Source organism: Calliphora vicina, chromosome 4 (genome assembly GCF_958450345.1).
Source record: "Calliphora vicina chromosome 4, idCalVici1.1, whole genome shotgun sequence".
Lineage (NCBI taxonomy): Eukaryota > Metazoa > Arthropoda > Insecta > Diptera > Calliphoridae > Calliphora > Calliphora vicina.
In genome coordinates, this window is record NC_088783.1 from 19,044,935 (window position 1) to 19,189,113 (window position 144,179).

General features: G+C 29.9%; 1 protein-coding gene and 1 non-coding gene across 3 annotated transcripts; both read right to left on the bottom strand.

Annotated features, from left to right (window-relative positions):
* Positions 1-28,149: 28,149 nt before the first annotated feature.
* Positions 28,150-82,563, bottom strand: RunxA (Runt related A). 2 transcript variants are annotated; one of them, XM_065508310.1, is made up of 5 exons: positions 81,812-82,563; positions 64,362-64,475; positions 57,597-57,698; positions 29,406-29,600; positions 28,150-29,320 (listed from the first exon to the last, which is right to left on the bottom strand). In XM_065508310.1, the coding sequence occupies exons 1-5, from the start codon at positions 82,332-82,334 to the stop codon at positions 28,464-28,466; spliced, it is 1,791 nt and encodes a 596-aa protein (XP_065364382.1). In that variant the 5' UTR covers positions 82,335-82,563; the 3' UTR covers positions 28,150-28,463. The 2 variants fall into 2 exon arrangements, with proteins under 2 accessions (XP_065364382.1, XP_065364381.1); XM_065508309.1 differs by having other exon boundaries at positions 57,597-57,713.
* A 58,273-nt stretch (positions 82,564-140,836) lies between these two features.
* TRNAI-UAU (transfer RNA isoleucine (anticodon UAU)) lies at positions 140,837-140,928 on the bottom strand. The gene is given in 2 exon segments: positions 140,837-140,872; positions 140,891-140,928. It is a non-coding gene; the product is annotated as a tRNA-Ile (tRNA).
* Between the last annotated feature and the right edge of the window lie 3,251 nt (positions 140,929-144,179).

The following is a 144,179-nucleotide window of genomic DNA, read 5'->3' on the forward strand; positions in this document are numbered from 1 at the left end:
TAAAAATTTATATTGTACATACCAATACGATTTAGTTTTGTAAACTGTTTAGCTAAAATCCTAAAAACAACAACAAAAAAATACCGAAAGGATTTTTATTTTTTTTTTATTTCAAACTCTCTCTCTTCTGTTTGACCATTATCAGCATCAATAATATTAAAAATCATTTTATTTTATTAAAATGTTGGTATTAAAAATGGTTATGTACCCGGTAGTTCGTGGGTGCACACATACACACTCCTATCGCTGAACACTAAATAAAACTGAACTTATAAATAACAAAATAATATTTACAAAATCGAAAATTTAAACTTTTCTTAAAACAAATATGGAGAGCTTAAGCTATAAAGAATTGACTGAAGATCATTTTAGAAATTACAAGTAAGAGTGCTATATTCGGCTGTGCCGAATCTTATATACCCTTCACCAAATTATACTTCAAAATTTTAAATATTTTAAGGTAAACAAAATTTAATTTTTTTTCCAGTTGTTTTATTTCATTTTTTGGAAAAAAATTTTTTTTTTGTTTTTTAAATTTTTTTTTTGTAAAAAAAAAAATTCGGGTTAAATTTTTTTTTCCAATTTTGACCCATTGTGGGTCCAACTTACTATGGTCTTATATACGTCGTTGCAAATGTCTTTGAAATATCTATCATTAGATATCCATATTGTCTATATTAATTAGTAATCCAGATATAGGTCAAAAATAGGTCAAAATTCGAGGTTGTCTTGGTTTTTTCCTCATATCTCAGCCATTTGTGGACCGATTTTGCTGATTTTAAATAGCAAAATTCTCGAAAGCATGTCTGACAAAATTATTGAAGATTTGGATCCAGAAGATATCTGGGGTCTTCAGAAAATTGATTTCAACAGACAGACAGACGGTCAGACAGACAGACAGACGGACATGGCTTAATCGACTCCGCTATCTATAAGGATCCATAATATATATACTTTATAGGGTCGGAAATGAAAAATGTAGAAATTACAAACGGAATGACAAACTTATATATACCCTTCTCACGAAGGTGAAGGGTATAAAAACCACTAAAATGTTCAAAGTTACATTCAAAGAAAAGTAAACTTAAATTAAAGTTGAACTTTGACCATAAATTGCTCAATAACTGTTGAACTGATTTTAAAGAAATTGAAATATATAAGAGTTCAAGAAGTTATCTGTACATTTAACCCGTCAATGGTGACCTATATGTCTCTGAGACTGGGTGTGTTAAAAAAGTCGAATAAATTTATTCTCCGTTAAAGATCTTAAATTTTATTGTCAAAAAACATAAAATTTGCGTCACCACTGCACAGTGGTCGGTGCTGTATGGAGTCGGCGGCCAAAAATACTTCCAGTGTAGGTATCAACTTGTAATTTCGGTCACGGCTTTATAAATATGTCAGAACTGGTTAATGATAAAATGGGAGTGGTTGATGACTCATACCCACCCCCTACCATACCTTAGCATCCAAATTCACCACAACGCTCAGTGCGAGGTTATGATATTCTAGTTAATCAAAATTCCATATCTCGGTAATAAATAATAGTACATTTATAATTTTTGGTACAATATATAATAAGGATATTACACAATTTTTTTTTTAAAAATGGTCGTAATTGTACAACTGCCACACCCACTCCCCATATAAGTGAAACTATAAACTTTTTAAAATTGATAAAAAATTAAAAATCAATAAGAATTCTTACTAAAAAAATTGCAAACTAAATCTGGGTGTGGTCCGCCCGCTCATGTGAGTTTAATAAAATCGACTCCTTTTAGGCAAGCCAATCAGAATATGTATTTTGAACTTTTGTTTTTATAAGATTGCATTTTTGCCAAAATTTTTAAATTTTTTTGCAATTATAATTTCAGCGTGTTTCTAAATTACTTTCTTCAAATGTGTAGCCCTCATTTTTAATACAGTTTTTCACGACATCCTTCACTTTTCGAGCTTTTTCAGCATTTTAAGCACCAAATATCAAAAATATGTGAGCGCGAAAGTTTGCAATTATAAGATGTGACTATTGCAAAAACAATTTATAATAAGGACCAAATTCATAAAGTAAAAATATTAAAAGTCCGTGGAAAAGAAAAAAACAAACACAATTCTTTACATGCATAACAATAACAAAGCAACGCGAACATAAACTAACAAAACACCTCACAAAAATTCAAAGTTGGACATCGTAAATAACGAGGCCGCTTTGGTGTATGGGACATAAATCAAAGAGATGCAAAAGGATGCAGCTGAAATTTCCAATTTTAGAATCTTGGAATATTAACTAATAAACCAGAAAAAATCCCATTGGAGACATCAGGGGGAAACACAACTAAAACTCTAGTTGAATTTGAAATATATGGTCGAACGAACACTAAAAATGACACTGGGCAAATATTAATTTTATAAAAAATACACAAGAAGCTAAACACATTGTAATTATCTTAAAATTAAGTTAATACCTTCCAATTCAATATTCATTTTGATTTATTTCAAAAAAACATTTTTTTATATTATTTTAATTAATTTAAAGTTGCGCTTAATTTTCCACTTTTTCACTCTGCAAAAACCAACTGTCAACATGCTCCCACTTTTGAAGCTATTCCTGAAGAGTATAGTTGGAATAAAACAAAGACAACTATAAATTTTAAAACCTTGTTTTTATAAGAAATAGTGATGACACATTTGGTGACAAACTTTTCACTTTGTTTTTTTATTTTTGGCCTATGGGATCGACCAGTGTGCACTGGCGGGTTAAACAAAATTCTCAAATATCTCTAGCATTTCAAAAATTACGATTCTGAGCCACTGTGCGTCGGGCTTTTGTAAAAATTAAGTAGAGGAAAAAGTACACTGCCGCTTTAAGTACTAACGGGTATACATGGTTGTGATTATTTATCTGTAGTTGGAATGATATATATAGATATATCAATGTGTGTGCAAATTATTACAAAACAAAAAAGTTTTATTTTTTGACCAGGCCATAAAATAAACATTTCTGGAATTTTAAATTTTACTGGAAACAGTTGAATAAATCATATTGTAGTACAATTCATTTATAAGTAACCAAGTAAATACTAAATAACTATTAAAATTAATTAAACTTAAGTAAAATTGCATATTCACGTGTTTTCTCATATTAGTTGACCTGCAGCCATGTCTTGTATATTTTGTGAAACAAACATTTAATTTATCCAATTTATAGGAAACTTATCCTCTTTTCGAAAACATATGCAGAGTTGCTGAAATTTATGCTCGAATTTTATTCATTCACGAGATTTTTTTAAATTCGCAAACAACAATGAATTGAATTCGTTCGTGAACGAGCCTTTATACAAAATTTAATTAATACAAATCTATTCTGCAAGGATATTCTTTTTTATTTTAGTAACTGTCTTCAAAGGAGGCTGAATTTTATTTTATTTCAGAAACTTTGAAAACTGATTGAGTTTTCTTTGATTATTATAATTCATTAATCAGCTATCTCTGTGTTTTCTAAAAATTCTGCAGCAAATTTAAATTTTGCAGAAATGTCTATCTAATGATTCCTAATTTAATATAAGTTATGTTTTCAATATTTAAACGATTCTTTACATATTGCATTTTAAAGTTTGACTGATATCTGTTTGATCATTATCCATATAGATTAATTTAAATAAAAATTCTTGTGAAAATTGTTAAATTTCTAATTATTTAATAAAAAAAACAAAATGGTTTTATTTGAAAAAAGAAAAAAACACAAATGCTCATAATCGCTCTGAATGGAATTTATTACACAAACAAATACACACTCACTCGCATAGAAAACAATAGACAAATGAATAAATTTTCAATATTTACATTAAATAAATAAAATAAATGGAAAGAATAAAATCTAACAAATCTAACCAATAAAAAAAAAACGTTGAGTATTAGTTTTAAATATCATGCCACACACCAACATATACGCACACATTTCAACAAATAGACAAAAACAAAAAAACAAATAACAAATAAATATAACAAACATATAATACAAATATTCGTATATATGCATTAGAGTGATCCAAGATTGTAGGTCCGAAAAAGGTTCTGTAAAATATTAGGATGATAGGATAACGATAACTGGTAGCGCTGTGGATCTGAAGTTTTAACGATCACAAAAGAACAAATACATTGTCATTTATCCAATTTTCATTTATGTAGCTTCTAAATATTCTAAACCTATAATTTTTGCTTCCATTTTAACACTTGTAATTAAAAATTACCAAAGCTATTTCATTAACACAAACGAACTTCAAAAAATAATGAAAACAGCTGTTTAAAAAGTATTGCCTTTCTAACATTTTGATTCGGTTTTTTAGGGCAACATTATTTGTAGAACAAACCACGATTTATGTATCCCTTTTTGGGATCAATATATATAGCATTATTTAAGAGTTCAGAGTTTATTATTCGGCTACATTAATTATGATGTATTATAATACGGTCAATTACTAGAGGCTACGGAGATACGTCGGGATTCAATCGGATAATTTCGTTGGGCAGTTGAGAAGGGTAATACTCTCTTTTCTAAAGTAATCAAGTATACAGGATCGGTTTAATATTAATCGAAACAAACTAAGTAATACGATTTACCTAAAACTATAGTGCTTAATTTACGCAAACAGGCGGACAGAAGCTCAGTTCCTCAACTAACAACCGAATTTGTAGTGCCGAAACTAGCAACCGAACTTGTAGTTTCGAAACTGTTAACTGAAGTCGCAGTGCACCGACTAACAACCGAAGTTGTAGTTTCGAAACTGCCAACCGAAGTTGCAGTACAGAAAATGTCGACCACTGTCGCAGTGCAAAACTTCATCGGTTTCAACGTGCGAGAGAAGACACAGATCGTATAGGCCAGCCGAAAAAGTTTGAAGACCAAGAATATGAGGCATTGTTCCATGAAGATTGTTGTCAAACAAAACAAGAGCTAGCAAAATCATTGGGAGCTACTCAAGAAGCAATTTCAAAACGTTTGCGAGCAGCAGGATTCATATAAAAGCAGGAAAATTGGATACTATTTTGCATTTCCGAGATGCTGCTATAACGTTATAAATGAAAATCATTTTTAAAAAATTTACTAGCGATGAAAAAAATATCCATTACTGTAATCTGAAGCGTAAGAGGTCGTATGTGAAGCTCGGCCAAATAGCCGAATCGACACCAAAGCCAAATATGCATAGCGCTAAGGGAATGCTCTGCAGTTGGTTGAACCAAAAAGGTCCTATCTATTATGAGCTGCTGAAGTCTGGCCAGACCATGACAGGGAACTAGCTCCGAACGCAACTGATTTGTAGCGAGCATTGGCCGAAAAATGCCCCGAATATGCTGCCAGACATGAAACCGTAATACTTAATTCATAATGACAACGCAGTATCACATGTTTCAATTCCTGTTAAAAACTATTTATTGTAACAAAAACAAAACACATTTAAAATTTACACTCAAAGTACACGCTGCACAGTGTGGTAGATCGCAAATCTAACTGGACAAAAGTAATAAATCACGTTGGGTTCACTTCTCACTTATGAATCATATAAAAAATGAGTTCTAATATATAAACGATTATAAAAAAACAACTTTTTTTTCGCAATGTATTTTGGTAGTTTTTACCCATTCGTCAAAAATTTTCTTTCGTGAAAAAGTAGAAGTCATACTGGAAAAGTGAACAAATTTATGGCGGTCGCAAGAATGCGCAAGATGTTTTTGATTTACCTTGAAGTGAACACTTGAAAGATTAACTCAAATATAGTTTTACACCGGAACAATCCGGAGTAAACAGCTTTAACTCTACTTGAAAAAAGGAAATATTTTATTTTTTCTTTGTGTAGGTCATGCTGGAAAAGTGAAAAAAAATGTATGGCGGTCGCAAAAATGCGCGAGTTGTTTTTGATACACCTTAAAGTGAACACTTGACAGATTAATCCAAATATAGTTTTACAGCGGAACTATGCGGAATAAACAGCTTTAACTGTACTTGAAAAAAGGAAATATTTTATTTTTTCCAATTTCTGATCTTCTCACAAAAAATAGTTTTTTTAATAGTTACAATGGAAATAATTAAATGAAAATTGTTACATATTTCCTTGAAATAGAGCTTAATAATAATATAAAAATATTATGACAATAAAATCACCGTAATCTTTTTAATCATAAACCAAAGTCACACAAAAAATGCACTTCTTTTTGAAATCTTAATGTACCTGTTGACAACAACTGACTTTAAAGCTTAGTTTTTCCTAATCGGAGCTAAAAACCAAAAAAAAAAACATGAATTACAGTTCCCTATTGTATTGAGAAGCTCATTAAATGATCAGAAGGAATGTTGCCAGACATTTATTTTTTAATTTTGTCCCGCTAGATTTGTGATTTACCACAGTGTGCGCTGGTAAGCACATACAATATTCTGAAAATAAGCGAATTCACTTAATTGTGAATAAATTCGAAAATAATTCATCGATTTTTATGCTCGATATCTCATTTTGTTCCTATTACATGTGGCTTTGCGATAATGTAATAAATATAAACAAGTTCTATCGTTTTCGATTTTTCATGATTTTTTAAAAATAAAAAAATTTTAAATTTTCGCTTAAAAAATATATTTTTTACTTCAATTTGTTATTATAACTCTGAAACTACTGAGCCGATTAAAATGCAAAATATATGTGAAAATTTGTATATAGCATGGGGAAAATGTTTTCAAAATTCAAGCAATCGAAAGAAGAACATTAACTACTCAATTTTATGTATATCAAACAAACAAGTTAAATTTTGTGAAAATGAGCGAATTCACTTAACCTTCGCTTTACCAAAGGTTTTTTATGTACATGGTTTACCAATACCCACCCGGGTGACACTACACTTCTATAAATATATGCGACGAACGAAATTTTAAAAAATTGAAAAAACCTTATAAAAAGTTTAAAATGGTTCTATTAAACTCTATAGAACTCTAGAATTGGTTCAGTGAGTACAAATTTCATTTAAATCGAAACAAAATTAAAAAAAATATTAAACCAATAAAATCGATGTGGTCACCCGGGTGGGTATTGGTAAAGCGAAGGTTAATTGTGAATAAATTCGAAAAGAATCAATCGATTTTTATGATCGATATCTCATTTTGTTACTTTTATATGTAGCTTTGCAACAAAGTAATAAACCTGAACAAGTTCGGTTGTTTTCGATTTTTCATGAGTTTTTTAAAACACAAAAATTAGCAATTTTCAAGTAAAAAATATATTTTTTGTTTCAATTTGTTATTATAACTCCGAAACGCAATATACAAACGGACTTAAGGTTATGTAAATTTGTACTTTTATAAGCTTATTTCAATAATAGTGGACAAACCCTTTTTGAATCATCATAAATTATGTGGAGAAACATCTAAAAAAATTCACAATTTTAGAAAAAAAATTTTAAAAATCTATCCATAGAATTCAAAAATTTTACCATTTTTGTAACCATGATGCAGCAAATCTATAAAGTGAAGCCATTTACATTTCCGATTCAAGTTGCCTGTGAAACGTTAATGGCCATGGACATTTTGTAATAATGGTTACAATTTGTAACCAATTTTATCACATTAGAACGTCAGTTACATGAAGATATAGATTCATTTGCGTTAAAATGTAAAAATAATTATTTAATGGCAAAAGCTTAAAAAAAACTTGTTTCCCCTTATCACCAAACTTCAGAGCAGGTGAAGTAAATTCGCAATTTAATTTTTTTGCAGCACTCTAATATGTATGTATATATAGGTGAGTATGTCTATGTATTTGCAGTAGAAGTTCGTGTGTGTGTGTCTGTGCATTTTAAAGGGGTGTAGATGAATTTAAATTTTATGTTGAATATTGATTTGAATCAATTAATTCTTGCGGTTTGAGTTGCAAAATAACTCCCTTGAATCTAATTAATTTTAATGCACGAATACACATAAACACATAGTTTTATAAAATACACAAACACACACACACGCTCATCTATGTACGCTTAGACGCACATATTATTCCTCTAATACAATATGAAAGGGCTAAACATATACATACATATGCATACGCATGCAACCATACATCCTTACATCAAGTGTGTTTGCGTGTGTGTCTAAGTATTGAATATGCATGATTTTAGTTGTCTCTGACCACCATACATTTAATTTCATTCAAATGTTTCCTCTATATATTCCGTCTAACAGAAATGTGAGCGAAAACTAAAATAGATTTTATATATTTTCCATTTTTTTTTTTGCTAAAAATAAAATGTTGAAAAAACAACGCATACAAATCTAAAATGTTGCTGATGTTGTTTCCTGTTCCTGTCTTTCACAAAAAAAAAACACAACATCACATGGCTGATTTTATTCTATTTAGTTTGATTTTTTTTTTGTGTAGCCTGCTTTTAGGAACATTGTATGCCTGTGTGCATCATCAACGCATAGAAGTATGTAGTCATACATTCAATCATTCATTCTATCATTTAGTTCGTTCATTCATTATGCAATTTGGCTACCAATTGATTTCATGGTTCATGTCGGCATATTCATTTAAATAATATTTTATAAATGTCTATATGAAAATGGTGTAAGTACATATGGGCAATACCACGATTGAAAAAACAAAAACCCTTGAAACTTTTTTTTTTCAAGATGATTTGAATAGAAAAAAATAATAAAATGTTACTATGTGAAAGTATTTAGATCGTTTTACAACATTTTAAAGACAAAAATTGATTATATTTATTTTTTTAATGTTTTAGGTATGTTTTAGGCTAAAATAGTGGCGAAAACTAGGCTCCCAATTAGCTTATAGTATGAAATGAATTTGACTCTGATTGTTTTTTTGCTATTGTCAAATTGTTTATTGAAACAGAATGTATATTTTCTATTAATTTTGTTATTTTTTGTATACATATATTTACCGAATATACATTGTTTTATTATAAGAGAAAAATCTGTCACGTACGGTATGTCACGTACGATATTACATTTTATTTATTATAAAATCATCGAAAGATTGTTTTTATTTAAATATGACGGATTGTAAAGGAAAAAATATTTCGTTTAGTGTAAGAAATTACATGTACCTCAAACTAAGTTCCGTTTTATGTCACGTACGATATACCCATATTTCGCTTAATATTTTGGACAACAATATTTCGAAAGAACTTTTTATTATTTTAAAATATAGTTCCCTCTGAATGGAACATAAAGACCAATTTATTTTTCAGATACTCTTATTTTTGCAAAATCTATTCCACTATATAGGCGTACAAATGTTACGTACGATGATATGGAATTGCCCATATGTGTGTTTGTAGGAGTTTTCTAAATTTATATTATTTAGAAATATATACTTAGTTGTACATAGCAGCCATGCAGAATGAGATTTTTTTTAAATAATATTTATTTAAGTTTTTAAATTTATACCGTGATACGAGTATTTAAGTCTTATGTGCTGTTTTTCTATAGCGAGTGAGCGCTTTGAGTGGACGTTTTACATGTATTTTGTTTTTGTTGCAATAACAAAACACATGTTAAATTTCCACTCAAAGTACTCGTTCGCTATAGAAAAATAGCACATTAATTTAAATACGTTGGTTATACTAATTGCAAAGATATGCCTAAAAATATATTTGAAGTTTTTTTTGAAGATTATTCTATTATACAAAATATTTTTTTTTATTTTGGGATCCCCTCATTTGATTATTTTTACATTGGCTTGTAATCTTCAGAAAATGGAAGATATCTTTTGTTAAGATATCCTTCAATAAAGGACCATTTTTGCGTTCATAACACAAATGAAACTGCACAATTTCACACTTTTCATATATAAGATTTGAATTGAGAACCTCGATGGAATCTAAATAAAACTTTAAACATTTTAAGGAGCTTCAAACTTTGTATTATTGGGAACTTGTCTTCCATAATATGTTATATTTTAAAAGTTCTTTACTTTAATCCTTAGGTGTTTATTCTTCATTTGTTTCATTAGCATTCATTATGTGATGAGTTTTTCAAACTTCTCAAGTGAAGTTGAGATAAGTTTCATTTTGTTATAAAACATATATGTATTATTTTTGTTAAGCTCTCAAAAAAGTATATATATTTATATTCGCGTAAAATAATGCTACAAATTATTAATCTCTTGTTTATGCCACTTTGCCAGTATGTACTCGACTTGTATGCTTAATTTAATTAAGCGGATATGAAAAGTTTTATACTTAAAAAATCATCACATACACATTCACCCGCACACACAAGTAAACACTCATACCTTTAAATCTATACATTTATTCATATTTGTATGCATTCAACACATAAGTAGATATAAACAAAAAAGTTTTTTTTTTAGCATTATTCGCATATAATTTTTAAGTAGATATTACTATAGAGCAGATATTCCTGTGCAGGATGATGCTGCTGCTGATATATTTTATCCTTTAATATGTGAAAAAATGCTCAGGAATGGTAAAAGTATTTTTTTTGTGTTTCCTGATGTTTATATTTATATTTAGTATATGAAAAGTGGTTTTATGTTGGCAGTAAAAAAGTGGAGAAGAAAAAAAAAACAACACGCAACACCGTAGTATGATGATGTTGACAGTTGTATGTTTTAATTAAAATTTTATAAATAAAAATAAGTTAAAAAGTAGATTTGGCTGTTTGGACCTATTGAAGCCCTAAACAGGGCAGCGATTTTCATTAAAATTCAGTAAATGTAAATCGAATTAGCAATCTGGAGACTATCAACTCTCTGGAAAACCCACAATGACTCAATATAAATAAATAAAAGTTTACCTTACGAAAATTTACACACAATGGTTTTACAGAGATCATGTCTTATTATAAACTAGCTGGCCCGACAGACGTTGTTCTGTCCAAGTTAAAAAATCTAAAATCAAATCCCATCATACGCATTTCGTCTTTTATCCAATAAAAAAATTAATACTGAAATATCATTGGATAAAAGAAGAAATGCGCAAGATAGGATTTGAGTTTAGACTTATGGTTTCTTTCTAAGAAATTTTCCGTAGAATGCGTTTCTGCTATACCATTTTTCGTGAAAAAAATATACCCACCCTAATGTACATATTTTGAGTTTTTATATAAGTAATCGAATTTTGGTATGAAAAATAAGTGATAACACTTGATTAAAAGCTTATTGGCTAAGTTATTAGCGATTTTATATGTGAGTTTTTATATAAAAAAATCTTTTTTTGTCAGAAATATAAGTGATCACAGGTCGAGCTCCTTTTCTTGGCCAAGTTATTAGCCTAATTTCGCTAATTTTGAGTTTTTTTATAATAAATCAATGTTTGTTAAGAAATATAATCACAGATCTAGCTCCTTTTCTTGATTAAACGCTTATTGGACAAGTTATTATCGAATTTAGATATTATGAGTGTTTATATATATACACAGAGAATACAGATTCATGATAGCAACCGAATTTGTTGCCAATCGAATGATTCAACCTTAGTGACCGAATTTTACAGTTGTGGCTATAGAATTTTAAAAGGGGTAACAAAAGTTTGGTTGCTTTAATCGAAATTCTTCTTTGTCAACTGTCTTTCTGTTGATAGAACCGAAAAATTCTATGTGTACAACCGAATCATTCGATTGGCAACAAATTCGGTTGCTATCATGAATCTGTATTCTCTGTGTATGAGTGATCACCGATCGAGCTCCTTTTATTGACTAAACCATTTACGCGGTTTGTTGGGCCTAAAAAAATAGCGTGTAAATCAAATTCGCGTAAAACAAGGTTCTAATTTAGAACGAAATGCTTTTGTGGGGCCAATAATTTTTTATATCTCGTAAAACAATACATCCGTCATATAACAAAAAAGAAATAAAAAACAAAAAATTCATAAAAATTAACGAAGTTTTCAAAAAAGAAATCTGTTATTCGCTTGTTTTTTTTTTCGTTTCTTGTTATTTTTTATAGCGTTTGTTATATCGTGTTATATTGAATTCGCGTAAATAAAGTACCGCGTAAATGGAGGCTCACCTGTATTATGAGTGTTTATATTAAAAATCGATTTTTGGTCAGAAATATGAGTGATCACAGATCGAGCTCCTTTTATTGATTAAACGCTTATTGCCCAAGTTATTAGCGAATTTAGATATTTTGAGTTTTTATATAAAAAATCGAATTTTGGTCTGAAATTTGATTGATCACAGACCGATGTATTTTGCAGATGTATTTAATACGTGGGCGTATGGACTTGGACGTGTACTTGGACAATTTTTATTTATGTAAAAACTTTTGCGGACTATGTATTGCGAACATTAAAAAAAAATTAGTTAAATCGGTCCAGGCGTCCTGCGATTTTAGATATATCTAAAAAAAATTGGCGTTTTTGTAGCCGTTTTCCGATTTTAGATAAATAAAAAAAAAGTGGGCGTAAAAGTGAGCGTTGTCAATTTTACATTTCGTAAAAACCTAAGTTGGGCTATGACAAACATTTTAAAAAAAAATTGTCTAAATCGGCCGTTCTCTACTGATGCAATTACCAACGAACGGCAGTTGATTTTTATTTATACAGATAAACCTAATAGTATATTTTAAAACAGATGAAAATTATCAATTATGTCATGTAAAGAATTTATAATTGACACGAAATGCTGACTATAACAATTTCAAAATATTTACAAGCTTATGGTCACTGTAGTTATGTATATGATTGCAGTAACCATAATATGTTTAAGTTACCATTCACATGATTGTAGCAACAAGTTTTATGATGTAATACTTTACCACATTGTGTTGTTCTCAGATTTGTATCATACTCTGAGAATAACATATTACAATATAATGAATGAAATTTTTTTCCCTAAACTTATATTCATTTACTACAATCATATATATGATTGCTACAATCATGTGAATGGTAGCTTAAACACCGCAATCATATAATTAATTACAGTGGTCATAAAATGGTTAATTACAGTGGTCATAAAATGGTTAAAAAAAAACTTATAAAAATGTGGAAATGGTTATGGTAAACATGTACAACTATATTTTTTCGGTTGGTGTAGTTTCGGAAAATTACTTGTCCTGTGGCTATGTTATAAATTGATTTTTAAGCCCAATAAAACTTTCGAAAGTCATACAGATCTCATTTTTTGACACTTATGATCAGTATACTCTGTCAAAAAATCATGAATAGATTGAAACTTGAACAACGCTACCATACTTTGAAAATCTTTCATCGATTCGAGCAACTTATAGACGACTGTTTCATTGTGTTCAGTGATTGTGTTCAGTGATGAGGCTTATTTCTGGCTTAATAAATAAAACTGCCGCACATGGAGTAAGATCGGTCTCCATTACATCAAGAAAAATACATCGTTTGGTGTGGTTTACACGCTTCTGGCATCATCGGACCTTATTTCTTCAAAAATGAAGCCAGATCTCGCGTTACAGTCAATGGAGATCGTTACCGCGTTGAAAATATGGATGACATTGATCTGGGCGAGGTGTGGTTTCAACAGGATGGCGTTACATGCCATACGGCGACAACTTGATTTCGAAGAATGGGCCTGTTAGTAGGCATCCAAGGTCGTGCTGTGGGTACTGTGGGCCACTTGAAGTCACTGCTTCAATGCTGAATTAATAATACTTCATTTATAAACTGTAGTGCATCATAAAAAACATTATACTTGTTTGTTTTCAATGACGTTCATTAAAAAAGATGGATGATTTTATGCAGTGAAAAACAACAAACTTTTAAAATTATTTATATTATAAATAAAACAAATATATGACAGGCTTCTTATTGATTTTTGCAATAAGAAATCTGCACAGATTTTAGTTTCTATCATATAATTGCATTAGAAAAATGTCTTGAGTCTTTAAAGGAATTAAGTTATACCCATTTTGCATGTTGAACAAGAAATATTTAAAACCTGGCGTTGAATAAATCACACGATTTTGGCATAAGTAATATCGCTGAAAAGAGAATCTAGATTTCGAATATATTAAAACATGACAATAGCGGAAACAAATTTATTAAAAAATATTGGGAGATTTAAAAATTCCTTTTTTTTTAATAAACAAACCAATACATTCGGATAAAATTATATTGTTTAGAATTTTCCGAAAGCTGAATTCACAATTTTTTATTATTACACAGAAAAAATTATATTTCAATTCAAACATTTATCCCATATTGAACTGGTTTCAAATATTTCATAATTAAATCAAGTATTCATTTGCTCAAAAACAAAATTTCTTGATATTTTCTATTGAATTTTGTGTTTTGAATTTGAATATTTTGACAACTGAATATACAATTTTAGTTATTGGTTGAATTTCAAATACAAAAATTATTGAATAGATAATTTTCGTAATAGAAACACAAAAAATAACAAAAATGTGTTTTCAATTACGAAAATTATCTATTCAATAATTTTTGTATTTGAAATTCAACCAATAACGAAAATTGTATATTCAATTGTCTCAATAATCAAATTCAAAACTCAAAAGTCAATAGAATATATCAAGAAATTTTGTTTTTGAGCAAATGAATACTTGATTTAATTATGAAATAATTGAACCCAGTTCAATATGTAACAAATATTAGAATTGAAACGGTTTAGGAAATAGTTTTTTCTGTGTAAATTATATATGTATGTTACTAGATGAGTCGGTTACGCTTTCTGAGTCGACTACATGATGTAGACCTTGTGCGCAGAGTGCAGGTCGCAATTTTAAAGATATTTCGATAAAATTTGGTGTAATTTGGCCTATTGAAATTGGCTGAAATCGATTCAATAAAGAGTGAGCCAAAAAAACTCATACTTGTATTAAGTTAAATAAAACTTAAACCGTTCAATATAAAAATTCTCAAAAATTCGTAAAATTATACAAATGTTAGAATTCATTAAACATAAAAATGTTGGCATATTAATCGGTATTTATAAATTTATTTACTTTTTCCGTAAATTTATTATAAAGTTGCTTCCGTTACCTTTTTGGACAAGGTGGTCCACTTACGTATAAAATCGGACATGTCCTGAGATACCTTTCCTGTGTTCTTTAATTCTTTTATTACAACAGCCTAATACTTTTCCACTAGCCAAAGTTCTGGACAATTAGGTGGATTTGCCTGTCAATGTACAAAATTAATACCACTAAAGGGCCTTTTTCCATAGTGGCATGATGCCTAATCAGGCCGGAAATCTGTGTATATTTTGCCTGATGTCACAAATAATTGGCTTCTTTTGCAATAAAAGCAAATGGCTTGCCACATAAGAAACTTCTTAAGGAATTTTGTTTGTTTTTTTGTCCGGTATTGTTCTTAAACATTACCTCGTCCATCAGCTACATACAAATCTAGAACAGGAATTTGTGAAAAGTCTGCCAGAACTTAAATCTCATCATCTATCAAACAACAGGGGTAATTTTTTTATAAAATTGTATGTCAATTTTTTAGCTTGTTATTTTGCTTCTAAGTTCTTTATCGCATTGCGATCTGGAACATTTTCACTTTATACGACTTGAATCCATCATTAGCTTTGGCTCTGCGCTGAAGAGAATCAGAGCATTTAACTTTACGAGCTGCTGTTCTGATAGAAGTGTTCAGTGCTTTTCGGAGATGTTCGACTTCTTTTTCCTTGCCAATATCTGTTAGACCTTGTTTTTCTTCCTGATCCAGGTTTTATTTCAAAATTCGAGTCTTCCATATAATGGTTAATGGCTTTTGAGACGATGAATCTTCAGATCTTTTGCTATTTTTTTGAAAGGCCCACAGAGCATACTTTCTTACTTGTTTAGATTTGAAAAATCTAATGATGCGGTCACAGAGAAAAGTATTATTTTTCCGATGATACATACAAACAGATATTTACACAAGTAAGAAAGTATGGTCGGTCAAGCCCGACCATATAATACCCTACACTAAGTAAAAGAGCAGAAATATTTTTCTTTTAAAATTTCAATAATTTATATTTTTGAGTGATTTATGGAAGTGGGGGTTATATGGGGGCTATGACCAATTATGGACCGATCACCATGAAATTAGGTCGTGCTATATATATCTGAAAGTTTAGTATGTTGAATTTTGTGAGTATACCAACATTTTTAAGCGATTTATGCACGTTAAGTGTTTTTCGGAAGCGGGTCTATATGGGAGCTATGACTAATTATGGATCGATTTCAGCCAGTTTCAATAGCCTTGGTCCCTGGGCCGAAAAAATAATATGTCAATCGACTCAGAAAGTGATTCTAAGTCGATCGGTATACTTTAAGGTGGGTGTTAGATTAATATTTTTGGGCGTTACAAACATCTGCACAAACGCATAATACCCTCCCCATTATGGCGGTGTAGGGCATAAATAGTTGACGGCAGTTCAGATGATTTAATTTATAAAATATCTATTGAACTCCTTAGAATGTTGTATAAAACCCTGATAATAATCACTTATCTTTAATAATACGAGTACTTTCAAAATAGTCTATTGTCTCCACTTTAAGGTTGCAAATAAAATATTTGTGCAATATTTTTAATGGCCACCACAATAACAAATCTAGTAAAATTCCTTTGTTAACAACACATAAGTACTCGTACAACACGTTAAAAAATTTTAAAATTTTCGCACAAATAATGCAGTAATTTTTAGATATATTTTTATTTTGGTCAAAATTATTTCAACCTCATGCATACAAATTTACATCCATAGATTCATACATTCATACCTGTTGTATTCAAATAGACAAATTGTTGATCCACATGGAAATTACAAAAAGTTAAGTCTGTCTGTATAAATACAAAATATTTGACGCTAGTTTTATGTTAAATATTCCTGATTTCTGTGTTTTTTTTTTGCTCACTCTGCGAATAAATATTTCGTTTAACACAACAGAAATAAAAGGGGTTCGTTCTAAAAATTTTTACATAATGCCCACCACAAACAACATAGAAAATCTCAATGTGGCTTTGGGAAATATTTTTGTTTAAATATGAAAAAAACACACCAAACAAAATCACACGAATTTACAAACAACAAAAATGTTCTAGCAAATAATGAAATGATTATTTATGATGATGATGATGAGAATGACTGACTCTTGAACCATTTCCTAGGATATTAAAGTGCATTTGATTAAATGTTATTTTTTGTTGCTGTCAGTGTGTGTTTGTATGATTTAATAATTATAATTATTATAATTCATGCCAGTTTTCCACCTTTTATTTAATTTTATTTATATAGTTTTTTTCTTTTCATTCTCGTTATTATTTTTTTTTTGCAAACTTTCATAATCAAATTTTATTTTTAATTTATTGAAAATCTAATGACTATTCAACTGTTAAATTGGTAATTAGTTTTTGATATTTTAATATATTTATTTCACGTTTTTTTTTGTTGCTGTTGTTGCTGCAAATAATTTAAAATTTATAAATTCTGGCAAAAAACTAGTTGGTAATAATAAATAAAATAAATGAAATGAAATGACAAATATGAATTTTTATCTAATATTATCCAACTAATTAGTAATGCAATTATTATAGTTTTATTAGTACTTTTAATAATTATGGCATAGAAAATGAGAGCACAACAACAACAACAAAAAAACACCAACTCGATATAAATTTAATTAAAATTTTAAATATCATCATCAATTGATAAATATTTGTAAAAGGTATTTGTTTGTATTCATTGTAGCATGGTTTTAAATCTAATATATATTTGTTTTAATTAATTCAATTTAAGAACAAATTAGAATTCTACATATGTTTAATCGGCTGGAACGGTTCTTAAATATCCTCCAAGTATGTTTTTATATCCTTCATTATGAGTGGTAAAATGTTGGATTATTATTTGTTTCAATGGAATGAAGTTTTCTACATTTAGACCAAAATCCATAATTCTAAAATTGTATTCCATAGGGATTCACCGCCTTATGATCTTAGAATCATCATCATAGAATACATCAGACATTTCATCATAAAATGCGTTAAATTTGGAACGACCTGGGAAAAAAACTATTTTATGTTAGGTTTGAGAAATTTCCAAATTTCCAAATTTCTGGCTTTATTATTTTATCATGATTATATTTCTTTATATGGATAACAAAAACATTCGTTCTTGCAAAATATTGAAAGTGTATTTTTTTCATAAATGTGTTCTCTATTTTTGAAGGCGGCATGAAATAACCCCCCACGAAATAATCCCCCAAAAATTAGTACAGAGAGCAACAACAACGATTTTTTGGGGGGTAATTTCATTTTTTGGGGTATTATTTCATTTTTTGAATTGGGGGGTTATTTCATATGAAATAATACCCCAAAAATCATTATGAAATAAGACCCCAATATAAATTTTGGGGGATAATTTAATTTTTTAATATATAAAGAAAACTCTGTTGAAAACTACTTAGCATGTAACTAAATATTTGTCTTGTTTACGCTGCCAGCAGTTTTATCATTTAGGGCCATTATTACAACTTGCCGTTATAGTTAAAGTTACCTTTAAGGGTACCTTTTTCTATTGCTTAAAGTTACCTTTAAATATAACGGAAAGTTGTAATAATGGCCCTTAGGGTGACAACTAGTTGAATAACTACCAACGTGACTAGTTATTTTTATCACGTGTATGCCCTCGAGCCTTTTGGATTACAACGAGACTGTTAATGTCTTCTCGCTAAATTACCAGGGATGTATAAAGTAACCAATTGTCTTTCTTCTGCACTACCAAGCGCACATACGTGTCATATGACCCAAAACATGTAAATTGGAATCAGCCAAATGATCAGCGTTTGTGCTCTTATTAACTCTGAGTTGATTTCATAATGTCCGTCCGTCAGTATTACAGATGCCAATTTTGAAGATATTTCAATTAAATTTAAGACATCCATTTTGTTCGGTCCAATGTCTTGTTGAAATTGCTTGAAATCATTATTTTGCCTAGGCCACATACAAATGTCCACCCGAAATAGGACTTTATCGATCATAAATGTATAATTTATATGGGTGCGAGGATGGGTCAAAAAGTCCTTGTCATTTTGAATGAAATACAGGTTTTTGGATAAAAAAATATTTTATTTTTCAACATAGTCTGTGCCCTTTGTCCAATTTGCTTATCCCTTCCAAAAATAAGATTTGTGGAGGTCATCAAACTAGGTATTCGTTTGTGAGATGATACCATCTTTGGAGTCAAATCTGCTTCTGCCGAGAAATTTTTTCAGGTTTGGAAGCAAAAAATAGTCACTTCCTGCTAAATCACGAGAATACGGTGGAAGACGTAGCATTTCGTAGCCTAATTCATCGCTATTACATAGTACACTTGTTAGTAAGCAAACGCGGCAGCCATCTTACGGAAAGCTTTCTCATATCCAAGTGATCATTCAAAATTGAAACCACAGAGCCATGAGAGATACTTATGATCTACATAATCTCTTGCACTTGCCATGTGTCCACTATCAAGTCACTGGCTGAAGAACTTCTGTTGAAACTGCTACATGCGGATGTCTGCTTCCAGAAGTAGTTTGTAGAAGTTATTACGACGAACTTGCTGCAAGAAATTGCAGACGTGTTTCCACACAATGTGAGTACAGCTTGCAGTGAAGTTATACATTAGGTGTGTTTTGATATTCATACCAAATTATCCTCAGTTTCTTTGGGTATATGAGATGACGTCGTGTATTTCATGTCATTGTAAAACTCCCACTTGCTAACCTATACATCTTCTGCACTTTGGTCACTTTGTTTTCCTTTCTTTGCTTATTTCTTGACAAAACTGTGTTCGGCAATTTCCTTTTGACCTCTTCTTCAGGCGCTTCTATGTTATTGGCTATTGCCTTTAAAGCGTTTTGCTTTTAAAATTTATTCTTATAGTCTTTTGAGGACGTTTCCCACAATTCAGGATAACTTTCTTGTTTTTCAAATACCAAATGTGTTTTTTTGAATTTAATGAATTTATTTTTGTCCATTTTTATAAATTTGGAAAAGAACTCAAAAAAATCGTTTACCTGACGTATGGCAGATTTCTACTGCAAGTCTTCAAAACGCTAGCAGTTTCATCAAGAAACAAACACGTGTTTTCACTTAACTGCTGCAAGTAACTTCTGCAAGCCGTCTCTTTTGGAAGTCGACTTCTAATACGTGTTTAAACAAGAAAAACTTCAGGAAGCAACTTCCGCAAGAAAACTTTGTAGTGGACATATGGCTTATCAATTTCCTATCGGTCAACGCCATATCGTTCAATTGTTTCGGGTGTAGAGACCCCAACTGGGAGTCTAGAACGTTAGGTATCTTCCGTACTTATATAGCCACAACGAAATTCAGTAAACCTTTTTTTTACCATTGAAATTTATGGTGGAGAGTTCCCTTAGTATTTATCAAAATAAGTCTTTGTTTGTTTTTTCCGCAAAATATAATTCTTAATGAGCAGAAGAAATTCACCTTTTTCCAGTTTCTAATCAAGTCTATCTCGTCTGCTATCAATGGTTGTCAAATACAAACTAAATGACGCTGCTTGTTCAAATTTTGACAGGAGTCAACTGACAGATGCCTGTTAACAGGAGCAGTATTGCAATTTCAGTTAAATATCGGGAAATTCGAAAAGTCGCACTCACCCACCCACGAGCAGTCCATAATTAGTCTTATATACAAATTAGTTTCATATGCATTTCTGATGATCAGTAAATCCATCACTATAAGGCCTATTTCCGAAAATCACTTTAACGAGCATAAAGCCATTAAAAATGTCGGTATACAAAAATGCGTGTTCTCGTTGGTTTTCCAGCTTGTTTTTATACGAATAATTATACGGTAACTGATAACGAAATTAAAAACCCATTGAGCATTTTAGCTCTAGAATATATCTGTTTTCGTTCAGAACAGAGAGAAATTTTCGGTCGCTTCTTGTTCCTCTACAAATTGGTAGTTCAAAAGTCAAAAAAACTATTGAACTAGAAGAGCTACCTATGTCATTATTAAACTATGAACTCAAATAAGCGGTCATTGAATTGGCACAAGTCTAAAGGAAACCAGCCATTCATATCATAATTGATCGTAGCTCCTACATAATATTTTGTTCAGAGATTTGGATATTTTAATTCAAGTTTTAAAAACTCTTTTGGAAACTTTAAAATACAGTATAAAAATAATAAATTCCTTAAAGGTTAAAAGGCTTTCAAATTAATAATCATAATAATTTATTTAACAACCTGTAAGAAAATATAATGTAGCTATTTTACGTTTATATAAAACACTTCCTGTAAACATAAACATTCATGATAATAATGCCAGAAAATAAAGGTAGAATTTATTATAAGCCTGTGTTATATTCACAGAGATGTGTTAATGTTTTTAATGATGTTTCATAAAATTTATTAAAGTGGTTTTAAGCAGCCTAATGACAAGTGTAGATTTCATTAACACATGTGGTCGCCAAGGGATTTAACATATGACACGTAGCCATAAAACACCTTAAATACTCGTACTCGTTATCTTTTCTATATCTTAAATGGCTGTTTTGTAGATTTTGTTTCACAACTTAAGAAAAGCTAAGGATGAAGTAGTTTTTACAAGAATTTTCAATGTATTCATGTGTGTGTTTTTTGTACATGTCACCTACACACACACAGACATAATTTTCAAACTTTTTTTTGGAAAGTTTTAAAAACAGAAAAACAGTCTCAAGTGGTTACTAAGTAAAGGATATAATAACTCATACTCATGTTTTATTTAAGTGTGTAACATTAAGAATAAGACATTTGAAAATAAAGGATTCAACTGAGCAACACAAATTCAGGATGGTAGCTAACAACTTTAGCAAAAAGGGGGAAAAACAACTACTTAGATTGCAGCCACCTCCCTGTATCATATGTGTATCCTGATACACAATATAACACTTCGATATCAAAAAGGGTTAAACAAGAAGAGACCTCAAAGACATACACAAATATTAAATGATTTTTTACGTTGTTTTCTACACACACACATACCTACTCATATTAAGAATGTGCTAAAAAACGTTAGTCATTTTCATTTAATGGCATGAGTTACAAATAGAAAAAGTGAAAAATTTCCAAAAAGGCGAAAGTAATGTGTAGAATTTTTAATTAGGCATTTTATGTGTAGGTTTGTGTTTGAGAAAAACAACTCCAAAGTTTAAAGGAAAGAAACCCTTTCCAACCTGCTGCTCAAACTACAATAACACAAGAAAAACAACTTAAGTTGCAGATGTATCATGTAAATATGATTGTATGTGTGTATTAGGGAGGCCCTTATTTAGACTTTTTAGATGTTCGATGCTCTCAAGTTCGAAAACTAAATGCTGGAAATTTTAACAAAAAGTTAATGTACAACTCCATTCGGAGACCCATAGGATCCATTGTGATACCCTAGGTGTGACTAGATGTGAAGAGAAATTAGAGAGAAAAAGAAAGAAGTCTGGTGATAGAAAGAGAAATAAAGTAAAAACCCAGTCCAAAGAAAAGGACAGGAAATAAGTATAGATTGGGATTCTCAGATTACCGTTACCCAATATAGCCTCCTATACCCCTGACAAAAAGCCTAATAGATTTCCTAGACCGCATCTAGATATATCACCCAGTTTGCCTGAGACCCTGTAGACTAGGGCAGTTACACAGAATTTTGCCACTGTTTCTAGATCAACCTAAAGAAGTTCTGTGTGCCCATATCCCATTTACCAATGAAGGCTCCAATTGAGCGGAGCCCGGTTGTGACTTTCCTATTCAACTCAATTAGTGTTTTGATTGGCTTTGTTTCCAACTTTGTCCAAATAGCCCTGGACACCCTGAAATTCGGCCTACTACAAATGGATTGGTTCGTAGAGTTCCGGAATCTTTCAAAGATCAACCTATATAGTGGCTATAGGAGGTTTAACATCCGAATCTCTATGAAATTTTAAAGCCCTCCCTGCTGCCTGAATATCTACATAAATTTGCACTACAGACCCCTATGTGACTTGTGCCCCTATCAAATCCGTGGCTTTTCAGATCGCTAGTTTATCTGCCTGGAAAATGCTGCATTCGTTTGGGAGTCTGTATGACACTTTGATGTCGTTGTATACTACATAAACTCCGGCTCCAATGCAAGATTCTGTTTTTGATCCATCAGAGACACCTTCACCCCCTTTAAAAAGATGTTAAGATCCAACCCACTTGTCGCTATTTGGAAACACAATTGGCCAGTAACTTACTTGAATATGGTCTTCGAATATGGAATACCGAAATTTGACCATATTGTTGAAGATATATGTGTCAAATTGACTGTCATTTATTCAGTTTATTTTTCCAAATCAGCATGGACGGATATAGCATTCAACAACACGTGAAAATGATAAAATTATTTTATCAAAATGGGTTTTCTGTTAGGGCAACTTTACCCATTTTAAAATTGTCTAATTTTAGATGATACTAGTCCATGACATCCAAGAGCGTCCAATGCTTTCCGTGAAATACACTGTTTGGTGTGGATTTTTTGGGCTGGCAACGGCATCGGTTCATATTTCGTTGACAAATACATTTGCCAGACCCCCACAGTCAACGGTTAGGGCAATAGTTCAATGATTACCAACTTCTTGTGGTATGAATTTGGTTTCAACAGGATTGCGCACAGTGTTGCTTATTTTCAAATAGCGGCCAAAAGTTTTTTTTGCCGCCAATTTTTAATTTTAAATACTCATATTAAAGTTAACACCTGAGAACCTCAGAAGCCAAAAATTCAAGTCTCACAGCTCATGCCAAATTGGACATTCTGCACATTCGATTTGAGGGCATGGCCAGCTCACGTGGATGTGATGTGAACTGGCCATCGAGAGTTTAGGCCTCGTTAGACTTCTTCTAATGAAGTTTTCTTAAGCCGCATGTCTATGCGAATAAGCCACAAAACACAAGCAGGCCTCAAATCCAACATAAGCCATGATAGGATAAGATTTTCAAATGAATTAAAAATTATATTGGGATATGAAATATGCATAAAATTTTATATTTAAGCATCTATGAGCAATTTCATTTTAATTTACGATTTTTTTCAACATTTAATTTTTAAAATATTGTTTAAAATAATGCTTCTTTGAACCAAAATTATAAACTTTATAAAACGTTATCCGCTTCTGCTAAAATTTTCAGCATTTGGTTTTTAGATGACTGAGAACAGTAATCGAAAATCCAAAAAGTGCTAAATAAGGGCCATCCTAATGTGTATGTTTGTCGTTGTTGTCGATGAGTTGAAGAGATAAAGTTTTATTTAATTTTCCCGGCTAATAATTATTAAGCATGAGAGCTGTTTGTTTTACAAGTTATAATCATAATTTGTTATGCGAAATATGTTTAAAGAATTTTTTATTTAAAATAAATTTTAATTAATCCTTTTATTAAAATTAAAGAGAAAAACTATTTAGTTTTTTCTTTTTTCTCTTTTTTGAAATTCCTTTAACAAACAAAACATTAATTTGTCTTTATCTTCTTTCTCAATAAGTTTAATTTTTGTGGTTTTTCTTTGTAGCTTTTATATCTCTTTTTTATTTGTTCCATTTCGTTTCATTTGACATTTTTTTATTTTCAGATTCTGTTCAATCTATTGTATTTATTGGTATATTTTCGTTGCCTTTCTTTGGTGATATATTTTTTTTTGTTTTGTTGTAGAGTGTTCCAATTATTGTAACTTTATCTATCGATATTTTTAACGTAATTGGTTGCCACAATGTGTTCTAGTTAATTGAGCAGAAAATTACTTTCCGTAGGTGTTAGTTCGTACGTTTCACTGGATGACTATCAATTAGTTAGTTATTTGTGTAGTTTATATTTGTAGGTATTTAGTTGTGAAATGGATTAATAGAGAGCTGTAGGTTGGAAATATATTTTGGTAGCACTTTATATAAATTGTCTGCAAACTAGATTTAATTTTAAAATTTAGTTACAATTATTATATTTATGTAACATTTTTTGGAAGAAAACTCACAAAATGTCAGTTTAAAAAAATTAAATCACAATTCGTTGTAAAGTCTAAAACAAGTTGGCGTTTTACCTGTTAAGAGTTTTTATAGGCACAGTGACCTGTTTTAATGCAGATATTGACTTCTTAAATCGATCCATTATTTCACTTAGCCTCCATACAATATAGATGATAAATCTACACTATGACTTCGTCGTTCCATAGGCTTCAGAACCCGAAGGTATCAACCATATAAGTATATCATTGCATATAGTAAAAGAAGTCAATAGAACTGGGAACCAAAAAAAAAACATTGGAATACAATGATTTATTGGCTGAAACATTTGAGTTCCCATTGGTTCCTTTAGTCGCTAATATTACTATTTATGCCTCCCAAATTGGTTGTATCATGCACAGGATATAAAGAATTATTTAAACTGCGAGGTTAATTTTGTTGTTGGTATTAAAAAAGTGAGAGAGCTATATTTAAAATGTTCAGTTCAGGCCAAAAACTGTTTGTGATTACATTTTAAGAGAATTTGAAAATCCGAATACATTATATTAAGCAAATTCCATTTGAAAATATATTTACATTGTTTTTCTTTAAAATTTTTACAATTATTGCAAAATAAATCTATTTTTTGAGTTAATACCATTTTTCTGAAACTTCTCGATATTTTTTTGTATTATTTTATCAACAAAACAGTATCAACTCAAAATACAACCAAATTTAAATAAAACAATTTGAATATTTTTAACTTGAATAAAGGCTCAATTCAAAATAATATATTTTTTTTATGTAAATATACGATGTATTTCTATTTAAATTTTTGTATTAACTCAAAATAATACCTTTTTGTTGATACAAGGTAGTCACTAAATATCAAGAAAATGATCTCAAATGTGGTTTTCGAGATGAAAGAGTAATCGGAATACGTTGAAATTTTTACAGTAGATAGATATTGATGTTGTTAGTTGATTTCTTGCAAAAAGTGAATTTCTTAAAAATTTTGAGTTAATACAGTATTGTTGAACGAGTGCGATATGTATATCGAGTTAGTATGTGTCCCAGGATAACAAAATGTTCAGTGTAATGAAATTACTCAAGAATGCACTTAGCACGACATATATTCCGGTGGTTACGCTATCGAAAATGATCAATTCGGAGATGTGTAAATTTTCCTTTATTGGAGTAACAACACATGTTTGTGTCAAATAGAAAAAGAATTGTTTAAAAATAATGACTAAGACCAAAGTTATATGCATTCGAATATTAAAAATTTTAAAAAGGCGATTTTTCGCTAATGTTTTGGGAAAAAATATGAAATTGTTTTCTTTTTAAGTTATCGAAAAAATTTCTAAGAAGATGTATAAGGAATTTATATTTTATAAAAAGCTAACTAAATATTCTAAATGAAAAAAAAAATTTTAAATTGTTGATACCGAGGGGACCAGATCCATTCGAAAAACGTCTATTTTTTATGTAAAATTTAAATTTTTTGCAAAAATTTTCAAATCGCATATTCGATATCAAAATATAGTAATCGATTTTAGATGGCCCAATATGTTTTCAATTATTTTGTAAAGCATTCCGATAACCCCGACCCTCGTATATATATTATAGCCAAAAAACTAAAAATTACCATTTTTGGGATTTTTCAACTTATCCTTATGTTTTTTACGTGGCAAATTAATTAGGGAAAACTTAACAACTCGCAGAGAATTTACCTAACATAGAACCGGTTAATTTTTGTTTCATCGGAAAAAATAACCCATTTTCAATATTCTATGGACCAATGTAAATGAAATTGGGATGAAAAAGACATTAAGATGAACAAATTTGGGTGAAAATATTGAGGTAGTCGCTTTTTTTTCTGATATCTCCAATATTTATGGGCCGATTTGGTTGATTTTAAATAGCAATTTAAGTTTTACTATAGCGGATATATATGTAGATGTATCAGTCATGTGTGTAGCATATTTGATGGTTTCGGAAAGTTGATTTCAACAGACGGACAAAGGAATATGGCTATATCTATACCGATATCTATATGGGGTCTCAAATGAAAAAATGTATTAATTAAAAACTTACATATTTACTAATATTCAGTTCTAGTTTATTCTAATAAGAGTTACCCACTTTTTATCTTACCTTTTCTTTTTTGGAGCACAAAATAAAACTCATTTCAATAATATTTTTTTTTTGAGAATACTGATACATAGATTTTTGTTTGTATGTATATCATTAAATCATTTATTTTCTCACATCATATTCAAGTTGATATTAAAGATTTGTTTTCTGTTCTATAATTGAATTATATATATATTTTATTTTAATTTAAAATCATTACTTTTTTGTTTTTGTTTCTGTTTCTGTTTTGGTTTTTTTTTTTTTTTGTTAGACACTACAAATAATAAACTTTATAGAGTTTCAGTATTGTGTGATCGTAATTAAAATTTGCATTACATTTTTTTGTTTATAAATCAACTGTATACTAATCGTTACTGCAAAGTTCATTTGTTTTTATTAGATTTTAAGATTATTTTTTAAAAATGTTGAAAAGTTGAGTTATTTTTTTATTTTTTGTGTTTTTTTTAAGGTAAAGTAATGTCTAAAGTAAATTACTCCGTACTATTTCAATATTGACTAGATTTGTTTGGGGAGTTTCTTGGTATTTTCAATTTTCTTATTTAATTTTTTTATTTTTTTTTTAATTTACCCATTTTTATTATTTACAAAAAAGGTTTTCATTTATTTAGTTCAGCTTTTAAATATATTTTTTTGACTACATTTAAACGACATTTATTTTAAATATTTAATTGTTAATTCATAGTAATAATACACAATTAATTTAATTTATATTTATGAAATTAATTAACAAATAGAAATTAGAAAAAGTAATTGCACATTTATTTCATTAAAATAAGGAAGATCGTAATGGAAAGAAATTATTTACAATAAATTACAAGATTTATCTGCATTTTCGCAATGTCTGGTTACTTTGCTTATCAAGCGGAAGTATAATTTCCGAAAAGGATAACCAGACATTGAGATAACGAGTTTTGTTTTTTTTTTTGTTAGTAAAAGCTAGAGTTCATTAAAAAAATCAAGGATTTAAAGGATTCAACATAAAACACGTTTTACTTCTTTTTAGGAACTTAGATGCGCTCTATTTAAAGTGGTTTTGCAAAAATTTATTTATTTTGTTTTTGGGGTTTCTTTATATGAAAAAAATTTAACATTTAATTTAACAATTACAATACGTTTTTAAATGAGATTTCATTTGTTAAAAACTTTTGTTAGTCTTACATTGTTGTAATTGAATTTGAAATAAATTAACTAAAATTTGGGTTTTCTGTTTCATTTTCATTTAAATATTGAGCTAGTTTTATTTTTATACACAACTATTTACAAAATCACACGTTAATTTCTTTTCGTCTTACCAGTGCTTGCTCTCTGTACCTACAGCCGTACTCTCTTCCGCTGGGTTCTCGTAACACTAAAGGACAGCCGAGCCGCACCAAAGCACCTGACCTCAATATGGCCGCCAAACACTACCCCCATTATCAGCTGGATTATGATGACCGCGATGGGCAGCCAATGCTGTCAACTGACGATTAGTATTGCCGTCTTCTATATTTCTCACCGAGGCGCCACAATTTCCTATCAAGGTCAGGTCACCGGGATGTGTGACTCCACCACCAGACATAATGTTGTGTTGCTGTCTTACACCCACATTGCTAATGTGATCCATAACACTTTGCAGTTCCCCATGGACTGTGGAATTGGGGGATGTATGGGAGGGTAAGGCATGAGAATGGAAACCATGCGATTGATTGGCGGCGGTATAAAGTTGCGAATACAATAGACTAGCCGGTAGGACTGGGTACAAAGAGCCATTACAGCCCGCGCCGGCTGCACCAGTATGACCACCTCCCACACCAGCACCCGTTGCCCCACCATAGGCAGCTGGGTTTTGTGTTTGATTTACAATACCGCTAAAGTTCTGATTCGTGCCCACCAAAGAATTATTGGCCGAACCATTCGAATTACTATTTGTGCCATTAGCCGCAGCATTGCCATTGGTGCCGCCCAAATTTGGTGTATTTGTCGATAGTAAATCCTCCTGTACCGGAGACTCTGCCTGTGAGGAATCACTCAAACTGCGTGGACCATTTTGACTAGAGTGAACATTGTAATCGTTGTTGGCATTATGATAGCGCGGCACCAATATCGAATTTGTACCCGCCACTGCTCCACCATTTACCGTTGACGAAATGGCCGTTTGTCCTGTAGAGCCCAGCAAACTGTGATGAGTCATCTGGCCGGTAGTAGAACCCACTAGATTACTTAAATGCTGATCCAAGTCGGAGGCTGTAGAATCTGGTAACACTATATAACAAACACAAATTGTAAAATTTTTATTTTATTAAACACTGTTTTCTTTTTTCTCTTCCTTTCTTTTTCTAACACTTACTTGGCACACAATCTCTATTGGAAGCTCCTGTAAAATCTTGATTATTCGGCTGCTCATTGGATGAGCAAGAGAAACCCAAAGCTGGATTATTGAATTGTGCTGATGTCGGTGTTGTACATGATGATAAACCACTGCTGGCCAAATAGGGTGAATAGGCGGTAGCTGAACCGTAACCCCAGTGTGTATTGCTGGCACCTAAGGAAACCAAATTGTGACACATGGGGGTTGGTGTTAATTGCTTTTTTTTTAATTTGCTTTTATTTTTTTATATTTTGAACTTAAGAAAACGCAACACAAACTTTTAAAACCGAAAAATAACACATGCTCATGCCAAACGTAAAAATTTAGAAGAATAATAAATAATTTTAAAGAATAACAAAAATAATAATGAAGAGAAAGTACAGAACCAGGAGACCGATATTCTACGTACTTGCTGAATTGTCAAGATAAACATTTTGGAATGGTCAATAAATTTAAAAAAAAATGTTAAAAGTCATAAATCATAAAATTCCATGGATATCGCAAATAAAAGATTTTACATTTTCAAACTTTTTTTGAACAAAATTTAAAAAAAAATATTTTTTTTTTCAATTCGAAGTAACACTAAATGAGGAAGCAAGCAAGAGATCTGAATTCGGCTGTGCCGATTCTTATGTACCCTTCACCAAATATTAAATATTTTTAGGTAACGAAAATTTTAAATTTTTTCAAATTAGTTTTTTTTTCAAAATTGTTTTTTTTTCCAAGAAAATTTTGTTTTGTGAAAAAAATTCGGGTTAAAAATAATTTTTCCGATTTTATATGTCGTTGCAAAGGACTTTGAAATATCTATCATTAGATATCCAAATTGTCTATATTAGTGACTTAGTAATCCAGATATATATCAAAATCAAGATACATATATATCAACCGATGTTGTCCTGATTTTTTCCTTATAGATCAGATATTTGTGGGACGATTTTCTCGATTTTAAATAGCAACCGAACCGATACATTGATGTATGAATCATGTATGTATGTATGTTTTTTGGGGGCTACGGAAAGTTGATTTCAACATACAGACGGCAAGACGGACATGGCTAAGTCGATCCCGCTATCTATAACGATCCAGAATATATATACTTTTTGGGGTTTATATTCTTATTTAGTTATTGAACATATAGTGTAAACAACAATGTTTTTTTCGCTCTTTATTTGGTGGGGCCAAAAGGGTATTACCTATTACGAGCTGCTGTCCGAATCATCACAGGGAGCCTGTACTGATTCGTTTGAAGCGAGCATTTGCCGAAAAATACACAGAATATGCGGCCATACATGAAACCGTAATATTCCATCATGACAACGCAATACCTGTTAAAAAGTATTTAGAATGAAGTGGTTGGTAAGTTTTGCCTCACCCGCCTTATAATCCAGACTGTTAAGCTACCAATTAACTTTGCCAATTTTTTTGTGGGACCTGTAAAATTTTTTATCAAGTCTCAAAACAACTTGACAAAACAATAAATGAGGGTTGATTTCAATATAAATTGTTTTGTTTTATTAAATAAAAACCACTTTCCTTTTGCTTTCTTCTATTTTGATGTTGTACAAAATTTTTAGGTTTTTTATTAACAAATTCAAATTAAAAACTCGATATAATTCAAAATTTAAGAAAAAATAAACTTTACTCTACAAAGTTCAAACAACGAATATCAAAAAAATATGTATATCTATAAAAATTAACAAAAAAAGGAATATAAAAACTTAACGAGAAGTTAAACATAAATAGTATGATTAAAACTAGCGCCCTCTCAAGGTCAGTTCACAAGGATGAATGTGGCATTACTTAAGACGGACACCCAAGGATGGAAGTACCAGCAGTATAGTAATTCAAACATGAACATCCCGCCGGCCTTGCTGTACAGCAACCAATTCACCTAAAAAACTTAAAAAAGAAAAAAGAACTAAAAATAAAAACATTGAGTTCAAAAACTAAAATCCATGATTTTTATTCCATTAGTAAATGTAAATGTATTAAAAGTTACTGTTAATATGAACATGGTCCAGAGATTAAGTAGCCAAATATCGAAAATTGGGCCAATGGTTTGCCTAGGGTTCCTCCATATATGCCGTTTCTAATTATTTGGCTGTACACGTCACCTCCTATCATCATCATAACTGGAGCAGCCACATTAAATTGTGGATCAGCTAACTGCAAACCCGGAAATTCATCCACTATCTTGCTTTCAATTGACTTAGCTGGGGTAACGATCTTGTAATTCTTCCTTATCTCAGCATAAGTCTCTATTGTGGCACTAATGCCATATTGTCCACCAAGTTTAAGGAAGCATCTTTCCTTCTTCGCAACTCGAACTCTTCGACCAGAGATACGACGCACCAACTCATCCGAAACGACTGAACACGCAGCACTTGGATCAATCAACACACGTTCATTCACAAATCTTCCAGCTGCTTCCAACCTTATTATCGCCGTGGGCTTAAGAAGTATTGTTTCCCTAATTTGAAGCACTGGCAAGGTCATAATGTCCTCGTTGACGATTCGTTGGGCTTGACTCGAACGCTTAGATTTTTCTCGAGGGCGGGTGTGTCGGTTCTTTGATGAACTCAGAACCAGGGCTTGAGACGTACTAGGTCTCTCATCATTATGACCAACGGGCGAACGAGGCCCACTGGCGGAGTTATCGGACGAACTGGGTCCTTTTTTTTCGTGTCGGTTGGACGAACTAGGTCCACGACGTAAACGTTTGGTATTCTTTCGGGCCGACGTACGAGGTCTACTACCCTTGTGCAATAATGTGTGATGCATATCACCACAACGTTTACACTTGCCAGTACTCTCGCAAGTACGCCAGGTATGGTCGTGACTTAAACAGCCCGCACAATATCGATAGATCGATACCAGCCGCATTCTCTCCTCATATTCAACTTGCAAGAACTTCCGGCAGAAACGTAAAGGATGATCTTTCAAGCAGACTCGGCAAACCATTTTCTTTGTCGTACGACGACCTTCAGCATATTTACTAGGCTTGACCATGTTCCTATAATAAATATAAATTTAAAGAGCTAATAAGTTGGAAGAACTACGAGCTTCACAACTGGTCTTATTATTGAGCCTCGTGCTGTTTTTACCCCTACAACTCTAACGTGGCCATCCTTACCCCTATGTAATTTTTCTACCCGACCTAAACGCCATTCATTAGTCGGCATGTTATCTTCCTTAATAACTACCATATCGCCGACTTCCAGATCTTTCAGTGCGAATTTCCACTTATTTCGTTTTTGGAGATCTTTCAGATACTCATCCTTCCATCTAGAACATAATCGTTGATTTAACGCTTTAACTCTCTGCCAACGATTTATAACCGAAATTGGACGTTCCAAAACTTCAACTTCTGGGGGAGCAAGTAGTGGTCCGCCAGTAAGAAAATGGCCTGGGGTCAAACAATCTAAACATTCAAAACTGTCGGATAATGGACACAAGGGTCTCGAATTAAGACAAGATTCAATTCGAGCTAGTAATGTAGAGAATTCCTCAAAGGTATATTTTAAACCTCCTGCAATCCTTCGAAAATGGTGTTTAAAACTTTTAACACCTGATTCCCATAATCCACCCATATGGGGAGCGCTAGCAGGGTTGAAATGCCATTTAATACCTTGGTGTGCATAACTCGCATTTACTTCGGCACCTACATCACGAAGAAAACAACGAAATTCAGTTTGTAGTACTCTAGATGCTCCAACAAAATTAGTCCCATTATCTGAATACATATTCCTAGGACAACCACGACGGGAAATAAATCTAGAAAATGCTCCCAAGAACGCTGGAGTTGATAAGCTGCTAACGGCTTCTAAATGGATTGCTTTTGTAGCGAAGCAAATAAAAACACAAACATATCCTTTTGTTATTAAACAGGCTCGGCCAGTATAATTCTTAATTTCGAAAGGTCCAGTAAAGTCCACGCCAGTCGTGGTAAAAGGACGAGAGATAACGGTACGAGCTGTAGGAAGTGCTGCCATAATCTGACTCTGTGTCTGCTTTTTCCTAATTGTACATGTCTTACACCGACCAATCACAGTCTTTATCAAATTTTTAGCCCGAGGTATGAAAAATTGTGTCCTTAATACTCTTAACATTAGCTGATTACCACCATGTAAAGTAATTTCGTGAATAAATTTCACAAGAATTTTAGCAAAATGACAGCTGCTTGGTAATAAAATGGGAAATTTTTCATTGTATTGCAAATTTGGAGCATTTGCCAAACGACCTCCTACCCTCATTAAACCCCTTTCGTCCAAAAAAGGATTTAGATTTAGTACTTTACTTTTAGTTAAAGATTTTCTACATGAAAGTTCATAATATTCATGGGCAAACTCAACTTTTTGTGCGATTATAATTAGTTTCTCTTTTACTAAATTCAGTTCCTCAGATGATACCTCTAAAGTAGTAATCCAATCTTTATTAACTTTTAAAATTCTATCAATAGCTCTATATACGTAAGCCATTACTCTAAGAGCTCTTGCGTATGACGAAAAATGTTCTAAAAGATCCGTATACGATTCAAAATATGAGAAAAAAACTTTATGTACTCTTTGCTCCTCACTTGTACCAAAATCTCTCGATGATGGAGATAGCCAAAAATTCTGGGGAGAACAAAGCCATGATGGACCATTCCACCAAAGGGAGTTGTTAACTAAGTCTTGTGGACGAATACCACGACTTATTAGATCAGCAGGATTATCTTTAGAGTTTATATGTCTCCAACATTCATTTCCAGTTCTGGTAATAATTTTAGAAACTCTATTAGCCACAAATGTTGTCCACGAATTAGGAGGTTTTTGCAGCCATGCTAAAACAATCATCGAGTCACTCCAAGTGTAAAACTTTGTTTGATTCTTTTCTAACTTAAATTCTTTTCGAACAGTTTGCAACAGGTCTGATAACAAAAGAGCTCCACAAAGCTCAAGACGGGGTAACGAAATAGTTTTAAGTGGGGCAACCCTAGATTTAGCTATTAGTAAATTTGAATTTATTATACTTTCATCATCATAAACCCGAATATAAATACAAGCCCCATATGCTTTCTCCGAAGCATCACAAAATCCATGTACCTCAAGAGTTGTCGAAGGCTTAAAACCAATCCAGCGATAAATCTGAATATCATTTATTGCTGGGTAATCACAAAGAAATTGTTTCCATTTTATTAAGGCAGCCTCTGAAATATCATCATCCCATTTAGTTTTTTCGCTCCATATTTGCTGCATCAGTATTTTTGCTATTACTACTATTGGTCCTAACCATCCAGCTGGATCAAAAAGCTTAGCAATAGTGGATAAGACCTCCCTTTTTGTAAACCTTTCTTTTGAAGAGAATGCGGAAGTGGAAAAATAAAATCTGTCAGTTCTCGCATTCCACCGTATACCCAATGTTTTAGCTACGCTTTCGTCATTAATTTCCAAAAAATTTTCATTCAAAAGATCTTCTTTCGAAATACCTTGAAGAATTCGCTCATTATTTGATGTCCATTTCCTCATAGAAAACCCAGCAGATGACAGAGCTAAGATAAGTTGATCGCGAGCTTTTACAGCTAAAGAAATTTCGTGCGCTCCTGCTAAAGCATCGTCCACATACATCATGTGTCGTAAAATTTTGGATGCTAAGGGCCATTTATCTTCTACGTCTTCAGCTAATTGAAGCAAAGTCCTAATTGCCAAAAAAGGTGCACAATTAACACCGAAAGTAACGGTTTTCAACTCATACTCTTTTAAATCTTCATTGGATTTTCTGCGGAACACAATTCTTTGCAATTTTGTTTCCTTAGGATCAACTAAAATTTGGCGATACATTTTCTCAATATCACCATTAAAAACATACCGATAAAAGCGCCATCTTGTTATCAACAACATCAAATCATTTTGTAAAATTGGTCCAGGGTACAAAATGTCATTAAGGCTTAAGCCAGAAGAACTGCGGGCAGAAGCATTAAAAACCACTCTTACTTTTGTTGAAGAACTTTCAGGTTTAAAAACCGCATGGTGTGGCAAATAAAAGCTTCTAGAAGATTCTGATTCAACAAATTTAGTTTCGACCATATGATTCAATACTTCATATTCACCTAAAACATTATCATATTCCTTCTTTAAGTCTAAATTTTTACTTAACGAAACTTCGTTCCGCAAAAATTGTTTTCTTGCCTTTTCCCGCGAATGCCCTAAACATCTATTTTCTACATATTGTGTTTTGAACGGTAACGAAACCATATATCGTCCCTGAGGAGTTCTTCTCACATTTCTTTTGAAATGATCTTCACAATATTTATCTTCAGGAGTAATTGAAGAAAATTGTGGTGGCTCTTCCAAAATCCAAAATTTCTCAAGCTGTTTGTCCAAACTGACATCCGTGAAATATGAAACGGTTGTGGTGTAAACTTCTTGTCCAGTACTAGAAAGGGGACCCGTCAAAATCCAACCAAAATGGGTTTCTTGAGCCATCAAATTCCCTATTACATTTTTCCTAACACCATCGAGCATGATTCTAGGATAGTTATCACCACCAATCAAAATATCAATTTGACAACTTTTTGCAAAATTTGGATCTGCTAGTTCTAAATCCGATAGGGAGAACTTGGACACGTCCACTGAATCCACGGGTAGTTTCCCAGTTAATTTTGGCAAAACGAGACCATTTATCTCCAATCTAAAACATGGATCTTTATCAGAGCCCAGAACAAACGAACATTGCTTCTGAACAGAACCTGCTAATGCACCATTCAATCCAGATACTTTAGCGCTGATGTTACTAATAGGCAAATTAAGCTTTTTCTGCAGTCTTTCCGAAATGAAAGTAGCCTGAGAACCAGAATCAATCAAAGCTCTTGCAGAAAAAACTTCACCACGGGATAAAATAGTTACCATGGCCGTTCCCAATAATACTTGTTGTTTGGCAGTTGCAAAACAATTTTGGATTGTTCGACTCTGTGTCGCTGCTTGACTGGTACTTGGTCTTTCTTGGCTACTATCACTATTCGACGAGCTCGTAACTTCCCTGTGTAACATAGTATTATGTTTCAATTTGCATATTAAGCAACCATATTTACTACCACAACTATCCAATTTATGGCCATTACCTAAACAATTGATACAAAGATTATTTTTCTTCACCACCAAAAACCTTTCCCCTGGATTCATTTCAATAAACTTTGAACACAATCTTAATAAATGATTCTCCGAACACAAAGCACAGGATTGTTTCGAGACCTTTGCCTGAAAGGTTCTAACTCTTTCAGCAGAAAATTTGCAATTATTATTGTTATTAACCCTATTGTCTCTTGTCGATTTATTTCTAGAAGAATGCCCAGAATTCTCGAAATCTGTCTTTATTTGACCACCATTCCTTATGTCAAAGACAGTTTCCAAAGACTGAAAACGATCGGTTAAAAATGTGTCCATTTGAGACCATTTAGGAATCTCCTTTTTATTTTTAACATTTTGTTCCCATAATGACAAGGTAAGGACAGGCAAATTTATGGAACAAAGATATACAAAGATTGGATCCCAAGTCGAAATATCTATGCCGTGTAAATTTAGGACAGACATGCAATTATTGATGTCCCTTTGTAGCCTTTTTATCTCTTTTGCAGATTCAGTCTTAACGGGTACAAGATTAAAATAGAATCTTTAGTTGACTATTCACTAAAATTCTCTTGTTCTCATAAGCCTCAGTTAAATTTTTCCATGCGTTTGCAAAACCTTCATTTGTCAATGGGGAATTTTTTACAATTTCTAGTGATTCACCAGAAGTAAACTGTCTCAAATAAAAAAGTTTTTCAACGCCAGTTAGATCATCACAATTAATGTAAACTGCGGTGAACATATCCCGAAAAGATGGCCATGATTTATAATCGCCTGTAAAAACCTCCATCGTGCATGGTGGCAATTTCATATGATGGCTGGATCTATTATTCACCACAGTGGCTGAAGATTCGCTAGGTCCTTGACCATATTGCGTAGAGGTAAGAATCGATTTATTAACAAAAGATTGCGACAGCTCACCCATTAGAGCAGCCACTGTAATGTAGGCCAATCTACATTCTTTAAAAAGCCGTGTTGCTTGATCACAATGCTCATCAGAATCTAACATGGGCTTACTTGTAATAAAAAACTCATAGGCATCTTTTACCTTCTCCCATAAAGATTTAAATTCTTCTTTCTGAATGTCTACAGTAAATGAGTTCCTACTTTCCTGTGGCATTTCGTGGTAATCTTTCTCAAATTCGAGAAATAATTTTGCCATCATTTCAAATTTGTCTAAATTATCGGATTTACCCATTATTTCGACAAATTAATATTAAAAATACAATCAAAGAGACTCCTTTCTTTCTTCAAAAAATACCAAAAACTTAAAAGAAACACTATTATTTAAAAAAGGTCCAAAAATGTTAGAAGTTTCAAAAAGCAAAATAAAAAATTTCAACACAAAAAAAAAGTAAAAACTCTTAAAGTTTCACAATAAGTTTTTTTTTTTTTAAAAAAATCGATAAACCGTAGTGAAAACACAAGAATTCTCACTTGAACACCAAAAAAAATTTTAAAATAAAAATTTCGTATCACAACAAGAAAAAATACTTGCAATTTTACGATGTTGTTCAGAAAAAAATTTATTGTAGATTAAAAAAAAACTTTAGCCTTAATGCCGGAGGAATATGAAACAAAATCAAATATTATTTTAGTGGAACTTATTCCCCTACGTAGTTAAAATAATGTTTAGTAATTGCAATAAATTTTTATATTATTCCGAATTTATAAAAATGTATCTTTAACGTCCCTTTTTTTAAAGAAAAAAGGCAAAAAGAATGCTTCAAATTCGAATTAAAATTAGTTAATTTCAACTTTTTTAAATTTGTACACTTAATACTGGTATATAAAAATTTTAAGCTATTAAACGTTTATAAATATGATTTATAAAGTTTTGCCTAAAATTTATAAACCTGTTTTAAGCGTTTCTCAATTTTTTCAAAAAACCAATGCAATTAAAAACTATTAACTTTTCCGCTTACCACTTGTTCCCATGAGCAGAATTGTCGGATGGATAAGTCCAATATGTTGACACTGATCTTGTTGTTTCACGTGAGTTTCTGGCTGGTTGATTCTGTGTTGCTCTATGTTGTATTGGATCACAACAACAGCAATATTTATCTCAATGTGTATTAATAAAAACAAACCAATTTAACAGGCAGACAGATTTGATGTTGAAACCGACAGATGATCTTATTGATTTTAATGTGTCTTATTGTGTAGACTTTCCTCTATAATTTTCTAATTAGAACACATTAAATTTTACATATTTATTTACGAACTGACAAAACTGTCTTATCGATTTTATAATCATTCGTGTTTATTATTCTAAAAAATGATTCAGTTGAGCTTCATACATAAAGATTAATAATAATTGTGGCAAATCAATCAATTGTTTCCTTTACAAACAAACTATAAGCATCAATTAGTGCCTTAAAAAATCTTTAATAGATTTGATTACAAACTTTAGTAACACCTTAAACTTGTACCTCCAAAACAACAATAATCTCATATATAAAAAAACACCTTTTTTATATGGTACACTTTAAGTATGCTATTGTCCACCAATATTGATGAAACCTATATGGTTAAAAAAGTTCCTTTCTCTAGATATGCACAATATAAACAATTTTTTGATGATTCTTTTCATAAAAGTGGTAAAAAGCGTTTTAAAAGTGTCCGAACACCGTGAGATCCTAGTAAAATTATTCTCTAATTATGAAACAACAATCCAAAATCGCGTTTTTATTTTGTGTTTGTATTTAATAATTTCCTTGTGAATTATTAATTTTTAACAATTTACAAGTTTATAGCATATGCTGTGCGAATTTTTTCTTTAGAAATAGAAACAATTGTATTATAAAGTATGATAAATACCTTGAAAACTAATTTTTCCTTTTGTTTCTATTTGCCAGCGAATTTTGCAAAATTTCTTGTTGGAATTTTTTACTATGGGTTGTATGATGAACGATGCCAGCAGTGCCAATAAATGATACGTTTGTGTTGTAGCAATTAGTAATGGTCTTCTTAAGCTTTCATATTACACACCGAAGACCTGTTGGTTGGTTGGTAGTGGCCAATCACTTTCGTTGGCTTTGTAGCGATTACAGCACCCTGTTTCCAGATTCCAATTAAGATTAAATAGCTTCCGAATATTCCAAATGGTTGGAATATTATGCAAAATCCATAAATATTGTTTAAATGTATAAGAATTCGTTGATAATCTCTTCACAAGTCGTGATCACGTTGCTAAGATTGCACTTAAAAAGTCACTGGACAGATTTTGACACTAAATTGATTGTGTAATTTACGAATCTGTAGACACTTGCACGTTTTCCTACGGTCCGTCCAATTATTTACTGAGTTTTCCTGCTTAATTATGCAATTATTTTTTTTACTTTGTTCACTTTTCTCTAATAATTTTCGATTTTAAAAAATATGACGACAAAAAATGTAGAAGTTGTTTTCTTTTATGTTGTGTGTTATTTTTCTTTTATGTATGTATACAAAAAAAAACAAAACGTCAAGTATTGACATCTGTCATACGAAGATAGTGTTGTTGAGCTAAAAACAGTACGACTCAAGACACCACCTTTATTTAGTGTTGATAAAAATACTGGTTAGCTAATACACAAACCACCATTGATAATGCAGATCAAGACAATACATTACCTTGATGATGTATGGCTAACAAAATAAATGTTTTGTTGTTTTTATTGGTAGAATTTTATATTCTAACCAGAATATTAAACAAACAAAAATCAAAAATCACCTCTTTCTATATTTCAGCAAAAATGTGTCCCACCAAAGTATCCGGTTCGAAGGACCAAATGTTAAGCTACCAATTAACTTTGCCAATTTTTTTGTGGGACCTGTAAAATTTTTTATCAAGTCTCAAAACAACTTGACAAAACAATAAATGAGGGTTGATTTCAATATAAATTGTTTTGTTTTATTAAATAAAAACCACTTTCCTTTTGCTTTCTTCTATTTTGATGTTGTACAAAATTTTTAGGTTTTTTATTAACAAATTCAAATTAAAAACTCGATATAATTCAAAATTTAAGAAAAAATAAACTTTACTCTACAAAGTTCAAACAACGAATATCAAAAAAATATGTATATCTATAAAAATTAACAAAAAAAGGAATATAAAAACTTAACGAGAAGTTAAACATAAATAGTATGATTAAAACTAGCGCCCTCTCAAGGTCAGTTCACAAGGATGAATGTGGCATTACTTAAGACGGACACCCAAGGATGGAAGTACCAGCAGTATAGTAATTCAAACATGAACACAGACCTTGCCCCGACCGACTGCTACGTGTTTCGATCGATGCAAAACGCTCTTTCTCTCAAAGGATGACTACAAATCCATATGTTGCCAGAAAGATAGCAACAAGTCATAGCCAATACTTTGAATAAATTTATTTTGTACAGATATTTCAAAATAAATTTAAAAAATCCGAATTTTTAAGCCACGGAAGAGTATATCATACATATGACTACCACGACTATGTCGGCAGTACCTCATCCGATCAACCCAATTTTTCAGTACATTTGCGATTGTTTCGGCACGAATCTCTTCAATGGCATTCACATGAATGATAAAACGATGTCGATTAAACGATGTCCGTCCGTCCGTCTTGTTGGATGGTTGGCTGTCCATGTAAACCTTTTGCGCAGAGTACAGGTCGCAATTTTGAAGATGTTTCGATCAAATTTGGTACATATTATCTTTTTGGCCCAAGCACCAAGCTTATTGAAACTGGCTGAAATGGGTCCATTATTTCACCTAGTCTCCATACAAATGTCCTTCCGAAATTGGACTTTATCGGTTTAATTAAAAATGTTTAATTTATAAATGTATCTCTACAAATTGCGCTCCAATTAAGTTTTATATATACGAAAATCACTCAAAAATATAAATTATTGAAATTTTAAAAGAAAAATGTTTTTGCTCTTTTACTTAGTGTAGGGTATTATATGGTCGGGCTTGACCGACCAATACTTTCTTACTTGTTTTCCATTCTTAAATGACAGTAAAACCAGTAAAAAATAATCAGCACTTTTTGTATAGAAGATTGAAATTTAAAATTTTAAATGGAACATATTTTATTTTTAAATATATGGCAGAGCTGTAAATGAATCAGTAACTTTTGAACTAATTCCCGAATCAGTCACACAAAAAGATTAATTGAATGAAATTTAAGTCAATTTAATGAAATTTGAGTAAAAATGTATTGCAATTCATTTCTAATTCAAATGAATAGAATTCGTTTCTAATTCAAATGAATTTGTCAAAGTGAATTGCAATTCATTACCAATTCATTTGAATACAATTGATAGTGAATTAATTCAAATGAATTAGCAATTCATTTTCAACTCATTTGAAATGATTGAATTGATTTTGTAAGTAAATCTACAGTAAGCATCACTGTCGTTTTGTTATTCAACTAATTTTTTATATAAATGACAGTATGCATTATTCTCGTTATGTATATCACCTAGTCTAGTTCAAAGACAAAAAATTATTAGATTTAAAATTCCCATGATATACTGGAATTGTCAGGTAGTGGCAGAATAAAAATTTAATTATTAGGTATCGGCGATATCCTATTAAATTGAGTAAATTTTGTTTATTTGCTAAAAGAAACATAAATTTTCATTCCCCTTGAATTTGATTGATTGCAACTCACTTTTGATTCACTTGAATTGCAATTCATTTGAATGAATTCAAAATCAATTCAAACGAATGAATTTAACAAATTTATTTAAATTGAAAACGAATTGCAATTAATTTTACAGATTCATTTGAATTATAAACGAATTGCAACTCCTTTTTACAAATTCATTTGAATTGAAAATGAATTGAAATTCATTTCTGTCTAATTTGTTTGATTGATTCAAATTTTATTCAATTCTTTTTTGTTGTGAAAAGAATTAATTCAAAATTTAGCTAATTCGCAACGAATTAAAATCAGAAAAAAAGAATGATTCGTTTACAGCTCTGAGTTACAGTAATGTTTATTAATGAAAAAAATTCATGAATTTTTATTTTTTTTTTTATTTTGATGTTTTGAATATAAACGTTATTCAATTTTGTTTAAAATTTCAGCATATTACAATATTTTGGAAAGAGTTGTTAATGGAAACTTCGAAACTCCAAAAAGTGCATAATAAAGTTCATCCTAATGTGTACAAAACCATTTTAAAGCACACCATGTTAAGTTTTTTGGGTTGCAGAATGTTGAAAACAACGAAATGCTTTTCAAAATTTACTTTTAAAATTCAAATCCTTAATATTATCTATCTATTTAATGTTAAAATTACAAAAATGTCCATGTAAATATTATGCGTGTAGTTAAGAGTCATTAGAACGATGCTGTAATATTACGAAAAAAAAAGAAAAAAATACAAGCAACAAACACCGACCGTCAATAAAATAAATGTGGGCCGCTAATTATGCCAATATGGCGTGTCGCGTATATTCAGCCCTAGTGTAAATGAATGACAACCATTATGCGGGTTTTGGCTACTGATTGTTGGACACACACGCTCACAATCTGCCATAGAAAGAAATCTATGGGTCTGTATGTATGTCTGTCTGTCCTTCTATTGGAATAAAAGTAAACATGACAAAAATTCTATATATGAATAAATAAGTGCGTGTGTTTGTGTGTCCATTTATTATATTATATCAAACTAATTGAATGGAAAGGTTGAAGCATTTGCTCTCAATGGGGCCTGGTTATACTGACCATGACTGGCTGCTTCAAAAAATCATGTGTTTGTTTTAAACAATTTGTGTTTCGAATTCATCTAAAATACACATGTTGTATTGAATTCATTAGATACTCAATGTCTGTCGCCTTAATGTTTAACTAGCTACTACGTGTATGAATGTTTGCTGCTGATGTCGTTGCAATCTTTGCTGAGCATGAAATGAAATATATATAAAACATGATGTTTTTGCTGGTATCCTCTATGATACCGTCAATGTTTTTATAATTTTTTTTTTTTTAAATAAAATTTATTACAAATTCTGTTTGTGCCAGTGTGTGTTGCAGCAGACATTTTATATTTTGTTTTGTATATGTGAAGCTTATTTTTTTTTCAAATTTATAAACATTTCTCTAGCCTGTATGAAAACGTGTGCAAATTGAGCAGTTTGTAAAAATCTCATGTTTCTATAATCATTATTACAAAAAATTCAAAATAAACCATCATCAGCAAGAAAAAGTACCATTGATTTCTTTGTTCAGAAAGTTCAAAAGTAATATCTCCTTATTATTTTAGATTCTCCCAGGACCATATATGCTTAATTTCATATTTTTATGTTTATTGTTTTAGAAAGATTTAAAAAGTAGCATTTGAAAATAGTACTTTTAAATCCAACATTGGATTCTGACTCATTCATGACTATATATGCTTCATTTCATGTTTCTACGTTCATTACTATAGAAAACTCATAAGACATCATTAAAAGAACGTAGGGTATCATTAACCTTTATCTCATCCTCAAAAAACTTCAGATGATTACCCTTGTGTGTGGCTTTCCACATATAAGGTATGTTTATGTATTTTTCATTTTCAACGAAATTTCACTTCAGAAATTATTTACATTTTTATTTTAATATTTTGATATCTGTCAAAATTCAACTCATTTTACACAAACATATAAATTACTGCTGTTTCTAGTGCAAAATACCAATTAATTACTTATGTGTGGAAATCCACACACCAGACAAACAAATGTAACCTTTTAAATATATCGTTATAAAAAATATTTTTGAATCAATTAATGAGTTAATGGGCAGGAAGGTCAAAAAATTCCATAAACTGCTTAAAATATTATTTTTTTGTAGTTTTCCACACAAGGATTACACTTCAACCTATTTTAAGAATTGAAAGGTACGTTCACACCTTTCAAATATTTCAACAATGTAAGCATACCTTTAGAATCTAAAACAGGTTGAAAGTTGAATCCTCCCTTGTGTAGAAAACAACACAAAAAGAATATCTTGTGATGTATATAGAATTTATTGATAATTCCATCAACTTAGCACTAGAGATGCCAAACGGGGAATCCCGTTCCCGAAAATCCCGGGGTTTTCGGGATTTCTTAAACCCCGAAGCCCGGGATTTTTTAATTTTAAATCCCGGGATTTTCCAAATCCCGTTTTTCATAAATAAATAGGGGAAATTGTCATTTTTGTGTGCATTTTTTATGCATTTTGACAGTCTACATGCCCGAATATCGCTAAGTGATGTTCAGCGAAGTTGTTAAGCTCAACTCATGCTACAACATAGTTAATAAAGGAAAGCGGTATTTTTGGTTTTCCTAGAGTGGGGCTCTGGAAAATCAATTCTTCACATTTTTTTGTAAGTTATCTAACTAAACTCAATTTAAATCCTCTTCAAACGAAATTGATTTTATCTCAGATGAGGAGCTCGAACAAAATGAAAATATTTCGATTTCTGAAAGGCTAAAAGATATTATTAATAAATGTAAAAAACCCAAATAACAATAACGAAACCATGTTATAATGTAGATTTGAAACTTGCAAAAGAAATAGATCACTTTATTTCCGAAGGAACAGGAGGAAAATACTTGCAGATTTGTTATAAATATTTGCAAACGGTTTTGCCAATATGAAAGATGTTTTTCGGCAGCAGCATATGTCGTTCCAGAATGACAGACGAAACCATAAATGCAATAGTATGCTTTTTAGTGTCTAATATTGCTAAATAAAAAAAATACTTTCAATTGTAAAGACATAATTATGCACGTTTCTTTCATATAATTTTAGGGATTTTAGATTTCACGAATATCCCGAAACCCCGGGTCAGGATTCTTTACGAAATCCGGATCCCCGTATTTTTTCAAATCAGTCCCGATTAGCATCTCTACTTAGCACAGAAAACTCATTAATTGATTCAAAAATATTTTTTATAACGAGATAAAAGTAAGATTAGTATATAAAAAAGTACTATTAAGTATCCCTTTGTGCAATCTCCCTCACTAAGGGTGATACATTATTGTACAAAATTTAAAAAGTTATCTTAATCCAGTTTTCATCGCAAGTAATGATTCAGTACAAAAATTATATTCTTTTATAGCGTTCATGCAGCATTTCTGATCTTCAAAATCGTCTTTCAAGGCTATCGGCTTCAATCCGTATGGTACCCAATTTCCCTGCTTTTGGGTGAATCCAATGGCCCTTAGCTGCTTGCAAATATTTCGAAATTACTGCTTGAGTTGCTCTAAATGATTTTGCAAGCTCTTGTTGAGTTTGAAAACAATCTTCATGGAGTAATGCCTCCAATTCTTGGTCTACAAACTTCTTTGGCTGGCCTGGGCGATCTTTGTCATCTGTGTCACAATCACCATTTCTGAACCACACAAACCATCTCCCGCATGCTTATATAGATGGAACACATTCACCAGAAGCTTTGGCGAGCAATCGGTGTACTTAAGCGGCACTTTTTTCAAATTAAAGCAAAACTTCTCACATATGGCGATTCGTTTGTTAAAGATTAAAAAATAACTCAGTTGTCAAAAACCTAAGTGGTGAGAATGTATTAGTAAAAAAAACTATGTGAAAACATAGACAACACTCGTATGTGTATCTTTTTTCAGTAATTTATTTGTTTGAGTTTTTTTCTAGTTTCCGCTCTATGTATATTTTCTCTATGGTTTACATTATAATGTTCAATAACTAAGTGAGAATATAGGACAGATATGTGCCCATCAAAATGACATATAAGTTATTAAAATCAAAAGCGGCATAAACAAAATAACACGGTGCTACGACTACATTATAAATTGTGTCAACAAATTTCAGAAACACCCTCAAATTCAGAAATTATTCTGAAAAAACCGTTTTCAGTGATGTTCGTCAACTTATCGATCTGTAACTGAGTCAGTCTCTGTCCCATTTTAAATTTTTAAACGGGGTTGGAAAAAAAACTGAACGCGCTTTAAAATGATTTTCTGATACATTTGTTAGTTATAAGTATTGTTTTTGTTAACAATATCTAAAAGAAAAACAAAATTTATCAACTTTTTTGATTTTAGTCGCTTTTCATTGCTTATTTCGATATGTAAGCTTATCAAAATTTATACCAATGTATTAACAAACCATCGTTTTAATTATTCAAATCGGATGAAAATTGTAAAAGTTATTCAACTTTTCATTAACACCTTTTTTTAGTATTTTCTCCCCCAGTCCATATGAATAAAAAAACAAAAAAACTTTAATATAATAATTATTTAAGCGTGAGGTCTTTTTTATAAAAATTAAATATTTTTATAAAAATGACCTCACGCTTAAATAATTATTATATTAAAGTAAATTAAGAGGTCAAATAAAATTAAATTAAATAACTATTAAAAAAAACAAAAAACTATACAAACAAATTGTTTGTACAATTTTTAATTTACATGGAACTTTTTTCGAAAAAGTTTAATAACTTTTGCAAGTATTAACCGATTTTAATAAGTAATGTCTCATTTTTGTCTATATAAAATTGTCTTTAAAAAACTTTGCAAAGAAAAATAGGTTTTCATAGAAAAAAATTAAAATAACTATTGTTGAATTTGAAAAAAATAAAAAAGAAAGCGAAACTATTTATAAAAACTTAAACAATTTCTAGGAATATAGATTTCATACATACATTTTATGAAAGCTTAATTCTTTACCTAACTATAATTTTGAAATCGGTCTAAAATTGTGAGAGTTAGAGGTACTAAAGTACTTCCACCTACCCTAAAACCGTTTTTTTTCAAAATAACTAAAAATTTTGAGGGTGTTCAAAATCTTTGAAAACGGTTTTAGCATGTGCTCACCTAGGCCTACAAACTCACCTAATGGAGTTTGTAGGCCTAGGTGCGGACATTCTACAACCGTTTTCAAGTTCTGACAAAAAGTGTCATTTTGTAGCAGAGTGTAATTTTAAATTAAATGATTTTTCGACTTTTTTCGAACAGAAAGTTGATTTCGATTTTTTTCAGTATTCAATATGGTCACTGTAATTATGTATATGGTGTGGCTACCATAACATGATACAGTTACGATTTGAATTATTACAATTATCAAATATGATTGTAGTAATTAAGTGTCTTGCTCAGAGCTACATAATATTGTATTGCCACAATCATATATTTAAGTGCTACAAACAAATATATGATTGCTGTAATTATGTAAAACGTAACTGTAACATATTATGGTTTCTGGAACCATAATATTGTTGAATATCCCGTAATTGTGATCATGGACAACTATATATTTTTTTATGGGTTCGGGGGTAAAAATATCATTTGTTTTCTAAAACCAAAACCGTCATAAATATAGCAGAATAAACAAATTTGAAATGGAGCCTCTCATATTAGCCCAATACTATACATTGTAGCCATATGTAAATGTATTTATACATAATATTGTATGGATGTATGTTGCCTTTATTGTTGTATAGTAAAAAAAAATATAATAAATGTAAGCATACATACAAACATTTGCAGTCATATACATATGTATGAATGTGTACGTGTGTATATGTATAATAATTAGGCTTAATTAATAGACCATTCGAAAATTATTAATTAGTTTTTATAGGCGCGCGCGGTACCAGTTTAAATGGTGAATATTGATTTTGTGGTGGCTTTATTAATGCTATTGGCTTAAACATTTTCTACCTCCTTTAATTATGTGGCTTTATTACCAACAATAATAATAATAACAACAACAATAACAGCAAAAAAAAGTCACTAACAAAAAATTGTACATAATACATGGACATTTATGTTAATACTTATGTATTTTGATCACTTTACTAGTACTGACTGAGCCAGTGTTTGTTAAATATTGTGATTTTTTTTTTTTTGTAATTTTATATTTGTTTGTATTTTTTTCCCAATATAAAATTATTGTTGTAATTTTTTTTTGTATATGCAAAAGTTTGTATGTATGTCTGTCATTTAAAATTGTGAAATTAATAAAATATTTGTTTGTTTGTAAAGGTTTTTTTTATAATGTTGCCAGTAATTAAGTCGTGCGGGTTTAGCTTAATAAAATATTTAAATAAATAATAAATAACAATTTTGATTTTCAATTTTATATAGTGGTATTTAACATTTAAATATATACGCACATACATGAATATGTATACGATAGTAGGATGATCCCATTTTTAAAGTTTTACAGCAGTCAATGTATCTCTTATATACAGTAATTGTCACTAATGTCTGATCACTTGACTAACTTTAATTGATAGATTTTGGGAAATTTGACATGTATGTGCTATTTGTAGTTCAGAGAAAAGTCAATTGGTTACATTATACATCCCCGGTAATCTAGTGTGAAGACAATTGTCAGTTAAGTGTATCCTAAATTACTAGTAATCACTTTAATCATTTCTTTTGTACAGCTATATTTATTATTAATGATAACAAATTGGTCAACATTCCTTCAGTTGGAGAATACAAAAAAATCCTCTTGTTCTTAGGTCCATTGAACATCACCAACATTTTTTGAGCCCTCCTAATATACACACATATATTTAACTATTTGAATTACGTTTTCAAAAGAAAACGTATTGTACAAAAAAAAAACACCTAATAAATTTGTTGCAAATTTGATTAAGTAAAATTATGAAATATAATTAAGACGAAAATTATTCAAGCTACTTATTTATGATTAAAAGTACGATTAGTGAGAACTTTAAGCTTAATTAAAATTGGACAGTAATCTCATTAGGGAATATATATATTCATATTCACACTTGAATGTGGGGTTATTTGAGGTTATCAATTGTAAATTATGTTATAAGCAAGACATGTACATATTTTTCCATATGTAATTGATTTATTGTCTTTTAGAAGTTCTCAACATTTTCCTAATAAATAACCGGAAAGCTTGACTGTAGCCCGATTTGTCAAAACGAGTCTGTATTGCACTATTAAGTTCAGATTTTTCATTTGTTAGAAATGGAAAAAAAGCGTAAAAATTATATTTTAGGGCATGAAACAAACAGTCGTTAAGGCCAGATATGCCACAGCTGTGTCAAGCAAACGTACGTAATTCATTGGATGAATTTATTACAAATGCATCAGATATTCCATTGTTATTATAAATTTTCATTATTAAACTAAAAAAATTGCTAGTTTTTGATTTTGATTTTAAATTTTTTAAGAAATAAAATTTACATTTTCCAAATCAATGGTTCAATGAAACCTAGTGTACAACTTAAAAATGCGTATTTTTAGCATTTATTTTGAAACATTTTTGCAACATAAATTTATTCAAAGAATTGGCCATTTTTAGCTATTCCCATCTTTCTGGCAACATATAGATTCCGATCCAAAAGAACTGCTAATCTTTTGAAGTCAAGAACGATTCAAGCCAATGTCGGATACTCTATTCTAAGGTGCAGCGTATCCCAGCGTTCAGCATCGATCGAAAGGCTTGGTTTATAATTCGGATGAAGCAAAACTTTTCAAGAAATCAGTTGCGTTCGATACAGGTTCCCTTGATGGGCTGGTTAGATTTCAGCAGCTCATAATAGATTGGACCCTTTAGCTCCCAACAAATACAGAGTATTACCTAAGTGCCAAATATATTTGAAATGATTTTCTTTTATATCGTTCAAACCTCATTTCGGAGATTCAAAATCATCTTTTAAGGTCTCTCGGCTTCAATTCGTACGGTACCCAATTTCCCTTTGGGGTGAATCCTGCTGCTCGCAAACAGGAATGTCTGGACTGTAAGGCGGCTGAGGCAAAACGTCCCAACCACTAAATCTAAATAGTTTTTAACAGGTATTGCATAATGTGGCCGAGCGTTGTCATGATGGATTATTACGGTTTAATGTCTGGCCGCATATTCTGGGAGTTTCTAGGAAAATGCTCGCTTCAATCGAATGAGTTATGTTCGGACGGTTTGACCAGATTTCAGCAGTTTATAATAGAAATACCGATCATTATATTAGCGCCAATACTTGGCTTTGGCGTCGATTCGGCTGCCCGAACTTCACTTACGATCTCTTAAGCTTCGGGTTATCGTAATGAATAAATTTTTCATCGCAAGTAATGATTCGATGCAAAAACTATGTTCTTTTATAAAAACTATGTTCTTTCAAACCAGAGTATGAAAACAAACAAAACATTTTGCAAACGTTTGCAAAATGTACAAAACAAATCAAAATTTTTATATTGTATTGTACATGAGCAAAAACAAAACAAAAACTTTTCAAGTGACAAAGAGAGAAAACGAAACGATTAGCTTTTCGCTCATCGCATTATTTAATTTACCGTTACAATCGTACATTTGAGTACAAAACAGATAGAGAAACGTATTTTTTATTCGTTTTGTTTTTTGTTTGTCCTGTGTTCACTATTATAATGAGTAAATCAATTACCAAACGTTTGTTAAACGTTTTTTATCATAATGTTTCAATATCGTTCGTACTCTTTTCTTTTCTAGCTGCGTACGTTTATATTAATGTACAGTTTGCGCTCATGAGCAAAAACAATACAAAACATAATGGGACAATCATTCTCATTGTATGTCTTTGGTTTTTGTTTTACTCACTGAAAAGAACAAAACAAAACAAAACGGTAGCAAACGTTTCGATTTGTTTATTTCCGTACTCTGGTTCAAACATCACTTCCGTCATGCAAAACCGTCTTTCAAAGTTTCTGATGCTCGTAAACGTTTTGAAGTTGCTGCTTGAGTAGGTCTCAATGATTTTGCAAGCTCTTGTTGAGTTTTACATCAATTTTCAAGTAACAATGCCTGCAATTCTTGTTTTTCAAACTTTTTTGGATGACCTTTTGTCCACCATTTCTGAACCGAATAGACCATCTCATTTCGACATTTTCGAAGCAAAAAAAACTAGTAACTAAGTGAGAATAAATGACAGAAATGTCACCTTCAAAGTGACATCTAAGTTATTAACAACAAAAACCGCGTTAAAAAGATACGCCATCTATTGTAAATCTCGCATTTTTTAGTATACACCAATATATAAAACTGTTTCACAATTGAGATGCCCAACATTGAACCACTACCGCTTATCCTTTGATACTATATAACTTGATACTATATCACGGCAAAAGCCTAAGTTCTACTCTACTGATATTCCAAGTTTAATACTTTTTTGACTTAATCAGATCTTTTTAAACCAGCGAAATGCAAACTCACACCACTACAGTTTTTGATATTGTAGTTGTATGAGTTGAGAATTATTCTCTGGCAAAAACAAAAACAAATAGCTGAAATAATGAAATAAACAAGCATAAAAGCGTAACACAACCTTCTTCTATCAATGCTCATGCGAGACTGACTGTTTTTATACAATGTGTGTGCTTGCGTACGTGTGAAAATAAAAACAAGAGAGCTCATTTGAGAGCTCATTGCATTTCGCTGTTTTAAACTAATGTTTATTATTCAAACGACCCTCCTGTTATACATGTCGTATGATTAATATTAATTATGACTTATTTCGGTAACACTATCAATATTCCTCAAACCAAGAGGTTCAATGAAATTATTGAAATTTCTATAGAAAGCTAACAAAATACGGTTCGTATCTAAAAATTTCTGATTTTCAAAAAGTCTCAGGCGATAGTATATAAAATTCAATTGAAATTTTAATATTGATTTTAAGCGACAGTGAAAGCAATTTATTTTTACGGCAATCTTAGTGTAAAAATATTAATTTATTGTATCCAGTGTAACACCATGACAGTTTCTTTATGACAACCAAATTTCTTGCTAAACGAATGATTCAGTTACAGCAACTAAGAGTACTGTTTCTGGTTACTAAATTTGAATTTAAGTTTACCAGAATTGATTACTTTAATTGTATTTTGGCATACGTAACTGAATTCATATTGCTGCAACCGAAGAATTCAATTGATTTCATCGAATTAAATTCGGTTGTTGTAACAGAAACTGTTCTCTGTTTGAGATAATCATAATTTTTACAGTTTAATGATAAAGATTACTACTAATCGAAGATAAAACAATTTACATAAAATTTATTAAGAAGTTTGATTTTTTTGAAGTAGTAGGACATGATTTTGCAAATATTAAGATTAGGAATCCTTTTTATTCCTTTTATCAGGGAAAAATTAACTTTATAAGATTTCGTAACTTTTTTGTAATTGCAAAACAACTTTAAAAAGCAGACATTTTTAATCACTAGTCCCCGCTGTAGATATTCGGAAAAAAAGAACAACTACAGCCAATTCATTAGCTGTCGACAGAAGAGAATGAATGCTACAACATGTATCTATGTAGCAGCAACTGCACTGCAAATAACAATAACAGCAACAACATTTAATTTATTAAATTTATACCACTGATGTTTATGACATTAATTTAATGCCTTTTTCCAGAAAACACATAATTCAATTTATTATTTCGTGTTTGGTTGCAACAAAAAAAAAATGCAAAAAAAAACATTTACAAAAAAATCGCAAAAATATAAACGACAATCATAAAAATATGAATATAAACCTCAGTGCGCAGGCAGCCAACTACAACTGCAAGGTAATTTATTTATGAATAAATTATTTATTATTATTATAGGAAAAAATATTTATATTTATATTCATAATAATGATAATAACAGAGCTTCGAAATAGTTAATTCACTAAAATATTAATTCAGAATTCATTCCCTAAATCGAATCACAAAAACTAATTCTTTAGTATTATTCAACGGCTGTTATTTAAATAGAATTCATTTATCGTTTATTTAATTCCTATTGGAATTAATTCATAACAGAATTTATTAAATTTTTGTTAATTTCAATCTAATTCAAATTGAGTTAAAATATTTTTATTTCATTCAGTTTTGTTTTTAAAAATTTTCAAAAATAATTGAAAAAAAATTTACTTAATTTACTTATTTACTTTGTAAAAGAAAAATTTAAACATGCAATAAATGTGAATTACAGAAAACTTAAATGATTTAATAAGAAATTAATTATCAAAGGAATAAATTCAATATGTTTGGAGTGCTAAAGAATTAAGAGCTAATTCGTAAAGAGATAAAATGTAACTGGATTTTGAAATTTCAATTAGGAATTAATTCTTTTGAACCTTTGCGTAAAAATCATACAAACATACGAGTCCATATATATGATATGTATACAAAAAATGGTAGTAGTTTAAATAAATGTGAAAGTTGTTTTTTTTTTTTGTTTAATATTATTATAATTTTATTTGTAAAATGAACAAAATGGAGTTTGTTGCAAACATTATAAAATGATGGCCACAAATTTAAAGTATTCGTTGCTGCTTAAATTAGTGCGCTCACACACAGATTATTAATTTATTTATTGTAGGAAATTTGCATTGGGAAGTCTCTCTATGAAATGGTAATAAATATTAATTATATTAATAAAATAAATACATTTTTGTAGATAAATGAGATGGGAAATAAGTTGTAGGGAAAAGTGGGGGATTTTTAAAAATAATTACATATTATCTACATTACTATGAAGTAGTTTAGTAATGTCTGGCTTATTATCCGAATTCCCGGGAAATTTAAATTTTTTTCCCGGGATAAACGGGAAATTTAAAATTAATTAAAAATACTTTAATACATTTAAATATAACATCTATGTTTGATGAATGGCTTGTTCCAAATATTAGTGGAGGTTTTAAACCCCATTAAGGATACAGTAGAAGCATTAAGCCGACATTTTGCTGTAATGAACACTCTTTATGAACAGCTGTTATCTAAAAATTCTACGATTTCTCAAAAAATGGTTCTTGCAATAAAATGTTAAGTTAATAAACAATATAACAGCAGACTTGTGTAAATTTCCGAATAACTTCACAACATAATAAGCTAAATTAGAATACAAAAAGACTGTGTTCATACATACGCCTATTTTACAGCAATGTTCCCTCAAGCGATGATATTTCCGAAATACAAATGGATCAAAATTTTAAAAACGAATTAGATTATTCAATCAAAATTGAAAAAGAAAATCCTAAACATTTAAAATCAAATGCTGAAAGTCGTTTTAAGCGGGAATTAGCTTTATTTGAAGCAAGTAGCAATCGGAGAAAAAATTTAGATTGTCTTTATAATGCTTTATTAACGATAAAGCCATCACCTGTTTAAAGCGAAAGAGTTTTCTCGGTGTCTGGAAACTTTGCATTAAAATAAGAAATCGTCAGTCAAATGATTTACTTTGTGCCACTTAATTGCTCTTTTGCTCTATTACCAGGACAAGAGCTCTACATCATGAATATCGCTAATATTTAATTTTATAGTACCAAATGTTCTCCAAATATTTTATCCAACATTTTTTTTTTGTTTTGTGTTAGTAGAATTGAATGAATGTGTTGTTTTTCATTTTCTTTTAATAAAATGAAACAATTTTGTAAAATAATAATTTTGCTTATTTTTATAGTTGAAAAGAAGAATCCCGGGAAATGAAATTTTTCATTCTCGTTTCCCGGGAAATAAAATTATCCGGTAAACCCCAAACCCTAGTGAGAAGTCATCGAAATTTTTTATTTGTTTGGAAGGATGGCATCGATACCATCGATACCATTATGTATGGATTAAAACATCGTTCAAATGTCCGCCTTGGCTTCGCTGGGTGGCTCGTATCCGAAATATCAATGTGTTTGGAACTTTTTTGAATTTCGAAACCTTTAGGAGAGAAATCGTTTTAAAACTATGTGAATGTTTTAAGCCAATTAAAATGGAAATAAATTTTAACTCGTACTATTAAAAAACCAATTATAAAGTTAGGACTTTTTGGAAATTCGAAACATTTAGGGGTTTCGTTTTTGTTCCTACAAAAATTAACTAACACGGTTTTATCTGTCACAAAATTGTTTATCAATATGAACTATTTTGAACTGTCAAACTTGGCGATTTTAGTAGAGAAAAGGAAAATTTGGTACTTTTTCTTCTAAATGTACTTTTTATTTAAATTAAATTATTTGACTTATACACATAATAGTTGGCTGATATGCTTCTGAGTAAAGGCAGACTCAAGTAGGCTTAGAGTAACTTCGGGTATTGTGGACTATGCGTCTAATGTGGACCAGTGTCTTTTTTCAGAAACTATATGATAAAACTGATTTGTCGTACATTTTACAATTTGTTTGAAACGACAATTGCACATTTGCTTTCATGAGTTATTGATATGTTGACTTTTTATTCTTGTATTGAAATTAATGCGCCTGCTCAACATTTTTTTCGGCTCAAGTAAGAAACAAAATTTGGTACAGTTACTTGGTAGAATTTAATGTTTGGTTGTTTTATATAGTTAAAGTGGACACGTAGTTTTGCATATATTTGGTAAGAATTTAAGCACATTTAGATTATTAGGTAAAAATAATTTTTTACCACTGTAACCCAAGTTCGTGTAATGTGGACCACTTAAATTACTTGATTATGTACTACTGGTCCATATTACCCGACAATAACTATGTACTTTGTAAGCAATCTATCTAAGCCAAGAACGCGACTTTTTAGTTTGTATTAATAAAAATATATTGAAATTAAATTTTTTAATCATTCATGATTAGCTGGTTCATGAATTTTATGTATTAAATACTAGTCCACATTACCCTCATATAGTGGTCCATATTACCCTCCAATTTTTTTAATGCTGATTTTTGGGTTCCTTACAATATTTTCACATAAATTTTTTATCCTTTAACGGAAAAAATATTCAACTGCAAAAACCATTAGAGAATACATTAGCTAATTTATTGCTTCACAACTCTTTTAATATCCATATATATTGTGGCCAAAATTTAGAAGAAACAAAACGGTAGTCCACATTACCCGAAGTTACTCTAATGGTATTAAGGTACCAAAAACAAAGATGTAATGGTACTTTTTCGTTCTTCAAATGGTACTTTTTGAATTTTCTATAATAATAAGCCTACAATCAGGAAATTAAACACAAATCATTCTGACTCAGTTAGAATTTACAATAAAGTTGCTTACAGGTACTTTTTTTCTACTTATAGTACTTTTTCAGTAAATTATAATAATGGACCAGAAACGTGAAAATTCAAAAGGTACTGCTTCATTATTATTATAATAGTACTTATTGAATATTTTATAATAATGAATAAAAAATCATTAAATTATGCACACATGATCCCGACTGAGTTAACGGTACTTTTTAACACTGGATAATATCATTAAATAAACTTCCATTATTAAACATTTTTTTATTATGATTTGGTGGTAGAGTGAACCGGGTCAGTCCTTACATGTAAACCAGTTATTTAAAAGACATACAGTGAGCCTCAAAAGTTAGTAAACACCAAAAATTATATAATTTTTTTTAAGATAAAGGAAATCCTAAAATCTATCCATCGATTAAAAGATAATAGATTCAGTTCTAAAAAAAGTTTTAAGTCGGAATTTAATGATTTTTATGATCTAAAAAATTCCAAAAATTTGTGTATAAATTGCATCCAGTTTAAAATAATGATTTTAACTGCCACTGTATAAGAAATGAAGAATTATTGTATTAATTACCCATTACTTGGCACTGAATACTCGCATATTTTATTAATTATTTTCGCTAAAATTAACTATTTTTCTATCACAATATAAAACCTCAATGATTGTTCACTAAAACTATTGATTTTTTTTTATTGAAAAACAAAAATCACTCAAACAACACTCTTTTACCTCAACTCTTTGGAGAGAAAAAAAACTTATTTTTATGTTTTTGTATTTGTTTAACAAAAAAATGTGAGAGTGTATTGAAAAAAAAACAAACCAACCAACAAACTAATCGTTTTTGTGTGGATTTTTATGCGGCTTTTTGAGGTTCGATTTTGTGGTGTCTGACAGTGGTATTATTATTATTTTTTTAACAGCCGTGTTTTTTCCCAGATTTTTTTTTTATTTTTAAATAGAAAAACCAAAATTCATACACTTAACAACTATTAATATTGTTGTTAATATAAACAGCCAAACAAAAAATTTATAAAAAAAATACATTAAAAATTAACTTCAATTTAAAAAATAGAAAGCATTTAGTAAATTAATAAAAATTTAAAAATATTCATGCTTTAATTAATAACTAAAAAAATAACTAAATTCTGCGTACTTACTCTGACAGTTGCCAATTGGTGGCATACGAAAACCGGACAGGGGATCCGTTGAGAAATGAAAAGGTCTTTGGCCGAAGGCGAAATGAAATTGTTGCTGTTGTCCTAAAATTGATAACACTGAATGTTTTGAATGTTTTTTAATAATCTGCTCTTAATTAAGATTTTGTGTGTAAGTGTGTGTGTAATGTAGGTAAATGTGGGTGTATGAGTCCTACCAAAGCAGTTAAGCAAGCTTTCAATGTATCCCTTAAAGACAGTAATGGTCATAAATGTCTTATCACTTTGCTGACTCCAATTTATATATTTTGATCATTTGACACTTGTGTACATTTTAGTGTCTCTAAGTAATCTGGAGTGTAGTCACTTTAACCGTTTTGTGAGTAATTCGTACAAACTGGTTTTATACAAATTGTGTTGATATAATTCTCATACAGTTTATTTTTATTTTTGCTTAAGTATACTGATATCCCATGAAGTCAATAGTCACTTTAGTGTCTCTTACTAACCTATGGTGAAGTCACTTAAAACTTTTTTTTGTACTGCACTTTATTTTACATATTAGAAGCGTTGACAATTTTCGATCAGCTATAAGATAGTCACATTGTAATCAAAAGGGTCAATTGACCCCCTGATAAGGATATGTACGTGTTAAAATAACTAGTCAAGTAGCTGATAAAGTAACCAGTTACAAAGCTAGTAAGGTAACTGACGTTATGTAACCAGTATGTGAATCCAATGCGTTCCCTAATTTGGACCTGCTATTAGACAGTCCCATTGTAATCAAAAAGAGACGGTTGACCCCCTGCTTGGGACATGCCTGTGTTAAAATGACTAGTCACGTGACTATTGAAGTAACTACCTCCCACCCTAAATGATGGGTAAAATCACTTGTTCGGTACTGTCCCCTAGAACTGCTGGGACCTGTCACATAAATCGATCTCAGATATGATAGATATCATATCATAATATCAAAATATCAAAATATCAAAATATCAAAATATCAAAATATCAAAATATCAAAATATCAAAATATCAAAATATCAAAATATCAAAATATCAAAATATCAAAATATCAAAATATCAAAATATCAAAATATCAAAATATTAAAATATCATTTTGTCAATAAGCCAATATATCAAAATGGCAATACGTCAATACGTCAAAATGTCAATATGTCAATATGTCAAAATGTCAAAATGTCAAAATGTCAAAATGTCAATATGTCAATACGTCAAAATGTCAATATGTCAATATGTCAAAATGTCAATATGTCAATATGTCAAAATGTCAAAATGTCAAAATGTTAAAATGTCAAAATGTCAATATGTCAATATTTCAATATGTCAATATTTCAATACGTCAATATGTCAATATGTCAAAATGTCTAAATGTCAAAATGTCAAAATATCAAAATATCAAAATATCAAAATGTCAATATGTCAAAATGCCAATATGTCAATACGTCAATATGTCAAAATATCAAAATGCCAATATGGTATGAAGGTAGTGGTTGTGATATAATGTGTGCCCCACTTTTGGTATGCAGAACTGGCGCTGTGGGATGAACCAAACGTAATGTTACGGTGCCCAAAATTGACTGTGGGATGAACCAAACGTAATGTTACGGTGCCCAATACGTCAATATGTCAAAATGACAATATGTTAAAATGTCAATAAGTCAATATGTCAAAATGTCAATATGTCAAAATGTCAATATGTAAAAATGTCTAAATGTCAATAATATGTCAAAATGTACACTTGAGAATATTGGTATTTAAAATCAGCAAAATTGGTCGATAAGTTACTAAGATATGAGCCAATATTCACAACTACCTCGATTTCTTAATATATTGTTGGTGTGTTTCAATTCCAATATCTTTAAAATCAGTTGTAGTTATTAAGGTGTAACTGTACAATTCAAAATACAACCTTACTCAAAACTTCAATACTTTCGTATACTAGTTTTCTTTAAGAAGTTTGACACATACTTTCTAAATGTATAATAAATAAGGAGTGCGCCGATAAAAAATCGTAATATGTAAAATATTGTAATACTTATGTAATAAGTCATTGAATAAATGTTGCAGTTTTGTTGTCCAAGTAGCAATATTACCAATATTCTTTAAATATTTTAAAATTTTTGAGGTTTTGGGTATAATCTAATCTAATGTAATGTAATGGTCACAAAAGCATTTTAGATTTTAGAACATTTAAAGTATATTTCACTTCACCTCTAAAATGTTTGGTAGATTCCTCAGAAGTGTCTTAGGTTTTTGGTTTTAAATCAATTTCTTAGCATTTGTTCAAGTATTTCTCCTAACTATGATTTTGAATTATAAGACATTTTTTCAGAGCTCTTTTATTTGGTTTTTATTTCTCTCAATTTAAATTATTAAATCTGTAATAGGACTCAGATTAAGAAACACTTGCAACTATTTTTAATGGCGCACTCCTTATACATATGTACATATGTGTATTACTACATTTAAGCTTCATTAAAATATAATAACCCTTCTGTTATAGTTGCAACAATGAAATATTTTAAAACTTTTAAAATATTAAAACTAAAACTACTCTCACTCCTTCCATCGTTTTCACTTAAACTTTTTAAAAAGCAAAAACTACTAAAGTTTAGAAATTAAAAGAGAAGACGATGCAAAAAAGGATGTTGCTGTACACATATACTACATACATACATATATGTATATAAGCAAGTAAGTGAGACTATATATGTATATAAATGAGATAAATCATTTTGTGGAATAAGTAAAATGAATAAAACAATTGTGTTTTATTTGTAACTTAAGGACAAGGACATGAATAAGTATGAGTATGAAAGGATTATATTGTATAGAGTTCTTTTTTACAATATTTTGTTTCATTTGAAATTTTCCAACACAATACAAAATAAAAGAAACCCAGGCTTAACATATGCAAAATGTAATATATTTGCATCTTTATAAATATTTTAAAAACAAAATGGACTTTTGAGTCCATGTAATGAAAGATTTTATAACTATGCATGTAAAACGTACTAGTAACACTAGCAATGCAGATAAACGAGCTTTACCATTTTCTGTTTTACAAAGCAAATGTTTGTTTGTATGAAGAGTGTTCATTTTCAGTTGTTTATTGCTGCTTTTTTTTTTTGTTTTGTTTAACCCTTTTTATTGTAATGTTATTTAGCATTAATGAATATTCTTAAAAGATGAATTGTTTTCTATATGTATGTAAGTAACTAAATGTATGGCAGAGAACGACGAGTATTTTAAAACCAAACAAGGACAAAACAATAACAACTTCCCAACGTATGTAAATGGCCATAAACTATCTTTGGATGGTATGAAAGTGCTAGACTAACTGAGGGGAAGTAAAGCCAGGGAAAATATTTATATTATAACAAGTTAGAATGCATTATTTTTGAAAGAAGGAATTTTAAAGTGACATATTTTTGAATCTAATGGAGATATTGACTTGAATTTTGTTTTGTAAGACCAAAAATTAAAGGGAACATATCAAGGTTTCTAATGCTGATTTCCATTTTTTGATCTCAGCATTAAGATTTTAAAATATGTGAACCAAAGTTGAAATTTTTATAAAAAATATGTCAAATTCCGAAGAGCGTAGGGGCGACATATTTGAAAAATAGGATATGTTTTTTATATCAGAATGTTCTCCAAGAATATAGCTGACAGAAAAACATAAAATTGTTATATATTCTTAAAGAAAGCTTTGTTTTTAACCCTCCCTTAGTCGCAATAATTTTCAATCGAGACTAGTCGCAATGTATCAAATTGATATCAATAAATAAAAGGCGCGTTTGAAAACAATCTCTTTACTTTTTATTTCGAAACAATATTAAATTCAAAGTAAAAATATATTTTTATCAAAAAATAGCTTAAAATTGAGTTTACAATAAAAAGATTTTTTCCTGTATCAACCAGATCAGTTGCGACTAACGGATGGTTAATAAAAAAGAGTTAAGTCACCTTTTCGCCCAAAAAAACAGCAAAAATGTACTATTTTTTTTTTTAATTTTTGAATTGAAAATCGTTTATTTTTGGGTCCACAATTGATGTTGTCTAACTAACAAAAGAAATTGGAATCCATTCGGTCCAAAAGTATGACCTATATTTTTCAAAAAAGCGGACCAAGATATGACAAAATTTTTAAATTTCAATTTTGAAATACCTATAACTCGGAAATTATAAGAGATAAATAGCACACACAAGCATGTTTTTCAAGACCTAGACAAGATATAAAAATCTTTGAAATCAAAAAAAATGGCACGTGTTTAAAAATTTTATATGTCGAAGGTACCCTAATTTCAGCCTTCATTGCGGCGCCCCTGCACAGTGGGAGAAATGGCCAATCTAGTGGCGCTTTAAGGAAATTTTAAATTTTAGAATTCTGCTAATTTTTTTTATTTTTTTGGTAACTAAGAAACCAATGGATTTTTGGTTTTTTTTTGTTTTGTTTTGTTTTGCTCTCGATATTCGCCCACCTGTGAGCTTTCAAACTTGTCATATGTTTTAGCAAGTGCATTAATACTTTTCGCGCTTTTTTAAAGTTAAAGTTTGTTTACACAACAAAATCATTACTTTATATATATTTTTTTGAATTAGTGTTTAAATTGAAATTATTAGGTATGTATTAAATAATAAAATATGTTTGTGATTTGTGCTTATATGTTTTTGTTCTTAAATGTGGTAAACAAATGACCTGTGTGAAATAGTGTTTTTGGCGGTGAAAAATCATGTTTTTTCTAATGTTATTGATCCATCAAAATATAACGAAGAGCAATGTCAACAATTTCGTCAAAATTAAGAAATTTTGTTAATAAACTGCGGTACAAGTGGGTAACTAGTCACAGAATCATGACAAAATTCGCAGATCGACCATTGATCGTCGTAAATATACAAATTTTTCAGAGTGCTCAACTAAAACTCAAATAAAAAAGATTTCTTCTATTGTTGATAAGACACCAACAGAAGAGTTAATGTTAGCAACGCGCATTAGTCTTTTCAAATCTGGAAAAAGGAATGCTTCATAAGTTGTTTCGAAATTGAGCTCAGAACCTACAATAGCTTCAAAAATGATTAAAACTGTAAATGCTGAGCCAAAAGCACCTATTCCATATACACCTGAGGAAGCTTTGGCCCTATATATAGATGGAGACTACTCAAAAAATACATATAAATTAATGCAATATGGTGCCAAAGAGCGAAATTGTATCCAAGCTACGATGTTTTAGCTAAAACTAAAAAAGAGTGTTACCCCAATGACATACGCGTAACTGAACGTTCAGCAGAAATAAATTTACAGTCTCTTATTAACCATACTGTTGGACGTATATTACAGGGTTTTCCAGCAGCATTTGACGACCTCGTAGTTGAATGCAATAACAACGATTGCATAAAAGCCATTTATAAATGGGGTTGTGATGGAAGCAGTGGTCACTCTACTTACAGGTAATGCTTTAATGTTCCCGAAACTGGAACTATTGATCAGCATTTATTTGGTGTATGTATTGTACCTTTGCTAATAAAAAATGGATCGTCAATACTATGGGAAAATAATCGACCTTCTTCAACTAAAATTACAAAAATAAAACACAACTGCTTTATTTAAAAAAATACTATACTTAAAATTAGCTATTTTTTTAAGTTACATATTAACAAAGCAATGCGAAATTAGTAACTTCTTGCACAGACCACAATAAATCAATAAAAAAAAATTAAAAAAACATTTTAAATGAAAAAAGAAGAACTAATAATTACAAAAAAAATCATCATAGTAGAATTTAGCATTGTCACATTATTCTTATTTTACTTCTCATAAATTTGCATGAATTTCTGATTTTAAGTACTATAATTGGTTCATGCTGAGTGTAGTGTAAAATTCTAAAAAATAAATAAATATAATATATAATGTCTAAAATATAGTTTTGTTTAAAAAAAGTTTTAAAATCGAATGTAATACAAAATTATAAACATAAATACAACTATTAATAGATTAATTGTCGATGATGAATGATACAGCATTAATGGCGCACACTGTACTGAAGCGGCATGTCCCAAAATTTTTTTTTTTTGAAATTGCATATCCTTGGCTATAATTTCACTGAACATTTCTAATAGATCAGATCAGTAATTATAAAGATATAATTAAAGCGACACCAGATTGGCCATTTCTCCCACTGTTTGTAGGTCTCATTTTAATAATTTAAACTCGAACACTTCTTGGCTATGCCCACGTCAAATTTTATCCCTATCGGAGCAGCCGTTTAGAAATACCAGATTTATTTCCAAAAACTTTTGATTCTGCCCCACTGTGGAATGTGCAGTGTTCTGCAGTGTCAACCTTAAATAGACTTAATATGTCCATTTGATAAATTGAAAAGGCAGGTTCTTTAAAAATTTTACTTTTATATATTTGTATAAGCTACTATTTCTGACATTTACTATTTATATTTCCCAGCATTCTTCCCCTTAAATTAAAAATTTTCTCTACCACTCCATCTTTAAGTGTAAGTTTTTGTGTAAATTTATCACTAAATCTAATGAATTGTCTTGCATTTTAGGATGTTTAACTAAAATTAAATCTTATTTTGCCCTTCCATAATCAAGGATTTATGAGTTTTATCTGTTTGTTTTATTGTCAGTTATATAAACTGTACTACAACTCTATTGTTAGTTTTGAATGTATTTAGTGTAATTTTATTCATTGTATTGTGTAAATTTTCTTGGATGTAAACTACTTACTGGTTTTGGAGCGTGGTTCACGGGGTCCATCGACGGTTACTTTGATGGCTTTGTTGTAGGTGGCAATGTGGGGCGGATTTGTTGAAACTGTGATTGTCAATGTAAAGCTTTTCCCTGGAATAATATTAAGAAAATAAAAGATAAAGTATTTTGTAAAAAATTTAATAAAAATCAAAGAAATTATAGATGAAAAGATTTTATTAAAATTTAAAGCTCTTGGAAGTTCAAATATTCCCTCATTTATGAAGCCCTCATTAAAGTGATTTGCAAATTTAAATAAGAAATTTGTTTCTTTCAGTGTAAACACACCAAAATAAAAGTGTTAAACATTAAATGGAATGTTGCAAAAACAACAGCAACAGACAACCAACAAAAAGTCCAAAAAGACTACAACCCACACTAAATGATGCACAAAAATGTTTGCGGCCTTTGTGATGATAATTGTTAAAGGATTTCTATTTCCACAAGAGCTAAAGGAGAGGGGATAGCAAAACAAATAGTTCAACACTAAAGCATAGAATAGTATACAATTGTAGAGTATAGTTAATTGTTAGACACTGGAATACCCTGAGGAGCGGGACTATAATAGATAACCAAGCACACACAACATTTTTCATTTGATTTCGACAACAGGGCATAAACTACAACAATGCATAGAGAAATATACCATCGTATAAATAAAATTGAATTGATTCCTGTTATTCTAAACAAACATAACGAATTTTTTTTTGCACTACTCAAACTAACGAAAAAATACAGATTTTTTGCTGCGCTAAACAATTGAATTGATTGTATGCCTAAAACTATACACTTGTTTTTCAACGTTATATACGATTTAAATGTTAGATGAGCGTGGAAGTGTGTGTACAAGTGATTTACCTCCTCCTGCCCTGAAGGCTACAAATAAATGCTGCTTGTAATACAAATAAACTACAAAGCATTTCATTTTTAAACATCACCAGTATATTCATTCCATGGCTTCCTATTCAATTCTCGTATGTTTGTCTATTGCTTCTTATAAAGGAGTGTGTGTGTGTGCAGATAGATGACCATGTCCAGTGGCCCATCCTTGTTCAAATACACAAAAAATTGCTTTATTTGAATAAACGCGTTGCTGCGGTTTCACTGCTACCGAATATTCAAACAAAAACAATAGTCCAAATAGAAAATGTGGAATATGCTATCTCCGTTTACAATATGAATCAAAAATAGACAAAAATCTAACTATTCCATTGAAAATAATCTGAGTTTTTTTTATTATTTGTGCTGGTACGCTGTTCTATATATCCTGGCATGGTTGGTTATACTACTTCTGTCATGTTCATCGTTTGACATTTTGTGCTACTGTATGCCATCATCATCAGCCGCGGCATGTTTGGGTGATTTCTACATAGAGTGACATTTATTACAAGGCATTTTTTTGTTTTGTTATCAATATTTATTTAAAGGAATGGATTGCTAAATCATTGCAAAATATTTTCCTTTTTATTGTGGGAATTTATTCAATAGCATACAAATTACACTAACATTTACTTTTTGAAAATTATTTACTATTATTTATTAAAAATCTTACATGGACATTTTTTTATGAGCTTTCAACTCCAACAAAAATACAAGTAAATGTATTATATTCGTCTGTGTCGTATCTTATATACCCGCTCTCAATATGTGACAATAAAATATTTTTCTGATATAGCGGTTTTATGGGTGGTATTGTCAATTATGGACCGATCGTCAGAAAAGTTGGTAAAAAGACTTAGTTTCTTATGAACTCATGGACCGATATTTGTACACAATTTCAGTCATCTAGCTCCTTTAGTTTGTATATTTTTATACAAATTTTATTTTTAGAACCTCAATAAATATGTAAATAAAATCTTTATTTATTAACAAAACTCAATGAAATTTTCAACGTTTTTTAAATTTGTCGTTCAAAATAACAAAAAAAACTTGTCAAAAGGTCACACCGAATCCCCCAATTCCTTAAAATTAGAACGAAAATCCCAAAACTCGTATTTATTACAATTTTGCTCATAAGGTCCACATTTCCTTCGGGACTGGGAAAATAGTTTGGGGATAAATAGGGAACACATCATGGTTTCCAAAGCTGGTTTCCGACATCAGCTTTGGATTGTAGAACATGTGGACCAAAGTAGAAATTTTGATAAAAAAAGGTAAAATTCTTAAGGGGTTAGGAACGACATTTTCGAAAAATAGTCTATGATTTTTATACCAAAATGATTTCCATAAAGATACCTTACAGAAAAACATAAAATTGTTATATGTTCTTAAATAAAGTTTTTTTTAATAAAAAAAATTTTAAGTAACCTTGTCGCCCAAAACGCAGCAAAACTTTACTATTTTTTAAATTTTTAAATCGAAAATCGTTTATTTTTGGATACATAATTGATATTGCTGTGAAATCTTTTGTATATTATTGGTAATTTAGTTGTCTAACTGACATAAATTCGAGTTCATTCGGTCTAAAAGTACGACATATATTTTTAAAAAAGCGGATCAATGATAAGTAGCAAATGCAAGCATGTTTTTTTTCAAGACCTAGCCGTTCCAAAAATATAAAAAATCGCACGTGTCTATAAATTTTACATGTCGAAGGTACCCTACTTTGAGCCCCCATAGCGCCGCCTCTGAAGCCTTTGTAGGTCCCATTTTAATAACTTAAACTCGAATACTCGAATACTAGAAATGCAAGATTTATTTCCAAAAAATTTTCATTCAGATTAATCGAATAATTTCCTACGAATAATTATTCGAACAATTTAAAAATGGCCATTTTCGAATAACGAATAATTCGAACAATTTTATGTAGAATAATCGAATAAAACGAATAAATGTTCACATATATTTAAATTTATTAAATTGCTTAAAATTTTTCATAATTTCCAATTTAAATAAGTAATAATGATTCACAAAAATTTGATTGTTTCTGAAATTCGACAAATAACTAAAGATAGTGGGACTTTCGACCACTGTAGATGAGTGTTCCTTCTATAAATACATAAATATTACTGCAAGAAGTTACAACTCTAAAAACAAATCTTTCAAAATTTTTAACTTAGGACTTGAACCAATGAAAATAAAAGGAACGGAATAAAATATTTGTTATTTAGCTGGCGAAATATTAGAAGAATCGCAATTAATAATCAAAATTTTAACTTAGATTAAAGTGGAGTTGAATGTAATGGAGAATGTGATTTTGAAACGGGCGTCGAAAGAGATATTGAGTATGACATTTATAATGATTACATTGAAATAGATGAAGGTCATGATCTTAAAATATTTGTATATAAGTGAAGTTATTAACCGCGTACGGAAGTGTTGCAAAATATTTAATAAATCGAATGACAAACACAAATTTAGCAAACTAACGATTTGTTGCAAGAAAAGCATGGAGTAGGTCTTATACATGATATTGAACAGCGTTGAACATCTTGGTCTAACATGGTAAAAATCATGCACTGCCTGACTTCAAATTAGCAACGTTCACTGACAATGATATCAAACTTTGGACAGATTCCCTTTATTGTGTAATTCCCCAAGACCACTTTATTAAGCAAAGATTCGGCAACGTTGATAGAGCTTGAGAGTATTATACAATTTGTTATAAATAATTTAGAAATAGTGAATAATTAATTTACTAAAGAACGACATAAAAAGTTTTTAATACGTTTATATTGTACTTAAATTCTGGATCATGTCCAACTAGCTCAATTTTTTTAAAGCATACACGCAGAGAAAAAACATGGTTGTGGTAACCATAAACTAAGAGCAACATATTATGATCAGATTTTTGCTTGTAGTCCAAAACATATTATGATCATTATTAGTATCATAAAATATCATAATATGTTTTGAAATAATCATATTATGATAAAAAACAATCATAATATGACCCAGAGTCATCATATTTATGACCCAATTAAATCATATTATGATCCAAAACAATCATATTATGATCCAAAATAATCATATTAGTATTAAAATTTATTTTTGGAAATACAAAATTTTAATAGGATTTAGTTTTAAAATACTAAATTCACAATTAAAATATTATTGATAAAATCAAATTTATTGTTTTTCGCTCTAGGAAAGTTAAAGATAATATACAAATAAAACTATAGAGCGAATGGGAATTACAGACACTCAAAATTTACTTGTAAAAACAACACAGCTTAGACAAACACCACCACTCACAAATGGTTGGAAAAAAGACTATTAAAAGTAAACATATTTTGTTTGCATCTTAAACATATTATGACTACATAATATAATATGTTTACCTATTTATCATTATATAGTTGTTGTAAACATATTTTGTTTGCATCTTAAACATAATATGACTACGCGTATATAAACTTAACATTTAATGGTTGTATATAAAAATAATATGTTTACCTAATTATCATTATTTGGTTGTTCGAAAACCATATTCATATTTATAATTGCGATGAAAATGTAAACGTTTACAGTAACTATAATATTGTTGAAATTAAATTAAAACAATAATTATATGTTTACGACAACAATATATTGTTACAGAGAACATAGTATAGTTGTCGTAACAATGTCCAACCATGTTTTTTCTCTGCGTGTAGCTCCAAAACGGAAAGTAAAGGGTTTGCTAGTCAATTGTTTTGTAGATTGTTCGGAAGGGAATCTCATCAGAATATTTCTGATGAAAATTTAATGATGGTTTTTGTTTTCGAATGTTTTTTAACATTATCAATACTTGAGTTGTTAACATTAACGTTATTTTTTGATTAAAATATTAAAACACTTACATCAAAACTTCATTATTTAATTTTTTAAAAAAAATTAAATTATTCGAATAATTCGATTAATTTAAAACGTATGATCGAATTATTCGAATAAGTTTAAATCTCTTATTCGAATTATTCGTTTTATTCGAACAAGAGAAAAATCGAATAATTCGAATACCCTAATATATACGATTGTCATTCCATTTGTAATTTCTACATTTTTTATTTGCGACCCCACAAAGTATATACATATGTATATTCTGGATCGTTATAGATAGCGAAGTTGATATAGCTATGTCAGTCTGACCGTCTGTATGTTTAAATCAACTTTCCGTAGCCCCAAGTAACTTACAAACATTACTCATACATCAATATATCGGAAATTCCCCCGGCTCGGTTGCTATTTAAAATCGAGACAATCGGACTATAAATGGCTGAGATATAAGGACCTATATTTTGACCTATTTTTGATCTATATCTGGATTACCAAGTCATTAATATAGGCAATATGGATATACAATAATAGATATTTCAAAGACCTTTGCAACGGCGTATATAAGGCCAAAGTAAGTCGGGAAAAAAATTTTACACCAATTTTTTGGTTATACAATTTTATTCACAAATAAACTTAAAATTTTTTCTTTTAAATTAAAAAAAATGAAAAATTTTTTAATAAATTTTTTTGTTAATAAATTAAAAAAAATTAAAAAAAAATTTTAAAGAGACAGATCACTCTCGTATAAATTGTTAGAACTAGAACCCTACCTACTTAAGGAAACCACCAAATGACCAGTTGTGTGTCACTTCCCTATCCTTAAGGATTAGTAATAATTCAATGAATATTTGGCATATTGGAATACAAAGTTACTCATTAATAGCTTTAGTATTTCCCTTTTTTTTAAACATTTTTTCCATTCTTTTAAATACCTGCTTAAGAAATTTGTATATTGTATGCATTTTTACTATTTATTGTAACTTCTAGTTTGTTTTGTAATTTTTTTTGGAAAAAAAAATCGGGTGTTTACAATTATACAATGATTGAAATTGTGTTGACGACATGGTGTGGCCTCTATTGAGGCTTTGGTTTTGTGGTCTCGCCACATACAAAGTGAAAGCAACAAAATGTACTCGTAACTATTCCAAAAAATAAATCAAAACGATGCAAAGAGGTATTTTTGTTTTTGGGCTTTTCGTTAATAAAAAGAAAATATAGTGTTTCTTTTAAATGGTAGGTAACTGCAAATAGTTTATAGCAGAACATACGAGATTAATTTAAAAATTAGTTTTCGCTGTAATAAACGCCTTATTTGTAAATATATTTATGGATTTTCACTCAATGAAAATTTCACATGAATTTTTTGCTACATAGTGCTTCGTGGACTTTATATTGTTATATGATGTATACTTTTCTTTGTACAGTTTGTAAATCTTTCGAAATACAAGGAAAAGAGATGGTGAGAGTTATCCTCGTACTGAGTATAAATTGTATTATTCACTTTTTGAGTTTCGCTGAAATGCTCGTTGTATTGATTTAAACAGCCGATCATGTTTGGCCCATGGAGGCTCGGAGAGCCGAATAACTTACAGCAGGTTGTAGGTCCATCTGTTCGCTTCATAAACTTGCTGATTAAATTAATTTTCTTTTAAATTTCTTAAAAATGTAATTCTTTTTCCACCTTAATTAAAAATATTTAAACCAATCATTTTTATTTACAACCCTTTTTGTTTGTGCCAGCTACCGAACCTGACAACTCCCAGACAATTGTTCAACTAAATTCTAAAGTAAATCTTAAAACAATACCAGAAAATTTTATTCACAAAAGGCAACAAATAAAGATTTAAAACTGTTTTAAAGAAACTTCACACACATGTGAATGTCTAACTAACTACACATGTAATTCCATGGTGAACGTGTGTAAATGATTAACGCTTTTTTGTTTGTTCGTTAAATAGAAAAACAAAAGACAGCTAAATTTCCAAGGTAATTTGAATTTCTATTTTAATTAAAACACTTGTGTTGTGAGTGAGTCTGTGACAAAAGTAAAGAAAACAAGTTAATTAAATTTTAAATGCAAAAAATGTATTTAAATCAAAAAAAAGTTAAGCTTGTTTTACCCACAAAAGGAACTCAAAGAGTTATAAATCTTTTCGTCAGCTACAAAGTTTTCTTCTAGCTGTGTTGCATAAATAACCGCCAAATAAATATTTGCTTGGAAATGTTTAAAGAACAAAACTTTTTTGTTGGCGTCGTTTTGTTTAAACATTATTATATGGAGTTTTTAAAAGATTTCGTTAAGTCTTTTATGTAGGAAGCTAGTGTAAAGGATTTCTTCATGCTTTATTTTTTCTTTTCATCTTCCTTTTTAACGCCTTTTTGTGTTTACTTGATGATTATGAGGGTTCAAGTTTGTCCTTTTTGAGCAGAACAAAAAAAAAAAATAATTTAGTTTTATTGACTCAATGTTGTTTTTTCCTTTTTTTGGGTAAACCAAAGACTGGTCTACCATTGGTTAAACAAATATCTGATGAATGAAAAATATAACAAAATTAATCGAGTTTAAGTATCAAAAGATGATGGTAAAATGTTAATAAATTTAACAACAGCAATTCTAGAATTTGAAAACTGCTTTTAATAGTTACACTAAATGAAAATTACACTCTAATTTTTTTAAAGACAGCGAGTCGACCCGAAAAAAGTGGTAATAAATCAATCAGCCCAATTATGAATAAAAATTCCGCGTGAGTTTTTTCCCTTTTCTCATTTTTCCTATTCGAATTCAATGGGAAAAAACTCCCGGGAAACAAACTCCCGCGGAATTTTTTATTCATGATTGGGCTGTATATATTTTAAACTACTGGTCCTGCAAGTACATAAGCTTGCAGAAAATTAAATTAGTGACCACACGCAGAGAAAAAATATAGTTGCCACAAACATATATTTGTTTACTGTAACCATATATATGGTTGATACAATCATGTGAATCATAAATTAACCATATTATGGTTACCACAATCATGTAAATAGTTACTGTGACTATAATATGGTTAAAAATCTTGTAACACTATTTAAATGGTTACAGTAACCATGCCCAATTATATTTTTTCTCTGCGTGCACCTTGTCAGAACGCATCATAAGATACAAGGTGTCAAAGTCGACCACCTCCGTACAGTGGATCGATAAGAAAATAATGATAATAACTCTGTGTCTTCTAAACTCCTAGTCCGATTGCAAAATGATGTACGAATGAATCGTATAGGAAGATAGAAGCTTTCAGAAAATACATTTTTTTACCAACACAAATATAGACATATTTAAGTGAATTTGCATGTCTTTAAATCAAGTAGGAAAATAAAGAACATCATGTTTCTTTCTATAAGTTCCCAGTAGTTAAGTCAATGTATTCCAGTAATTGTGAGTAATCTCTAATCACTTGGCTAAATCCAATTGATATATTTTAGACCATTTGATATGTATGTGCTCCTTGTAATACAGATAGAAGTCAATTGGTTACTTTATACATCCCAGGTAATCTATCGTGATGTCAGTTGTCTTTTAAGTGTTTCTATGTAATATAGAGTGTATTCAAAAAATCTATCGGATTTTTTTTTTCAAATTAAAGAAGTAAAATAAAATTTCCCGCAAAATAACAAATGTACCCTTCAACGTATAAGTTATTAAAAACAAAAACCGCGCAAAAAAGATACTACATCTTTTGTAATAGTCAAATTGTCATGAGTTTTCAAATCAATAAAAAAAATTCAACTGTAAGAGATAAACAGGAATTTCTTTACTTACACTGCACTATATGTCCAAAAGCAAAAATTGCGTCAAAAATTATTTCCAATGGATCTAGCATCATAAAACTTTGTATAGAGACCCCTGTTGCTAAAATAAGCATTTTTAAAATATTGGCATTAACCCCGCCCTTCTTTTGTGATAACCCCACCTCAACCAACTCACCAAACATTTTCAAAAAATATTTCAATCTATATTCTCATAGCACTTTCCACATATACCATTTTAAAAAGCCATTAACCCCCCCTCACTTTTCTAATAACTCCCCACCAACTCAACAACAATTTCCAAAAAAAAATTCAATTTATATTTTCATATCACTATCTACAAATAGCATTCCTTCGTTTGTTTGACGTTTTCGTGGGGCTCCGCTATAAGTAAATTTTGGGTAAGAAATTTTGTATGTCTTTGACATTCGCTATCGTTATAAATCTTGCTACATTAAGCTATCATGCATCGGTAAAAGTAGTTAGAACAAATTTTAGTATATTGCTAGAAAAAAGCAAACTATTTGCTTCGGTGCAAGTAGTTGCCAAAAATTTGAGTATGGCATGAAGCCTGACCTTCCCACATATAACCACATATGTATCATTCCTTGGGCAAATGCAGGTAACGTAAGTTCTATACAACAGAAGACAAACCACTTTTTCGTAACTTCTCAAAAAATATTACTAATTAAAACACGAAATTTTACACATAATATAAACATTTAGTAAAACATTTTAAGTTTTTTTTAAGTTCACACCTCCGGTATTGTAATCCATTTTGGTAAAATCTTAGTTATAACTATTTTTTTTAAAAAAAATCACTTTTTCCTTAATGCAATTTTGTTTACTTTTTTCAGCTTGAAAACTTTATTTAAAAAATGTAAACTTGCTCTTCATATATAAACTGAGTGGCCAATTTGCATAAATTTTTGGCATTATATCGTCGATGTTTTAGGAATTGAACCGTAAAATTTTTTTTCAAAAAGCTAACGTTGAACATTAGAATTTTTGCCGAAAAATTAGAAATGGGCACATAGTGCAATGTGTGAAATTTTTTAAGTCATGGAAATATAACCATATACCGACACCACTACGTGATAAAATACCAAAAAAAAGACCTGTCTCTTCCAGTTTTTCTCAAAGTCATGCACTTTTTTATGGGCCACCAAAGATTTGGTCAAAATCGCCAAAAAAATTTAAAAAATTCGAAATAAATTTAGAAATATTTTTTTTTAAAGCTGCCAAAATTCCGAACTGTTTGCATGATATGAGCCTGAGGCCCATAAAAAAGTGCATGACTTTGGGCAAAACTGGGAGACACGGGTATTTTTTTTTTTTTTGGTCATTTATCTTTTCTTGGTGTCCGTATATGGTTATTTTTTTCGTGTTGCACTGTGTTTCAACCTGCTTTATAACAATTTTTCATTCATTAAAAAGTCTCTTAAGCTGATATTGCCACATTAATACCCTGTATATCATATTGAATTCTAACAGCTTGGTCACAAATACAAGCCCTAATAATTATTTAACGAATTATCCGATTAAAACGGGCCAGATATATGAAGGCACTCTGTGCTGTTTTAGGAAAAGTAAAAGCCGTTTTTGTAGACAATCCGTGATATAATTGTTTGTAGTTATCGTTTCTGATCTCTTTTAATGTTCATGTCTTCCTTATACAGTTTAATGGCTTTTTAAAGTCCATATTGGATTTTTTTTGAAAAGTTTTAGCACGTTAACAGTCCACATCCCATATTAGGTTGAGAATAAATGATTTAGAAAAGATAATATCTGACATATTTTTAAAAATCATGTTAGATTAACCTTTAACTTTTGATGTGATAGTAAATTTTACACTCTATTTTCAATTTGTCTAATAACTTGTCTTTGATTCATTCTCTTAAGCTGATATTGGCAGTACCCTAATATTATACCATGCTTTTATTGACAGAATAGTTTTGTTTTTAGAATCTTACAGTAGCGCTGAGATTTATATGTGTAGGTGTTAAATTCACTACACGTCGTCGTATGTGGAAGTCTTTAACAGAAAATATTTTACTACCACGTAGTGGTTTGTGTGATTTTCTTATAGTAAATATTTTACTACACGTCTATGCTAACGTTAGAAATCCATATACAAAAAATTACTACACGTCTCCGTAAGCGTAAGTATTTTTGTAATAATTTTTTTATTTTCAGTTTCAGAAAAGTTTTTAACTTTTTTGAAACTAAACATACATACATGCTAAGAGTGTAATAAATCAATGTGTATGGGCTGTAGCAATCGGATATGTATTAATTGTACTAAGACTGAATTTGACGAATTATAATTTTATCTCAAAAGACTGATTGTTCCTTTTTATTTTAATAAGTATATAACTTAGGCTGTTGAAAAATCCCATTTAATTTTTTTGTTTAACCTTTATTTTCTTAATGAACAAGTAAATGATACACCTATTTTTTTTTTGTGTAAAAGAGGCTTTTGAAATAAAGTAATTTTTTTTTAATAAATTTGAAATTGTTTCCTTGTTTTTGTAATTAATTATTTTAGAAGCAATCAAACTTGAATAATAAAATAAATAAAATTATTATAATACATACCCATTCAAAATTATATATAAAATAAATCTGGTGTATAATTTACACCACATCTTCATATAAGTTAACAAATTTCACATCATAAGTTAAAGGTTAAAAAAATAATAACTAATTGGACCAAGGATAAGTTTTGGCTGGAATAGTGTGTAAGTTTTTATTGTGGGCATACAAAATACATTTAATTGTCAACTGAATATTAGAACAAATACATTAAATGCTATAAATTAATTTGAGAAACTTAAATGAACTACTTTTCTACATACATATGTATATGTATCTATGTCTATTTAAGCATTTCTTAGTTGTGTGTCAAATAGATTTTGAAAACTTAAAGACTTTAGGAAAATCCTAAAATCAACAGTATTAATTGTACAAATATTCATAAGTATTTGATTTATGACATGACATGATACAAACATGTCTTTATTGTATTTGCTGGTGCTGGTGGTACGCAAAGTAGGTGTAAATTTATACAAACCCATGTCTATGATAAATGTATGAGTGGTAAAATAAGGGTATCATCTACTCATAATATTTAAAGACATGTCATTGATATGAGAGTTCAATGTTATTTATGGGCGTATTGATGTGTTCGTATGTCTAGCTGTCTCTATGTCTTGCTGTTTATATTTATTTATGAATTCTCTTTAGAATGTTTGTATTTGTTTATAAACAAACAGGCTTTTATTAAGGGGAAATATTATGTAGCTACATATTTATACTTAGAGTTAGAGAAATTGTGTTGACAAATCGTTAAATAAATACCAAACTGACACACGCCAAGCAAACACTGAATAATTTCAATAAATTGTTTTAATACGCTTAAAACAAACACGCCACCAACAAATTGATTTTGCAATTTAATGCGCTTTTTTCATGCCATATTTAAAAGAAAATCAGCACGAAATTCTTTACTTATTTAGCAGGTGGTTAAGCGCTGTTGGTGTTTGTTTAGCTGATTAAATTGGGTTTTTGTTTGTTTCTTATTGATTTCAAAGAGAGTGTTAAAATTAGTTTAGCGTGTTTTTGTAAAATTATGGCGGTTAACCTGGATTTTGCAAGCTATAGGTAAATGATAAACAATTTTTAATAATGTTGATATAGACAGTTTTATTGACACGTCAACAAAATGTAAAACATGACAACGACTATTAAGACATACTCGTGGGCGTATGATTAATATGATTTTACTATGCGTGCAACAAAGCGTATGAGTAACAATGAAAACAGCTTAACGCAATAAAAATTGTAGTCCACCACGAATAAGATTAAATCTGGAATTATACTGGCCTGTTACACACTTTGAAATAGTTTCAATTCCGTAGTTATTATTCTAATCGATTTTGTTTTAACTTTTTCAGATTACGTTTGATTTTGTCACTTCTAGTTTATAATTCTGAATTTCCAAATTTTATTTGGCAATGTTTTGTATAATAAAACAAAACTCAAGGTTTCGGTAAATAAATTATTCAAAGAATTCTAATACAAATTAAACGTTTAAAGGCACTATACTATAGGTTACTTAGAGGCACTAAAGTGAAGTAAACAATGTTATTTACACCATTTTAAGGACAATATCTTTGCCTTTAAAATGAAATCCAAAATTATGTTGGACTTTGAGTAGCATCAATGTTATCGGCAATTGCCTGTATATAATTTTAGACAATTTTAACCCTTTCGGGACGGAGTTTTATTTTGAGAACCAAAATATATATGGTAGAGATTTTGCACATGCCAAAAGAAATATTATATTCTGCACAGGTACTCAGATAACCTGGGACATATAATCCCAATAAGCATTTTTAGTGGGACATATAATCCCAATCACTGTTCTTGATTCGAAATTAAAAAATGAATAAAACATCAGAATATTATTAAATTTAAATGAAAGTACACATTTTATAAATTTTTTAAAAATTAAGGATTTAATTTGTGGAATGGTCCAAAAGACTTGTAATACAAAGCATTGTTGCAATATGAGCATATCATCTTTGTACACTTTTCGATACCAAGTGAAGACCAGTATGCTCTACTGGCGTATTGGAGAATGGAGAAATTCGTGAAATATTTGGACCTTCTGATATCAAAAAACTGGAGCATGGTGGGTAAAAATTTTGAAAATCGGTATCTTCAGAATTTGGAAAAACTAAGTTTTTTCGGAAGCTGACAATCTGCTCTCATCCAATACAAATAGGTTTTTCGATTGCACATTTCGTTTTCTCGACAGAAGCGACAGAAGTTCAACAAATTTTGAATCATATTTTCGATATTTTTTTTAATATTTTACTGCTTTACTAAATTAGATATATCTCAATTGTTTTACCATATATAAATTCATACTTCAAAATACAGATAAACATTGATATAGGCTTTTATTAAGTGTATATCTTATATTTATGGTCTTCTCCATTTTCCAGTTATAGTTCTTTAAACTTGGTTCTCAAATACACTGATATTTTTTTTTTCTAAGAATGTTATATAGCTTGCCAAAAAAACAAGATCGTCGAAGCCCGTCCAATGACTAATACATCATTTAAAGAAACTTCTGGGGAATGTCTTTGTAAAAAAATTGTAGCCGCCAGCACCCGCCGAAATACTTTTTTTTTAATTTTTACGGAATGGAATTTTTAGAAATATTTCTTTATTTATTATTGATTTTTATATATCTAGACCCTACTGTACTTGAAAAAATTTTTTTTGGAATCGGAGATACCAATTCTATATAAAAAGAGCGCCAAATAATTTTGTCCACCTAGATTTTGATTTGGAACCACAGTGCAATGTTGTGAAATTCATTTTCAAGCTGCATTAATCCGCTCTTAAATATGGTTTAGGTTTATTTAAATAAGAAATTACATTTTTTGAGTTAACAAATTTTTAAATTTCAAATAGCGATATTTTTGAAATGGAATAGGTTTCCGATGAAAAATTCATTGATTTCAGAAATTTGACTACTGCTGGTTAGGTCAAGCGTGCATTCAGGTGGGGAAAAATTAAATTTCTCACCCAAAAATTTAAAACATTTACAGTCCTTTTATAAGCTTCAGATATCTAATTCCAAAAATATAGTAGGCATTAAAATACATATATTTTTTTTTAATTTCCATAATTTCTTATTGCTGTTGTCTTGTTATATCTAATGGACTTTTGTTATTAAATTTTCACATACAGAAAACACGAAAAACTTTTACTTGCTACACTTAATGAACTTTTGTGATAAACACAATAAACAGATATAATACTTTTTTATTGCTGTGAAAAAAACAGCAGCAAAAAACAAATTTATAAAAAATAGACGAGAAATAACAAATTGCTGCGTGTTAAATTAACACTAAGGGAAAGTTTCACAGAATGAATTTAAGAAATGCTCAACTTAAATAAAAACAATACATAATAATTTGTGCAAAATTTCAATAGGTGTTTTAAAAATTAATTATTTACTTTGTAATTTATACATATACCGAATTTGTTTGCTAAACGAGTGATTCTGTTGTACACCTAGAATTTTTCGGTTTTAGGAACAGAAAGTAGGTTGATATAGTAGAATTGAAATCACCAAATCTTTGTCAACATATAAAAAATTTTGCAGCAGCCTCTGGAAATTTCGATTATGAAGACTGAATCATTCGATTGTCAACATATTCGGTTGTCACAATGAATTTGTTTTCTGTGTGTATATATTTAAATTTTCCTCCCTACAGAAAAAAAACATATTCGTAGTAGCAACCGAATTTGTAACCAATCGAATGATTCTGCCATAGTAACCGAATTTTACAATTGTAATTGTAAATTTGGTTGCTACTGCGAATCTCAGTTTACTCTGTACAATGATTTAACGTTATTATTTTGGAATTGAAATGCAGTTGTTGCAATAACTGTGGTTTCTTTCTGCATACTTATTTATCTTCATTATCTATCTGTTAACTGCTCACTTTACAACTGATCCTTTAACTGTTTTTTATATCAAAAATAAGTTTCGGAAAAAATTGTTGTAAAAAACTCAACTTGAAATCCCTCATTCGGCAAAAGAATGCGCAGTTGTTTTCAATTTTATTTATATTGTTAAAATGAAGGATTTTTTTTTGGTCAAGAGTAGATAAAACAAAAAAGTTGTTAAGGACTAATGCCCAGTCTTTCTCTCTTGCTGCTAATTTTAGCTAAAGTGCAATCAACAATTTTGTTTTTTTTTTCAAATGTTGCTGTTTGAAAGCATTGTTTTATTGAAAGCAGTATTTTGTCCATACAAATTTTTAAATACACCAAAAGTAAGACAAAGTTTTAAGTGTTTTGTTAAATTAAAAGTAATTCAACAACAATTACAAGCACAGTTTTAGTAAATTAAAATAATAACATTGAGCAAAGTTGTTTTTTAAAGCTAATAAGAGAAATGGTGTTTTATTTATAAAATATAACAATGAAATTTTAATTGTAGGACTTATGCAGTTTTGGTGCTAATTTGAATAGACAATTATTAGAATTTACGCTAAAAATTATGAGAAATATTACACAGGGCAACAAAATCTAAAAAAAATTAGAGCATTTTCCACTACATAATTTTGATTTTGAGGTATTGTGGTTTCAGTAATGCAAATATGGTGCAAATTTTAAATTCTGAAAAATTAAGTTTTAAATTTTTTTTTAAATAAAATTTTTAATTTTTTTAACAAAAACCAAACACATGTAAAATTTACACTCAAAGTACACGATTGTAAAAGTGAGCGAATTCACTTAATTGTGAATAAATTCGAAAAGAATCCATCGATATTTATGATGAATATCTCATTTTGTTCCTATTACATGTGGCTTTACGATAAAGTAATAAATCTGAGTAATTTCTGAAGTTTTAGATTTTTCATGATTTTTTTTTTAAACAAAAAAAATTATTTTCACAAAAAAAAATATATTTTTTGCTTCAATCTGTTATTATAACTCCGAAACTACTGAGCCGATTGAAACGCAATATATATGTGAACATTTGTACATAGCATGGGCAAAATGTTTTCAAAATTCAATCAATCGAAAGATGAAAAAGTAAAATTTTGTGAAAATGATAAATATGTATATTCGACATCTCATTTTATTTCAATTCATACATTTATCCCATATTGAACTGGTTTCATTTACATATTTCATAATTAAATCAAGTTTTCATTTGCTCAAAAACAAAATTTCTTGATATTTTCTATTGAATTTTGAGTTTTGAATTTGATTATTTTGACAATTGAATATACAATTTTCGTTATTGGTTGAATTTCAAATACAAAAATTATTGAATAGATAATTTTCGAAATTGAAACACAAAAAATAACAAAAATGTGTTTTCAATTACGAAAAAAACTGTTAGAAAGTTGTTTTTATTTTATTTAAAATTTTATCAACAATATAGCTGATATTTTAAAAATAAATTTTGACCCTCCGTAGGCCCGCAATATCTAAAAAACCATAAAAAGATCGATCAAAATTAAAAAAATAAATCAATAAACCTGAATAACTCTTCAACTAATTTCAGCTCTACGCATTGGCCCCCATTGGCCCAAGCAAGCTGAACAAACGTAGATCTACTCGAAAACACCTCAGCTCATACCATGTGAAATTTCGTAACAATATCTCCAATAGTTCCCAAGATACCGAATTATTTAAAAAAAAAAGTTTCTAAACCACGCTGTTTTCGATTTGCCGTTTTCGATTTGCCAAAAAAAACACAAAGTTTGCTATTATCACGTAAAAAATATATTTTTTGCTTATATTTGTTATTATAACTCCGAAATGCAATATATAAACAGATTAAAGATTAAATAATTTCGGACTAACCCTTTTTGAGTTATCATAAATTATGTGGCGAAACGTCTAAAAAAATTCACAATTTTAGAAAAAAAAATTTGGAACAAATTTGTACTACTGGACCCATAATACATCAAAATTAAGTAGTGGTTTAAAAAGCCTTTAAAATTTTTTCGATTTTGTTGCCCTTGTTAATATTTAAAGACTGTGGTTTTTTGCACTGGAGGAAATGGTGACTTGTATAGGCGGAATCCTATATAATTCATATCTGCATTATTTGGAGATCACTGCAACAAAATTGTTTTATTTGTTATTGGAATGTAATTTAGAACACTGTTATAAATTTAAATATTGAAGAAAAATATAAAGTTTTAAAAAAGCATTTTTCTTATACATTTCATACACATTTTCTTTTAAAATAAACTTATTTTGAATAAATTTCCCTAATAAATACAATATAAAAATAGTCAAATTATCTAGTACATCAAAAATATTTCACATACACTTACCTCTACCACTGCGTCCCACAAAACGTAAATCGTTGAATTTCGCCACTTGATTCTTCATCACTGCCGTCGAATTTCTCAACTCAGCACAATAGTTCTCATCGTTGCCCGCTCGCACCGTCACCATTGTACCGTCCATGATGTCGCCCAATGAGACAACCTTAAATGCCACCGGCAGCGTTTTATTCGAACGCCAGTGTGGCGGCAATACGGTGCAAACGAACAGCGGACTACTGGTGCGTATCAGTTCGCCCGGATGTTCGGTGAGAAAATCACCGAGTGTGCGTTCGGCCAAAATGTCCGAAGTCATTTTGGTGTAGGCCTCATTGAGTAGTTGTGCTGCTGTGGGCGGAGTATTTTGTTCTGTGCTGTTGTTGTTGTTGCCATTTGATGAATTGTTGTTGTTGGCATTTGTATTTGACGAACTGTTGTTGTTATTGTTCTGGCTATTGTTGTTGTTATTATTGGCTGTGGCCGTATTGTTGGTATTGGCCGTGCCATTTGTTGTTGTGGTTGTGAGATGCATTTTGGTGTTGTTTGTTGTGGTATGGCTCGTTGTTGTTGCTACTGCTGCAGCTGTTGTTTGAGGGGGCGTTGTGTAGTGATGGGTGTGGCCGTAATTGCCTACAACAACTTGTTTAAAGCGCACAATTTTTGTAGAATTTTTTCTCCGCCAATTTGTGTATGAAAAAGTTTTATATTTTTGTTTTTTTAATTAGTTTGTTTTAGTTTTGCTGGCTGTAGTTTTTTTTAACAAATAATTTTCCTTTTAGTTTACAAAGCCATCTGCAAAGAGAATAAGTTTATATTCAAAAATTATTTTTTTTTTAATTTTTTTTGTAGCTTTACTAATTTGTGTTGTTGCTTTTGTTATTTTTTTAAATCCCAAACCCATTAGAAAAAAAAGTCGTGTTGGCCACATTTGTTGGTTTGACTTTTGGCCAACAGTTTTACAAAAAACCTAAAGAAAAAATTTCAATTTCCATTAAATACTTTGTACTAGAAAAAAAAGAAACAAATTTTGTTTGTTTACCATAAATCCTTTAAATTTTTAGCTAAGTCTGTTTTTCGTTTTTGTTTTTATTAAGACTCCAAGTTTTTGTTTTCGTTTTTGTGTCAAATAGCATCACTAAATATTAAATGCTTTTGTGAAAACAAGATAAATTCGAAAAAATGTTAAAATATTAAGTAAGAAAAATGGTAATTTCTGTAGATATAATTGAAGCATATGATTTAGACGTGATATTATTGTGAAACCTTGAGATTGATTTGGGGACCAAATTCTTAACTCAAGAGTTTCTTATTGAAATTTCCCCCTGCTCCGCATTGTAGCTACTAAAAATATTCTTAACATTCTCGGATATTATTTAAACCATTCTAAGTGGGTTAATGACTTTAAAATGGGAGATGATTTTTGCGGTTCAGAAGTGATGATTTTAATACTGATAATTTCACATTACTTTGTTTCGCTCCTTTTGAAGTAAGACATCGGGGTAACAAAAGAAACACATATATTCGTATCTGGACCAGGATAACTAGATACAGCTCCATACCTCTTCAGTTCAGATATAGAACACATATAAAAATGCTTCCATACACAATAAATATAATATTTAAGGAGAAGGTTTAAAGCATTCAGCCGTCAATGTAACAGGAATATTGGATTATGACAGAGAGCTACAGATTCTCAACGAACAACACGCATCGAATCAGGTTTGAAGCTTCAGTCGTCAATGTAACAGGAATATTAGATTATGGAAGAGGGCTACAGATTCTCAACGAACAACATGCTTTGCATCAGTGCACAGTGATTCCGCCCATAGGCCAAAAATAAATAAAATGATCACAAAATATTTAGACAAAATGCAAAAAAATTTTCTCTTAAATATCCAATCTTTTTAATGGCAAACCGGTATTTACTGGAAATCTAACGGGACTTTTTAAAAATAAAATTGAAAGCATGAGCAAATATTCATTTGCAAAGCGCTGCTGAACGCTGGAAGAATAATTCAAAGCAAAAGTGCACTTCAAAACAGTCTTGCAATTGCTGTAGTATACAAAATTAAATTATTTTCAATGAATTTTGAAGTTAAAGGTATTTATTTTATCTTTAGAAAATAATAAAAACTAACTTGTGTTGTAATTCTTGTGAAATTAATGTTTTAGTTAACCTATATGTTTGTTACTTTTTTGTAAAACTTCATTATGTTTACTTAAAGTTTTAGTTGTGTTCCCCCAAGATTCCCCCATAGGTTTCTTTTTCATTGTATTAATCTGATTCTTAAAATAATAAAAGTGCTGAAGTTAGTTACGGAAATTTGCGGATGGGCGTGTAATCTGTAATATAATAACCCGCCCCACAGAGGGATGGCTTCATACATTTTTTTGCAAAAATTATAAGGAGTGGTTGTAGAGCGCTGAAATTTGGCACAGATAATTATATGGACCAAACTAAGAAACAAATAAAATTTTATCAAAATCGACAACGCCCAACCCCTACTGCCCATACAATCCAAATAGATTTGTTCGCATAAAAATGTTCCTATTCAAGTAAAAGTCTAGAAATTTGGTACATATATTTTCTGAAACAAAAGAAGAACGTATGCTAAGTTTTATTAAAATCGGCCATGCCCACCGCATACCGCCCATGCAATCCAAATGCAAAACATTTTTGAGCAAAAATTATAAGGGGTGGTCGTAGAGCATTGAAATTTGGCACCGAGAATTATATGAACTAAATTAAAAAAAAATTAAATTTTATCAAAAAAGTCCACGCCCACTGCCCATACAATCCAAATTGATTTTTTCGCATAAAATTGTTTATATCCAAGCAAAAGTCTAGAAATTTGGTACATGCATTTATTGAAACCAAAAAGGAACGCATGTCGAGTTTGAATAAAATCGGTCACGCCCATACATAGATAAGAATTTTTTGGATATTTCGTTTATTATTCGACAAAAAATGTTAAGTTTTCATCCTGTTCCGAAAACTATTCTTTTTTTTAATCGAAACAAGACACTCCCACCTTTCATTTTATTAAAAAAAGAGCTTGGGGGATATGTGTAGCCCCACTTTTTTTCTCTTTTTTCTCCATGGAAAATCAAAAATACAATAATAATTAGAGTCTTATAGATTTGGGCATATCTTCTTAACAGTTTATGGTTTCCCCTTAATTTTTTTTATTGATGTTGAAATGTTATATTTTTCAAATATGTTAAAGGTAAATGGTATTATTAGGAAAATTATAACACTGAATTGCGTGAAAATATAAGTAAATTTTTGCTAACACCCTTGCATGGACTTTAGTTCAATTTTCTAAAAACAAAATAAATTTTTTCTTAAAACTATAAGTGTACATTTCATCTATAAACATTTCTCTACATAATTGCATCATTTGATTGTTGAAATTAAGTGTTTGAAAAATTGACTTTTTGACACCATAATCCCTCTGTGCACCGTCTTATTTTTGCATCGGTACATAAAAATCTGATCCATGGAGCTGAGGTAAGCAAGCATGTAGTAGTGTCAATAGGTGAATTATCGGAGGAAGCAGCTGAAGCGAAAAATAAGCATATAAAACAGTTTAGATTGCAACATACCCAAATAATTTCGTGCAATGCTACAAATACAGAACTTTTAAATAGCCTGTTTTAAGTTCAGATCCATTTATTTCTGGAGGACAAACTTACCAACAAAGAAAACAAGTAGTTTAAGTCAAGGAGTTTTAAATTTGATTAATATTTGATATATATATCAAATATTAATCAAATTTATATGTATATTAATGTGTATATATGTATATTATGTGTATATATGTATATATGTATATTAATGTCTTATTTTACCTTACTACCTTATATTACTTAGTAATACCTCATATTGCATTATATAACTTTGTATAACTTTTTAATTTAGTTTTTTTTTCAGTGTATAATTCAATGAATTAAAATGGAATAAAAATTTACTTAAATTGTTTAAAACAAACGAATTTTCATACTGAAATATTTTATTTCAAAAATTTATAAAAACAATCTAAAAGCCAATTAACCCTTGAAAGATCAAAGGGCTACTGTGGTTACAGTTGTTAATATTTTTTCTTAAAAATTTGCAAACTTTAAGTTCTTCGGGCATGCTATGAGGTGACAAAGCTTTTTTAGTTTTGGAGATGTTGATTATTGACCGCTTGTTCATATAAGGGAAACCACTGTGCAGTGCTAGATACAATAATATAGAAGGTAATGAAATTGTTGACAATATTATAGCACGTCTGGGAAGCTGATGTGGATATGAACACACTCACTAAAGATCAGTATATAGAACTCTCTGTGGTCCGCTTTTAAGCTACCCGTCAATTATATATAACTTCAACAATAATTGAACTTCGTTAATAAATACAACATTACTTGTCACAGATTATATTGTTAGCTCAAGACTAGGTACTAGTGGAAGAGTACAAGATTGAACTTGTAGTATTGAGCTATCAAATAGCAGCTGATAATACAATCTACCGGACATTCTCATAAATCAATATTCCTTGAAAGGGAGTCAAGGTCTAGTCCCAATTTTATAAATAGTTTAAAAGCCACTCCCATGTAACTGAGATAGAGAGAACTAAGAGGAGTTATTTTAATCTTTTAACCAAAGTAGCAACATAAAATATATGTCGTGGAAATGAAATTACTTTTACCTTTCACAAACATATCGTCCATCCATCTGTCCCTTCTTTTCATTTAATTTTTTTTCACATTTTTTCTATAATGCCAATGAGTTCAGAAGAAGGTGCTTGTAATACTTTATTTATTCGACAGCTTGTCTCTGACATGGCAATCGCTAAAAAGTATTAAAATACAACGGTTTAATACCAATATAAACCATGATGACGATGATGATGGTAACAGAAATTTCGTAAAAGCAGGAGTGGCAGACGAAAAAAACGCGGTTTGTCACCTTGATTTTACGGTTTCCATATATATTTTTTGTTGTCTTTGGCCTGGTTGTGCTAACCAAAAGAGTTAACAAAATGAGTATTTTGTTAAATCAAAATTCATGGTTTTGTGACTTTCATCGTTAGAATCCTTAGTGAACAACATTTTTGAAGGATAAACCAAATGGCTGATGTTTTTTTGTCGTTTTTTCTATTTCAACGGAAGTGGTTTCAATTTACAATGTTGGCATTTTTCTGGGGGCACATAAAGGTTTAACGAAATTTTAGTTTATTTTTTGGAAAATTTTTTTCTAAATGCCATTAGTTTTTTTTTGTATGTTCGTTATACTGTTTTTTAAGGAGTTCGTGGACATGTATTGTTCTTTTTTTTTTTTTGTTGTTTGTAACATTTTTTTGTGATGTAGTTAAGTTTTAATTGGACTTTGGTTGGTAGTTCTTTTTTTGTGTTTTACTTCATTTATTGCTGTCTAAAGTTTTTTTTATTTTATTTGTTCTTTTTACAGACTTATGTACCTAAATGTATAGCAGAACATACCACATGTGTTGTTAATTTTTTATACTTTTTTTTACATGTATGTATTAGAGTTCTTTAGTAAATTGGTAAAATAAAATTAAAAAAAGGTTTTAATATTTGGTTATTTATCAGAGTCTGGCATAAAGGAATTTCAAATATTATTAAAATTTTTGACCTTTATTTAAAAAGCGGGTGGATGTAAGAAAAGGTTGAAAATCGATTTTAAATTTTAAAAAAAGTTTGAACATTTTTAAATAAATTTGCTTAAATTATTGGATGTAAATACAGACAAACACAACATCTGAATATTGATCTTAAAAAGTTTGTAAACGTTTTATTTGAAGATTTAAAGCCTTGGTTCAAATACGGAAACTCCTACTAATTCCAGCCCAATTCCTTAACAACACACAAATCTCAACAAACAACACAACAACACAAATCCTCAAACACAATTATGGGTTACCAGAAAAATTCACTCAAGACCAACAAAAACAACAAAAAAAAAAAAACCAAAACTGTTTGCCTTCCATAACCTCAAACGAACATCTACTGCATTAAAAGTCATGCAACAATATTGTCCCCAGAAATGAAAAATCAAAAGATTTAAGTTAAACAATACTGTTGACTACCAAAATTTTCTTCCTTACAAAATTGTTTAAGAGAATGAAGCAAATCTGTACAATAAATGCAACCTGCAGAGCTTCAACTGCAACTGTAACTGCATCTAGTCCAGCATGACTGTGGACAATGATGATGATGATGACTGCATGAGTTGCAGTTGCAACAACCTTAAATTGCCATATTAAATTATGGTAATTGTAGTATTTCTTACGTTTAAATACATTTCCGTAAAATGCAATCTACACACTATAGATTTTTCAGTTTCTTTTCTCTTCTCGAATTCTTTGCTGTATCAACATCTGGTTGGTTCGGGGAGTTGCATTCATTCATTTAATGTCCTTGTTGTTGCTGCTGTGTGACTTATGTGCGTTAAAGTAGTTTCTGTTTGACTTAATTTTTTTTTTGGGGAGATCTCGATATTAAGTGAAATGTGCTAGATGTTGATGATTTTGAAAGAATGATTTCATAAAAATTGCATTTTTATATCAACCATTAACCATTAGATGGAGGTATATTGATTTTGTCATTCCGTTTAGAACACATAAAAATATTTGTCGCAAGACCACATTAGTGTATATCGCCACCTTTAATATAACAATAGTGTATAATTTTTTTGCCATTTCGAAACAATTGAGTTTAAAATTTTTGTGTTAGTAGACATCTAGGACAAAAGTAATATTTCAATTGATCTTTTGACCCACTTTGTGGAAGTAGAATTTCACCAAATATTTTTTTTGCTTGTCTGCATATACACCCAGAGTCTATGGCGGGAATCGAATCTGCAACCATCACATTGATAGTCCAGTGCACTATCATCTAGTCTATCGGGCACCTCTAGCTTTGTCCGTCCGTCTGTCTGTCTGCTGGAAACACGATAGGGCTCAAACGAAAGGAAATACACACAGCCTCAAAATTGAGTAAACACCACAAATTATTTGATTTTTTTTTAAGATAATGAAAATCCTAACATCTATCCATCGATTAAAATTTCAAATTTTCAGTTTTCTATAGATTGGACAAAAAAAAAGATTTAAGTCTGACTATAATGATTTTCATGATCTTAAAAAAATCACCGGTGTTTACTCATTTGCTAGACGGTGTGTAGCCCTATGTTGGTAATGCTTGTTTGGTATTAAATATGAGCACTATCGGTCTACGATTTCACCTAGCCCATACAAATGACCCCCGGAATACTGTTTGAGCAGTCATAAATATGCAGTCAGATTATGCAGCAATTCTGATTTTGCACAAATTAGTTCTAAGTACTCTGAAACTATGACTCGAACTTTCGCAATTGTCTTATAATAATTAATATCATGATGTAGTTGGACACAGCCAAGTTTTTCTACTAATTTTAGTGAGGATCCGTTAATAATTCATAACAAAATTGGATAAAAAATAATTTTATTTCTCAACATAGTCTCCTTCATACACTTTGTCCTACGTTTCTAAAATTTTTGAAACCCTTCAAAAAAAAGTAAGAGAGCTATATTCGGCTGTGCCGAATCTTATATACCCTTCACCAAATTATACTTTAAAATAAATTTTTTTAAATATTTTTCAAAATTTGTTTTTCCAAATTTTTTTAAGATTTTTTTTTTTAGTTTTTAAATTTTTTTTTTTGGAAAAAAATTCGGGTTAAAAAATATTTTTCCCGATTTTGACCCATTGTAGGTCCAACTTATAGCCTTATCTACATCGTTGCAATGGACTTTGAAATATCTATCATTAGATATCCATATTGTCTATATTAATGACTTAGTAATCCAGATATAGATCAAAAATAGGTCAAAAATCGAGGTTGTCCCGGTTTTTTGCTCATATCTCCGTTATTTATGGACCGATTTTGCTGATTTTAAATAGCAAACTTCTCGAAAGCATGTCTGACAGAATTATTGAAGATTTGGATCCTGAAGATATCTGGGGTCTTCAGAAAATTGATTTCAACAGACAGACAGACAGACAGACAGACGAACATGGCTTAATCGACTCCGCTATCTATAAGGATCCAGAATATGTATACTTTATAGGGTCGGAAATGAAAAATGTAGAAATTACAAACGGAATGACAAACTTATATATACCCTTCTCACGAAGGTGAAAGGTATAAAAATAAGATTTATAGATGTGATGGAAATAAATGTTTGTGAGATGATTTCATAATTGGAGTCCAACCGCTTTTCACAAAATAATTTCTTCAGGTTTGTAAACAGGAAATAGTCACTCGGGGCTAAGTCAGGAGAATAATATAGATGAGGGAGCAATTTGTAGCTTAATGTGAATGAACATGTTTGCACACTTACAGTGGTGGCCACCAATTTAAGACAAATACTTGAATTTTTTTCATCAACTGAATTTTAAGTGCGATAGAGCCAAAATAAAAGGACCTCTAAGGGTATGAAATTTATTATTAATGTTTCTAGTTTCTGAAAAATGTTTGGAAAAATCGGTAAAACATATATGGACAAAGATATGTGGAAATACGTTGACCCACCTCAGCGAACATCCGCTGTTAATAACATGATATGACCGAAACTAATGGAACTAAAAATACGAAATTTGGTTCGAATATTTTATAATAATAAAAATATAATGATATAAATGTGAGAAAATATGTTTATTTAAAAAAAAAAAATTTGGTCAAGTTGTAGAAAAAGTTTATGTGTTCATGGTGAATATGTATGAATTGACACAGTCGAATAAAACACACTTGTGTGTTAAAACAGTCCTCATGCATACATATTTGTGGAAATATTTGAAAAAATAATTGACAATCACGTGGAATTTAGCAAACAATTTTTGTCTTAAATTCCTGGCCACCACTGTATATTGTACTTGTGAAAAGAAACTTTTTTTTTTGGCCAAATGCGGTCGTTTTTATCTCAAATTCTCATTAGGTCTACCCAATAAGTTGGCATTAAATCTTCTACCCATTTGAAGGTAGATAATATGGATTATACCGCGTGCATCCCAAAAAACGGTCGTCATGACTTTATTGGCTGAAAACCCCCACCTTGGCCTTCTTTAGCGCCGATTAATCAAGAGAAAATTACTATTATGATTACTGTTTGGTCTCTAGTGTATTGTGGTGGATCCATGCTCCATCCGCAGTTACGAAACGACGCAAAAACTTGTACATATTGAGGTTGAACAACGCCGAACACTCCTGCGAAGTTGTTATACGATTGCGTTCCACACCCTTCCTGCGGTAAGCTTTCTCACACCCAAGTGATCATTCAAAAATGAGCCATGTGAGATGACTATGGCTTCCAAAATCTATCGCACTTTGAATTACAGATCGGCCAACACCATATCGTGAATTTTTTTAATTGTTTTGGATGTATAGATCTAAACTGGACTTCCAAAAGGTTCAGCAACTTTCGTGCTTGTACGGCCACAACGAAATTCAGTAAACCTTTTTTAACCATTGAAATTTATGGTGCAGAGTTCCCGTAGTATTTATGAAGCTTAGCCTTTGTGTGAGTGATAATTTGCAAAACATAATGCCTATTGACAATATAAAATGCACTCTTTTCCACTTTCTTTTCAAGTCTAATATCAGTGGCTGTTAAACGCAAACTAAAATACGCAGCTTGTTCAAATTGTGACAGGAGTCAACTGACAGATTACCGTTGACAGGAACAGTGTTGCCATTTCAGTTAAGATACACCCAGAGTCTCCCGCAACCCTCACATTGATAGTCCAGCACACTACCGTCTACACTATCGATGCAGAATACTTTTTCAGGCATACGCTTCACCTTAGAACTGAATATCCGAATTTTCCAAAAATATCGAGCCCTTAGCGCCAAATTATCATAAGCGACAAAACACAAATTTTACAGGAGAAGGTTTTTTCGATTGTTTTGAAATTTCTACATAAAATTAAAAATGTTATGATGTGATATAATATAATTTCGTTCAAGCTATTTGTCTATTTTTCAAAAATAAATATAACTTTTGACAATTAAAAATTCATGGAATACTTTATTGAAAAATATGACAAAAAATGTTTTGTATTGAATTTTAGCATAGACAAAAATTTTCGAATTGAAATAAAATTGTTATTTATGAATAATTTTTAATGAAATTTCACTATTATGTAAAATTTTTATATTTTAAATGGAAAAATAAAAATGAATTTTGAAATTTATTATCAGCAATCCCGCAATTCCCAAAAAAGTGTTGAAAAATCCCAAAAAGGGAAATTTTTAGTTTTTTGGCTATAATATCGGAACCCTTTACAAAATAATTAAAAGCATATTGGGCCATCTAAAATCGGTTACTATATTTTGATATCGAATACGCGATTTGAGAATTTTTGCCCTAAATTTTAATTTTACATAAAAAATAGGTGTTTTTTGAATGGACCTGGTCCCCTCGGTAAGTAAAATTTTTATTTTTTTTTTCATTTAAAATATTTTATGAAAACTTAGCGTTTAGAAAGTATAAATTCCTTATACATCCTATTAGAAATTTTTTGCGATAACTTAAAAAGAAAAAATTTTCTTTTTTCCCAAAAAATTAGCGAAAAATCGGCTTTTTGAATTTTTTTTTAAATTCAAATGCATATAACTTTGGACACAGTCATTATTTTTAAACACTAAAATTGGAAAATATTTGGATACGCTGTTATCAAAAAACTGGAGTAGGTTGGGTGAAAATGTATAAAATTTAATTTTCAAATGCGAATATCTCCTAAGCTATAAGAGACAATTGATAGCTACGACTAGGTCTTTTGTAGCGCTCGATGAAAAAATTTCATATATGTAATAAATCGGAACACAAACGAAGAAATAGGATCGTTTTAAAAATGTAACATACCCGAGGTGTCCAACTTTGAGGACCTTTGGTCGCACCCCTGTGGGCCCATGAGGTTCACGTTCAGAACTTAAACTCGACAACACTTCTTCTTTGCGCATGTGAAATTTCATTCAAACCAATCTAAATATTTAGAAGTTACAGATTTATTTCCCTCTTTTTTTTCTAAACCACTATGTGTCGTTTACGATAAAATTCGTTTACTGTAAAACGTAAACATTTACTAACGATAAAATCTTACCCGCTATAATTTTGAAGTTATTAACAATTTTGATATTCTAAATAAAATAAAAAATGACGCTTACGATAATTTGGCGCTAAGGGCTCGATATACTCCATCAGTAGAAATTAGTAGAAATTGCTATCTACTTTCAAGCTCTACCTTTTTATACCCTTCACCTTCGTGAGAACGGTGTATATAAGTTTGTCATTCTGTTTATATTTGGTCCACAATATAATTTTCCGACCCTATAAAGTATTTAAGACCACAGTAAGTTGGACCTACAATGGGTCAAAATCGGAAAAAAATATTTTTTAACCCGAATTTCTTTTTCACCAAAATTTTTTTTCTCTAAACTTTTAAAAAAAATTGAAAAAACAAAACAACATTTTTAAATTTTAAAAAACAACTTTGGAAAAAAATCTTGTTTATCTAAAAATTTTTAATTTTTTTTTTTTGAAGTATATAAGATTCAGCACATCCGTATATAGCTCTCTTACTTGTTCGAATGTAACTTATGCTATGTTTATAACTAGTTAAATATCGCCCTAACTAAATTATTTATACTATGCTTGACCTGTCATTCTACTACAGTTTTTTTTTAAAAAATACCTAAAATGCAAGGAACTCATTCCTTAACTGCATGACCCTCAAAGCATTGAATTTGGGAATACCACTTTGGCGATGTTTGCAGTACGAGTGGCTGATGTGATAGTAACAGAGTGGTGGCCATGGTTTTTGTGGTAATAACCTTGATGGTGACAAAGTTAGTTTTATGTCAAAATGATGTAGTCCCAGTCACAAAATGCTGCTGCTGTTGTTGTTGTTGCCAATTGTTGACTAAATCTTGTACCCTTGTGGCAACTGCAACGAGTAGTTGCATGTTGTTTACGAGTTGTTCTTTAGCTTAAACGAATGTGTAAATGTTTTGTTATTTTGAACATCTTTCACATCACTTTGTGTTGTTGGGAAGCATGGAAAGGAGTGGGAAATACGTTGCCAAAATCAACTATACTTTTGGTCAATTTCGAGGTTTTGCGACTGTCACTTGTTGTGCGACGACATCATCGTCATCAACAACTTGTAGGGTTTTATGTAGGAGTGTATGTGTTGCTACATACTGCTAGTGGTCGCGTCTAGATGCCACATTTAAACTGCATTGTGGCAACGTTGACAAACACTTTACTCCAGTTTAAGGCTCGTTCTACGGCAATGGCTGCAGGCCTAAGGATGACATTTTTAAGCACCCACCGGAGCCACGACGACACACAACGACACAAAACGCAAGCACCCTGGGGTGTTTACGTAAAGATGTATGGCATGTCAGTTGCAATAATGTTTAGATTTCATACATCTTTGGAATTTCCATTGCTGTTGCATATTGTAGTTTAGTTTGTTTTTCTCTCAGTCTGGCCATCAAGTCTTGTTGACTAAAAATCTGAATGAGTACTACAATTAAGAATTTTAGACCTTAATTGTTTTTTGGTAGGGTTTTTTTCTGTTCGCACACAAGTTGGTAGGTAGTACCTCTTTTGATGAAAATGCAATTTTCAACTGTTTTATAGAAATGTGAGTGTGTGTGTGCTAAAGAGTGTCAGGAAAATACTATTTCCTGTTTTAGTTTTTTTTCTCCTCACAATTCATAGGAATGGAGCAGAGCAGAGGAGTACATGTTTGGAAATATACAGGAAATGTAATTTATGCTTTTGTAGCCTGATTACTATGGACTTAGAGCAGGAGACATGAACTGTTTTCTATGCATTTTCATGACTTGTGCATCAGAAGTCTAAATTTGTGTGGGTATGATTGCATTTGTGTATGAGTGGGCACCCTAAAGTAGCATAATAACATTGTAGGAGTGTTGAAAATTCTATCAAGATTTTTTTAGGTTTTGTTGCCTGTGAAAAAGAAAAGATAAATCACTTTGAAACAAGTGCAACTACAGAGAGAAAAGAATTATTTTCAAATGCATTTTACACATACTACTCTGAATAATGTTCATACGTACATACATAAGTGTTTGTATGTTTGGATGTATATGTACTAGTGTATTTTGTAGTTTTTGCATGTTTGTGTTGTTCTTAGATGCTCTCCACAAAAAAGAGTTTATTTGTGGTTGTTTTTGTGGATCAAATGATTAAAATTGTTTTGGCAAAATTTTAAGTGTTGATTAGGTTTTTCTCTATGAATCGGTGTATGTGTGAGCATTTTGGTTAAAGTCTGTGTGTGCAAGTGTGCTGAATTGAAAAATTACTATTTAAGGAAGTTTTGTTTATCAAGGCTTTTGATGTTTAGTTTCTTCTAGCATACTGGCCGGTTTAATTTAATAAAGTTGATGAAAAATTGGCTAGAAAAATGCTGTACAATTTAATTTACATTTCCTTAAATTCAGTTTTATCTTTCTTTAAATGAAAAATGTTATTATAGACTTAATTGGGCAAACTGATTTGTTGCAATTAATCAGAACTACAATATATGAAAGAAAACAATAGTTTGTTCATGAACATGAAAATTTTGTTGTTTAAATAAATCCATCAGAAAGTATTTTAAAATGATTCAATAACAAACAATGACAAATAGCATAACTACAAAAGAAATAGAGTCGATTTTAAATCGATGAAGTGGACAATTTTATATAATAAAGGCAGAAATAGTTTTGCAGTTTTGTGAAGTTTTATATCTGCTGTCCACATGTATAAATGTTTTTCATGATCATACAAAATTCAAAGTTCTTCAGAGTTTCGAAATTCTCTTTAGTTTAGCTTGTATTTGTATTTTGACATTTTTTAATGACCATTCGATTGGAAGTGTCATTTATAACGAAATTGAGTTTACGCGATATGATAACCAAGTGCAAAGATATCTGTGAATGGAACTTTCGAGAAATATAATATAAGTTTTCTAAAAATTTACGGCAATTCTTTAAGAGTTTGCGAAGGTTTTTTTTCCACCAAAAAGTGTTACCACAACTATTTAATTAATATTGGATTTAATCTAACTAAGTACAGATATCAAATTAATGAAATAACTCTAGAAGTTTTTAAATTATCAACTTTTAATTTCGAAATGATAATATTTCGGATTCACAGATTTGTGTCACTTAGTTTTTTCACTTTGAAACTCAAAAGATACCTACATGAATTCACTGTCAACGATTTTCCAAAATTTTTGATTTTCCTTATATACATGTGTCCAACTTAAAAGTAAAAAGATAAACACTACTGTCTTCATAACGGAAAAACAGAAGCATCCACCCTAACCACAAAAGCCTTAAAGTCGATTTTAAGTCCATTAAGTTGACTATTATTTTAAATTTCATACCGTAAAACAAATTTCAAAAAACAGTGTTTTATTATTTTAAAAAAAGTACCCAAGTATCCTGCTTTTAGATGAATCCTGCCGCATAACATACGTTTTAAAATAGCTTGAGTTGAGTTTTACAACAATATTCATGGTCTTCAAAAATTTTTGGCTGGCCTGAGCGATTTTTTCATCTGTGTTAAAATCACCAATTCTGAACCGCACAAAAAAAGTTGAAAGCGATGGAAGACATTCGGTGTGCTTCAGTGGAACTTTTTTCAAATTAAAGAAGTAAAGCAAAACATTGTTGGTACAAGGTTCGTAAAATGAAGCAAAAAATTACAAAAAATGTTTGTTTACACTCTAATGTTGAATAACTAAGTGAGAATAAATGACAGATATGTACCCTTGAAAATGACATACACCCTTTATTTTAAAATATACACAGAAAACTCAAGTCCCTGAAATTTATATAAGACTAAACTTAAGGTCACACATAATAAATATTTACTCAAAAAAATCGTAACCCCTTTTTTAGCACAAATTTGTTTGACATTGTTTACTTTTTCAATTGTTTTGTAAGATCAAATATAATCAAATAAAATAAAACTAAATATTTGTTTTGAATTTTCATAAGTAAAGGGAGTTTTTGAAATAAATAAAATAATTAAAATATATTTTTTTAGTGGTTACGTCTTTTTCGTCAAATACTTGCCATGTGTGGCCCTACCTTATGCCTAAAAAAATATATTTTAATTTTAAGGAAATTTTTACTAAATGTTTGTTATCTCGAGATAACTCTTGGCCCCTCTTTAAATTTTATATGTGCTGTTAATCATTCGATGGCTTATATTTGAGGAAAATCTTTAGGGTAAGGTCCGATGCCTTGTTAAAAATATTTCTTTCCTCCCTCCAAAAAAAGAAGTTGCTATAAAAATCTGAAAAAAATATAAGAGCCACACACAGTTTAGTACTGCGTCAATAAACTCAAAAAATTCATAATTTTTTATGGTAAACAACAAAATTGGTGTAAACAAAACTAAATAGAAGAAACACGCATAATAATAGCCACAATACTCGTACTAAAGGATAAACAACAACAATAATATTCACATTATGAGAGTGTAGACAGAAAAAAAAGAAATTGTATTTTTAAAAATACAAAAACTAAAAGACCCATAAAAATCCATAATAAAGTCATAAAATTAAACGCAAACATTCACTCAAACACACACACATGTGGCAATAAGTATCAAAAGGATTCAGGCGCAAGCGCGTGCGATTTAATGAGCAACAAGAGTAAAAATGATCATGAATGTTTATTTACAATATAATTTTGTTATTGTTTATTGTTGTTGTAGATGTTAATGTTGATTTTAATATAAAGATCATTAAATTTAATGAGGAATGTCTAGCTTTACATACAATTTAATAGGGCTTGTAGGGTGGTCTTTGAGAAAGTGTATACAAAAACTGTATTTAATTGATGTTTGTTGTTTTATGTTGATGAAATGTCAGATAATCTTTAGTGTGTTTGTAGATTTAATGACCGCCGCGGCGGTAGTTTTTGTATGCATATAACTTTTTATGATTAATGGGAGTTTTGTGATAAAGAACAAATGGTGAACAATTTAATAAAAAATTATTTTAAACTTCTAATGTTGACGATATTTTGGGTAGAAAATGTTGTTTTACTCAAAGCAATTAGCTATGCTTTAAAACTTTCCAAATTTCTTGTTTTCAACTAGTATTTTCTTCTTGATTTAATACCTCAAAAACCATTATTCATTGCAAATTGCAGCAACTTAACACTTATATGAACACATTGACTAAAATTAAACCCTGTGTCCTTTAAAAACACCTTTTGGCACCAGTATTGCATTTCACAATACGCTTTAAAATGGAAATGGCAGTGACGAGAGGGAATCCGCACAGATCCCCAGCAATTAAAATGAATTTTCCGGTTACTTGACACATTACATAATTTGCATTTCCGTTACACACTTACAACATATATACGAATACATCAATGCACTTACTTGCACTCTCTCTCTGTTGTATTTCAGCATAAACAGGAGTATTGGAAAACCATAACATAACTCCAATCAATGACTAACATGACAAAATTAGTGCTAAAATCATATACACACTCAACACAAATTGCAAGAAATATTGGTTGCCAGAGATGTATGAACGAATGAATGGATGGATGAGCTGAACTGAATCGAATGCAGAAATTTATGTTTAAAGAAGTGATATAAAACGTCTGAAGCCAGGGAGAGCCAAATAGACAGACGGACAGACAGGCGGAAGGATAAGCATAGAGACAAATCAAAATATTTCCTATAGCTAAGTGTATGTTTGTTTATGATGACATGCAATGTCAACATACATAAGTCTTAAAACAACAACATCAATAACATTTCCAACAACAACAAACTTACAACTTTACAAATACATACTAATAAAAACCCAGATTTTTTGTGCAGCAAAAACCTACAAAAACCGCAGACATATGCAACAATGAGGAAGATTATACACATACATTTTCAAAAATATATATATGGGAATTTCCATGATCTTGAACGCGACATTAGGGGATTTTAAAAAAGTTTTTTCTTATTTACAATACATTATTCAATGGCTAATTGTAGCATTATCTTTGTTTTGTACAAAACATAGATTTTTCGATTAGTTGTTTCTACAAATTCTAGAAAAATTCAAAAATCAGCGAATTGGAATATGATTCACACAGTGCAACACGCAAAAAATATCCATATACGGACACCACTACGTGATAAAAGTCATGAACTTTTTTTATGGGCCCAAAAGTGATCATTTTCTCAGGCTCATATCTTGCAAAAAGTTCGGAATTTTGATTTGCTCTCTGAGGCAAAGTTGTTGCCCTTGTCATAAAGAAAAAAAATTGTGAACATATGAAATCAAAAAAACTTCATCTTCAAAATCGCAAAAAAATTTATAAAATTCGATGTCTTTTATTTTTTTCCCTGTTAAGGTCCATAGGTAGCAAACCATTAAAAACTCGAGCAAACAATCAACTACAAAAATGTACCTAAGATTTCAATAAACAACTTATGAACTTCCTAGGAATGATTCTTAACACTGTTTAGGTAGGTAAGTTAGTAAGAAAAAACTAAAGGAATTAAGTGTTTGGGCCATAAACTATTAAATTATTATAAACTAAAGCATACTTTTAGGCGGCTTTAAACAAATTTATTTCAAATTTTTTAAAAAATTTTTGCGATTTTGATCTTGAAGACGAAGTTTTTTGATTTTATATGTTCACAGTTCTTTATAACAATGGCTACAACTTTTCCTCAGAGAGTAAATAAAAATTCCGAACTGTTTGCAAGATATGAACCTGAGAAAATTATCACTTTTTTCCAAAACTGACACCGAGGCCCCAAATCTTTGGGGGCCCATAAACAGAAGTGCATGACCGTATATGGTTATATTTCCATGACTAAAAAAATTACACACAGCGACAGATGTTTTGTTGAAATGTTTTGCAAACTTTTGTATGCAAATAAAGTCAACTCAAAATTTCATAATAAGAAACAAAATTAGTTTGGACTAATTCGTTGTGGAAATGCACATATGTATATGTGTGCATTATGATGGCCCTTATTTTATACAATTAAAATTTTCGATACTCCTCTAATTTCTCAAATTAAAACTGTATTAAAAAAATCATCTAAAACCCAAAATAAATCATGAACTAATATTCCTATTAATAAAAATAAGTAATAAAGTTTGGTCGGTCAATCCCGATCATATAATACCCTACACTGAGTAAATGTCCAAAAACATTTGTCTTTTAAACTTTCAACAATTTATTAATGACGCCATGAAATTAGGTCGTGTGATTTTTTTTTCATTTCATTTATTAATTGTAATCTAAAAGCCAACATAGGCATGTGTTAAAACATAATTTTAACACAAAAGTTTTATGAGAAATTTAAAATATTAAATACTAAACTAATATCTAATGATTTATGTCTATATGAAACTTTTTCTGTTGAATTTTCTGTGGATACCAACATTTTCAAAAGTGGGCCTTTCGTTTATTTCAAAAACCAGTCAAGCAACAAAAATCCAAAATTGAGTTATTGAGCATTTACTGTTTTGTAAAAGTAAATTCATCATTTAATGGAAAAAAAAAGAAATCCCAGTTTATTGCAGAAAGAATGTAATACTAATCCATAATCTACTTTTTTTATAAATGTGAAAATGTGTAGGTATCGATAAATTTACTTGTTTGGTAACTGTAACAAAAACAAAACACATGTAAAATTTGTACTCAAAGTACACGCTTGTAAGCACATACAATTTTGTTAAAATGAGCTAATTCACTTAATTGTGAATAAATTCGAAAAGAATACATCGATTATTATGATCGATATCTCATTTTGTGTCTATTACATGTGACTTTGCTATAAAGTAATAAATTTGAACAATTTCTGTCATTTTCGATTTTTCATGATTTTTTTAAATCAAAAAACAAAATTGCTATTTTCACGTAAAAAATATATTTTTTGCTTCAATTTGTTATTATAACTCCGAAACTACTGAGCCGATTGAAACGCAATGTATTTGTAAAACTTTTAACTTAGCATGGGGTAAATGTTTTCAAAATTCAATCATTCGAAAGAAGAACTAAATTTTATCTATATCAAACAAAAAACAAAAATTTTGTGAAAATTATTGAATTCACTTAATTGTGAATAAATTCGAAAAGAGTAAATCGATATTTATGATCATTTTGTTGCTATTATATGTGGCTTTGCTATAATGCAATAAACCTGAACAATCTCTACCATTTCCGATTTTTCATGAAAAATTATCTATTTTCACGTAAAAAATATATTTTTTACTTAAATTTGTTATTATAACTCCGAAACCAATGAGCCGATTAAAACGCAATATATAAACGGATTAAAAGTTATGTAAGTCTCAACTTTTGTAAGTTATTTTAATAGCACGGGATTAACCCTTTTTGAGTTATCATTAATTATGTGCAGAAGGGTCTGACAAAATTTATAATTATACTTAAAATATTTTTTAAGAAAAATCGATCAATAGAATTGAAAAATTGGACCATTTGCATCAAATCTATATAGCGGTTAATCAAGCCTTTTTTTGCTGTTGACCTGTGTAATTTGTTGCTTGACTGGATTTTGAAATAAATGATTCAATTGTGGATCGATCGGCGACATGACTTCCGTATATATAAAATTTGTGTAGATACCTATATAAATTAAATATTTATGACTGATAAAGGCCCAATTTGAGAGGAAATTTGTATAGAGGCTAGACCGATTTCAGCCAGTTTCAATAGCCTTTTCCCTAGGGTTGGAAAAATACATGAAAAATACATAGATTAATCAAAACTGATTCTGAGTTTAAGATTTTTGGGCGTAACAAACATCGGCACAAGCGAATAATACAATCAACATATATTTATTTTGGTTATGATGGCATAATTTTCAAATATTAATAGTATAATTTATATGTATTATAAAATGCTTTTGTTTATTGTGGGTTAAGGATGTTTAAGAAAGAAATTATTGGCCTCATTTTGTAACTTCAAACAAATTTTCGTTTGAACGCATAAATGGTTTGTAAAGAATCATAAATAAAAACAGTTCACAAATTTGACAGCTGCTGCGCATGGACAAGCATTGCCATACAATAATGAAATTGCGACATTGCTAAAACAAAATCTATTGCGTTCATGAACACTATACATTGCAGTGTTGCTTTGCAAAATGCGTGTATAAAGTCAGCCTGTTTTTTACAATTATTTGGAAAATACATTTCTTTGTTATATTTTTATGTATGAAAAGAAAAAACACCTTCTCAAAAAAATGTTTTTTCTTTAAAAATTGAAAAATCAATGAAAAATTTATTGAAACGATGGAAAATTCCCAACGTTTGATTTTGATGTTTCAAGCGCTTGGGGACGTTTTGTTCTGTTTTATAAAATTCTGTTTTATACACAGAAACGAAAAATACGTTTTGAAAAATATGAAAATTAAAAAATGACAAATTTTTTCAAAAAAACGTTTCGTTACGTCTTACAAAATTAATGCATATATTTGTATTTTAAATTTAAATGTTGGCTTTTTAATTTGCAAAATATTTTGATATTATGGTATCAAAATTCGAAAATTCAAAAAAAAAAATTGTTCAATTTCTAACTTTATTCGATTTTGCTCAAAATTGTTCGGCATTTGGTTTTTAGATGAGGGACAAAAATTTTAGAACTTGGGAGCATTGATGATAAGGGCCACCCTAGTGTGCATACATATGAATATCCTTTATTATCATCATTATTATCTCCATGTGTAGTTGATTCTTGATGCAAAATGTATACTTGTATCTTACCAGCTTTAATGCAGTTTTACCTATAAATGAGTTCTTTACACTTTTATGTTTCTGTACACATATTTCTGCCATCTCCACTTCGTCCCTTTCATGTCCATCATTGATTAAAATCTCTAAAGTATTTACTTGTTCTTCTTAAAATTTAACAAATTAAATGACTTTCCATTTCTAGATTTTAAAGTTTGTAACAAATTTGTTAGAATTTATAAGCAAACTGAAGTAAGGGATGCATTTAGAGGCCAAGAAACAAAAGGCGCTACTCTATTCTGATGGCGAACGTTACACACTTAAAAAGTAAAATGAAATGTTTAGCGTTATTATTATATGCTGTATCGTTTTTAATTAAATTTAATAAATATTTGAATTTAATTGAAAATGTGGAGAATGATCGCGGGCTAGTGATAATAAACGATGAGTAAGGTATAAGAACGCGACATAAACAAAGTCAAATGAAAAAAAAATGACATTTGAAGTAGCTAAAACAACAATTTCTCAATAAAGGCCCTATTAAGAAAAACATAATGGGCCCTAGATTCCTAAATCAGAATCCAAACCAATATGCACATAAAATGCAAGACATCCTTTCAAATACACATATTAAATACTCAAACACACTTTTCTATATCAAACACCATATACATGTAAGTGTTTATCACATAACACCCTTAAATGTTTAAATGCAGTTGTAATCAACCTTGTTTTTGCCCCAGCTTACTCATTTAACAACTCCTACTTTCTTCAACTCTTGCTATAGCATTCAAATAATTATCAAGTTTGTTGCAAATTTCCTTACTTTGGCAAGCTAACTGTGCAAGATAGTAAGTTTTTGTGCACAGGAGTGAGTGACACACATGCATTTGTGTATTTAATGTGTTTCCAATACTATTATTAATTTACAGAGTCCCTGTCTTTCTCTCTCTCTTTTCTAAATGCATAATTTTTGGTACGAGTTGCTTTTATATCCGACACTTCGTTACAGTCTTTGGCAACAACACCTCCTTGTGACATTGTGTTTGTTATTCTGGAGAAATTTTTGGACAGGGTAAGAAAAAATTATTTTGACATGTTGTCATTTGCAATGTCAGTGTTTATACTCTACCTTAGGAAATATATTTGTTAGAATAAGATGTGAAGTATGGGTTTTATTTGTTTTTATGTTTGGCAAAATTTTTGTGAAAGAATTTAGTTTCATAATTGAGATTTCCAGGATTTATTTGATTTGCTATAGGTAAGTTTATTTGACATTGAAATATAATATGTAGTTGGAATTTAAACGAATCTGGTTTTTGGAGGTAGAAATCGAAACTATCTTAATGTTGGAACAAAAATCTGTTTATGGAGTATTCTGAAATTATTTACTTAATACGAATACTATTCGAAATAAATCTAATCTTATTAATTACACTGTGGATATTGCGAGGGTCATTGTCTGAAGAAATTTCAAATCAGGATTAAAACACTAGGCTCGCTGAGACTTTTGTTTTATGAACTTTTATATTTTTTTCTTATCCTTATGTTTGTCTGCTTAGTTTTTCGGCTATAATTCAAAAACCATTGCTGATTTCTATTTCATTCTTCAGCCAAATTTTAGCTTTATAATGGCCCAGTCCTTCCACGCTGACTTGGAATTTCTTACCCTCCAGAATCGGTCTTTCTAAATATTTCATAGATTAAAGCGAAACAACACAGAACTGGATCAGTGATAAGTTCTCATATGAAAGGGATCAGTCTTTTTAACAAGGCGATGTAAAATGTTACCAATTTTTAGATGTATAATTAACTTGAGTTAAATTTAGACGCATTTAGTAAAACTCAAAATTATGTAGAATAAGCAACAATGCCCCAAAAAATTCAGCACTGAATATTTGGTTGGAATTTATCTTCAATGCAAATGTAATTTTGTTTTAAATTTGAAAAATTAAATATTTTTGAAGTAAAAAAACATATGGCTTGATTTTATGTTTTCTTTTTACTAGGGAATTCTATTGAAATAAAGTATAATACAACTATAATTCAATTGCTTGAATTATAGTTGTAATTCAAGGCTTGAATTACACTTGCTTTCAACTTGAATTACGCTAAAAATGCTTATAGGGTGTAGTCAACTCATCTTTAAAAAAATTTTATAAAGTAGAAACAAATGGAATCTAATTTTGTTATTATTGCGTTAATATAATTAAATATATTCTCTGAGACACAAATTTTATTTATTCCAGTTTTGGAAGAGTATTTGAAATATTTCAGTTCTTCTACTTGTATAAAATAACCAAGTTTGATTATTACATTAAGTGTGTTCGCGTACTTTCCAGTAAAAAATATACAGTAACTTTATTTTAGAGAGTAAAAATAAATTACTCTCAATCTAAAAAAATATCCAAAAAAGTACGTAAAAAAAAGTTTGTAAAAATAAGTTATATTTTATTATAAATCAATTTAAAACGTTTGCTTTTTGTTATTTTACTTCTCTTCTTTGCAAAACTTGTAAATTATACTAATTTTCAACTTTTTAGTTCTGTTTACATTTGCAACCACATGTTTTAAACACAATTTTATGTTGATATTTTTTACTGGAGAAAAAATGTCCAGTAAAAAATATCATGTTCTCTATCTACGAACTGTCACTTTTAACACGCTCTTGCTCTCTCGTTACAAGCTTTAAAAAGTAGACGAATGGAATCCCGTAACTTCCAGTGATAATTTGTACAAATTATCAAATACGCGAACACAACTATTAATTACTCAAATATAAAAAACTTTTTTTTTAAAAAAAGGGTTTATTCGATAATCAACATTTTAAATTCAATATATTCCAAGAAACATGAATTTTGTTTTCTATATTCCTCGACAAAATATGAGAGACAACTTTTTTGAACCAAAGTAGTGAAAATCGTAGACTACAAAAAAGGAGACAATATTGCTCAGTTTGTTATTCACACAATAACAATAACAAAATCAACTATAATTTGATAGAAGGCCACATTTAAAAATTCGCCGGCATTCGTGTCGTCAACAGACTTCATTCAGGACACTGTCGCTGAATGACGATGGCCCATAATCATAGTCAAACACTAAAGTCGGTTCTTTTTAAAAACAACTTTAATATAAAAACCAGCTTTTAATTATTTTGTAACTATAGTCAAAATTAAAGTATGTTTTTAATTGAACCGACTTTAACTGGGTGCCACCTCAAATATAGAAAATGTTTTCATACAATATACAACAAAATATAGACAAGTGGCACCGCTGAACAGCTGACATAGAAATTTAAAAAAAAACAAAAAAGGTAAACAATAAAAGTAAACGCGGAATCTACAGAAAAAAAGCAGTTTGTGGTGGAAAAATTGAATAAATAAGGTTAATATCATATTTAAGATATTGTGGTACTAATTTTATTGACAACTGTTCAATAATTGCAAAATTTCTGCCAATATCTTGTAACATAAACATTTTTGACTTTTTGTCGAACTTTTTTACTTGTTGAAGAACAGCTGATGCTGTTGTTAAATGAGTTAAAAACAGCTTCAGCTAGTTTTATATTTACAGTCGACTTTAACGTCAAAAGTGTATTTTATCTTGTCTATGGTAGACCTAAAGTCCACTCTTAAGTAAAGACGACTTTATTTCTCTTAAAATATACTTTATTTCTGACTATGATTATGGGCCAATGTCGTCTACAACGATTTGATAAACTGGGAAACTAAAAAATCCTGCTGATTTAAAACTGTTTTGTTTTACAATTGCAACCCAATATTTTCAGTAAGATCTTGGTAATTATTTAATGACACACTATGTTTGTAAGTCAGCATATATTTTTGTCGCGATCGCTATCGAAGGGACCCGTATTTTGTATACCAATTTTTGAACATGAATTGTATGGGTATATATAATACACATCTGGTGGATTTGCGAAGCGTCCTGAAATCCATTCAATTTCAATATACATTGAAGTTATAAGTTCTTAAATATGTAAGTTATTGTGGAGCCTAACACTACAAAATCTAAGCATATTTAAATTTAGATAAAATTGTCGGGATATTTGTATCCCTTGTCCTGTCACAGAGTGTTTATAATTTTTTACCACCACTGATCATGTTTAAGTGAAATGTCCCCTTCATATAAAGTCTTCGAATCTATATAAATACATAAATGTCTTTGTAAGTTTGTTTGTTGGTTTGTTTATTTGTTTGAGCATCACGCCTAAATTTTATTTGAAATTTGGAACGTAGATAGATCCTTAAGCGTCAATAGGCTATATATTTTTTATTTTACTACGACAGGGGTAGCGAAGCGCACCGGGTCAAGCTAGTAATAAATATGAAAAAATTAGAATGAGTCACATAACTAGTTCTGTACCACTTTTCCTCCACTTAGGGTGTAATGACATTATTTTTAGAGAATGAAGGCTATTGGAAGGTTATTTCTTTTGGTCTGAATTTGATTTTATGAATACCAATGAATTGGATAAGGAAAACACTGACAATAATAATAATTGATATATTTTTTTTTAATCTCTTTATTACAAGAGAAAATTATGCACAGTCATTACAAAGATAAACCGGCACATTTATTAGTTTATCCGAAAGAAAACTTACACTACTTGTATTTTTAATCTCATGTTTTTTTTCAGATATGTCTAATAGTAACATCTGTTCATTTCAAAACTATAAATCTGTTTTTAAACGATGATATTTTCCATGTCTGCACAGAGAAAACAGATTCGTGATAGCAACCGAATTTGTTGCTAATCGAATGATTCTATCTTAATGACCGAATTTTACAGTTGTGGCTACAATATTTTGGAATGCGTAACTAAAGTTTGGTTGCCTCAACTGAAATTCTTCTTTATCAATTGACTTTCTGTTGTTAGAACTTAAAAATGCTATGTGTGCAACCGAATCATTCGATTGGCAACAAATTCGGTTGCTATCACGAATCTGTTTTCTCTGTGTGAGGAAACCGATTCTAAATGGTTAAAAGGTAATGGCTATTAAAATTCCTTCAGTAAAGGTATTTTAGTGGCAACGGTAATTTGGCTTATTGCATTAAGTGTATTTCAGCGGTTGAGGTAACATTATTTTCGGCCGAAATTAAATTATAAACAAACAAACATATCGACTGACTTTCTGATGATAGAGCCGAAAAATTCTACGTGTGCAACCGAATCATTCGATTGGCAACAAATTCGGTTGCTATCTCGAATCTGTTATCTCTGTGTAGAATTACGGTATTTTCGATTATTGTTTTCAAATTTGTTTTTAGAGGTAACAATGGTTTAGCGGGTTTTCTAACCAACCTAGCAAATTATCAAAATTAGAATTGTAGCTAACGGCAATATTAGGTTCCTATTTTAAATAATTTTACCATTTATCTGCTTATACAAATATGAACCTACTTCTAACAAAAGACCGCATTTGAAACCAATATTCAGCATTGCAATGCGCTTTTGAGGCACAGATATTTGCCATTTGATGATACAAATTTCCTCATCAATTTGTAACCATAAATGGGTGGCTAAAATTTTTTAATTTAGTGACAAGTAATATCCGCTACATGCGGATTAAAGCCAAACAAAGTTAAAAATATTAAATTTTCGATGGGAAAAGAAAAGTTAGTGTTATCCTAGAATCCTACCGATTATTCGTAGAAAGAAAAAACTTTTAACTTTCATAAAGATGAAAGACGAAAGACGAAAATTGAAGTGATAGAAAATTTACACTCCTTGCATTCCGAATTGCTTTTCAAATCCATGCCTTGTTCAGATTTACCTAACAGTGACATCTGTTAATTTCAAAACTATAAATTTTGGGTGTATCACTTAAAAATGGGGGATTTACAATAGATGGCGTATCTTTTGAAAGCGCTTTTTGTTTTTAATAACTTATATGTCATTTTGAAGGGACCATATCTGTCATTTATTCTCACTTAGTTATTGAATATTTCAGTGTAAACAACAAAGTTTTATTTGCTTTGAAGTTTTGCTTTACTTCACCAAAGCTTATGGTGAATATATTCAATCGGTTTCAATATGCGAGAGATGGTTCGTATGGTTCAGAAGTGGTGATTTAAAAATCAAAGACAAATTTCGCCCAGGCCAGCTACAAAAGTTTTAAAATCAAGAACTGAATGTATTATTCCATGAAGATTGTTGTAAAACTCAACAAGAGCTTGCAAAATCATTGGGAGTAACTCAAGCAGCAATTTCAACACGTTTGCATGAAGCAGGGTCCATCAAAAAGCTGGGAAAGACGATTTTTCATGTCAGAAAAGATGCTTGAATGTTAAAGAAAATCATTTTTACACCGTATTTCTACTTACGATGAAAAATGGATCCATTACGATAACCCGAAGCGTAAGAGATCGTATGCGATGCACGGCCAAGCAGCCGAATCGACACCAATGCCAAATATCCATGGCGCTAAGGTGCATAATTCTCTATATTTGGTGAGAGCAGTTAAAAGCTATTTAGAATGAAGTGTTTGGGAAGTTTCACCCGCCTCATAGTCCAGACCTTGACTCATCCGAATACTATTTACGTCGATCGATATAGAATGCTCTCTCTGGGATACGCTTCACTTTGGAACAAAGTATCCGTATGTTTCCAGAAAGGTGGGAAAAGTTCATAGGTTACAATGGCCAATATTCCCGTATTTTTAAGCCATACACCCAAAATGTATTTAAAACAATTAAATAATCATATTTTTCATTATTGAGCAACATTTTTTGATGAGTTTGCATATCGTACATTTTTAAAGCCATTGAAAATTTAGAGAACTGTAGGTAGAATCGTTTTTTCTAAAGGATATTATTATCTTGAAGAAGATTTGAAATGTAAAACAAAAATTTGTGTCATTGTTAGTGCATGGAATCCGAAATCTGTTTATCCACAATATATTACTAATTTGAAATAATAAGTTATATTTCCTTTTAATAAATAATATAATTCAATTCCTTTAGTACAATTCTTATTGTTATCTTGCTTTTAATTAAACGTGAACATTTATTAAAAATATGGTTATTATTTATATCTTATTGTAAAAAAGTCACTTCAAATTTAACTAAAAATCTACTCTTATAAAAATGAATAGAAACATAGAAATATTGTGTTTTAAACACGTTATTTGAGAGGCACAATTTCAACTTGATCACTCAAAATATACTTTTTAGACATAATTTTTTTTGTGGTAATTATTTGCATCACATAATAACATTAACCATATTTGTTTTCTTTGGAACGTTAATTAATTCTTCAATTATTGGATTATTTAATTAGTTCGATTTAATAAAATTTGAAAATTTTTTAAATTTTCTAAACAAATATTTTACCTTTTTAGTTAAATCACAAACAAAAAATATTTTCTCTTAAGTTTATTCCACCAAAAATTATTCTTCAGTTTTTTCCGTAGACGTTGATTGTGTTTGAACCGAAAAACCACTAAAATGTGGCCACATATGATGGGTGGGTTTCAGTTTTGGAGGTGGTTTTATTTTGTGTTTCGAAAAACCAGCCACCGGCAATGAAATTTTGACACAATTTTTATTTCTTTTCTTATTTGTGCACAATTTTAAATGATTTTTTTTTTATTATTTTGTGTTTTTTTATTAAAATAAATAGCACTGCACACACGTTTTATTTTTCTATTTTTGTTTTTTTTTTTCGTTTTGATTACTTGCACATGACACGAAGGACGAGAATGCGTTTAGTTGTTGCGTCAGTGATGATGTGTGGAAAATTTGTGTTGATTTTATTTTGGTTGCGTTTTTTGGTTTGGTTTTTGTGCTGCGTGTTTTTTTTTTATTTTCTCAATTTTATTTCATTTGATTCATTATTTTTTTTTTGTATTTCAGTTTCGTTGCTGAATTTTCAAGCGCCAAAGTTAGCCAACCAGTAGTAGTAATATTAGTCTCTAGTAGTGGTAGTAGTCATTTTGTACGTGTAGCCAAAATAATAAAAACAAAAACAAAAAAATAGCAAAACAAAAGAACTGAAACAAAAACAAACACTCAGTTTATGTTGTTTTTGCTGTTTGTTGGAGCTGTAATGAAGATGACGACGACGATGTTGTTGCTGTTGAGTACATGAGAGCGCAAGTGTTGTTTTGCTATTAAAATTGAAAACAAAAACAACAAATGAAATATCCAAAAGATTTATATCAAATGGAGATGTATTTACAGATACTGTCTGCAAAGTTGGCTGCTAATGGTTGGTTGACTGGTTGGTATGCCTGCAGGTTTTTTTTTTATTGTTGTTTTATTTTGGGTTGATTTTATTGCCCGGTTGTGTTGGTAGCGAGTTTGTGAGAGTATTAGTATGTGTGATCTGCATACATCCTTTTTACTGTTGTTTTTTACATGCATGTATGTTTTAATTAGTTGCTTGCTCCATGTGTGTTAAAATTTCTTCTATTTTGTATTCGCTCTTGTTGATTTTATGCAGTGGGGAGTCCAATTTAAATGCTCTTCGTTATAAACACTCACTTGTAGGAATGTATGTTTGTGTTTGCTTTATACTCTTGGGAATTTCTATGATAAATTAACCCTTTTTCATTAATTTTATGCATATTTCAAAAGTACTTGGTACTTTTCTTTTTAATAAAGCAAATTAGTAATACTGTATTCTATTTCAGTGAGCAATCGTAATGAAATCAGATCGGATTAAAATTGGTTTTAGATCGAATGATGAACAATTTAAAGAAATTTCCACAGAAAGGTACAACGTAACCAAAAAATAAAAATGTTCATAAGCGAATTATTTTTTCTAACATTAAGGTATTTTCAGATAATCTGAGTTGTTGTCATAAGAAATTCGTTTGCTTTTAGCTAATTTTAATTACATTTTCTCTTTAGTATTTATTGTTTTGTTATATCATGACTGCACTCATCATATTAAATCTTTCTATCAACAACAAATTATTACAAGCAAAAATTGAAAGACACAGCACGATTATTGGTAAATTTTTCAATTGATTTTATTCGTGTTCCGGTACTTAAATCATTGTATATTATCAGTACTCCGATATTGTTCTAATAAAGTGACTGCAAATTTTAATTCAAATTAAAATTTAATGGCTTCAACTATAAACGTGTTACTGTATATAATAATTACACTAAATATTTTATTTTGATTTTCAAAGTATGTCTCGTTCGGGATCGTAATTGTATATCTATATTCTGAAAAAAATGTTTTTAATTTTTTAACGTGCATTTTTAAACGGGTAAAAATGAATGCCGAAAGAAGAAGGTAGGCAACAATGTGGTACTAGGGACAAATTAAAAGAGATCCACTAAAGTAAAACGTTTTCAAAAAATTATATAAAATAAATATATTTGATCCTAAAAAGGCTAAAATGTCTAGCAGTCTAATAAGATAATATGTTTGCCCCTGAATCAAAAATATTGATGAATATTTTAAATTTTGTATAAAAAACTCTTAAAAATACGATTTTCATAAAAATATTTAAACATAAATTCCTCCATATTTTTTAATCAAGGGGAAAACATTTAACTTAAATATTAAATTGTTGACCTGAAATATGTAATTGTTAATCAAAAATCTTAACTTATTATTTTTTGATAATTGTTTATCATGTGAAATTTAAAAGGATGAAGTAAAACTGAGTTGGTCTGTACTTCAACGAATATATCCTATATTAAAATTCTTACTAGCTGAAATCACTCGGTTTTTTTTGGTGGTTTTCATACAGAATTTTAAAAATAATTTTGTGCCTGTATTTTTGATTAATTTGATTACCATAGAAAATGGGGGGTATTGATTTTGTCCTACCGTTTTTAACACATAAAAATGTTTGCCTCAAGAATTCGTAGCTGTCTACAATTTTCCACAAATACTCTCTCTATTGATAAGTTTGTATGGTATTGGTCCATGATTTCACCAAAAAGGAATACTATTTGAGCAGTCACAAATATATTGATTTTGCAGAAATCCTGATAAAATTTTGCATTATTACTTCTAAATCGGACTAAATTTTTCCCTAGTCCACATACAAGGCCCCTCCCAGAAAATTGCTTGAACAATCATTATTATCCTATAATAATGAATATCGTGATAAAATTGGTCATAAACAAGTTTTAATAAGTTGGAATCAAATATTTAATATATAAATTTTATATAATTTTTTATGAAAAATTTTTTGAAAACTCTTTTTTTTCAAAATTTCTTTTTTGATTTTTTTAAAATTTATTAGTGAAAAATAGTTTGGTAAACAAATTCGGGTTAAGAATTTTTTTCGATTTTGATCCATTGTTGCAGAGGTCTTTGAAATATCGTTAAATGTTCATAATGTATATCGTTACCTTAATATAGAAATGTAAGCCCAGATTTTGGCTTATTTCGACAAATGGTCCGCTCATTTATCATATTTAGCCAAAAAATCTCGACTTACAAAAAAAACCCGAGTTATTGCCTTTCTATATTAAGGTAACAATATAATAATGACTTTGTAATCCAGATATAGATAGATAGAAAATATGTAAAAGTTGTGGGTTGTCCTGGTTTTTCCCCTATATCTCAGCCATTTGTTAACCGATTTTCTCGAGTATAAATAGCAACCGAACCGGTCTATAGCATATAAATTGATGTATGAATCATGAATTAGGGGCTACATAAAGTTGCTTTCAACATACAGACGGACAAATGGATATGGCTATATTGACTCCGCTATCTATAATGATCCAGAATATACAGTGGGGAGCACAAATGAGTACATGTTGGTAACTTCTGCACTTTTTATGGAATAAAAATAAAACAAATAAAGAAAATCCAAAATTTGTTCAGTCATTTATTTTATATTTAATATGTAACAAAATGAATTACAATTAAAAACAGTAAGCATCGTGTTCTAAGTAAGAAACAGACAAAACTAAAACAACTCGCATCTACTCAATTTTGCACCCCACAAAAACTTTAGAGAAGAATTGCGTAAATAAATTTTTACACGCTTTGGCATATTTTCTATCAATTTTTCATTTACTTTATTTGGAATACTCTCGCTTTCATGCGCTGCTAAAGCTCCAATAAATTGGTAGGAGTTAATCGGTATTGTTGCAACCGCCACTTCACGTTTCACCAAAAAATTGACAATAGGATTGAGCTCTAGACTTTGAGCTGGTTAAGTTAAGTAAAATTAATAAAAAAAACGCAAATAGTTTTTTTTTTATCCTCGAATAAATAAATGCGAAATTAACCCTAAGCTCTCTTTTGTTGTGTCTTATTTCTGACTTTCTGGTTGAATTTTCCGTTTTGGTGTATTCAGGGACTTATAGTAAAATTTTACGGATAATATTTTTGCGGAACATTTTAATCACTTAAATAACTGTTGTAATGCTGTTTTTTGCTCATTTTTAAAAGAAGGACAAAAAAGACCCATGCCTTGAGGATTTAGAGGGTTAACATATTCTACAAAAATATTCTCCGTAATATTCTACATAACTTTGCTGAACACATTTTATACCTAAAATGTAAGGATCATATTGAAGATTAACAATAAGAATGTGTCAGAGTTGGGAAAAATGTTACATCTGAATTTTATTTGAGGGGCTTTAGAGTTGGGAAAATAAAATTCAGATGTAACCTTTCAAAACGCCTATACACGTGTCTTTGTTTTTGTCTCCTCTATCAAAATTTATTGGTCTGACCTTGTTATTTTGGAAAAAAATTGATTTTGTTGTATAGTGTTATTAGCGGTATTCATAATGTAGAGTATTTGGCCTGGTAATGTAATAATATCAAAAAACTAAAAACAAAATACATTACAAATTGAAATGTTTGTCAATAAATAGATTTTCTGCTTTTTTACTAGGCCAAGTATTCTTCATTGTGAATATCGCTATTGTAAATTTCATGAATTAGTTTAGTTCGGGTTCGTAGCCATCCTTGTTTAGAAGTGTCATAAAGTAACATGGCAAGAAAAAGTACAATAAGATATGTTCCCAAATGGCTTGAGAAAAATTAAATGTTCAATAACACACAAAATATTCAGGAGCACTGTCTGTAACTTGATTTCTTTTACAGAGTTTATTAATTTATTAATAATAATTCATGTAATTAAAATATTTTGCTGAAAAAATATGGGTTTGTTACAACTCAGAACAAATATGTATTATAATTCGATAAACTCTGTAGATCCATAATAAAATTTTTGGAATTTTTTTAAGAATATATATCCCGAAGATTTATTATCTAGTCGCTACTGTCAGACACAGTAGGGTCTTCTCAGTAGACTCTACTGTATCTGTAAATGCTAAAATGCTAAAGCGAAAAATCTATATAAAATTTACTCAAACAACTTTGTCAAGCTCGATTTAAATTTCGAATCACAGTGAGCTGTTGGTAACATAACTTATGTAACTAATTTTATAAATTCATAATTTTTCAGACAATATTGTGCATTTTGAGAGACAATATTTTCCACTGAATTAAAATTATTCAAACAAAATTTCATAAATAAATAATAAACACATATTTTTGTAAAAAAATCCTACTTTTGTTAAAATTTTAAAATTTTAAAAACATAAAAATTTACTTATATTTGGCAATTTTTATTTGTTTAAAAAAAAATCAAACTCATATATTTGATTTTCCTTTTTTAGTTTTTAATGCATTTATGTATGTTTGCATATCTCCTCAAAACTTATTAAAAATGTACTTAATTACGGAAAAAGTACCTTCAAAATCCGATTTATATAAAGAACACTCACTCATGATATAACATTCTCACAAAATTTTATTTTTACTCTCTTCATTTAACAATGTCTGCAAATGTTTATAAATTTCTTATTGTACAGAGAACAAACGAACAGAAACATATGAGCAGAAATGCATTTTTCCAACTGCACACAATAAATGCAAGTGCAGTTGGCTCGCTGCAGTTATTGTCTGTGGCCTACCAGAAAATTGTGTAAAATTATTTCAACTCTAGGGTGGTTAAAAACTCAAATAAAAAAAACAGCCTACTACACATTCTCAAAACATATAAAGACTTTAGCCTTAAAGGACTTTAACCCTTTTGCTAAGGTTTTAAGGGAAAAAACAAACTACTCACATGTCTATCATGTTTTAGAAAATTTGTGTAAACTTTCTATATACTCGTATATACATATAATCTAAGTACATACGAACTATATTTAGAATTTTTTCTAGTTCTTGAGACCTAGTTGCTATATATTTAAGTGTGTGTGTGCATGTGTGTGTGTAGTTTTTTTTGTTGCATTCTTTATTGCCTTTTGTGGGAAATGCAGATTTTCGGTTATTACCAAAAACTAACCACGTTTTGTGGTATTGAAGTTGTGTGGAATAATATTGGTAGGCCATAAGTTGTGTTGTTATGTTTACTTTGATTTTCCACAAATAATACACAAGTTTTTTTTTATTCTTCTTCTGGCATTTTGTTGTATTTTGCAAAATTTTTTAAGGATTTATTTAGTTCTATAAAATAAAATGTAGATGTATTGCTAATACACATACATACATAAATACTTACATATGAATATACATACATATTTCTAATGTTAAATGTAAAAATGTGTGTTTTTGTTTATTTGTTGTTGTGACTTTTTACAATCAAATCAACATGCTAATTTTTTGTTTCTCTAGTCTAATATTTTTGTTTAAATATAAAAAATAATTAAACAAATACACTTGCAATAACATACATATATGTATATAGGCATTAGATGTATAATTGTTTGTTTGTATGTATATGAATTTATTTATAAATAAATGTCTGTTAGTTTGAAAATATTATATTTATTTTATTGATTTATTTTGTTTTAATTTATTGAAGCATTTAAAATGACATGCATTGTATTTTATTGACAATTGCAACATATTTAAAATTTTGTAGTTTTGTTTCTATTAAAATAAGATACTATTCATTTTATTAGTTGTATCTACTTAATTTCTATTGGTTTTTTATTTAAACATGACAAATCAGGAGCATGACAACAAGTCAATGAAATCAATGATTAGAAATTGAAATGAGAAAAAATATGTTTTTTTTTTAATATAATCAGAAGAACTTATACAAAATTATTCGTATTTTGTATCAGCAACCATTAATAAAATAAAATGTCACAACATTAAATTGGTTGAAGACCTTCATAAAAGTCTGTGTTAAAAAAAATTGCAACTACAGAACTTTAAGTTTTATTAACTTGTTTCCTTCTTCTCTATAGTAAGGAAAATGTATGTATGTATGCCTACATTTCGCTCAGTTCAAAACCTCCATTCTGGAAGTTTCGTGACTGATGTCAATAACAAATCATTAGCAATATCGATGAAGATTTATTTACTATTACATAGGTTCGTTATTTCCAAAAAAATTGTACAATTTCTCTCAAAAAGAAATAGGTTCGTTATTTCCAAAAAAATTGTACAATTTCTCTCAAAAATCCTTCATTATTGAAGATGTCAGGGAAAGATATCAGTAACGAATTATTAGCTACACAGAAAAAACTATTTCTTAAACCGTTTCAATTCAAATATTTGTCACATATTGAACTGGTTTCAATTATTTCATAATTAAATCAAGTATTCATTTGCTCAAAAACAAAATTTCTTGATATTTTCTATTGAATTTTGAGTTTTGAATTTGATTATTTTGACAATTGAATATACAATTTTCGTTATTGGTTGAATTTCAAATACAAAAATTATTGAATAGATAATTTTCGTAATTGAAAACACATTTTTGTTATTTTTTGTGTTTCAATTACGTGTATATGTATCAATCGAAATTTATTTAATATTACAAAAATTCTTTATTTTAATAAATCTCTAAAGTTTCTCCGAAAATTCTCTATATCTATTTGGTATTGTGAAACATTTTACGAATTTGCAATTTTAGATTGTTTGGTCAGATTACCAATAGCTATAGAGGAAGTTCTGGTTTTGAATTTGGACCAAGTGGGCACTGAGTTTTAATGCACCAAACATTAAAAATTATGCCAAATTTTCTACAAGAAGATGTAGGTATCTTCGTAGATAATACATAGCATTGTCATAGATATATATTATCTACTGCATTTGAAAAATTAAAATTTCAGTTTTTTTTTTTTTAACTGATCAAACTCGATTTTTTTTAAATATCTTTTTTTAAGAAATTATTTTAAAATGAGTGCATTTAAAGTAAAAACTTTACACAGTCGTTTTTTGCGAATTTTTTCGACAAAAAAAAATACTTACATATATTTGGCGTATGACTAAAAAATAAGGAATTTTTGCATATCAGTTTGAAACATTTGAACAAAATAAAATTATTCAAAGTAGTGGCCATTGATAGCTATGGGATAACCCATCATTCTGGCAACATATAGATTTCGAACCATAACATCTGTTCATCTTTTGAGGCCAAGAACGAATCAAGCCAATATGTTGAAGCGTTTGCCAGCTAGAGAGCGTTCTGCATCGATCGAAACAAATAGTATTTGGAGGGGCTAGGTCTTCACTATAAAGCGGGTGAGGCAAAACTTCCCAACCACTTCTTGCTAAATAGTTTTTAAAAGGAATTGCAACATATGGCGTTGTCATGATGGTTAATATGGTTTTATGTCTGGGATAGGTTCCCTGTGGCAATCTTTTGGTCCCACCAAATACAGAGCATTACTTTAGCGCCATGGATATTAGGCATTTGTGTCGAGGCTGGTTGGTCGCACTTCAAATACGATCACTTACGCTTCGGCTTATTGAAATGGATATATTTCTCATTGCAAGTAATGATTCAGCAAAAATTATTTTCCTTTATAGACTTTAAATTTAATTTGAGACATACAATTGCGTTTTTCAAGGTCTCTCAGTTTCAATTCATATGGTACCCAATTTCTCTGCTGCTTGTAAACGTTTTGAAATTGCAAGCTCTTGTTGAGTTTTACAGCAATCTTCATGGAGTAATGTCTCCAATACTTTGTTTTCAATCTTTTTTGGCTCCGTGCAAAATCACCACTGCTGAACTGCACAAACCATCTCTCACACATTTAAACCGATGGAGCACATTCACCATAAGCTTTGCTGAGCAACCGGTGTACATCAACGGCACTTTTTTCAAATTAAAGAAGTAAAGCAAAACTTCCCGTATATGATTGGTAAGAAATTCGACATTTTCGAAACTTAAAAAACCTTGTTGTTTACACTATAATGTTCAATAACTAAGTAAGAATATATGATAGATATGTATGTACCTATCAAAATGACATATAAGTTATTTAAAACCAAAACCGCATTCAAAAGATACGCAATTTATCGTAAATCCTGCATTTTTATGTCATATTTTTATTACTGCAAGATTTCACAACTTCCGCATTACTTGTAAAGTGGGTAACTTGTACGTTTCGACATATATCCAATGTCTTACAGTGCCGAAGTGTAATCTTGGTAATCCATATTTCATGATTACACCTAACACCAACTCGATCTTTATCGTTTTCCTTGGTTCATAATAGTAGAATGCAAAGGACTGTGATCAGTTATCCTGACATGGTCATCAGCGTATCTAATAAAATCGTATTTAATAAAAACGACGACAGACTGCTTGCTCTGCAGTTACCTGCAGTATTTTAGCTTTTCTTTCCCGTTTTATTTGATAGGAATGTTCCCTGATTTCACACTATTAATTTGGAGAAAAGTGCAGGTGTTAAATATAAAAAGTTATTGTATGACTTTGCGACACATAAAAAAAAAGAATTTGGTTGTTAACTTAACATATTTTAAAATTATTTATTTTAAAAAATTTGAAATTTTAGATGGAGGAAATTTTCAAAAGTTTCTAATTACGTATCCAAAGAGGGAATAATTATCTTTCACATTAAATAAATAAAATTCTACATAAGCTTCATAAGATACGAACATTTAAAATACAAAATACCTGTTTATTTTTTAATTTTTCCAAAAATTAAAATCGAGAATAGTAATAGTAATAATAAAAATAATAATAACAATGGAAATAAACCGAGCATTATCAAAATCGGATATCTTATGGAATTGTGCATAAGATAGATTTTAAACGATATCGAAATTAATAGCTTCATTACTTATTTTTAAACTTTTAAGAAGGACTTCCTATAATACTTGACTAATGTAGTATAATGCGAAAAATTATAAATTTATATATATTGTTTTGGTATTTTTTATGAAACTCATAAAGTTCACAATTTGCAATATACTCACTCACTTGCAGAGCACAACTTTTAGTTGAAGTTTATTAAATAGGCAACAAAAAACAACAACAACAGGACATCAACTTAACAACATAATTTATTAACAATGTTATTGAAAGAAAAGCCACAGTAGTGAGAAAACAAGTTAAATTCATTTTACGCCTCTCACCAGAGTCCATTACAATTTCAGGCAGCCTTTCAATATCAACAAATACAAACAGGCCCATTTAAAAATGTCAACAACGTGCAAACGATTTAAAACAAACAGCAGCAACAACATGAACAGAAAAATATGACAAACCAGTAAAACTTGCACGCACTTGCAAGCACACACATACATATTTTTAAACACAAAAACAAATGCAATGAAAACAAACACATGCGAAATATGAAAAAAGGATAAAAAGAGAAAATCAAACTCACACATATACATACATAGGTAAAACAAATACATGGATATGTACTCGTAAAACAAAAACAACAATGGAAATTATGGCAAAACCAAAAATCAGCAACCGTATGTGGTCAAGTAAGCGAAAAGTACATATGAAAACAACTACTACAACTCCAACTACAACATGAACATTTTATAAAACATGTAAAAACAATATAAAAAATTTAACGGACAAAATAACAGAAAAACAACAACAAAAAAAATAAACAGAATTCTGAAATAAAAACAAACATATGTTGGGGAAAAACAACAACGAATATGTAAAAATAAAGTAATTCAACGACAACAACAACAATAATAATAACAACATCAAATATAACAACACTTTTGGGGTTGTCATGAACCACAAAAGTTGTTGCTTCATCATGTTCATCAGGTCAGCAACCATTGTATAGTCCTCATCATCATCATCATCATGATTCTCATACAACAAACATTTTCATCACCAACACCAACACCACCATTACACCAAATACTAACACCATCATCATCATCATCAGCCCATCATCCATATCGCCGTAGTCGTAATGACATGTTAAAAAAAGTCTAGGATAAAGAACAAAAAAAAAAGAAAAAACTCATGCAAGTTACGTGAGGAAATGCATTTGGCCAGTTGCACGGTTTCCTGTTTTTCCTGCCCTTTTGTGTATTTGTAAGTTTTTTCTTTATTTTTTTCTTGTTGCTTTTTTATATTTATTCTGTTGCCTGGTCATTGTTGAATTTTGCTGGAGTCTGTATTAAAGTCAACATACAATGTAGTGAAAAATGCATTAACACATCATTCTTCTTGTTGCCGGCAGTAGGCCTTGTTGTATATTAAAGTAAAAATAAAGTAAGAAAAGTATGAATCATACCTACATACATACATCTACAGCACAGTGGTTTTGATAGTGAAATATATGGTTTTTTTAAATAAATTCCTTTACTTAATAACTTTGTGCAGGTTTTTGTTAAAATTTAAAAGGTTTTTGAAAGTCTTCCAGTTAACAGATTCATATAAACTGCTACTACATTCGAATCCCATCACGCCTAGGCTCATAACTGGATAGCCATAATACGAAATGGGGAAACCACCTCATACCCCTTTCAAAGATGATTTGTGATTAGAGTGTCCAAAAACCCGGTTTCCGGTTTAACCGAAAAAGTGTGTTTTTGAAAAAAGTGGTTTCGATTATTGTCTTTTAAAAAACCGTTTAAGCGGTTTCGGTTTTTGTCTTCAAAAAAACCGGTTAACCGGTTTATATTAAATTTTCATTTAATGAATTTATTTACGAAATGTTGTCAAATTCTACAATTTTCTATAAAATAAATCAATATTTTTAAAAATGGTATCAAAGTTTTTCATAAATATGTTTGAATGAGCTTTAGCAAATATACTTCATTAAAACCGGTTTGTCAAAAAACCGAAACCGGTGGAGTCTACATAGATGAAAAAACCTGTTGACCGGTTTTCGGTTTTGGATACTCTAGTTGTGATACACTAACCAACTGTTTGGCGATTTAAAATGCTTTATGATTATTAAAATCCGGAGATGGGTGATCCAACCGAATGCAGGAGGAAACTACCTTGTTACGAATATAGTTAATAAAATACTATTCCATGATATCCGCGAATAACAAGCAGGCATCTATATAAATATTGAATAGACAATATCAATAGCGTGAGGTTAATAGAAGAAGAATCAATAGAATATAGTTATAACTACAATGTCAATGAACATCGAAACCAAAACTTATATCCACTATATGACAATGCATAAATATATTATAAAAATGGGAGCAATATATATTAAAATGGGAGCACGTTAGGGGAGCTCATTATTCAATATATTATCAAAGGCATCATCTGGTGATTTAACGGTCGCCTCGAAGACTTGAAATACGCAGACAAATACACCATTATTTTATTGCATAATAAGAATCTACATAACTGATTCTATATGTAATCAAAATTTGGTGAAATTCTACTTCCACAAAGTGGGTCAAAAGATCAATTGAAATATTAATTTTGTTCCAGATGTCTACTAACACAAAAATTTTAAACTCAATTATTTCGAAATGGCAAAAAATTATACACTATTGTTTTATTAAGGGGACGATATGTATATCATTTGTCATATATATTTGAGGATATCCTATCGAAACTGAGAGATATTGAAATCGAAGCAATAATTCATATTGACCTTGTTTGGGGAGCAAAGGTAAAGTGAATCAACGCAACAAGCACACAACAATTTAGAAGATAGAAGATGCGCAGTCTTTTTTGTAGCAAATCGTATTGCTAAGGCCAGTTGTGTTTGATATCAGGAAGCGAAAATGGCGATGGGCTGGGCTTGCAATTCCAAGAAAGGGTGCAATAAATTTCATAGCATCTTAAGCTAGAAATTTAGATTCTGTAAATTTTTTAATAGATTAATTTGCTAAAGTCTTGCAGAACTGAGCCACGAAGCCATTCTTAACACAAAGTGAAAGCATTAAATACGCGAAGAAAAAAACATTGTGACTATATGCTTGCAGCAAATATTCTATGATCTTTGTAATTTTTATAAATACATTTTATTTCACTAAAAAAATTGGTTGGATAAATTGATAGGGAAAAAATTGTGGATAAACACTGATTAAATATTACAAATATTGAAGCTTTATTGGCAGAGAACTTTGAAACTCAATGCAAGAGAACTTATGATCTGTTGAGTAAGTCTACGCATGCTTGATGCTAGATTGATCTATCTTCTGATTAAAATTTTTCAGTAGAAGTCAAAGAGACTTCTACTGACAGAAGGAAATTCTACTGCTTTCATGAATTGGAGGCATCAGTCCATGAAGGTTGCGATATCATTGGAACCTTACTCAGTCAGCAATTTCAAAACGCAGGGAAATTGGGTACCATGACCATTATTTGTGATGAAAAATGGATCAATTACGATATCCCGAAGCGTACGAAATCGTATGTGATGCCCGAAAAACCAGCCCAATCGACACCAAAGCCTTATGCCCACGGCGTTAAGGTAATTCTCAGTATTTGGTGGGAGCAAAAGGGTTCTATCTGTTATGAGCTGCTGAAATCTGACCAGACCATCATAAGAAAGCTATACCGAACCAAACACATTCGCTTGAAGCGGGTATTGGCCGAAAAATGTCCAGAATATGCGGCCAGACATGAAACCGTAATATTCCAACTCGCATGTTGCAATACCTGATAAAAAGTATTTAGAATGAAGTGCAGTGCCCAGTCAGGCTACTATTTGATTCGATCGTTGCAGAATGCACTCTCTGGGATACGATTCACTTTGAAAGAGTATCCGATATTGGATTGATTCGTTCTTGCCATCGAAATATGAGCAATTCTTTTGGCTAGGAATCCATATGTTGCCAGAATGGCCAATACTTTGAATAATTTTATATTTTACAATTATTTCAAAATAAAAGCTGAAACTTTGAAAAAATCTCGTATTATATTTCTTGGTACGTAAGTTATTAAGATGTTTTTGTAACAAATCAGGTCTAAATATTGACCCAATATAGTAAAATTTGTAAACTAGAAATTGTATTAGAATATTTGTTAAATCGGCCAAATTTACCCTGAACTCCCCTGAAAGATAAATTGGAAATGACTGCGTATTAGAGTATGACACATAGACCTGTGAGAGTAGTAACAATAAAAATTAAAATAGATTGTATTTATTTGGTAGTAGTTACAATAGCATTTCATTTTACTGTGCCATAATGACTCCAAACAAATAAAAAGTATTAAAAAATCAATAAAAAAATGCACATGCTGTTGCACATTAAACAGTTTTATATAAAAGAAAAGCAAAGTAAAAAGAAGTATACGTGTTTTTAATGATTTTTTTAATACACTCAAAGAAACTATTTTCATCAGCTCTTATTTAGAACTTTTTAAATTAAAAATGTATTGAAAAGTAATGTGTCGAAGCTAAATGAGGATCAATAATATTGGCTAAGTAAGGTGACCCAAAGTGCTTAAAAATTTATATAATGGTTTAGCTGGGAAGCCTATATAAAGAATTTAAGATTTGTATTTAAAAAATTTCCTGAATGAAATTTATATTGCCGTATGTTTACCACTCTGAAAACCTTATGCTTAGATCGTTTATCTACTTTCGAAATTATTCTTAAATCTGCCAATTGTTTGATATTAAAGATAATCTGTTTTTTTGCTTTCCTAAAAAGTTGTTAAAAAGTTTATTGCTTTAAAATCATTTTGTTTTCTGTGAGTGTATAAAATTACTCTCAGCTCGTTATTGCCGACAATATGCAACATGCAACATATAAAGTTATGGTTATTTCAGAGGTTTCCAGATAAACTTCCCATGTTTGCAACTTCCGTTTAAATGAAAACAGATTTTTGTGCAGTTTTTTTCTTTGTTTTAAATTTTATTCAGCATTTTTCTTTTATCCTTTTTGCACAGCCACAAATGTCCTTGTATGAAGCGTTTTTATTGTTTTTCGCTTTAAATCCAGTGCGTATGTTTTCTTTGATTTTTCGGTTACTTTTCGTGGCAAAATAAACTACAACAAACAGTGAGAAAAAAAGCCAGTCATCGTCCTGATGATGCATGCTGCTACTGCTATTGCTACAACTGCATGTGTTGCTGTTGCTATTGATGGTGATGGTGATGATGCTGGTGAAACAAGCTGTTGTTATCCTCCATGTAAATGTGGCCAGTTTTCGATGGTCATCTTAATATGCACTTGTCGTTTATTGCGTGTGCAGTTTTTCGTTTTTTCGTCTTTCTTTTTCTGTTTTCATTTCCACTTCTTTCCTTTATTTTTGTTGGTCTCGTATTTGTGTGTTTTTGTTTTTTCATCGACATCATAGTTGTTGCACACACAAATTGTTTGGTCGTTTGGTTGATTCGTGGGCTGGATGGCTGGCTGGCTGGTTGGTTGATTATGTGACTCCGGTGCATTGTTTTGGTGTTTAACACTTTTCTACTTTTGTTTTTTTTTTGTTTCTCGCATGCATGTATTTCTACAGATTTTCATCTTTTTATCCCAGGCTCTTGTTTTTTATTTTTTATTTTAAGATTTCTGTTTTTTTGAGGACATTTTTTCGGTTTTTCTCCCCCATTAATATCGTGGCTGATATACTCACACGGAAAAACACCAAAAAAAAAAAGAAGCGTACAATAAAAATGAATACAATGCAATTGAGTAGATATATGTACAACATTTATATGTGTTGCATGCGCTTGCTTGTGTTGTTCATAAAGAGGGGCTTGTTTGTCACTTTGGTTCTTGTGGTTTCATATACGAGCTTCACTACTACGTGTCCGAAAAACAAAAACACGGGGTACATAAATTGTATTTTATATTAAAGTAATTTTTGCCATGAAAATGTTGTGGCCACAATTGTAATACGATTAAAACAACAAACAAAAAATGCCTCAAAAAAATAAAACAACAACAATTATAACAGAGGAAAAAGTTAAATGGTATTTAAGTGAAATATGTTTTATATTTAGAGTGATTTTTGACATGTTGTTGTGGAAATAAAAGTAAGGGGTGGGTTAAATATTTTAAAAAAAATGTATACATGTTTTCTTATTAATTTTATGTATACACAGAAAGAATTATTGCCAAAATATTTTCAAACAATCGCCTGTCTGAAACTAATTTTATTTTCTATTAATATTTGTATAGATTCTATTAATGTTTTTGTTTGATTTTTATTTTAATACAAGACTTGGGATAAAACAACAACACAATCAAATCTTATTATAATGTTTTTCTACTGAATTTTCATATTTTTATTTTAACAAAAACTTGTTTTTCAACAAAATAAATTAAAAAAAATATATATTTTTAATTGAAAAATAATTGTTTTTTGCATTTTATTTCTTATTTCATTTGTTTATCATAAAAATAATCAAAGCAAAAATTTTCACGTCCAAAAACAGCACGATAACGAAAAAAACGCATATTTCACTCTATAAGGCCCCTTCGCATAGAGAAGGCGTGGTCGTAGGGGCGTAAAATTTTACATTAGTTATACTCAAGTCCAACAGAAACAAATTAACAGGTACCCCTTATGGCTTAGTTTCCTTTAAATATCAAATTTTGAACAGTACTATTGAAATTGACAAGGTTTTTTAATGTTTTAGAATTTTGGGGTCATTTTAACCCTTAGTGCTATTATGGGTTAATTTTAATTTTTCTGCTGTTTTTGTAAATACTAGACTTTGTGTTATATTTTTCTTAAGTTTCCTCAAAATCGGCCCAAAAATTTATAACATTTTGCTATCTTTCCATGAGAAATTTGAAATATTGAAAAATTTTACATTTTACCTTCACGATTTAAGGGTTAAAGTTTTCCGATTTTAGTAAAACTTTCAGACTATATTTTAAATTACTTAGACTATATTATTCTGAATAGTTTTTACTAAAAATCATAACAGTAAGATAATTCGGCTCATTCGCCAAATTATGGCCAAAATATTAGTTTTTCTCAAAAATCTCAAAACTTAAATCGCTGGTACGGAAAAACTATACGAGGTATTGTCATACTTTTTTCATATTTTTATTCCCTATTATATTCTCAATAAATCCCAATGTGATGATCAAAAAATTCTGAAATTTGTTTAACAAAATGTTTAAAAATTTGAAAATGGAGCTTTGAAACTGCCGTTAAAAAAATTAAATATTTTTTGTAAATATGGATATATTTTAAGTAAAAACAAGCTTTTATTTTAATATTTCTTCTGTTTTTCATAGTTTTATTAACTATGAAGCAATAAAACTGTAAGTATATACTTGTCAAAACAATAATGTTGACACCCATTGACCATGTTTAAAACATGATGTTTACCAGATTGAGTGTTAAAAAACTATATCATGAATCAATTGAATTAAATACTTTCCAATTGCTAATAAACATTTTCATAAAAAATACATAAAAAATATAAGATATGAAATATCACAATATTAAGGTTAAAATTGGTCATGCATAATAAAGAGTTGTATGCGGCTTTAAAACCCCTTTCAGGTGGTTAAAAAAAATGTAGTCTTTGAAAATGGTCCAGCTTACAAACTGTTATCACTAAAGCCAAAATAGTTTAGGAGGCATCATTAAACAAACTAAAGTGGGGGATAACAAAATCAATATTTTCTTCACCATACGAAGTGAGTTTACATAGTAAATTTCCAAAGTACAAAGTACTTTTTAATTTAATAGGCTTTTTAATGTCTTTTTTTTTTGTCTGAGATTCAGCTCAGGACTATAGACCGATTAGTCTGCCAAAGAAACGAAATGGCACCGGAAATGGAGTTTTCTTCTAAGAAGACATACTGAGGAACATGCTTTCCAAGCAAAAATAATTAAATTATGCAAAGCGGCAAGGCTGATATCCATGATGGCGATTCAAATGATAACATCATGGCTGCTTTGAAGTCACTTCATAACATAATTACTACATAGAGGTTAGTCAGCCGTTGTCACAGAGAAGTTCTCTCGGGTACCGTGAAATAACACCCAAATGAAATAACTCCCCACGAAAAAATGAAATAACACCCAACAAATTTTTCATACAACTTAGGACTTATTTCATTATGAAACAACTCCTAACGCATAAGGAGTTATTTCATAATTTTTTGTTGGGAGTTATTTCATAATGCAATAACTCCCAATGAAACTTTTCATATGAAACAATTCCCAATGAAATTTTTGTTGGGTTTTATTTCATTTTATTTTGGGAATTAGGAGTTATTTCACTGTATTGGGAGTTATTTCATTTTTGTTGGATTCTTCTTTGCAAAATCAGAACCCATAAATATCAAAAACTGGCTTCATTCAGAAAAGTTTTTTGCATAAATTCCGACTTGATGCACTGTGGAATAATTCTCCGAGATGTATACAGGCGTAATGCTTTTGGAAATAGTATATGGACAACAGGACATTGAAGATATAGAATGCTATAATCTCAAATAAGGAAATTACGATGAGTTTTACTCGATATTGAATGCGGTAATTCAGCACCTGAATTGAAGATATAGGTACTATTTCTTAGATATTTCACAATGATTAGTCGTCTCTTTTTCTTACACAATCTGAAGGACTTGCAGAATATGGAAAGTAAAATACAAGAAGCTAGTAAAATGTTTTTAAAAGTCACTGTTCCAAAGTGAAGCGTATCCCAGAGAGAGCGTTCTGTGTCGATCGATACAAATAGCAGCTGGACGGGGTAGTGTCTTGACTATAAGGCGGGTGAGGCAAAACTTCCTAACCAACTCACTCTAAACACTTTTTAAGAACATTGGGCTTTGGTGTCGATTCGGCTGGTTGCCCGGGCTTCACGTACGATCTCTCACGTAAAGATTTATCGTAGTAGATTCATTTTTCATCACAAGTAATGATTCGGTAAAAATGAGCGTTCAAACATCATTTCGAATGTGCAAAATCGTTTTTCAAGGTCTGTCGGCTTCAATTTGTATGGAAACCTATTTTCTTGCTTTTGGATGAATCCTGCTGCTTGCAAACATTTTGAAATTGCTGCTTGAGTAGCTCTCAATGATTAGTGGCTGCAATTCTTGATCTCCAAACTTTTTTGACTGGCCTGGGCGATCTTTGTCTTCCGTGTCAAAATCACCACACATTCACATAAGCTTTGGTGAACAATCGATGTAGTTAAGCGGTACTTTTTTTCAAATTAAAGTAGTAAAGCAAAATTTCAAGCATATGACGATTAGTTGGTACAAAATTCGAAATTATCGAAGCAAAAACTAATTTTGTTTTTTACACTATAAACTTCAATATCTAAGTGGGAATAACTGACTGTTATTAAAACAAAAATTGCATTCAAAAGATACAGTATCTATTGCAAATACCGCATTTTTAAGTCATACACCCATTATGTTATCAAATATTTTTACAAAAATATATCTCTGAAAAAGGTTTTTTCACCTTCTAAAATCTATTTCATGCTGACCCCGTAACGTATACTTAATATTTATTTGCTAATTTTCCCAAACACTTAAAAACTCATATGCATTTATGTTTTTTATAACAAATTTATTACTAAACCTTAGCCTTTCCTATATAATTATCTAACACATAGCTTTACACATAAACATCTAATTATTTTAATTACCATTTTTTTAAATCTGCATATTTTGATCCATTAAACTATTTTATTTTTTCCCAAAAATTACATTATATAAAATTTATATAATTTTTAAACTTTTATAACAAAAAATCTTTAAATAATTTATGTTTACATTAAAAATTATGGGAAAAATAGCTTATTTATTCCACCTTTAAAACAAACTCTTTCCGACACCTTAACGTATACTTAATATTTAATTTCCTCAATCACTTAAACACTCATACGCCTTCTCATGTAGTTTTTGTTGTTGTTAATAAACCAAATTTATTACATATTATCAATATTTATTTTATGTTCATATTAAACTTATTAAACATAAACGCACGACTTATAGTAGCCACTGCCACTAGCAGAGCAACTGCTAGTGCCACTGACACTGCCACTAACGCAACCACAACAAATTGAATTAATTTTTGTAACGTATAAATTTATCACCCCAAAAAACATAAATTATCATCATACAACAACCAAAAAAAAAAAAAAAACAAAAGCAAAAAAGAAACCAACCAAAGTAAAGCTTTAAAATAAATACAGGCAAAATCCTACTTGCAGAGTAGAGTTTAAAAACGGATATGAATATGAAACATTATGTAGATAGGCTATGAGAAATTACAACTACAAAAAGCTGGGGCTTAATATTAATATAAATTTTTACAATATTTAAATAAATATATTGTTTTTGTTTTAAATGATACTGGTTAAAAAGGATTATTTTTTTATAAATTGTAAATACTTAAACGGAAAATATTATACACGCATATGGATAATACCAGTTGCAACAACTGGTCATTAGTTTGTAATGTACCTTCATAGAGTAAGTAAAGGACTTGTATATTTAAGTCCTATTTTAAGCCACAACATCAGGTGGATTTTGTGAGAGTTTGTAAAGGCTTTTAAAATGCCCTATAAAATGCTGAATATTTAAAGCAATCGATAACACAAGTTTCAAGCAATATTCTTTAGTGATTGGTGGGAGTATCTGGACTAAAAAAAAATTTTTCATTAAAAATCATATTTTTATACCCATCACCAAAAATGTGGATTTTGTCATTCAGTTTGTAACATATAGACGATCTATTAAGAACGACATATTAAGACGATCTAGCTATGAAGGACTGAGGTGGATGATATTTGTTGATCACAAATTTTTGAAATAGGCAAAATCGGTAAAGTAAAACCAGAGTTATAGAACAAAATGTTAGACAACACCCAAAACTGTTGCTATTTTTAAAAATTTGTTTGCACTCATTTTAATGAAAATGCAGTTTTAAACGACTATTTCAGTTGCTAAGTACCAATGAATTGAACAACATACCACTGCTGCCCTAGTAGTGACAATAAAAATATAGAAAAGATTAAAAAGAAAAAAAAAAATTGTACCAGATGCAGCAGCATTAACAGTCATTATTTTCATTAATAAACTGCTCAACTAGAGAAAATACGAAAAATAAATGGTTAGAGGAAAAAGTAATTTTCTGACACATAAACCTTGTAGACAAAAGAGATTCAAATAAGAATTGTAATATTGCCGATTAACTTTTAGTGCAAGAATATACTTTCGCTCTATATCTGTAATATTTTAAAACAAATATTCGAGGTTATTGTACAGTGTATTCTATGGCCGAGTGTTAGTATGTAGGAGGTATGCATGTATGTTAGGAAGGCCCGTTTTTATTGAGGAAAAATAAGGTGTCGATGTTCCTAACTAAAATGAAAGTATAGTTTGTTTGTGGAGACCATGGGAAAGGTCTTTGAAAGGCTTTTTCAGTGCCGCAATTAATTTGCGTTCAAATTTTTGTATTTTTTGGCAAAAATTTTAAGTTCAGTTTTTTTTTTATATTTTGACATAGAATTATTTAAAATTATGTATTAGTATAAACTATACAAATTCACCGAAACTGATATTTTCGTTGTTCGAAATTCAATCTGGTTCGAATTCTGTTCGCATTTTCGAAACCTATTTTCTCTCCTATACATCACTAAAATACTTGCAACATTTCTCGCAAAAAAATATTATTTATTAAAAATATGGTTATAGAAAGTTAATTTTTTACGAATTTATGTACATATGTATGTCTACGGCTAACATCAGAAATCCAAATAAATTCGAACTAGGTGGAATTTCGGAACAGAAAACGCCACTCTGTAAAATTATTTAAGGTTTAGAATGTATTAATTTAAACAAATTACTTTAAATAGTTATATGGAAAATATTAAACATTTTTTTTTGCAAAGGATTACATACGTAATGACCTTTCACATGCTACCAATATTTCACATGTTTCCTGTGAGAGAACTATGGGGCCAAACTAATATACATGCTGAAGTATTCTTTTTATCATCGCGCCCATTTTCGATTTTCAATGTTCCCAGGATATTAAACTGTTCTTTGGTATATAAAAACCAAATGCTGATAACACAGGTCAACAACAAAAAAAGGTTTCACTAACCACTATATACATTTGATGCATCATGGTTCCCTAAGTACAAAACTGGTAAAATTTTTGGATTCTATGGATAGATTTTTTTCTAGAATTTTTAATTTTTTTAGATGTCTCTCCACATAATTTATGATAACTTAAAAAGTGTTAGTGCGATATTATTGAAGTAAAATTGGAAAAGTTCAAATTTACATGACCTTTAATCTGTTTATATATTGCGTTTTAATCGGCTCAGTAGTTTCGGAGTTATAATAACAAATTGAAGCAAAAAATATATTTTTGTTTTAAAAAAATCATGAAAAAAATGTATTGCTTTATCACAAAGCCACATGCAATAGAAACAAAATGATATATCGAACCTCAAAACCGATTTTTTTTCATGAGTTATATATAAGATTAAAATAGATTAAATTCATTGGTATATATACATTTGTGTAATACTCACGGTTCCATAGAGTACCGTGAGTATTACAGAAATATATTTCTTTACTTGGATATAGTTAACCCATATTGAGCCCAAGTCAAACATAAAATTCAAAGCAATTTCGAATATGTGGGATTTCATGTCAAGTGAACCAACTTTTGAAATCAATGTCTTTCGATGTCGGATTTTAATTTGCACCGAGGTTAGTTCTATTGGATAGTAATTCAGACACAATTTTTCAACAAAATTTGACATTTTGGCCCAACAGGTGTTTTTTCTCATCCATGTAACTTAGATTTAGGTAGCTACTTCTTCAATCTTTCGAAAAAAAATAAACAATTTTTGAAATTTTTTTTCGAAATCAAAAACTTTTTTGACTTTTTTTTCTCAGAAGAAAGCTTACATATTTTCCTCGAAGACGGTTTTGGTTGTTTAGTAGGATGCAAAATCTAACTTTTTCAAAATGGGCCCTGTTTTATTTTTTTTGCTCAAAGGAAAGCTTAGGTCCAATCCTTTTATAGGTTTTTGGTCGCTTAGTGGGATACGAGTGGGGTATCTATCAAAATAAATATTTTGTAACTCAAGACATACAATTTTTGGTTTTCTTTGCAAAATATAACTTTTTTCCAAAATGGGCCATTTTTTAAAAAAAAATTTTTTGCTTAGAAAAAAGGAAAAAAGTTAGATTTTGCAAAAAACAGTCAAAAATTTTATGTCTTGAGTTACAAACTATTTTTTTTTTGATAGATATCCCACTCGCATCCCACTAAGCGACCAAAAGGGTCTTCAAGCAAAATATCTGAGCTTTCTTTTAGATAGATAACCTATAAAAGTATTGGACCTAAGTTTTCCTTTGAGCAACAAAAAAAATAAAACAGGGCCCATTTTGAGTTAGATTTTGCAATATCCCACTCGCATCCGACTAAACAATCAAAAGGGTCTTCGAGAAAATATAGGTCTTCAAGAGAAATATCTAAGCTTTCTTTTGAGAAAAAAGCCCATTTTGAAAAAAAGTCATAAAAGTTGTAAAATTGTGTGATTATGGCCAATTTATATACCAATGCTATATTTTAGTAATAAGTATTAGCATTTATATAGAGTATTACAAACATTAACGATTTACTGCAGGAATATTTTTTAAATGTTTTTTTATACTTTAAAGGGTTAAATTCTTTAAAAAAAGTAAAATTTTCAAAGATAAACTTTATTTTAAGGACAGGTCTACTATATAGTGTTATGATGTACTATATGAGTGGTTTTAATTGACGTTGTTGGTTGTAAAAGCGTATCGAAAACTACATGCAATCACTGCCAATATGCGTATGAGTATAAATGCAAGTGTGTATACAGTGAGTGTCATAAAAAAATTTCAATAAAATTGTTTCTTACTCTGCTTGAATTTTGTTCAAACACCAAACATTAAATTTAATATATTTATGCTCCTTTTCAAAGGTTTCTGAAGCTATAAGACGACCTAGAAAATCTAAGCAAAAATCAGCTAAATAATGCGCCCTGTAACCCAAAGATTTTTTTTATTTCAATCAAGGAGCTGAAGAGTTAGCGTGGTCATGATTATAAAGTAGTTGTATTTAAAATTCGATTATTTTGTTTAAGGGAAACCATTCTTTTTTTTCGATCCCGATTTTATGTGAAAACCCTCTAATGCCTCCAGAGTCGTATTATGCGTTAAGGAAAATCTTAGTGTTTAGATATTTTCAATGACATTGCTTAGCCGACACTGTTTTCTATAAGGATCCAAGATATGTCTTCTTTATGGATTCGCAAATGAAAATTGTAGAAATTACAAACAACTTTTCTATCAATACTAAGAATTAACTGATTTTTGAAGAAATATATCATTAATTTAACACTCACTGTCAGTGCGTACGAATATTGTTTGTTTTTATTTACGGGCGCGTTTTAATGAATATTGAGGATTAAAGGAATTTGCGGATTTTTATTGAATTATGTTTTCGGCGCCGATTTTATAGTGGACTTTATTTGTAGCCTATACAACAGCCATCATCAATATACATATATCGCCATCATCATTGTCAGCCTCTCATCTCTCAATATGTTGCAGATTGTAGTATTTAGCATAAATGCAACAATGAAACCTTATTTTTGTTGGTGTTTCATATCAATGATGATTTTTGATGTTCTTGTTGTTGCTGTTTAAAATCTGCTGTGTTCTGCTAGTGCCACTACATTTTAATGCTTTGGCTGTTGATGTTCCTGGTGGCAGTATGATGGCATGGCGTGATGATGGTGTTGGTCGCTGGCGGTAGTGATGATGATGGCGATGATGATGGTTTTTTGGGTTATTGGTTGCCAGAGCAACACATCTGTTTTACTCATTCAATTGGCACAATTGGCGAGAACGATGATTTATTAAGTCATTAGCAGCCAAACACAACAGTCGAAATAATATAACAGCCATCATCATCGTCGTCATCATCATCAGCACTGACAACAAAACAAAAACAACAATTTGCAGCTTGCATTTATATTTTTTTGTTTGCTATAAATTTCATGCATACAACATCATCGTCATCATCATCATCATCGTTGTCATCATGATGTCTAGTGATAGTGGGCGTTTGCATTGTTTAACCACAAGGTTTGGTTGCCGCCGTTGTTAATGCAGCAGTTGAACAACTTGTAATTCTTATTGATGATTATTGTACTCGTAGTACTTGTAGTTGTTGTTGTTTTTGTTGTTGCTGTAGTATGTGTATGAAAAGTAATGCATTTTGTAGTTGTTAATATTGCTTTTGTTGTTGTTGCTGTTTGGCAACAACCAACAACCAATAACCAACAACTACAGTAGCAACAGCTACAAATGAAATATATAATTTTATACTTAATAATAAACTTTTATAGCTTGATTAAAGTTTTAAATCTCTTCATTTCTTTTTTTAATGTTGTTGCTTTCAGAATCATAATCCGTGAAAAAATTTATACATTTTTAACAGAATTTCTTGTTTATTTGTGTAGTGTGGTCAGCGTTTGTTGTTGGCCGTTTGTTACATTTACGTTTACATATTTATTGAAAAGCTTGTTCATATCCTTTATTTATATTTAATATCCTTTTTATGGAAATGAAGATGGAAATATTAAACAATGCCACCGATGCCACAGTAGACCGGATAGCTGCGAGGGATGTTTGTAAAGCAGTTCAGATTCAGAAGGGGCGATATTCCCATTTTAATTGTTAGATATAAGAAGAAATCATCAGATTTCATTGCAATTAACTCTGGGACAGGGTTCTTGAAGTTTTTCTGTAGTTAGAAACTAACCCAAATGGACTTGATCTTCTTTGGATTGGTGACAAAATTGGATCAGATATTTTGGATAATATTTTTAGTTTTAACTTTTTTACAATTGTACAGTTATGGAATGTTCCTCATTCAAATGCCATGGCACTATTTTAACCCTAGGAGGTATAACCAGGTCTGTGCAGACCTTTTGTATATAAAAGTGTGTATAACTTTATTGCTTTTCGTGTTAGAGACAAATCCTTTCATGACTTCCTGGAGCAACACTCTCCGTACATAATGATCAAAAAATCAAACAGATTGTGAATCCCTGGTTCAAACGTCATAAACAGGTCTGTGCAGACCTATGAATAATTTGTACGTTAAGAAAAACTAAAAAAAGGAAACTATACATATAGTAGCTCCTTTCTATGTATTGTTACGTTTTAACCTTTTTAAAACGCTAGTTTATTTCCTTTAAATAAACCGAATACTTTTGATTGCAAATACAAGCCGTTTAGTAGTTTGAAAATGGTAACAACTCTTTATTTATTCAAATGTACAACAACAGAATTAAATAGTCACTCAATGTTTTTTATACACGTTTGTAAATTCGCAGAAGTACAGACATAATTTATAATGTACACGAATTTACTTGAAAAACACAACACACTTTAAGGCACTCAGTTGATGTTTATTCGAAAAGCGTCTCTGATAAACTCACTCACGACACGACTGCCATCTGCATTCTATATTGCTCTTTAACTGTCTAGAGCTTTCATACGCCATCTGAGATGTACTTTCTACAATGTTCTTTAACTGAATATTCGAATTCGAATATACGGTCGCAGCAAACAGCGTTGCCAACTTACGATCAATGGTCAACCGAAAGCTTTTATTCAATGTTAGTAATGCCCACAGATATGTTACAGTTTTCTATTACAGCACTGCTATTTGAAAGCATTCTGCTACTTTTAAATCAGCCGTTAAAATCGTCACATTTGAATTCAAGTACAATTTCGTAACAGTATTATGTAAGGGGTTTCACACATTAATAATGCATTTACATAATTGTGGTTTCATTGCATGTATTGCAAAATGCCGTTTAGTCTACAGCATTCACATGCCAGGTATTCGTGCCTTGAATGCCAAACAAATAAATGTTCACATAGTTTTAAGAGACGTGAATATGTATTTCTATACAAATCCCATATAGGTCTGCACAGACCAGGTTATACCGTTTAGCGGCAAAAAATCCCTATACCTCCGAGGATTAAATGACTTACAACATTTCGGTTTAATTTTTAATAATCACATCAGTTGATTATGGAGTTTTTAATCACAAATATCAAATAAAAATGTTCAAACTTAGAATTATCGACCTAATATAACGAATAATTTTTAGAGAAAATGTATTAGCAACCATTTTAATAAATACATCTTTTTTTGATATTGTTTTATTGTATCTTAAATTAACTCGGATAGGGTTATGTATGGTCAAACGATATTCTGCCACATGACTATATTGAAGAAATATAATCCATGAATTCCAATGGTGGTAAATCATACTATCTAGAGCTCTTATATCCACCAGAGGCCCAATATGCTTGATTATTTACATGTAGACAACACGAGTGTCAATAAATATCGTAAATGTTATCAAATAGGATATAGTTGGTCAGACTTCAAACGGGAATAAAAGTGAATAACATTTTATTTTAATTCATATTCCATTTTGTCTTTAATCCAATCACTGCCAATTTTGATCACCGAATTGAGAGTACACGACAACGGACATTTTGTTTCACAATTTTATTTTTGGTTCGACTTTTTTAATAGCAAACATTTCTGATCAAATAATAGCACTCTGCTACAAAATGACACTTTTTGTCAGAACTTGAAAAGCCACCTAATGGAGGTTGTAGGCCTAGGTGAGGAAATACTAAAACCGTTTTCAAAGATTTTGAAATACCCTCAAAATTTTGAGATATTTTGAAAAAACTGTTTTAAGGTAGGTCGTAGTACTTTAGTACCTCTAAATCACACATTTTTAGACCGATTTCAAAATTTTAAACAATTATGGATAGACAAAGAATTAAGATTTCATAAAATGTATGCACAAAATGTATATCAAAAAAAATGCGTAAGTTTTTATAAAAAGTTTCGCTTTATTTTTTTCGTAATTTATCATATTCAACAATAGTTAATTTAATTTTTTTCTATCAAAACCTATTCCTTTTTGCACAGTGTTTTAAAGACAACTTTATATGGGAGGTATTACTTGTTAAAATCGGTTTATATTTGCAAAAGTTATTAAACTTTTTTGAAAAATGTTTGAAAAATTTACCTTGTAAATTCAAAATTTTACAAATATTTTTTTTTCTACAGTTTTTTGTTTATTTTTATTTATATGCGCTGGGGGAGAAAATACTAAAAAAGGTGTTAACTAATAATAACTTGAATTTTCATCCGATTTGAATAATTGAAACCATGTTTTGTTAAGAACTAAATTTCCTATATATATTGGTATACATTTTTATAAACTTTCATATCAAAATAAGCAATGAAAAGCGACTAAAATCAAAAATGTTGATAAATTTTGTTTTTCTTTTATATATTCTTAACAAAAACAAATAAAATGCACGTCATTTTAAAGCGTAATCAGTTTTCTTTCCAAACCCGTTAAAAAATTTAAAGTCGAAAAGACTGAAAACGGTTTTTCTAGAATAACTTCTGAATTTGAGGGTGTTTCTGAAATTTTTACACAGAAAAAACAGATTCGTAATGGCAACCGAATTTGTTGCCAATCGAATGCTTCTGCCTTTGTGACCGAATTTTACAGTTGTGGATACAAAATTTTAGAACTTGTAACAAAAACATGGTTGCTACAACCGAAATTCTTCTTTATCAAATGATATTCAGTTGCTATAACAGAAAAATTCTATGTATGCAACCGAATCATTCGATTGGCAACAAATTCGGTTGCCATTACGTATCTGTTTTCTCTGTGTAGAGACAATTTGTAGTGTACTCAGCAAGACCTATACCGACGCTAGGCCTATACCGACGCTAGTTTTTTTCCATCGTAGCACCGTGTAAATATTTGAAGAAATATGTTTGAATAAGCTAAAATAACACAGGTCAACAGGAACAAGAGGCTTGAATCATAGAAAATAGACATAGAGCTGAAACTCTCCTGTCAAAGACCTAACTCAGTTGTCAGAAACCTATGTGGTGAGAATGTATTAGTAGAAAAAACTATGTGAAAAAAAAAACAACACTCGTATGTGTGATTATTTTGAGTAAATTTTTTGTTTGAGTTTTTTTCTAGTTTCCGCTCTATGTTCCTCTATGGCTTGAATAACCAGTTATAGACTTGATCCACCTTGGCTACCTAAGTAGAAAAATGATAAAAATTTTAAATTCTATGGAGAGATTTTTTTTAAAAAATTTTTAAGTAAAATTATAAATTTTAATAGACGTTATGTCAGAAAAAGTTAGTCCGATATTATTTAAGTAAACTTAGAAGAATTTACATAATCTTTAATCCGTTTACATACTGGGTTTTAATCGGCTCAGTAGTTTCCGAGTTATAATAATAAATTGAAGCTAAAAATATATTTTTTACATGAAGATAGCAAATTTTTTTTGTTTTAAAAAAATCATGAAGAACTGAAGAAGGCAAAGAATGTTTAGATTTATTACATTATCGTAAAGCCACATATAATAGCAACAAAATGAAGTACCAAGCATAACAATCGATTGATTCTTTTTGAATTTATTCACAATTTAGTGAATTCGCTCATTTTCTCTAAATTTTAGTTTTTTGTTTGATATACATAAAATTAAGTAGTTAATATTCTTCTTTCGATATATTGAAGTTTGAAAATATTTTCCCCATGCTATATAAAAATTTTCACCCATGAATTGTGTTTCAATCGGCTCAGTAGTTTCGGAGTTATAATAACAAATTGAAGCAAAATATATATTTTTTAAGTGAAAATAGCAAATTTTTGTTGTTTTAAACAAATAATGAAAAATCGAAAACGGCAGAAATAGTTCAGATTTATTACTTTATCACAAAGCCACGTGTAATAGGAACGAAATGAGGTATTGGACTTAAAAATTTATTGACTCTTTTCGAATTTATTCACAATTAAGTGAATTCGCTCATTTTTACAAAGTTTTAGTTTTTTGTTTGATATACATAAAATTAAGTTTTTTGCTTCAATTTGTTATAATAACTCCGGACTAACCTTTTTTAAGTTATCATTATTTATGTGGAGAAACGTCTAAAAAATTTTATAATTTTACATAATTATTTTTTTTTTAAAAAAACCTCTCCATAGAATTTAAAATTTGGACCATATTTGTACTACTAGAACCACAATACATCAAAATTGTGTAGGGGCTTAAAAAGCTTTTAAAATTTTTTCGATTTTGTTGCCTTGTGTAATAGTCGATCGATAATATTTAAATTTAGGAAAGCTTTTTTTTAAGTTCATACAAACTTCAACTTAACTCACCATTAAAACAGAAATAATGACAAATAATTGGTTGTTATAATTCCCATTATCTTTTTGCTTATAAATGTGAATAACTAAAAACAAGTAAGAAAGTAGAGTCGGTTATGTCCATCATATAATACCCTACATATGTCCAAAAACAATTTTATTTTAAAATTTCAATAATTTGTTATTCGTGAGTGATTTTCGGAAGTGGGCCTTATATGCAAGCAATGACTAATCATGGACCGATCTTCATGAAAATTATACGAGTGATTTCAATCAATATGAATTGATTTTTATGTGAATATCAAAATGTATAAGAGATTTATGGTGGATAAAGTGAATTTCGGAAGGGGACCTTTTATGAGAGCTATGACAAATTATGGACCGATCGTCATGAAATTAGGACCTGTAATTTCTATATATGCAGGGCTTATTTAAATCGACTCAGAAAGTATCTGAGTCAATCGGTATACTGCAAGGTGGGTGTTAGACTAATACTTTTGGTGTTTATAAAAATCATTACAAACGCAATATACCCTCCATAGTGGTTGACGCAGAGAGCGCATGTATCATTGTATTCTGAGTAGTGTCTAAAAATATATATAATATTGCAAACTATAATTTTTCTTATAGCAGAAATAACGGAGATTCCATAACAAACTAACAAGAAAGTAAACAAAAATCTAAAAAACACTTTCGTATATTTTTTATAAAATATTTTTTAAAATATTTTTTTGTGGTAATAAAAATAGAGGATTTAATTTATTATTACAATTTAAAATAAAAAAAAAAAAAATACCCCAAAAAGTTGTATTAACTACTGCTCCAGGTGAGGCTCGAACTCACAACCCCGGCATTGCTCACAAGTTACTGATTATAAGTACCGTACGCTAACCAATTGCGCCACTGGAGCGCTTAAAGAGACTTTGCCAAATCATTTTGAATAGCTACCACTCAGTTGCTCTATAAATAAAAGCATTTGAAAATGTTTAATTTTTTTCAATAAATAACTAATAAAGACTTATATGACCATCTACTTACATAAATATATGGATTTAAAGACTATAAAAACATGCCTTTAGTATGACTCAATTGCTTTTTTTTAACACTTGTAACAAAATTAATAAACAATACCTGCCCACCTTAAAACTCCCCTCTAACCACAGATACTTTTTGTAAATACTTTTTTATTTGCAGTTGTTGTTTTTGCTGTTGTTTGTTACATATTGCCCGCCTTATCAATTTGGTTTTTATGCATTAATGCGACAAATTAACTCTGCTTGTGCTGCTTTTAATGCCTGCAGTTTATTTGTCATTTGAAGTTGTTGTTGCTGCTGTTGTTGTATTATTCGAAGATTTAAAATTTATTAATTAAAGCCAGTAGAAATATGTTGTTGTTTTTTTTTGTTGTTATATTTATTAAAGGGATTTAAAATTTTGTTTACGTTTCATTGTTTATAATTAATGTATGGCTTGCAAGAGTTGGATCGAAAATGTCAGTTAATATTAATTATGAACAGTTTATTGCAGGGATTTATCTTAAAGTGAACAAAAAAAATAATAAAAAATTAAAACAACTAAAATGAAATCCGGGCTATAAATTGCTGGACACATGTGGGTAGTTACTAAACGAAAGAAGAAAAAAAGAGCAGGAGTTTAAAAATTTACAATGTAAAAAATAAAATACTAATAGAAAATGGAACTTATAATGATGTTGTTAAATAAAGTATAAAATTACAAACATTTTCAGTAAAAAATTTACCAATTACACCACTACACTACATAGCGGTGGTGTAGGATATAAATCCAATTTCAGTATTTTTTTGGAATTTCCAAAGTCCAAATACATCATTATTTGAAACTTTTGCTATTCATGTATAAAAATTTAATTTCGATTTGAAAATGTGTATCTATGCAAATATTCAATAAAAAAAAAATTTTTCATATTTTTCAAAAAAAGTATTCCAAAAATTTAATTTCGATTTGAAAAATTTGTATCATGCAAAAATTCAATAAATTTTTTTTTTCATATTTTTTAAAAAAAGTATTCCATGAATTTCCAAGTTTTCCCTAATTAATTTGACACGTAAAAAACATAAGGCAGACATGTTATATATCAATGGATAGAGGATTTTGTATAATTTTCAAAAATGTATATAGCTTTTGACAATTAAAAAATTCGTGGAACACTTTTTTGAAAAATATAACAAAAAATGTTTTTTATTGAATTTTTGCATACATATTTTTCAAATTGAAATTTCGCCGTTATGCAGAATTTTCCATTTAAAATGGAAAAATAAAAACAAATTTTGAAATTTATTATCAGCAATCCCGCAATTCCCAAAAAAGTGTAGAAAAATCCCAAAAATGGGAATTTTTAGTTTTTTGGCTATAATATTTATACGAGGGTCGGGGTTATCGGAATGCTTTACAAAATAATTAAAAACATATTTTGCCATCTAAAATCGATTACTATATTTTGATATCGAATATGCGTTTTGAGAATTTTTGCCCTAAAGTTGAATTTTACAAAAAAAATATGCGTTATTTGAATGGACCTGGTCATCTCGGTATCAACAATTTTCAATTTTTTTCCCATCTATAATATTTGATGAAGTGTTAGCTTTTCAAAAAGTATAAATTTCTTATACATCCTATTAGAAATTTTTTGCGAAAACTTAAAAAGAAAAAAAAGTAATTTTACAAAAAATTACCGAAAAATCACTTTTTTAAAATTTTTTAAATTCGAATGCATATAACTTTATACTTAGTTATTATTTTTTAACAGTTCTTTTTCTATTTGACACATACATATGTTGTTACTCCAACAAAGGAAAATTAAAGAAAATCGGGAAATATTTGGATCCGCTGTTATCAAGAAACTAGATTAGGTTGGATAAAAATATACCACTGTGCGTCGTTTCAATCGTCATTCAAATATCTATCATTAGATATCTATATTGTCTAAGATTTCATGACTTAGTGATCCAGATATAGATCAAAAATAGATAAAAATCTATGTTTTCCTGTTTTTTTCTTAATGGCAGATTTTTCCGATTTTAAATATTAATTGAACCGGATGTTGCGGATATATTGATGTATAAATCATTCGTGTAAGTTATTTTGTGGGCATACAGACGGAAAAATGTAGAAATTACAAACGGAATGACAAATTTAAAATGTGCTGTCTTTCTAATCCTTTGATAAAATTGAGGGTGAAATATGTAGCATACTTTCGGGGTTTCAAGACAACATTATTTGAAAAGAACATTAATATAAACGCTTACCAAACTAAATTATTTTCAGTAAAGAACACAAAGAAGGATAAAAGCCAGAGTAAAGGCTTCATTTATGCCATAAAAGAAAACGCCATTAGTTTCATATGAAACTAGTTTATGTTCAATTTCATCACGATATTAATTATTTGTGGAAAAGTTCAGCCAGCTAGCTTCTTTCGTTTGGGCTCTATCATGTTTTCAACAGACAGACGGACATAGCTAGATCATCTTAGAATTTCATACACAGAAAAAACTATTTCTTATACCGTTTCAATTCAAATATTTGTCACATATTGAACTGGTTTCAATTATTTCATAATTAAATCAAATATTCATTTGCTCAAAAACAAAATTTCTTGATATTTTCTATTGAATTTTGAATTTGATTATTTTGACAATTGAATATACAATTTTCGTTATTGGTTGAATTTCAAATACAAGAATTATTGAATAGATAATTTTCGTAATTGAAAACATATTTTTGTTATTTTTTGCGTTTCAATTACGAAAATTATCTATTCAATAATTTTTGTAAAATTAAAATAATTTTAGATTTATTTACTATTTCTAAAACAAAATGACTATTTGATAGACATTAAAGCAAAAAACATAATTGCTGCATATTTATTAAAACAGCTGTCAAACTGATATTACCACATACTTAGAAATTAATATCAATAACTATTGCCTACTTTTTGGCATATTTGTAAACATTAAAGTTCTCTCTCAGTTTTAAGTTTTTTTTTTTGTTGCAATACTTTGAATTAATTTTAAAAACTATAAACAAAAGCAAACGAATAATATTATAATGCAAAAAAGAGAGATGAAAAAAAAACAGCAACAATCACAAAACCTTGAAAAATCATTGAAGTTTACCGCACTTATT

Bases quoted from the DNA above. Each gene is read 5' to 3' on its own strand.
- RunxA (XM_065508309.1), bottom strand. From the start codon at position 82,334: ATGCATCTCACAACCACAACAACAAATGGCACGGCCAATACCAACAAT. The intron at 64,476-81,811 runs GTAAGTGTATGT...ATATTATTCCAG, and splicing joins TGTGGGACGCAGTGGTAGAG to GGAAAAGCTTTACATTGACA. The intron at 29,601-57,596 runs GTAAGTACGCAG...TGGTTTCCTTAG, and splicing joins ACCAATTGGCAACTGTCAGA to GTGCCAGCAATACACACTGG.